Raw genomic sequence first — 140041 nt, forward strand, 5'->3', positions numbered from 1 at the left:
CATAAGCTAAACTGAAAATTGTGGTAGTATCCTTAAATTTAGGGTTTAGGCTAGACCAATTATGAAGAAATCATATATTCATACAAGCAAGTCACTTAGTACTACGGTCTAATGGTATTCTTCTTCACTTGTAAGTGAGAGATCTTAGGTTCGATTTTTACTAAAAGCTAGTTTGAACCACATTATTATTATCTCATTGTGAAGCTAAACTCATCCTCCGGTCCAATAAATGATGAATCAGTAAAAAGTCTTGTGACAGCACCCTCATTGCTTTGCTCCTCATTTCTTCTATCCTAACCATCATGTTGCTTTAAAAGAACTTTGTAAGGTCTGCGGGAATCAGGAAGGTGATCAGGTTCGAATTGCTCCAACATCGCCCTTGGGTTGGGAGAACCGGGCAAAGTTCTTCATTACCTTTTTACAAGTTTTTTATTTTTAATCTTATTTCTATTTAAAAAAATATTTTTTTGAATGACAAGAAAGTCTCTAAAAATCCATAAGAATCTTTAATCAAAATCTTTAAGAATCCTTGAAAATTCATTTGAAAGTTGTAAGGATTCTAGAATCCTATCGAATTCATCACTTTGAAAAGTCTTTTGAAGTCCTTCTAAATCTCTCATTTGAGTACACCCCTACAAGTATTTGTTGGAATTAAATAAGTATTTGATAAATGCATTTCTCTCAAATGTAGTTAAAAGCATTTTTAATTGCAAAGCACTTTCGAGATCCATAAAAAATCCTAAGCAGACTCTTAGTACGATTTTCTAGTTCACCACATAGACTTTCAATTTTGTTATGAGTTTTTTTTAAAACGTGTCAATTCGTCCATAACCATCAACCTTATCATATTTTTGTTAATATTTTTTACTTGAATGAACAAAAATCACCTTTCAAATTGACCACGTAGACTTTCAATTTGGTTATGTGCTCTTTTTATAACATGTCAATTCGTCCATAACCATCAACCTTATCATATTTTTGTTAATATTTTGGACTTGAATAGACAAAAATAACCTTTCAAATTGACGAAGCAGATGTGTGACAAGAGAGGGCGAATTGGTGCGTTCACAGAATCACAAGGGTCAAATCAAAAGTGCAGGGGACGAATCATAGTAAGATGCTAAATTAAGGGGCCAATTGTTAAAAATCCCCAACAAAATTAAAATCGAGTTGTCCTGTAAGTTCTGCAACTCCTGTCCGCAATGTACCTTTCCCATTATTCTGAGCAAAATGAACGGTTCCCATTGGAAGCAGAGAAAGCAGAGAAAACCTACTCAGAACCACTCAACCATCAACCAAACCAAATTAAAAGCAGTCAAACCGCAAGTTTTAAGAAAGTCAACAACTTGCAAACTTAAAATTTAGTGGATAATCAAAACAAACAATCACCAAATCAAATTTAAAAATCACCAAGAGGAGGAAAAAAAGACCAAGTCCCTCTTCCTCTCTCTCTCTCTCTCTCTCTCTCTCTCTTTCTCTCTCTTATTATATTGTGTTAGATGAAAGATTAGGTTGTTTAGTTTTGGTCCCCACTGGCCTCTCACAGCTGCTTCCAGTCCCCAAAAGTCCAGTCTTTGGCAAAGACCCATGATTTTTCTTTGGGTTTTGTGTATAATTTGACCACCAAAATCTTGGGGTTTCTTCATTTTCTCTACTTTTTGATCATCTCTCTTCCAAATTTCCAATATTTTCTTCAAAGCTAGAAACTTTGAGTGGAAAGGATTGAGAGATGTTGGATTACTATGAGCAGCTTGCTTCCAGGCCTTTTTACCATGATTCTCTCAAGGTTGTTGAGTCAGATATTCAGCATGCCAACATGCTGTGAGTACAACATTACAAGTTCACAACCCACTTTTTTTTTTAAGAATTTTTTTTTTGGGTTGAATTTCCATATGAGTTTTGGTTTTGATTTTGATTTACTGTTTCTCTGTGTGTGTATGTGAGAGAGAGAGAGAGAGAGAGAGAGAGAGAGCTGTGTTTTCGTTTCAGCAAAAGTTTTGGTACTAATATCCATTTGGGTACGCATAGAATATCTAATGCCTATTGTTTCTGGTGCCATTGTTGTTTCATCTGAAATCGGATACATTGTCGTATTGAAACCCAGCTTGCAAACTTTAACCTAAATGTAAACAATAATCCATGCTTCTGAGAAAGTTTTCAATTTCTGTAATCTGTGCCTAATCTTTGGATATGCTGCTGGCTTTTTACTATTATTTTTCATCAGATTCTAGTTGCTGGTTAGAGTTGAAATAATGTTGGGGGTTGCCGAATGTGGACAAGGGTTTGCAGAATAAGTTTTAAGGGCACACCATCAGCTTTTGTCCTTGATTACTTTTTTTTTTTTAATTTGGATTGCTGACTCTTAGGATGTTTTTCACCGAGTTCATAGACCCATTTTTTATTTATTTTTATTTATTTTTTGGTGGTTGATCAAGTTAAGTGACTTTTGATGTTACTTGAATAAAAATGCAGGGCAGCTTCTATCCCCCGAAGCAAGGGTGGTACGGTTCTTCAAATGAAATTGGTTTACAATGACTTGGCACACATTATCCTGTTTTTGCTTCAATGGATTGATTGCTCCTCTTCGTGTTTACTTTCAAGTTACTTAAATCTTTTCCACGTAATTGTTTATAAGGTTGGTTTCTTCCCTGCCTGCGCATGTGTTTCTAAATTAAATTTACAGTTTAATCTTTTCCACAAATGGAATTCGAGTTCTTGAATGTTTCTGTGGTTGTTGGTTTCGTATTTCTTCAGGTACACTCGGATGGGAGATCAAATATCTCTTCATGTGGAAGGAAAGCGACCATCAGCGAATTCTACAGTACGTAAACTTCTACTCTTTTTTGTAGTTAGTTTAACATCTGTTTAAGAATGTGATTTGGACCTTATATAGAGAATGGATATTTGCACGTGTTTTACTGAAAACCTCAAAGTGAGTCCATCTGGTGCATAACTTAACTTTAGGATTTCGAAAATTAATGACTAATTCTTTAAATGAATCTCATTTGTCCTGCTGTAATTCCAATTTTAAGGACGCGTTTAATTCTGGTCTGCTTTTGAATTTCAAAACACGTTAAACTTCGTGTATGTTTGTGGTATTTAGCAGTGTTGTTTCTGCAATTCATCATTATTCATGTCTTCCCCAACCTAAAACTGCAGATGTTATATTACCGTCCCTTCAGCGTCTCCATGGTGATTCATTGGAGATGGATCTCACCCAAGAGGAATCTCTAGAGATGGCTGCTAGAAAAAGATACAATGATAAGATAAAGCTTTTGGATGTGGACTTGGAGAGAGAAGATGAATGTGGGATCTGCTTGGTACCTTGCACCAAAATGGTTTTGCCGAACTGCTGCCATGCCATGTGCATTAATTGCTACCGTGAATGGTACGAATATACGCAGTTCTTCCCTAATTTCCAAAAACATTTGTTCTTCCTTTTCTCACTTTAGTTTCACCCGGTGTTATGCTGTTTCGATAGCACTTTAGTCTCATCCGGTGTTATGCTGTTTCCATATGACGATGATGGGGTCGTCATTTATAAACCATTGTCACATCTTTGCATCTTTGTATATTACAGGAACACAAGATCAGAATCTTGCCCATTTTGCCGGGGAAGTATAAAAAGAGTAAACTCAGGGGACCTGTGGGTTCTGACCTGCGGTAGCGATGTGGTTGACACTCAAACCGTGTTGAAGGAAGATATGTTGCGGTTCTACCTTTTTATCAATAGATTACCCAAAGATCTCCCGGACGCTCTGTTCTTAATGTACTACGAGTACTTAATTTGATCAAACGTGCTATAAAAATGGTGTATAGAGGCAATTGCCAACCATCACATGTACAGAGGCGAGGTTTTCACGTCGAAATTTCTTTTCCACTTCCGGCTGTGCAAATAATGTACGTGCTTTGTGTAAGAGACAGAAATATATATATCAGAAGAGTCACCTCTTTTCTCATTTTGATTTTCTGATGGAAGGCAATCTGATTCGACGAAATCTGGTCTGAATTTGTGAACTGATTTGAAAAAAGGCCACCTTTTGCACGAGTTTATAAACAGTAAATAGTACAAGAAGTAAAATTTTCAGAATTATTCAGACTTAGATGTAATCTCAAACATAATTTCATCATAGAAATGTCTACTCTGTTGAGATCACGGCAACACAGAAACGTATTAAAAGATGGATCACATCATCCGAAGGCAGGCAGTTCATCCATTACGCAGTTTCCTGTCCAACAAGTAACTGAAAGGAGGGTGAGTGGCATTGCCTTTTAGGAACGTGTCAGAAAGCACCTTGTACATAGCTTCAGTGAGATGAACTCCATCCCAATTTATGTACTGAGACGGGCTTTTACAGACGGTGGCAGAAGGCGTGCCGCATGTGGCAGACACGTCAAAGTTGTAGGGGTCACCGCTCCCGCAGCAGGCCTTGAATCTCTCCTTGAAACCGTACTGGCTCGGACTCTTCATTACTGTGAAGTATGCATTCCAGTAGTCAGCATAGGCTATGACAGCATGGGGAAACTGTGTCCGGAGTTCGTGCAACTTTGCTTGGAGCACAAGGTTGTGGCTGTAGGTTTGGTTGTTGACGCTCTTGACACATCCGATGCGGTCTCTGTCGTCTTCCTGCGCCAACGACATTGCCAACGGCAAGCACCCTGAAAGTGGCAGACCTTGGACGACAACGTATTTCGCACCCTTCTTTAACAATGCCTGCAAACCAATGTTTTTTTTATTTATTATTATTTATTTATTTATATTAGAATTAAGCTCTCTAGCTTTAGAATTCAGAGTTATGTTCTAAATAAAAGGGACCAAATTCGATGCAAATGAAAAAATAAGGTAAAAAAAAAAAAAGTTTTTAGCGCTTGTAGTTTTCATCTTTTCATAAAATTTCACTTTCGTTCATGTATATTCAACTACATCGAATTCTTGTAATTTGCAAACAGTCCAAATTTGTTGTCGTTGGAATTGAACATAGAGGACGAAAGTGGAACTTTGTAAAAAGTATGGGGGTTGAAAATGTGATTTAGCCAAAAGAAAACGAGACTCAAAATAGGACTTTAATACTCATAAGCCATAACCAGCACACCTAGAAGATTTAATGATATGTAAATTATGCTTTTTGACTTTAGGATATGTTAGAAAAATAATAAAGAAAATTAATAAAAAGGACTTGAAAACTTTGAGTTTTAATGATAAGGACAAAATAAAGAGTAAAGTGAATAGTACTAGGATTGATTTTTTAATGTAAAAATATGTTTTTTTGTTAAAGTAAACAGTACTGTGAGCTTTTCGTTAAAACTTCCAAAATAATATACCTGAAACCACATCATATAGCATATGAAAACATAATTAATAAAAGCCTCGGTCCAATTTAGTCAAACTCTACCATTTTAGTCAAACTTTAGCTAGGTGTAGCTTGGCAAACGGATTGTGTTTGTCATGTTCGTGTTATGTTCATTATCCTAGTGAGTCATGTTGTGTTAAACTCGTTATCTTAACAGATAACCTGATAATAACTCGAATCGTTAATAAGTCGTGTCAAGCTAATGGTCATGCAAAAAATTGTCATGCATAATGTATAGATCTGGCAAGCGATATCTTATCGGGTTCTTAATGGAGAACCTGATAAAAACCCGACTCTCTAACGGATTCTTAATGGGTTGACTCGAAACTTGTTATTTTCGTGTCATTTTATGCCAGGTTTATGGGTCGCGTAAAGAATTGTCAAACCTAGCTATGTGATAAAAAAAAAAAAAAAAAAAAGGAAAATTAATTTTCATGCACTACTTATTACGTTTCTTCTTCTGCACGCTCATATTCATTTCATTCCTTAATTCTGAACTCTTCAATCCAAAAGCCAAAAATAAAAATGGACGTTTAATGGGAGAAGATGGTTCGTGAAAATCACTTTCTAAAATTAAATTAAAAACATATAATTTTCAGACCATTTTATTTTGCCCATAAAAATCAACAAAATTAAAAATAGAGAAATTCTTATATTGCATTGATTAAAACCATATTTCTTTTTACTTTTTGATCAAGGTCCTTAGCTTTTAATGAATATCATTATTTCAGTTATAAATTATTTACATCTTGACACACCCCAACCGAGATCAGGGCATGCTGGCCGTCACGTGGAACCCGGGCCCGATCCACCACCGTAGCACGATATTGTCCGCTTTGGGCCCCGACCACGCCCTCACGGTTTTGTTTCTGGGAACTCACACGAGAACTCCCCGATGGGTCACGAACTCACACGAGAACTCCCAGGATGGGTGACCCATCGGGAAGTTCTCGTGTGAGTTCCCATAAACAAAACCGTGAGGGCGTGGTCGGGGCCCAAAGCGGACAATATCGTGCTACGGTGGTGGATCGGGCCCGGGTTGTGGTGGGGGCCCGGGCCGGGATGTGACACATCTCAACATAATTGAATTTTATTTTTCATATGTATTCATTTAGTGTTAGAAATGTTACATTTGGTGTATTTATATTTATCGTTAAACTTTGTATTATATATTTCTATTTTTAGTTTGTACCATTTTTAATTTGCAGCCTTTTTATTTAATTTGTACCAATTTTCTTTTAGTTTGTACCCATATATTAATTTCATTTTGTGCCCATATTTTTAAAATTTTTATTTATACTCATAATTGATTTATAATGTACCCATTTATCTTTATAAATGTACCACTTTGTTATATGTAACATATACCAATTATTTTTTTGTAAATGTACCATTTTTTATGTAAAAAGTATTTATTTTTTAATGTAAAATTTATTTATTTTTTATTTATAATGTATATATATTCTATAATAAAATGTATCCATTTTTTAATTTTTTTGAACACTATGGGTACATTCATTTGATATTTATTATTTCAAAGTTATATTGTTACATGTTTTTATCTATTTATTCAATCAAATTTTTTTTAGTTTTTTTTTTTGTTCATATAATATGAGATTTTAAATCCCATAATATGTCAAATAATTAATATCAAACATGTGAAAATACATATCAATAGCAATAATAAAGTGTAAAAAGTAAATGAACTTTGATAAAAAATTGAATACCATTAAGATTTTAATAAGAAAATATTAGTAACTCGGGATCCGATTTAAAATCATCCACTAAAAATGGTACCTGGAGAAAACTAGTAACTCTACTGACCCCAAGCTTCTGAATTGTATCACCAGTCACATCAGATCCAAGTGTATAAGCATAATCATTGACCCCAATTTCTCCAACCCAAAAAAGTGCATCATCAAATTTGCAACTTGGTCCTCCAACTTTGCAACCTTTACTTTCCAATAACTTGTTGAACCAAAGCAGCTGAGTCTGGATAGACTGAGGAGTAATGTCAAGGCTGAGGTTGTTCTTCACAAAGAACTCGTGCTCTATGGCGGTGGAGCCGGCGACGGCGAAGTTAACTCCGTGAGTTGAGTCTGCTGTGGCATTGCTCGAAACGGCGCGGTAGGGTTGCAAGTAGGGCAAGGAGAGTGACTCGGCGACGAAATCAATGACTAGGCGTCCGTCGGAGTAGCGGTTTGTGGGGCGATGAAAGTAGGTGATGCCGTAGGGAGCGTTTGAGACGTGGCCGAAGCCGCTAGGGCCTGAGATGGACCTTGTGTTGCCTGTGTCTGTGAATGAGTCACCAAAGGCGTAGATTTTCTTGAAGGGCAAGGTAGGGTTTTGTTTTGTTGCGTCCGTGGAGGCGGAGGCGGAGATAGAGGAGGAGAGGAGGGAGGAGATAAAGATGGTGAGGGTAACGAGGGTAATTTGCCCAGATGTGGGGAATGAAGAAGAAGAGGAAGCCATGTCTAAAGCTCTGTCACTACCAGTTAGCAACCTTTTTACATTGCATGTATAGTTTGCCCTTATATACTTTTTATCTTGTTCAAAAAGGGTAGATATGTCTTTTTACGTCGAGCAGTCTTTTTTTTTTTTTTTTTTTTTTTTTTCCCCCTTTCCTTCTTAAAGTACAGTATTGGAAACAAATTAAAGACAAGCTTGAGGAAATTATTGTTATATGCTACTAGTAGCAACATGATATAATTGATTGATTCATTGATTTGGAAGTAAAAGCAAGATTGTAAAACAATTAGAATTGTAAAACGACATGAAGTTAGGCAAATGTTGGAACTTAGAATCTCTTGCAATCTTTTTCTCCAACATTTATGCACTTCATTGTCGGAATGAAAATGGGAGAAAGAAAATTAAGGGATCCACGAATATTGGCAAAACAAGCGTTAATCTAGGAAAACTATTGATTTACGTAATTGGAAGTATAAGATTGTTCTGCTATAACGAAATGCAAATAAGATTGTTTTGCTATGTCAGTTCCTTGTAGCTCGTTGGTTTTGTGATGCAATTAAAAATCAACATAAGTTATTAGTTCAATTGACACTCGAATAGATCATCGTATTATAATGACAAGAAAATGTCAAATAGTCAAAGTAAAAACTAGAAAGTTACTCTTTTAAGGTCCCATTTGGTGTAATAGATGATATTGGATTTTCGAGATGTGATTGGATTGGTATGGACACATAAGATAGGACTTGTAACCTGTATATAAGGATATATTAGATAACTCATTCAATTGTGGATTCATAACTCTTCTTGTCTAGTCATATCCATCGTATATTTTAAAATAATAAATTATAAACTAGATTCAAATCTATTTTAATTGATCACAATCTATCCCAACCGACCCACTGAACATATCCTAAAGGCTGTGGTGACTCAAGTGGGAGTTATAAATTTGGATCTAAAAAGATCTTTGAAGTACTTGAATGAAAAATAGATGGGTCTTAAATGATCATCTGTCACTCGCCACTCCCTCCCAAGTTCCCAACTGATTTCCTGCTGATTCTTTAGAAAATTGAAAAGAAAAAGGAATTAATTTAGATTTGAAAGTTTGCGGCTTGGGCGGCGCTTTGATGTGCGTCCTTAAATTTTGCACCCACCGCTGTGAGCGTACAGATATAAACCAAATCTTGCAGAATGCCATTTAATTTGGTCTCTTTTGCAGATGGCTGTGTTAAATGATGTGTATACGCGTCATTCACGACTATGGTCTAATAGTATATTTTTTTACTTGTAAGTTAGAGATTTTAGATTCAAATCTCGTGGATGGTAAATTCAACACCAAATTAAATTGTTCATTGTGTGGCTTAATCGAACTCTCCCTCTCTGAATGTAAATATATCTTGTACTAAAAAGAAAATGATGTGTACACGTATGCACGGATGCAACCAACGCCACAAGAATATGTCACTGTTGGACTCATGCGAGTCTTCTTTTGTTTATGTGAAAACTAAATACGTATGCTCGCAACTGCTTTTCGCCTATGTAAGGCAGCATATCTATAAATCATATAGTCTGTTTATGTCTGTTCGCCTGCTGTATTTTCTTACTCATCATATATCTAAAAGATAAATAATTATGTCAGTTCATTTGTATTTTCTCACTCATCGTATAACTAAAAGATAGACAATAAACCAATAAAATATGAGTGAAAAAGTAGGTCAGTGGGCATAGGATCACACATTTCTTATTAGAAGGTAGAAATCCAAAGCGCACTTGGAAGTTCTTCACTTGCTTATTTAGTAAGTACTTATAAAATTTTCAATCAAACACTATTAATAGAGCTTTTGATTGTTCATAAAGCGCTTTTGACAATTTCAAAAGCAATCCGAAACAATTAAGTATTTTTGTTAGCAGTCAATAAATGTAAACAACAGATGTGGTCCAACTATGAAATCCACACTCATGAAGGACTAATAGTCACTGACGCGGACAAACAGTACCTTCACACAAGATCAATCTCATGTCTACATCACTCACTAGAACCAATTGCGGATAATATAAGACTCAAAGGGACATTATTCAAGCATAAATCACAATCCAGAACCAATTGCATTGGGACATGGATAACTTCTTCTGAGATTAGAACCAAATGATGAGCCGAATCCAATTCAACTCCTATAAATTCTAGATGTATAATTAGCCTGGTTCACAAACCAAATCACAAAATGCACCTAAGACAAGATCAAAGAACCTGCAACGACAATTCTAGAATGTTAAGGATGCCAAACCAGATTCTGTCATCGGGCCTCAAGTCAAATTCTGTCGTCGAATCTCAACATGGCAGCTTTACGATTATACTGATTGCTGAATGATATTACCACTCTGTTGAACTCGTGACTCGAAAAAGAGCCTTATGGTGGAATAAATCACAGAAGGTTCTGCCATTGCTCCATTCCCATAATCTCCACAAGCCAGCCTCTTCGTCACAGGTGGGATGAGTGAAACTCCAAGTTCATCAATCGACATGATATGTTGCTCCGTGAAGGGATTCTTCCACATCAAAGTGTTCATGGCTGGTGCAACAAAGAAAGGCTTGCTGTAGTCCCATGCTCGTACAATGCACGTCAGTAGATTGTCACACAATCCCCCAGCAATCTACAAGAACAACATGGGACATTAGTTCCATCTCTCATTCTTCCAACGAAACACAAACAGAAGCAATAAAAAATAATAGTTTGAGTGACATGCTGATGTGACGCGGTTTCTAGTAAAACAAATTCTCACCCATCTCATCTCATACCAAAAACAACTTTATAAAGTCACAATATTTCCAGACTGCGAATATTACCTTGCCTAGTGTGTTTGCTGACAACGGGGCGATAACCAAGATATCAGCCCAACTGCGGAGCTCAATGTGAAGCACACTATCACCAACTTTGTTCCAGGTGGACCATTCATCCTCTTCAGTGTACAGGATTAAATCCTTGGGAAGTGATGCCCTATCAATGAAATGCAAAGATGCTCTTGTGGCAACTGCTTTTACTTCTGCCCATTCCGAAAAACCATGGCATAGGTTGCCAAACCTTATGGCAGCTACACTTCCGCTAGCAGCAAGTAGAATCCGAGGCCTCCTTGGGGCAGGATTGGCTTGTTGCTCAATTTCTGGACTCGCAGGTTCAGAGCTCGTCATACCCTATTCAAAAGATATCAACGAGTTCATAAACATCCTTGATTTCCGATTGATCAAAACAATTTAAAACAAGAAAAACTGGGAAGGTGCCTCAATTTCTTTGAAAAATAGAAGTGACGAATCTGTAATGAATTCAAACCCCTGATCTACATACCCAAAGTACTAAAAGAAAAGGCAGCCATGACGGAAAACACCAAAAGATTTACTGCACCATAAACTTCCTCAAGAAAAACATATTCATTTATGTTCTTTACATGATCTTTAATCCCCTTGAGTTCATTGAAGGCCAATTCAACAAAACACCAAAAGATTTTAAATTTCAATCTCCACAAGACAGCTTCTTAATTACTCCAATACAAGAAATAATTCAATGGGGTGACCAAGAACAGCTTTTTTCCCAGAAAAATATCAATCCAAATGAATACACAAAGCATACAAGAAGTGCCTTCATAGGTTACACCAACACAAAGCACTCAGTCTGAAAGAACAAAACTGGACTGTTTCACATCCACCCATTCAAGAAAGTGGCAATCTGAGATAAGCAATGCAAGAAACCTATAGAAATCGCTAGTTCGACAAATCCACAACATGGCAATCAACAAATACGAACATTTTCAAAAAAAAAAAAAAAAAAAAAGCTTGTGAGAAAATCGTAAGATGTCAACAGAAGAATTAAGGCTCCAAAACATAACGAACATACCCAAAAGTGTCCTCCGGACTGACGAAGGTGATCATTCATGATCTCAAATCGTGATCAAAGATGATCTTGAATGATCGCAACAAAAATAATAACAAATGGGATTTCTTGCTGCAGGGAAAGCCTCTGAAAAAACTTAAATATAACTTCCTTTTCTTTCTCAGAGACTTAAAACCAAACACCTTTGCTGCATTTATAAGAGAATGCTCTCTCCCTTTTCCCGCCCAAACCCAGTAACGAACTAACTAACAGCTGCAAACCCACACTCCTAACTAACTTTGCTGACTTTGCCAGTTCAATAAAACAGTAAAAATGAAAATTTTCCAAAAGTTTCATAACAATATGCGAGGGCGAGCCTTGGCGACGGAAAGATTGCTCGTTCGTGACCAAAATGTCACGGGTTTGAGTTGTAAAAAAACCTATTTGCAAAAGAAAGGTAAAGTTGCATACGATAGACGTTACTCCCTGAAGTTGCGTACGATAGACGTTCTTTTCTGACCTTGCAAGGCGGAGAGCCTTGTTGGCTTGAGTTCAGACTCTTTTTCTCAAAGTATATTAAAGGCAGAGCATTCTCCATTGTACCGAGGATCGATTCCCAACAATAATGATGAAAAATACAGCTACAAAAGGAAAAATATTTTCCCTAATTGTCTACTCAGACAAACAGATTAAACAATAAACAAAATTAGCATCAATTAAAGTGTAATTGGAATTTAATCGCGTGTGATTTAGTACTAAAACGAAATACTCCATCAATTGAGCGAGAAATTGTTACTGACTTGGACCGGTCAGTTCCCTCTGGGCGTGGTTTGAGGCGGTTTAGGGTTTTTCAATCGATGGGCCAAAGCGGAATGCGAGCAGAAGAAACGGAATCAGAATTTATTTCCCCAGTGATTCCGGCGTTGACTAAATTTAGGTGGGGCCCGCCCGGCATCAGTAATCAGAATCTCAGATCCCTGATTTGCCAGGAGTCCAAACCGCTAGACAGAGGGGAGGGTATTTGGACTCCGGAGGAACGGCTGCATCCGGACTCAGAATTTTCGGTCCAAAGTACCCTTGTACTTTTAATGGATCCTGAAAAGCCATTGAACCTTTAACCTCTTCTTCCTGCCTCCCTCTACCCAACCATCGCCCACCCTAACTCGGCGGAGACCACCGAACCCGCCTTCCACGAGAGGGAGATTTTTTTTTTTTTTTTTTTCTGTTGGTATGTGTGGTTGATATTGGGGAACAAAGGGCACTGGATTTTTTACAATTTTAAAAAATCTTTTACTTTATTAGCTATAGTTTGAAAATGCGTTTAAAATAAACATTTTTAGATAATATTTTTCTAGTTTCTAAAGTAAAAGTGTTTTCTGTAATAAGCGCTAGTTATGCGATTTTTATAAGAAGTATTTCAAGTTCTTTTTCTAGAATTCGCTTGCGTTTTTACTAAAAATTAGTTCCAAAACCTTTTACATTAAAAGTGGTTTCAATAATTTTAAAAAACACTTCTAAACGAATTAGTATGATGAAAAAATTTTAGCTACCCACATAAACAAAATTGAAAGAGAAAATGGGTGGCCTTCGGATCCTATGACCAACTAAAGATTCAATAAACTGAAACTTAATTTGCAAAGTAGCTACATACATGTCCTCATTTGGTTTGTGGATTGATCCCAGTGCTGCCTACCTAAGAAATTGGGCACGTCATCACCAGCCTCCAACACGGGGGGACGTGCCTCCTGGGGATGGTCAAGTTTATTGGTGGGTCGTGACATTCATCTCCGGCGTGCCCACTGGTAAATTATGGATGGGGCTATAATGTTAGTGGTTGGCAAGACAGATGGCTTCCTTCTCTCCCTCTCGGGCACCCTATTCCTCAAGGTAATGTGCAGGTGTCTAGGAACTTGTGTGTCGGGGACTTGGGATATTGATTTTCGTAAGACTGCTGTGGCCGCACATGAGGAATGGGGTCTATACCGTGAGATCGGGCTATTATTGAGTGCATTCTCATGCGGTGCCAGTAGTGACTAGGGTTACGTCCTCTTCGTATATGATTCCCTCTAAAGTTTGGCAAGTTATTTGGAAGGTGAGGACACCCCCGAAAATCCGCTGCTTTCTTGGAGGTTCTAGTAAACCTGTGGGTATCTCTCTGCCTCGGCAGGCTTCCCCTTTGGGTTTGGTTCGTTGGTCTCCGTCCTGCCCTATGTTTACCAAGCTAAACGTTAATGCGAGCTGGGATGTTATTATGACATATGGCTGTGTGGGAATTGTTGCCAGATGCGCTGAGGAAAGGTTTGTAGGGGCGAGGAAGCTGATGATTTATGCTCCGTGTATTGTTGTGGTTGAGGCTCTTGCCATTTTGTTTGGGTGTGAGTTTGCCTGTTCTTTGGGCTTGCACATAATTATTGTTGAATCCGACTCAAAAAAAGAATATATCTGCTTTGGTTAATGATTTATCCTCTGGCAGCTAGGAGGCTTATCCTACGTTGACTAGAATCTTAAGGCTTCAGGATACCTTTCGGATGTGCCGTTGGTCTTGGGTTCTGAGATCGGCCAATACGGCGGTAGACCGTTTGGCGTCAAGAAGTAACACGAAGATATGCGATTCTACTTGGGTTAACCATCCCCCATCTTCGTTGGTGCATATTTTGAATAAGGATGGCCTCCTGTGTCCTCCGTAATTGTTTTTGGGTAATGTAGGGGGTGACGCTTTGCGCTTGGTGCCGCATCTTTAGCCTTTGTTCCCCTCTTCATTGCTTTCTGTTTGTTTTCTTTGGTTGTTGCCTTCTGGTAGGTCTCCCTGTGTTTTTGGCTATGGCTCTGGTTATGAATATTTCCAGTTTCCAAAAAAAAAAAAAAAAAAAAAAAAGAGAGAAAAAGAAAAAGGAAATTAGGCACGTCATCTCCTTCACCTCTCATCCTAACCATTGACATTGAGTTTCAGTTGAAGTTCAGGTTTTTTAAATCCAATTTTAGTTGAACTCTAATTAACTACTAAGGAAGACTAAGGAAAGTTTAGTTGAATTCAAATTTTACTCCCCTTATTTAACGGAAGACTAAGTTTGAGATTGAATGCGAATTACAAATGGAGGCTCACCACGGAAGTTTAACTATCAATTTTTTTATTTGTTTTTTTTTATTTTTTTTATCATGAGAGTACGTTAAAGATATTGTATAATTATAGAAATTGCGCAAACAAATTTGACCCTTGTAAATTGAAGTCCAATGCTCGACAAAGGGATATAATTATTATTACAAGCGATATTATCACTTTGCAATAGAATTAAAGTGAGGGACAGAATTTAAATCCAAGGCACATGGGATGAAGAGAAAAATAATCAACCACTTGCAATTTTTTTTTTACGATGCATTAATTTTTAATACGAATGAGAATAAATACTTTTACACCATAGTAGTAGTGGCAAAAATATGCATTCTATAGGGGTAAATTTGTCCTCATAAAATTATGTGAGAATGAATTATCACCTCGGAAGTGTTCGTGTAATTGCTCAAATTGAGGAGATTTAGCAATGATCATAATAATTTTCATGAGACAATAGTAAAATTAACCCTATTCTAAACTAATAATTGAGTTATGGTTGATTTGGTATTGCTGTACTTTGAAAAAAAACTACTTCGGCTGTACTGTAAGAATAATCAGCTGTGAAATAAAGCAATAGAGTGTTTGGTAAACTTTTTTGTAAAAGCGCTTTTGAAAAAAACAAAAAAAATAGTATTATAGTGTTTGGTAAACTTTTATGTAAAATAGATGTGAAAAAAGTCGATTTTTCAAAGCTGAGTTTTGTAGCTTCTTGTTTTTGGCTTTTTTTCACCCAAAACTGTGAAAAAAAGCTGAAGCTGAATGTCTACCAAACACAAAAACAACTCCCAGCTTTTTTTTATACTAGCTTTTTTCAGAATCACCTCAGTACTAAACCAGACCTTATTCTTGTCACTCTTGTCCTTTCATTTGGGCTCGAACCTTAGGACTAAAAGTACGCTATCACCTCATATAGTAACAGAGCTGTGTAGAAAGAAAAATTAGCGTGTCACTAATGCATGTACCTCTTCATCTTAAAAAATTTAATAAGAGAATGATAAGATCTAATTCCCTCGAGAGCTTTTTTATATTTATTTTTTCTTTTATCAATTCTCTCAAGAGCTTGTTGAAATTGCTTTAAAATAAATGAAAGCGGTTTTAGAAAAAATGTTTTTGGGCTCCAAAAGTATTTAAAATTAGGGGTGGTTTGATATGGGATCCCAAACTGAAAATTTTTGGGATGAGGAATTGAACACTAATCCCGAACTGAAATTTCGATATTCTCAATTTTCGGAATATTTTCGGTATTTCTGTATTTCCAATTCAATTTTAACTGTATCTAAAAATTGATTAAGAAGATGATGGCACCATATTAGCTAAAGCCTGTTCAGTGACATACTCGAAGCATTTCTAACCTCATTATAGTCGTATCGGTCAAACAGAACTAAGGTTAACTCAAAGATTGCAACACTTGCAAAGGCAAAACAGTCCAAGACCACTTTCTTCCTTTGCTTCCTTTGTTTAAAACAAACTTGATAAATCCTTTACTCCCTTCGAACAACCCCAATATGTTCATAACATCATTACCAAAACTATCGAAGTATAAACACACAATTATTATTATTCTTTTTTTTTTTGAAACAAGGACAATAATTATCATACTTAACCAAAATAAATGTATATATATTTGGTTTGCTTTGGGATTCTCGAACCATTGAACATGTAATTCCGATTCTCATACCAAAAGGTTTGGAATTGGTTCGATATGGATCCCAAAAATTTTGGCCTTATCGGTTTGGAAATTTTTCGGTATGGGATAGGGATCCTTTTGGTTTGGTTTGGGATTTTCGGAAAAAATTTCCAGCCCTATTGAAAATGCATCTTGCAAGAAGCACCGATTACGTGCTTCTTGTATGAAATAATAAAGTGCCATTTCAAGTCCCATTTGCATTTTTACTTAGAATTTATTCAAAAAATAATTTTACAAAAAATACTTTCAACCATTATAAAAACATTTCCAAACAAGGCTTAATCCTCAATTTTCAACTTTTGGTACTACTTTTTCTTTATATTTACACATCTTCAAGCAACTTGTTTATTTCTCATCTTATTTATTTATTTTATTGAATTTATTTTCTTCTTGTTAAAATTTTGTATCTTATTTGGGCTCGACTATAAATCCCATCTAGTAAACACGCGGTCCACCTCTTCGACAACTCGCGGAAAAAAAGCTCGACTTTTCGTTACGCGCTTCGCAGACGCTTTCGTGCCTTAGCGGTTTAAATCTAAGAGGGCATTTAGGTAATTTAAAGTCCATCTTCCCCATCTCCCCTTTTCTCTCTTCGCACTTTCCCTCGCATCACCTTTCCTTCCTCGTTAAACCTTTCAAGCAACCAGATCCAAACCCCCCCTTCCCCGTTTCAAAAATCGTCAACCCATCCGACTCGACTCAGTCTCCCCGAGTCGGACCGCTCAACTCGGACCTAGTCAACATCTAGAGAGCGCGCAGCCGATTTGCATTGATATCTGCAAGCTCCAATTCCATTTGAGCCGGGCTCGCATGCCATGGCTAGGGTTTACGACAATTGGAAGCGGCTGGTGCGGGCCACGCTAAAGCGGGAGCAGCTCAGGAGCTCCGGCCAGGGCCATGAGAGGGTTCCTAGTGGAATCGCCGGCGCCGTCCCGCCGTCGCTCGGGAAGACCACCAATATCGATGCGATCTTACAAGCTGCCGACGCTATTCAAGCTGAGGACCCCAACGTCTCCAGAATTTGTAAGCCTCTTTCTCTTATTTTCTTGAACATTTTAAATTAATGCTGATTTTTTCAGTGCTCAATTCGATATTTGGTGCCGTTGTAATTGTTACTATTTCTGTATGTACGTATAATTTCGTTTATGATTTAGTTTTAAGCGAGCTAAGTTTAGCTAATCTTGGTATCGAACTTAGTATTTGCGTATAAGGATTGGAATTCAACAATATGCTGCTGGTTTTAGTAGCATTTGCTTTGATGTGAAGATGTTTCCAATGTGCTATCGAATCGAAGTGGTTTACAGACTATCTTTTGTTTCCGAGCTGGAATATATGGTCTGGTGGTGTTATGATCCTTGTATTTTGTTGGAGTATTTATGTAGTCACGAGAGTTGTATTGTTTGGATGTTAGTGTGTGAGCAGGCATATAGTATGGCGCAAAATCTGGATCCGAAAAGTGATGGCAGAGGCGTTCTTCAGTTTAAGACTGGATTGATGTCTGTAATCAAGGTATCACTTAAGCTATAATCGTGACTGGTAATTTTTTGAATGGCTGATACTAGTGTAAGTCTGCTGTATTTTCTTTTCATTTCTTACGGTTAAAATTCTAAGATATGAGTATTTGAAATTTTCTTTCAGCAAAAACTTGCAAAAAAAGATGGGGGTCAAATAGATCGGAATCGTGATATTGAGCACCTCTGGGATTTTTACCAGCGATACAAGCGACGACATAGAGTCGATGATATCCAGAAACAGGAACAAAGATGGCGTGAATCTGGAACTTTTAGTGCTGACTTTGGCGAGTATGGCCTCCGTTTTTTGCTTTAGTTGGATACGTTTTTTTTTTAACCGAAAAAATTGTTGGGTTTTCTGTCCAAATTTTTGCGTGTTTGTGTTCTACATTAATGAGCTGCAGCATTCTTACGGAGACTAGAATACGCATATTGAAACTCATGAATGTAAACCACTTTGGGCGTTATGTGCTGGAATGCATAACAGAACTAGGTTTCTGCTCCATGTGTCAAAGCTGTAATTTAATAAGTTCATAATTATTAATAAGGGGGAAAATGAGATTATTTTTTCTTTTCTTAACATATCAGTTCTTAAGGAAAATTCCTCCAAAATAGTTTATATTCTGTGAGTGGATATACTGCTGCGTTATGGCATGAAGTTTTGTTTGTTATTTTTCTTTTAAATCCAAAGAATTGGTTTTCTTTTCCACTTCTTCAAACATATTGAAAATGGATAGAGCTTTCCCTTCCTCCTTTATGGTATGATTTGTTTAAATATGTTGTTTGTTTATTCTTTTTTGTCTCGTATTGGAGCTCAGTTATTTAGAAATGAAAAAGACAATTGCTACCTTGAGAGCTTTAGTTGAGGTGATGGAGGCACTTAGCAAAGATGCCGATCCTAATGGAGTTGGAAGACTTATTACAGAGGAGGTATTTGTCATTTCATTTTCTTGTTCTTGCCTCTTAATTCCTTTGCATTTAGCAAATTTCACCTTATATTGACTTATTTGTGTTGGTTTGGGTGATCAACGATAATGATGAAAAAAAACAAGGCATTATTTACAAATTTCTGTTGCCAATTATTTTCGCCATTGTTGTTTTTGCTTCAATATATGTGATTTTTTTGATCTGCGGGTTTCCAGTTGCGAAAAGTTAAAAACACCGGTGCAACATTATCTGGGGAGCTTACAGCCTACAACATTGTCCCTCTAGAAGCACCATCATTGACCAATGCAATTGGAGTTTTCCCAGAAGTAAGTTTGACCTGAATTATCTATGTCTTGCCATCTGCCTTCATGCCCTTCAAGAGTTCCATTACATTCACCGTATTTTTTCTCTCATATCATTGAAGTTACCCCTGAAATGTTTGGTTGTCTCACCAGGTTAGAGGTGCAATATCTGCACTTAGGTATACTGAGGAATTCCCCAGACTTCCTGCTGATTTTGAGATATCTGGACAACGAGCTGCGGACATGTTTGATCTTCTGGAATGTGTGTTTGGTTTTCAGGTTTGGGTTTTCTTATATTTTCCCTAAGCTTAATTTTATTTGTGGTATGGTATCTTCCTAAAATATGCATATGTTTTCAATTACAATTGCTGTTCTTATGCATCCCCTATGTGATAACTATTCTAGTTAAATTTTTCAGAAAGACAATGTAAGGAACCAGAGAGAGAATGTTGTTCTAACAATTGCAAATGCACAATCTCGGCTTGGTATACCCGGTTTGGCTGATCCAGTGAGTGTTTCGGATGATCTAACTCATTATCCTTCTTGTTCTCATGTGGATGAACTTGTCATCAATTATTATACCTATTACATTCCTATTTGCTTATCTAAATTTTCATGTGAATTCATTTCTGCATTTAAGGCCTTACTAGCCGCCTCTATATGGCTTGTGAAGCAGATAGTTCCAAAAATTAAATTTGAAGCATCGTCAGTTTCTGAAGTATGTGATCCTATATCCTAGGTATTTTATATGCTTGTCTATATTTATAAAATTTAAGTTGTGATTTCAAGAAATTTTAAAATATAAGATTTGAAAGATATATTTACATGAGAAACTTATGTCACCTCATGTGGTTGATATTTGTTTTTGTTAAACGAAACAACCTGTTTGTAAGCGGGGCTAAGACTGTATACACCTGATCCTACCTAGACTAAGATCACCCAATGGCAGGAGCCTTGTATGCTACCCTGCTTTTTATTTGAGTCTATGGTTTCTTCTTTGCAACTTGGAGAGCTCAGGTTTGAAGTGGGAAAGAGCCTCACTATGATGGGGTAAGACTGTGTTCACCTGATCCTCTCTAGACTCTGCAATGGTAGGGTCTTGTGTGTTTTACTGTTTTGGACTTCCCTTTTTACTTGAGTTACTAATGCTCACATTCGTCTTATAAGATGTATGTCATTTTGAGATTCATTTTCCTTTAGAGGTGTAATAATTAAATTGCTTATAATTGCTTCTTGGCATGGTCATGTTTCGTTTTATGTTCTATGAGACCTATGGGCATGGAAATAGTCTTCTAGATGTGAAGTTTATTGATATATTTATGTCTTGGTGTGTACAGAAAATAGACGAGAAAGCAATAAATGAGGTATTTCTGAAAGTTCTGGATAATTATATAAAATGGTGCAGATACCTGCGGATACGCCTTGCATGGAATAGGTAGTCTCAACTCTAATGCTTTCTTTAATACTTAATTCTTATTTTAACAGCCCTTTAAAAATTTCTTATGTACACTGCTAAGTGCATATATATTCTTTCACAGTTTACAAGCAATTGATCGGGACAGGAAACTTTTTCTGGTTTCCTTGTACTTTCTGATATGGGGTGAAGCTGCAAATGTCCGCTTTCTTCCTGAATGTATTTGCTACATATTTCACCATGTAAGCCTCAAAGCATTGTGCAGTTTGCAGATCACTCTTCTCAGTTTATCTAGATAACCTTCACTTATTTGTTTATTTATTTTAAAAAATTGTTGGTTTTTTATTAATTTTTAATGTTTTAGTTGTGTTATGGAGATTGAGTTGTGCAAACTTTTAATCTTGGTTTCTATACTGTACGACTGTTTGATATCTGTGAACATAAATTTCTTCGCACTTCTCACATTCTTCGAATCTGTCTGCTACTTTAAAAAATAGAATTTTAATCTTTCTCTTTTGTGTATGAATTGTATTCAAGTTCAAGTGAAGTATATAGTGTTTGCACTTTTGAATTTTTTTGTTCATATTGTAAGTGCAAGATAACTGCATGGAAAATTTTAAATAAATATTTTGGATGCCATTTCTCCAGTATTGTAAATTGTTTGTGTTTGTTTGGTGATGCTAGGAGTCTTTGCATATAAAACATAGCATAAATTGTTTGATTGTTTATTTTATATATATTATTACAAATGACTGGTGACATCATCTTACTATTCTACAGATGGCTAAAGAGTTAGATGCCATATTAGATCATGGAGAAGCTAATCCCGCTGCCAGCTGCAGAACAGAGTCTGGATCTGTGTCCTTCCTTGATCAAATCATTTTGCCAATATATGAAACATTGGCTGCGGTCAGTGGACCTCTATTTCAGATTTGTTTGTTGTATTTTTTAAGTATCTCACTTTGTTTTGTTCTTGATTTTGGAATTGGATTTGTTGTTATCTCAATCATGGTATGTATGTTATTGGAAATTTATGTAAAGATTGTCGGATTTAAATACTCTAGAATTGCATTAATTAATTAATAATAATATGGTGAAGCAGGTTATACATCAAAACATTATAGCTCTAAAACCCTTTTCACTAATTATAAACTAAAACTACTTTTGCCAACTTTATCAGATGGCTTCTCAATAACTTTCAAAAGTTTGTGTATTATTTTTTATTTTCAATCAAGATCGCACTTCTTTCAATGGCATGCCAATAGCTTACTGAGTTTACTTTATTTGTTTGAATTAAGAGTGCAATGCTGCAGATAATTGTATTCTCCTTAGGAGAAAGTCTCATCAGATTCTTTTACTTAATAGCCTAAAGTTGACTAGTGTTGTAGATGATAAAAGTTCTGGCTTCTAAAAAAATCAACATAACCGATTTATCCAAAAAATTTAACGGAAAAGAGGTAGAAACAAGAATAGCAATTGTTACTTTAGGTTCTTGTAGAAGCCCTTTAGGTGACAATTCTCTTTGTGCGTTTCCATGGCCCTTTATTATCTAAAATTGCTGATAATGTTTTATGAATGTATGGAGTCTGTTTATGTGGTACATCTAGTTCTGAGATGTTGAAACTTCGCATGTGTGAATTAAATTGTTAGTTCTCTAGTATGTTGCATCTGATGGGGGATTGGGGTATTACATTTCTTTGCTGGTATGGAGATGGTAGTTTCATAGCTGGCTTTACTGATATGGTGGTTTCTTCCTGATGATGCTTCTTGAAAAGTTTCTAGGGTCATATTGTGCCTGATACATTCTCCATTTAGTCTTGCCAATAACTTCTGCTTTGTTTTATTTTTCGCATGCAGGAAGCTGCCAGAAACAATAATGGGAAAGCTGCACATTCAGCATGGAGGAATTATGATGACTTTAATGAATACTTTTGGTTTGTTTGTTTGCCGTTTCTATTTCAGATGAATGATATGATTCTTTCTTTTTGGCAATGTGACATTTCCTATTCAATCTGTAGGTCACCTGCTTGTTTTGGATTGAGCTGGCCTATGAGGAGGGATTCACCATTTTTGTTGAAACCTAAAAAGGGAAAAAGGGTTAGTTATATCTCTACCTTGTGGCCAAATTTATTCATGCTTTTGATGGGAAAAAGGGTTATATCTATAGTTTTCTGCTCCTTATTGGGGCTGCGGTGTTTGGGGTGGTCTGCTAGACCACCCTTTCGGTTTACCTTTTCTTTCTTCGAATAAAATTGTCTCCTTATAAAAAATAAGTTGATTCATGCTTTTGTATATTCGATCCTTCTGAAGGTATTAAACTTAAACTTGACACTACATATTTTCATTTGGCACCTTTCTGCTAAAAAATCTCAATGAGTAAGAGTTGTTTAAAACTCTGAAGGTGTCCATATTTACCCTCCTAATCTCATCATATACGGATGTTCCACATTCAGTTGTCTCAAACTTACAAGTTGTATATTATTTTTTTCAAATTTAACAACTAGAATTGTATATTATTTTTTTCAAATTTAACAACTAGAATTGTATAGCTGTATGTTCACTCTATTCTTATTTGCAACTGTTCTTTCTACCTTTCTTCTTCAATTATTTATTTTTAAGCATCACTGATTTGATTAAGCATGATGTAACTGGTTTGCGTAAGCATGATGAAATTATGGTACATGAATTTTTTCTGAAAGTCTTGGTCAGTTGGTCCAAAATTTTCAATTGATTGTTGACATGTCGAATCTCTTTGGTGATTAACATATGTATTTCAGATTGACTGGGTGGTAAATTCTGATCAATTACATATGTTGGTGAAGTAATAATTAAGGTGTTAACAATTTACTAGTATGTACAAAGATAATACTGGGGTGTAATTTTCTGTTTTAGTCTCACTTATTATTGCTTGTAAGTTGTATCATATAGGTGGAAAAACATCCTTTCGCTTAAACCATTTGTTTCCTCCTCCCTTTGATTATTGCTTTGGATTGGCAGACTGGAAAAAGCACTTTCGTTGAGCATCGGACCTTTTTTCACCTGTATCGAAGTTTCCATCGCCTGTGGATCTTTTTAGCTTTGATGTTCCAGGTTAAGTTTGCATTTCCACATGTGGTTTCTGAGATAGTTCGGCTTAAATGCCTACATTTTATTTATTTATATAATTTGTGTTTTCTACATTTTATTTATTTATATAATTTGCATTTCCACTTAATTGGATAAGGCCTTGTTGTTGTTGTTGTTGTATATAATTTGTATTTTCTATTGTGAAGGCTTTGGCAATTATAGCCTTTAATAAAGGACGCATCAATTTGGATACTATTAAGACAGTCCTTAGCATTGGGCCAACTTTTGCCATCATGAACTTCATAGAGAGTAAGTTTTATTTATTTATTTATTTTTGCGTATTCCAAATAATATGCAGATTGATCCTTGCAAATAAGTCTAAAAAACTTATTCCATTTTTGCTATTTTTTTTTTCCTGTTTTGTTCGTTGGCTGATGTCCTATATGTGTAGGTTTTTTGGATGTGGTGCTCATGTTTGGAGCTTACACCACAGCCAGAGGCATGGCTATCTCTAGACTTGTGATTAGATTTTTCTGGTTTGGCTTGAGCTCTGTTGCTGTGACATATATCTACCTGTGAGTCTTTTTTCCTTTAGACAGTTACCCAAACAACATTTTTACCTGATATCTGTTTAATACATTTACAATTTATAAATTTGCAGGAAAGTTCTGCAGGAAAGAAATGACAGAAACTCCGATTCATTTTACTTTCGGATATATATTCTTGTATTGGGTGTTTATGCAGCTTTGCGCATGGGCCTTGCGCTATTGCTTAAGTTTCCGGGATGTCATAAAATTTCTGAGATGTCTGATCAATCCTTCTTCCAATTTTTTAAGTGGATTTATCAGGCAGGTCCTATTTTTCTTGGTTTGAAATGATGACCAAATAATTTTAAATTGCTATGGCCAAAATGGTGATGACTTTATTTTTTGCTTTTATTTGCATTTTCAGGAGCGTTACTTTGTTGGACGTGGTCTTTATGAGAAGATGAGCGATTATTGCAGGTGTGAGGACAAATGGAACGTTGTATTTTTTACCATCTGTTCAGTTTTGAGCCTCGTTTCTTTTGTTGTCATGATTAACAATGTGATCCTGTTAATCAGAATCTGATGTAGTTGAGTTGAGCCGACGCTAATTATTTTGGGATACAGTCTCAAGTGACCCTTGAAACTTGGGAAAAAAAAGGGCTCATTCAATGAACACAAATTCTATTCAGAATCTGATGTAGTTGAGTTGAGCTGACACTAATTGTTTTGGAATAGTCTCAAGTGACTCTTGGAACTTGGAAAAAAAAAAAAAGGCTCATTCAATTAACACAAATTCTTTAGATAAAGGCTTAGTAGAGTATACTTTAATATTTTTTTGTTCTTGCCTTATCCTTTTTTTGTTCACATTACAAATAGACTAGTATGTGTTAAATGGAACTTGTTGATTATTTGTTATTCGATTGGACTTAGTATGATTGAGTTGTCCAGATTATTTTAGGTTTAGATATGCTTTTGCTTTTCAGATGATATATCAGATATTCTGGCATATTGATAGAATCTCTGTCGCTAGGCTACTCTTGTCATCACTCAAGGGAGACTAACCTCTTAACTTTTTATATGTAAGTTATGGTGTCATTCCCTGTCATGTTCTGAGAGTCTACTGATATATTTGTAGCAACCCTAAGCTATTTTGAGTTCGTTATTGTGTTCTTTTTCACTTTATCATTGTCTCTTGGTATTTGGAGTTCTCAAGTTTGTACAGATCTTTGTGATGAAGATTTCTGTCGGTACTCCGGCCAGTATAATTTGACAGCCTGGTTCAATTTAATTTTCTTGTTTGTCTATATCTGCCTGTCAAAACAAGTGTTGACCTCCATGCTGGTTGATTACCTTTTATTTCTTCAAGAGACCACATATGTAAAAGAGCCTTGTATGTTGTGTAAAAAAATTCTAATTTTTGCAGATATGTGCTCTTTTGGTTGGTGATTTTCATCTGCAAGTTCACCTTTACCTACTTTCTACAGGCAAGGCTACTCTTACTCATCCTTGAGTTTTACCGATCAATGATTATAATTTTTAGTTGATCAACAAGTCTAGTGTTTGGTTAAAGAATTATGTGAGAATTTAGTCAATACAAGCTGTAGGTTTGGTTGAATTGGAAATTGGTTTTTTTTTTTTATTTTTATTTTTTATTTTTTATAATTTTTTTTATAATTTTTATGGAGAGGGGGAATGGAATTGTAGTGGTGGGATAGAATTAAATTTTTAATCTCTCTTTGGGCATCTTGGTTCAAATATTTAAAGATATTCATTTCCAAGTGTAGTTCTCCTAGTTTGGGATGAGTTTGAGTTGAATGCAATATATGATTTTGCTTTATAGTGTAACATGAACTTTAGGACGTATTGTATTTGTCTTCTATTTTTTAATATATCGAGTCACTGTATCGTGTGAAGATAACAAGTTTACATGCCAATCATTTCATTTACTGAGTCTTCATTTATACTGCAGATTAAACCTCTTGTTGAACCCACAAAAATTATTGTCAATCTTCCATCTCTGCAATACGCATGGCATGATTTGATGTCAAAGAGTGAGTTTCTCAACATTATTTTACTCTGTGTTCTTGTTTATGCTCATTGCTTACTAATACTTAGTTGCTTGAATCAGCAGTCAATCCAAAGCATATTTTATGTTTTCTAGTAGAAAGGGACAAAAAACTCAGATATTGCTGTCTTTAGGCCCCATAAATTTAGTGAACTGCAATAATTGGTCTAACATTAAATGGGATAACATTATGTCGAGAAGCTACTTCTACATTCAGGATGACTACTTTATCAACATCCTCTGATTCACATTAAAATCATGTTGAACCGCCTTTCTCACTGTTCCTCTTTTTGCACATGGCCCACAAAGCACTGCATCTTCCCTACTGGTCTCCAACAATCGTCTCATGGAAGGTCCTTGTTATGTCTTGAAGCTCTTGGTATTTCAAGAGATTGCACTTTAAAACTTGACGTGTTAGTGCTCGGCATCTTTATATTTGTGTCATTCATGCAAATTTAAAAAAACGTAAGCAAACTGAATAAAGCTTTACTGGCTACATGGCTTTGGGAGAAAGGAATCAAATTCTTTCTGGCACAAGGTGATAAGGAGCAAGTACGAGATGGAGGCTAATGGGTGGGACGCAAACCCTTCGCTGCGTGGTTGAGTAGTTGTCCTTGGTTAGATATTTCATCTGGTCTTTCTTCTTTCCTAGAGCGTTGCAACTTTGAGGTGGGCATCGGGGGAGGGTGAGGTTTTGGGAGGATGGTTGGTTGGAGGGTGGACCATTGAAAGAGCAGTATACTAGATTATTTTGTTATCGAGAAAGCACGACCAGAGCATTTCAAGTTTTGTGGATTCTTCTCTTCAGCCATTGAATTGGAATTTCGATTTCAGAAGAAATTTGAATGAGCTGGAGTTAGCAGAGGTGGCTAGGTTATTAGAGGAGGAAGATGTTTGTTCAATTCAATCAAGAACGGATAATGAAGGTGGAAGCTAAACGGGTCAGGATCGTTCACTTGCAATTTCTATAGCTTCTCCTTGTGCAACAATGGAACTGTGCAACATTTTCCACCTTTCCAAAGGTCAAAGTTCTTGTGTGGTTAGTGGCTATTGGGAAGGTCAACACATGTGATCAAGTTCAAAAGCAAAGGCCTTTTATATGCATTTCTCCACTGTGGTGCCGTTTGTGTAAATCTGAGGAGAGTGTTAATCATGTTTTTCTCCATTGTTCTTACTCGATACAGCCGTGGTGGAAATTGTTCAAGGAAGTTAGAGCTAGTTGGGTGATTTCAAGGGGATGTTTCGAGCTTCTAAGCACCAAGTTTGAGCCTTTAGGAAAGGGGAAGAAAGCTAAAGCTTTGTGGGTCTGTTTGGTGTTGGCAGTTTTTTGGAACATTTGGTTGGAGCGTAATAGAAGAATTTTTGAAGATTATAAGGGAGTGGGGTAGAGATAGATACTGGGCAGCCCTCTGGGCATCAGTTTCAAATGAGTTCAGGGATTATACTCTTTCTCATATAGTGATGCATGTGTTAGCAGCCGTAAAATGGATATCAGTCAGTTTAGTTACTAGTGAAGTAGTCCTACTTGAAAGGTCTTAGCTAATTTTTCTAGTTGGCAGATTTCTTATCCAGTTGTTGTAATTTCTTCTAGTGGTTTAATAATATTCTACCGTTTCTTCTAGGGAAAAAAAAAAAAATATTTAAAAATGTACCGTTTGGGTGGATATCTTTGTACTAATTCTCTCTCTCTCTTCATTCTTTGCGAATTATCTGATTATATGTTTAAGGCTGTATTGTATCATGATACGTTTGTAGTGATATGGCGTCTCTTATATAAAACTGAATATCATGTTGATTCTCAATAGCAATTATGTCTTAAATCATTAAATTTGTGTAAATTTGTAAGCTTAAGTGTAACTTTTTTCATTTTATATGAACGTACTTTTTTCTTTTTTTGTAAAAAATTAATGATTCCATGGTTCTTGACGTTTCTTTAGTGGATTGATTTTTCTTAGAATAGAATGCTGCTACATGTTATTGATCTATACCTGTGTTTTTGCAGACAACCATAACGCATTGACTGTAGCTTGCCTATGGGCTCCTGTTGTGGGTGTGAGTATCTTCTTTCTTTAGCTTCAGAGTTCTTCTAAATGAGAGGATTAACTTTATTTCATGGAGATGTATTGTGTTAGACAATGTTGAGTTCGGTTAAGTATGACCTCGGGAATGTTTTAAAATAGCGTTAAGAATCTGTTGTGCTTCAAGTGAGGTCCTCACCTTCATGTTTTTCTCAGATCAAGGGCTTTCTCCCTTGTTACCTTTTGAATTGAAACAGCTTGTTGTGGCTTAGAATGTGCATGTTGCATCCACATAGGATGCTCTGTTCTAATGTATGTTCTACGGTCCAGATCTATCTAATGGATTTTTACATATGGTACACCCTCCTGTCAGCCATAATTGGTGGTGTGATCGGTGCAAGAGCTCGGTTGGGCGAGGTATTATCTACTCTGAATAGCTGCAATTTCTCTCTCTACCACATATGTGTAATTCCTGCTCTTTGTTTGTATTGTTCATTATTAAACATATTGTTACTTTGAGTTTATAGTTGTTATGGAAAACGGTTTGAAAATGTAGGATAACATACGTCATTCTATCATCTCATCTGGTCTCATGTTTTCTGTTTTCCTTACACTTGTTTCGTCATGGAATTCATCACAATTTCTTACAGGGTTAGTTGTTTGTTTGTGGCAGATACGTTCGATTGAAATGGTGCATAAACGCTTTGAGAGTTTTCCCGAAGCTTTTGACAAGAATCTTGTCTCACAAAATAAAAGGTGGTTATTTTTTAATTTTCGTATACTTCTGAATTTTTTGGTCTGAGGCGTACAGGTCTAGTGAAACGGCAACCTTAAAAACTAAACAGATTGCGTGGTATATTAATATGGCCTTGCTGATATTATGGTATAATAAGATGCTTGATTGCCTAGTATACTAATACGGTGGTGCTGTCCACACTCACACCTTTTTACTGCCCACCCACCCCCTGGTAGTTTCTGTCCTTTGATCCTCTTCAATTCTGCCCACCCACCCCCTGGTAGTTTCTGTCCTTTGATCCTCTTCAATTCATTTCGATCCGACGACCAAAACTTGACAGGTGTGCGTGGAAGGTAAAAAGGGGTGTGTGGATAGCACTACCCTACTAATATGTGACTTGATAGCCATTGATGAAACTGGATCTTGGTCAGTGTCATTTTCAAATGGTTTGTAATCAAAATTACGTTTTCCTTTGTCATTTTTTTGTTAATAACTCGCATCTCAATTCACCTTTTCAGGTTGCCGTTTAACACTCAGTCATCCCAGGTGATTTTCTTAAGTTGATTTCTTTCCCTTACTGAAGTTTTTGAGGAAGGCATCACATACCCTGCAGTTATTTTATTAGGTCATTCATATTTCATGTTAGCACAAAGCAATGCTGCAAGTTTTTGCTTTATGAAAGTAATCTAGGATGTCAAGAGTTATTTTGAGTTACATATTAGTTTTTAGGCTTCACTGTAAGTCTCTATTTGTGCAAGATAGTGGGACACAAGTTGAAAGCATCTATGCATGTTAATTGCTCACTCCATCGAATAGGATGTGCCAGCTGCATCTGGGACACTTCATTTTGTTCTTGGATTGTTGGATGGATCTAACATGACACTATCTAGCTTCCATCCTGTTAAAATCCATTTGCAGTGAAATTACTTGACTACTTCCGAAAATGTCTGTATCTTAAAATTCATTGTCCTCTTGTGATTTGCTTTATTTTTTGTGGTTATTTTGCAAGTTTGACTTTGCATTTTTCTCTGTTCTTGTTACTGCTACCACTTTTGTGTTTTCTTCCTGCTATGAAATTTTTGTCACTGAGGTTTGAGTTTGTTCATTCAGGATTCTCAAGATCCAAACAAGATGTATGCAGCCACCTTTTCCCCATTTTGGAATGAGATAATCAAAAGCTTGCGAGAGGAGGATTTTATTAGTAATAGGTAATATGATGAGGCTTGCTACTTGCCAATGAAAAGAAAAATCTCAATTGCTATGCTTCTACCACTCCAGTGTTTTTTTGTCCTATGGTTCGTATGCCTTGAACCTTCATTTTTTTTATCCTACAGGGAGATGGATTTGCTATGTATACCTAGCAACACAGGAAGTCTAAAATTAGTTCAATGGCCCTTGTTTCTTCTGAGTAGTAAGGTACGACCTTTTGATTTTATTTGGAAAATAGATTTAGCCAGTAGAAGTTAGTAGTATAAAACCTCTTTCTTTCTTTATTTATTTTTATATTTTACAGATTTTGCTGGCAATTGATTTGGCTTTGGACTGCAAAGATACACAGGCAGATCTTTGGAATAGAATCTGCAGGGATGAGTACATGGCATATGCAGTTCAGGAAGTCTACTACAGTATTGAAAAGATATTATATTCTCTGGTTGATGGTGAAGGGAAACTTTGGTATGAATTCTCTTATATTTACAATGTTATTCTTCTTTTTCAAATGTGTCAGATTGTTATATATCATGATTGTCATGTTGTTGTGTTGCTGTGCAACCTTCTTTATGGTAGGGTTGAAAGGATCTACCGGGAGATCAACAACAGTATTATGGAGGGTTCTCTTGTCATAACTTTAACCCTTAAGAAGCTTCCGCAAGTGTTACAGAAACTTACAGCTTTAACTGGGCTGCTGGTATATTCTTTGACCATTTGCATAAAGTTTCATGTTGTTTAAATTAATAGTTTAGAACTCTTATTCTAGTGCTTGTCATTGTAAATTTGTCGTCACTCGTTGTATACGGTTGGTTTATGTAAAGTCCTGGTTCCATTTGTTTTTCTCTTACACCTGGCTACTACAGAACATGTAGCTACAGTTTATATATGATTTAATTCTTTTTATGGTTTATACACAGCTTGTTGAATATTTTTAGGTTTATTATTAGATATCATGTCATTTTATCCTTGTAATATGGTTTTGTAATGTCTTATTGTTCACATGGATGGTTTATGTCAGATACGCAATGAAACTGATGTACTTGCAAAAGGTGCTGCTAAATCTGTATTTGATCTGTATGAGGTTGTTACTCATGATCTTTTGTCATCTGATTTGAGGTATGTGAATTGTTTCTCTTTAATTTTACACAGTATTTTTTTATTTTCTTGTGATGTTTATAATTATCTTTTCTTTTCTCTCCCTTCACACTCCAGGGAGCAGCTTGACACTTGGAGCCTTTTAGCAAAAGCAAGAAATGAAGGGCGCCTGTTTTCCAGGATAAAGTGGCCCAATGATCCAGAAACTGTAAGCATCATCGAATAGAAGACAAAAAGGGACAAATTCATGCCTTTTATATTATGTCTTCAAAATTTCAGGGGTTTTAATTATGTATAAATTTTTGGGTATGTTGCCGCAGAAAGAGCTGGTTAAGCGGTTACACCTTCTTGTCACCGTAAAGGATTCTGCAGCAAATATTCCAAAAAATCTTGAAGCAAGGAGAAGATTAGAGTTTTTTACAAATTCATTGTTTATGGACATGCCTTCAGCAAAGCCAGTTAGTGAAATGGTTCCTTTCTGGTAAACGATTTTCTTCATGTGAGCTGAAATTTCATTACCTGTCAGTTTTATTTATTTTATTTTGAAATTCTGTTGTTTGTTTGAGAACAGTGTCTTCACCCCGTACTACAGTGAGACGGTACTTTATAGTTCCTCCGAACTGCGAGTTGAAAATGAGGATGGAATATCAATTCTTTTTTATCTTCAGAAAATTTTTCCAGGTATGTTATCATGCATTTATGTTTATATTCACAAGAACATAATCGTTATCCACATTAATATTCTGGCTTTATGTCATGTGATTGAGTTAGGTACAAGTGCAGATAATATATTAGATATAGTAAGCTTATACATATGCGGCCCAGTTTTGTACGACCTGTATATGAGCTGATAGGAGCCAAATTCTAGAATTCTTGTGCTTGGATTAATTAAATCTAAACAGATTGCGAGCATGAACACTGCTTCTTCTACAAGGGCATTTTATCTTGGGTGGCCTAGTTATTATCCAGCTGAAGATGGACATGACTTTGACCTTTAGTCACTTGACAACCTCTAAATGAATTAAACCTTGAACAAATATGTGACTGCTTGTTTCAGCTTAACTTGCTTCTTTGAGATGGATCCCTGTTCTCCATGACTGTAGTTTATGCCTGCCTCATTGATTTATTAGTTGGTTTCTCTGTTTATTTTACATTAAATGGCTAGGAATTTGTCTTTCATTTTAGATGAATGGGACAACTTTTTGGAACGGATTGGTCGGGGTGAGTCTACTGGGGATGCTGAGCTGCAAGAAAATTCAAGTGATTCTTTGGAGCTTCGGTTTTGGGTATCTTATCGCGGGCAGACGTTAGCCAGGACAGGTTAGTTTCACTTGCTATCATAGCTGGCATTTGTTTCAAAAACTTAACGTCTCTGGTAGTTCATTTACATTTATAATCATATTTCAGTTAGGTCGGTTTACTATTTGACTTGTACCTAATGATTTAATGTTCTTGAATTGCAGTGCGTGGTATGATGTATTATAGAAGGGCTTTAATGCTACAGAGTTTTCTGGAAAGAAGATCACCTGGAGGTATTTGCTTGTGGGAATTTGAATTGCTTTCAAGTTTCTTTGGGCGAGCTTTTGAACTATGTGTGTAACTTAAACGTTTCTTCCTGCACTGTTAGTGGATGATTATCCTCAAAATGATGTCTTCACAAGTCAAGGCTACGAGTTGTCACGTGAATCACGAGCACAAGCAGATTTGAAATTTACTTACGTGGTGTCATGCCAAATTTATGGGCAACAAAAGCAGAGGAAGGCACCAGAGGCTGCTGATATATCCCTTTTGTTGCAGAGGTATGATCTTTTAATGTACATCACTCAACTTTTGAATTATGTTGACCCTTTCATATGCGATTGTAAACAATGAGATTCTTTATTTTCTTATTAGTAATTCTGCGTTTAAGACAAGGCCCTTTTATTCCTTAATGTGGACGGTAGACTAGTACCACCTGTAATGGTAAGTTAGGTCTGTGTCAAGTATATAAACCTTCCTATTGTGTTCATATCTTGTTCAAAATACCCTCACCTAGATGATCGAGTGTGATTGTAAAGCATTGCTTCTTGTTGAGATGAGCTTAAATTGCACAGTTAATGATACCTCCTAGCCATCCGTAGCCTAGGTTATATGCTTGCTGTTCTGTTCCAATCATATATCAGATTTCTGCATACAGTTTCTTCAACTCTTTTGAGGATGCCAAGTTATATATTTACAGTAAGATAACCTTAGTTTTCCTGATCCTAACTTTTTTTGAAACTGGATGGTGGTGTAGGTATTTTATTTTTACTTTTATGATACTATTTTCAATTCATATTTGGTTACTAGGAATGAGGCCCTTCGGGTTGCATATATACATGTGGAGGAGAGTGGTGCAATTGAAGGAAAGACCACAAAGGAATTTTATTCAAAGCTTGTAAAAGCCGATATAAATGGAAAGGATCAGGTACTCAGAAGTTTTGTTTCCTGTCTTTTTCTTCCATCAAGTTTAAGGTCTTCTGTAGTAGACTCTAGAATAAATTTTCTTTTGTATCATTTTGACCTTTTTGTTATCCTATATGACTAATGACATATTGAAGCATCCCATCTGAAAACTCAAATTATTTGGTTGAGAGTGTCGACAGTTATAAGTTGACTATATTAGGTGAATGGTACAGTCTGGGAATAATGCTTAATATCGTCACTGTAACTTCTATGCACTGTTAATTCATCTCTTAAGTGTACCTATTGATCTCATTATGAGCTTGTGTGTTTTTCTTGTCTAATATGAATTTACAGGAAATATACTCCATTAAACTACCTGGTGATCCAAAGCTGGGTGAAGGGAAGCCTGAAAATCAAAACCATGCCATAATCTTCACTCGTGGGGAAGCTGTTCAGACTATTGACATGAACCAGGTGACTAGTCTATCATCGGGTGTTTGTTTGTGCCTGAGTGCATTTCTGCTTGGTTTGTTATCTTCATTTTTTTTTCAAACTCTCATTGGCTCCCTATATGGCTGTTTAACTTAATGGATTGTTACTTTATTTGTAAATATTGAATTTATGCACCCTAAAAATGCCATCTCTTTCTCTCTCTCTCTCTCTCTCTCTCTCTCTCTCTCTCTCTCTCTCTCTCTCTTTAATTTTTTTTTTTTTTTTTTAATCACATGTATTTTGACACAAGGCTAATTTTACATGAGATTTGGAACTTTGCCACAATTGAGGATGATATAACAGCTGATTTATATTTGCTCTTATTCTGTTCTTTAGGACAACTACCTTGAAGAGGCAATGAAAATGAGAAATCTTCTTGAGGAATTTCGCAGAAATCATGGTCTTCGACATCCAACTATTCTTGGTGTGAGAGAGCATGTATTTACTGGAAGGTTTGGCCAGCTTTTTTTTTTTTTTTTTTTTTTTTTTTTTTCCAGATTTTATTTGTTTGTCAACCTTTTATTATGGCTAGCATAACTGATTACATGCGTGTTATAATTATCCATGCAGTGTTTCATCTTTAGCATGGTTCATGTCCAATCAAGAGACTAGCTTTGTGACTTTAGCCCAACGAATTTTAGCATATCCTCTCAAGTGAGTATTCTGTAACTTGACCCTGCTTGTGCCTAACATTTTGAATATATGGTTAGAAATGTTGTGTTTGTCTTCCCCTAATTACTATTTTCTGGCATGCGTTTGAGTTTTGTTTTCTCTAATTGTAGAGTTCGCATGCACTATGGACACCCAGATGTGTTTGACCGAATTTTCCACACTACCCGAGGTGGGATTAGTAAATCGTCACGTGTTATCAATATAAGTGAAGATATTTTTGGAGGTAAGCATATAAGATGCTGGTGATTTGTTTCTTATATCCCCCCGGCCCCCCGCGCCTCTCCACTTTTCCTAAATGGCTTTGAAATCAGAATATCTGTCTTTCTGTATCAAAACATGTTATTCAGGAAAAGAATATTTGATTAGACTAAATTAGCAAACATAGTAAAACGGAGGAGTTAAATTGGCCAAAATGAGTACAACACGGATCATTTTGACATTTAAGCATAAATTAAGACAGCAAGTGAGGAATTCCTTAATTTTTCATGGTTGTACATAAAAGACAATAATCTAAATTTGGGTGTTATTTTTCTAACATAGACGGTGGAAAAAAGTTTTCCCTTGTAAGTTTTTCCAAGTTTATTTCTTTTTTTACTATATTTATACTGTGAAGTGTAAAGACTGTCTGCATTTTAATGCAGCTTAGTTGATAACCTTAATAATTTGACGGTTCACTGAAGAAAGTAGTTCCAATGAATTTTTAATTTTAATTTTAATTTTTGTTGGAGTTCCAAATTTTGAGTTTTAATCTTTTTCTTTTGGATACTTCTATATATCTTTTGGGTTTATAACTTAGTATGCTTCCTCTTGTGTCTTATCAACTTATTTAAAACAAACTCTGCAGGGTTCAACTCCACACTGAGGCAGGGTAACATTACACATCACGAATACATTCAGGTTCCATACTTAAGCAAATGTTGTTGTCCATTTAAGTGAAGAATACCTTTCTGGTGTCTTGATAGTGTGCTTCTTTGTGTAGGTTGGAAAAGGAAGGGACGTTGGGTTAAACCAGATTGCATTGTTTGAAGGGAAAGTAGCAGGTGGAAATGGGGAGCAAGTCCTCAGTAGAGATGTGTACAGGATTGGGCAACTTTTTGATTTTTTCAGAATGTTCTCTTTCTTTTACACCACCGTTGGTTTCTACGTGTGTACAATGGTATTTTGCTTTGGACTCCTGCATAGTCCTATTTTGTTATTTTTGTTCTTCATATTTGTTTCATGATAAAAATTGGTTCGTAATGCAGATGACTGTCCTTGTAGTATACATATTCTTATACGGAAGGGCCTATCTGGTAAGTGGTAACTTAATCCATAATGGAGAAAATATAATTTTGCAAGTGGACGGGCAAATTTAGGTGAACCATCTCAGTTTTTATAAATGCAATGTAAAGGATACCTTTTTGTTTAATATTATAGGCGTTCTCCGGACTTGATCGTGCCATTGCGAGGCAAGCAAAATTGTCGGGTAACGTAGCATTGGATGCTGTTCTCAATACACAATTTTTGGTCCAGATTGGAATTTTTACCGCAGTTCCAATGATTATGGGTTTTATACTTGAGTTGGGATTGCTGAAGGTTAGTCTATTTAATTCTCATCAGTGTATGTCCATATATAATATCCCTATCTGATGACTGATGGTGATGCAGAATAATATCTAGGACATTTTAAGTTTTTTCCCTATATGATTTAGTTTGCTGTTTGTAACAAGATTAAGATTACTTTCTTATTTCTAGTAGATTTAGGATATAAAGGGATTCCATAAGAGAACGCGAATTAGGGTTCAAGATGCAAGAAATAGAAGTTTAGAATTAGAACACAGAAGAAATAGACAGACAAGGAGTGATCTAGAACAGGAGGAGATTTGGGTTTAGAAGGAGGCAAGAGATAAGCAAGGGGAGATAATTTCATTTATCAAACAAGTCTGCCAGTATTGAATTACGGACCACCTATTTATAATAACCTAATCCTACAACAAACAAGAAAGAATCTTAAATCTTTATATGGAAATATCTTGCGTTTAAAATTCTACGAGGCATTAGGATGAACAATTTTTTCAATGCTCTAGAGAATGTTAAAATAAGACTGGAAAAGAAACTTTGTTTTCTTTATATGCCAATGAAGCATTGTTTTCTTAATATGGAAATATGCGGTTAAAATTCTAGTGTTTCAGCTTTTGCAATTAAAAACCTTTTGTGTTACAGGCGGTTTTCAGTTTTATCACAATGCAGCTTCAGTTATGTTCTGTGTTCTTCACGTTCTCATTGGGAACTAAAACTCACTATTTTGGGCGCACCATTCTCCATGGAGGCGCAAAAGTATGAATTTGGTTTATCCTTTTCTTAAAAGTTCTGTTTTTGTCTATCCTTGTCTTTTTGCATGGAATTAATGGATTATATTTGTATTTTCATTTCACCAAAAGTACCGAGCAACTGGTAGAGGCTTTGTTGTCAAGCACATAAAGTTTGCTGAGAATTACAGGCTCTACTCAAGGAGTCATTTTGTCAAAGCGTGAGTGATATTTTCCAGTTATATTATTTCATTTCCGTTTTGTACAATTTTTGGATGAGGGGTTGTTCTTATATTCGTGCAGTTCTTTAAACTTTTTTTTTTCTTTTGTCAAGCTCTTATAAATCATGTCTTAATTTTTCAGGTTTGAAGTGGCTCTACTTCTCATAGTTTACGTTGCATATGGTTACGTAGATGGTGGTGCTGTTTCTTACATTTTGCTAACTCTCAGCAGTTGGTTCCTTGTCATCTCCTGGTTGTTTGCTCCCTATATCTTTAATCCGTCTGGTTTTGAGTGGCAAAAGTATGTTTATTTTTGGTTGACTTTCTATTTGTATGATACATATATGTGCAGCTGTTATTCTTTTGTAACATCTGAGATGTTCTCTTACTAATTAAACAGGACAGTGGAGGATTTTGATGATTGGACCGGTTGGCTTCTTTACAGAGGTGGGGTAGGAGTTAAGGGAGAGCATAGTTGGGAATCCTGGTGGGATGAGGAACAGGTTTGTAACTGTAATAATAGTAGAATTTCAACAAAAGTGGTGTTTCTGTCTTTCGAAATTTTTTAATTGGTTTATTAATATTAAAATATCTGTTGTTACCTGTTATCGTGTACATAAGTTTTCATGTTGCGGTTATCTGTATAGGTTGAATTAAAGTCCTATTATTTTGGACTCAGGCTTTTGTATGTTAATTCTTTAATCTAGCTTTGTTTAGGATTGTGGGTCGCTTGGCTGTAGATCTGTGTTGGTATTCTTGAGGTTATCTCTGTTGTAAACACATTGTCATGTTTTTTTTATCTACAAATCTCAAGGAAACCGCACCCGGCTGTGGAGCTAAATTTTGTGTGGCTTTTTGTTTCTATTTCTTTTTGCCTTTAGACTGGTGTCAAGGGGAGGGGCACTAGCATAGAGCTAGCCATATTTCGACATTAAGTATTTCTTCACTGATGAGTAGCAAGAATATCTGTTTTGCAGCATTGCCTCTGCCTTAAATCTTCTTTCGGTTTTCTAATCTAGGAATATTGTTTTTCAATTTTCTAACCTAGGAATATTTTTTTCAGCCATAATTAATGTTTATCATTGTTTGTTTGTTTTAATGATGCATGTGATTGTTATATATATATATATATATTTTTTTTTTTTTTTGGTGAAGAATGGTCATCTCATTTGTTTTTGTTGTGTTCAGGATTGTTTTTTTCATTTTTGCCCTTGTTTTATTTATTTCATGTGTTTAAGTTGATTTTATGCTTATGCAGATGCATATTCAAACGCTGAGAGGTCGTATATTGGAAACAATTTTGAGCTTGAGATTCTTCATGTTTCAATATGGCGTTGTCTACAAACTCCAGATCACTGCAAAGGACACATCACTTGCGGTACACTTCATACTCTCTCTTTTATATATTTTTCAACTTTCAAACGAATCATATATGAGTGCAAAGTCAACCAAAGTATTTCCTCGTACCGTGCATCTTGCCAACCGAATCTTGCCTCTAGGAAATCCTAGGGGAAATTTGCGTTCATTAGGTTGTGGACTTGCGCTTAGATCATTTTTTGTTAAATTGTGGGACGATTATTGCTGTGGGTTGTACTTTCCTTGTATATATGCCTTGCACTCCCACAATTTGAAAAGATAAATAAAAAGAGGAAAAGAAGTATAGGAGAATTCTGTCTGGTAGATTGTGTGTGCTCTGCAGATGGGTGTTATTATCATGGCACAGAAGCTACTTCTTGTGAATTTGAGTATGTTGTGATTTCATGTAGAATTCTGTTGTGATTTCGTAATAACGAGATTAGTATAGAATTTTGTTGCGGTTTCATTTTGATTTGTCCTTGAGAAAGATGATTACGACTCTGCTAGTTCGAACTGATACTACAGTGCATAGTTGAACGTGTGCATACAGCTTTAGCATATGATGTTTAGTTTGCCCTTTTGTGATTTTGTATTGGACATGTTCTTTTGATTGTTAGCGTTGTTCGCTCTTTATTTTGACAGTTCTCTCTTTTGGTTTTGATCCAGATTTACGGATTCTCTTGGGTTGTGTTGGTGACCATTGTCCTGATTTTCAAGGTTTGTGCCAAGAAAGTTATCATCGCCCCTTTTGAGTATGCTCGATAAATTTTAATTAAATTCTTACTCTACGTGACTGAATTTATTTTGCATTCCAGGTTTTCAGTTACAGTCCCAAAAAGTCGGCCAACTTCCAGCTAGTGATGAGATTTGCACAGGGTGTGGCGTCCTTAGGACTTGTTGCGGTTATTGCTCTTCTTGTAATATTTACTGAACTCTCAATAACTGACCTGTTCGCAAGCCTGCTCGCAATCATTCCTACCGGATGGGCAATATTATGCGTAAGTTATACTTTACATCATTGCACGTGTTAATCTATAAACACGATCATTTTGCAAAGTTATTTAAGCTGTTTCAATTGTGCGTAAAACAGCTAGCGGTCACTTGGAAGAGGATCGTGAGGAGTCTAGGTTTATGGGACTCGGTGAGGGAGTTTGCCAGGATGTATGATGCTGGTATGGGGATGTTCATTTTCGCTCCTATAGCGTTCTTGTCCTGGTTCCCCTTCATCTCCACCTTCCAGTCTCGACTTCTCTTTAACCAAGCATTTAGCCGTGGGTTGGAAATATCACTCATCCTCGCCGGAAACAAAGCCAACGTTGACGTCTAATCTGACTCTCTCCTGAAAAGTTTTGGCTGCCGCAAGTGTTTGACATCGCTTGTATGATATTGTACTTTTTGTGTGCGTGGGGCAAGGGTAGAACGGTTGTTTCTGTAGATAGATGGTTGTAAAAAATTGTAGCTGTGATTGAGAATTGTTATACTGAATTCGTTGACGGGTGAGGGCGACGGTTTAGGTTTATATCTCTGCTTATTGAATTGCTGCCCCATTTTGGTAAAATGACAAGATAGCCCTTGCGACGTTTTTGTGCCAATTCCCCATTGTTTCGTTAATTCCCAATATAATTAAGGGATTGCCATTCAGTATAATCCTTGGTCATAACTTTTTTAGAGGAATTTGTCAATTATTTTTTTTCTGAATTTTAATTTTAGCCGATTGTTGCTGGTTTCAAAAGGATAATTGGCTCAAATTAAAATTCAGCAGGAAATTGACCAATTATTGGCCATTTCTTACAAGTTCGGTAAGGTAGGGGTGAAATTGGCAAATAAATAACTCCACTTTATTTTACTTGGGGAGGGAAGACTCAAACTCGGGACCTCGAGGGAAAAGATTGTTACTTGGGGAGGTACGACTCGAATTTGGGACCTCGAGGGGAAAGAATATACGCTCCTCAATACTTTGTTTCATCCGTTGAGACTTACGTAGTAAGACCTTCAATTTTTATGGCGCTGAAATGAGCGGCAGGAACCATCAACTCGATTAGAACTACAAATTATAAAATCATGCAAATTTCCGGAAATCGGAGAATGCAACTATTCATCCAAACATCCAAAATACTATGATGAATAAGAAAAATAATGTCACACAAGTTTGAGATGTGATCCTTCCAGTCCTAAGACCGCATGACAAAACTACTTTGTATCAAATTCATCTGGAATTTGAAGCTCCAATGAATCCATGAGACTTGCAAGAAAACACATCATTCACCGCTATCGGTAGTGGGATTCAAACAGAAGCAAAGTTCAAATATATACGATCCATAGAACCAAACACGACCTAAAGGATACAGCACAAAGAACATACATTCAAGAAAAATCTATGGCCACAAACCAAAGCTACTAGCCTTATAACAGTTATAAGGCGGTGTATATATGAAGAATGAAAGCCACACGTATCACAGTTCAATATCACTAAATTGACAACGAACGATACAAATCAGTCAATGATCAGTACGAGAACTTCACAATTTCAAACCACGACACTCAGTACATTTAGTTCAGCAAACAGAAATTCCAAAACAAGTTCTCAATCATAATGTGGAAGAACAAATGCACCTAAAAAAACTCCGAAACGAATTCGAAGGGGCTATACTAGGATGCAAATTCAGCTCTTCTCATATAAATCACAACAAGCCAAGCAGACAATCACCCTGTTAAACCCATACGTAATCCTCAAATCTCCCTAGAAATACAACAAACTAAAACAAATCACCAATACGAGAAGAAAAGGCCAAACAAGCAATACTCCAGAAAATGTAATCCAAATGCGATTAACAGGACCGATATTACTTCCAGATTCAGAGAAAATATAGTGAAAGTAATCAACAACCCATTCATTTCGAAATAAACTTCAAATCTTTCGGTAATAAAATGAATTATACTGCAATACACAACCAAAATATAGTGAAAAAATATTGCCAAGAACTTCAAAATATAATATATCTTATCAAAAACAGCACAAATCCGTTCATGTCTCAAATCGAAGATCAGATTAAACGCCAAATCCATTAAAGCATAATCAAAATTAAAGTGCTTAACTTGACAGTCGCTAATTTCATTTCAATAACAAAAACACGAACCCAAATGAAATCGATCGAAATCAATCGACGTTCTGCATGATATCCTCTGCGGTGAACTTGGTGCCCTTGTCCTTGTCAGCGGCGGCTCGGCCCTTGGCCTTGCGGTCGAGCAGAGACTTGCGGTCCTTGTCGAGGCGGAGCTTGGTGATGACGACCTTGGAGGGGTTGATGCCAACATTGACGGTGGACCCGTTCACCTTCTCCCGGGTGATCCGCTCGATGTGGATGACCCACTTGCGGCGGTACACCTGCACGACCTTGCCCTCGCGGCCCTTATAGGTCCCACGCACGACCTGGACCTCGTCGTCCTTGCGCACCGGCATCGATCGGACGTTGTACTTGGAGCGGAGGTCGGTGGAGAGAGGCGCACTCATCAGCACGCGGCGCACGCTAGACGGCGCCGTGAAGTGAGCCTTGCGGTTCTTCCGGCGGGAGCTGGTGACGCGGGGATTATACTTCATTTTTGCTTGTTTTAGCTCGCTCCTGCTCTGCTCCTAGGGTTTTCGGCTAGGGTTTGAGATTCTGGCTGGTCTTTTAAGTTTGGGTTTATATAGGGAAGCGTTTGAATTGCAGGCTCGCTTTCGGATGCGGAAATTTTTTTATGTACCTTGCTTTGGGCCCAAACAGTGATAGAGATACGACTCTCGTCAAATAAGAATTTGAACTACATTATTACTATTTTATTATGAGACTTAATTCACTTTTATACCCTCTTAATGTAGATAATATCATTTATTAAAAAAAAATTGATTGATACGAACATCTCTTAATCTAACGGCTGAAAAATCCGAACACAAAAGGATTCCTTTGAGGACATGTATGTCGGATTTTGAAATATTATGGCTTGGATGATTAAGTGGATTGGAAAAGAAATGATATTTATCAATTTAATCATCTCGAGTTCACGTGAGATTTTTTAGTATGCCGATAACATAGTCTGGTATAACATATGTCATAATACAATTGTTTAGAAATTTAATTTTTCAAGTTTCTAACCAATTGTATTTTCACACTTGAAGTATTGGACTGTATTCCTAACACACTGAAAAATCTTTCAAGTTCACATAGTGATTTGGAAGCCATACGATGAAAGGTTATTAGCAATTTTTGAAATGATATTAAAGTCCATTAGGAAAAAGATTGGAAAATTTAGAAAAATAATCAAAATTTGGCCCCATATAGAATTATAGCCACATTTTTATGGTTATGCTAATTATAACCAAAAGTTAATGATATCGTCTTCTTTTAAAAAAAAAAAAATATATATATATATATATATAACCAAAAGTTTATAAAAAAATACTAATATACCCTTAAAAGTACCATACACAAATTCGCCACTTTCAATAATTAGTTATGCTTGCTAGTGGCGTAGCCAGGAATTTACCTTAATGGGGTCACGAACAAGAAGCTTCCGAAAAATAATATACTTTCGTTTCATTTATAATTGGTAACTACGTGTTCTCATATTTTAGAATGTCATATCATAACATCATTATCAATAGAATCAAATACATTTTTATTGAATATGGCTAAGTAATCAATAAACCATTCATTTTTCATTGTATACAACCATTGATTTTCCATATGATGTGAATTATTTACGATATTGATCACTGACAAACCTCTCTCTATTTTGGAAAGGTTGTTTTGGTATGTTTTAATTAAAAAATATTAATAAATGGTCTATCTATTTTGTTTGCCTTAGCTATTATAGGGGTTATATAAAAATTCAAAGGGGAGACATTTGAAGTTATTGGGGGTCAGTGGCAGCCGATGCCTCCCTTTTGGCTCCGCCACTGATGCTTGCAATGAGGAAGACTTATGAGTCCAAAGTGAATAGATCGACTAAGGATCGTTTAGAAGTTAGATGTGTGAATGATAGTTGTAAATGATAGCTTCATATCAACTTTCAATCTATCCACTTTGAACTCATAATTTTAAAGATATTATATTAACACTCCACATATTGTTGAATAAACCTCACATACTTAATACACCCCGCATTTTCTTTTTTCAACTAAAAATTATCTTAACACACCTCACATACTTCTCCACAATACCCCCTCTCACCCCACATTCTCAACATACACCTTACATTTCACATACAGCCCACATTCTACCAATACTGATTTAGCCATGAAGATCATTTTTTACCAGAGCTCATAATTTATTAATCTATCTAAATTTTAAATCCGAATAGTTCGTGCCTGCAACCAATATTTTAGCCATGATGTTCATTTTTTACTAGAGCTCATAATTTTTCCAGATTTATTTTTCTCGTAAGTTTTTCAAAGTTGGTCGAATTAAAATTTAATTATTGAATTCTCAGTCCCTTTATTAGTTCCATCTTCCTCCCATAAATTTAATCAGATCAGGCTCAAAATATGCAGGGAACAGTATTTATGTACCCCTCTTTAATTTCTTACATCTCTTTCTTTAATTTGGGGTGGCTGGTCCGTGGTTACATTTGAGATCCTGGATTCGACTTTTTTTTTCTCCGATATCATTTGTATATATTTATGATAAGAAAGTCATATAATACGTAGTTAACCATTAAATGGTTCAATATATATATATATATATATATATATGTGAGACACTCATTATCTATGATTATAGAAAACAAAAACGGTTTAACAGGATTAACAAAATGGCTAGCTCTTCATTTTGTTTCCTAAAATTGCCTAACAAATCGCACGTTTCTCTCTCTTTCGATCTCCCCCCCCTCTCTCTCTCTCTCTCTCTCTCTCTCTCGCTCTCGATCTCTCTCTCTCTCTCAAGTCTGTCTGCACCATTCCCCTTTCTATTATCTTTTCCTGTAAAACTTCCTCCTCCAAACCATCAGGTCGGGCAGATCCTGCCTTCCTCCATCATGGCTTCGGTAAACATTTTCTCCATTTCTCCGCTTTTTTTCATTATTTTCCCTCATTTTTCTGTACAAACATGTATAAATTTCGGGTTATAGATGGCGATATAATTTCCGTACGTTGACCAATTAAAATTCTGTTCTTTTCTTTTTTGTTATGTGAATTCGTGACGGTTTATTAGGACAGAAAATATCAAAGAAAGATTGAATTTTATTAGGTTGTGCAATGCTCTAGATTTTAGTTTTGTTAGGAATTCAAGGTTTTCAATTCTAATGACCTAGAGACAATTGTTTTCCCATCATTCCTAGCATGGAAACTTATCATGCATTTCTGGAAAGATACGTATGCATGGAGGATCTTCCTTCGAGCCCTTCTTTTCGTTTTTCCTTTTTGGTGCAAATTCATTGCCTCTCATAGGGATTCGACATAATAACAGAGTGCCGGCTGTCGACTACCTAACCCCCTCACCCTCCTCCTTTATTCGGGCTTGGGATCGGCAGTATAAGCTAAACTTACACAGACGGAGTTTGCAAATTCATTGCCCCTAATCAATCAAATTGTTACCCATCTTAATGTGAAATTCTTTTCTTGTTTTCATTACAATGGTTAGAGAGCACAATATAGTGTCATGCATGATTCTTTTGCTTAAGTTTATTAAAAAGTAAATTCTAAGTCCCGATGCAGTTGCTTAACGACACACATACATGTCGCTGTGTAAGAAACGCAGAAGATTGATGTGGAGGTAAGGTGAAGGTTAGATGAACAAGGACGTGAAAAATGGAGGCAGATGTGTGGAAATATAATTTGGTTTGATTTCATTAAGTCTTCGGTGTTACAGACCGAGTAGGATCAAGACGATTGATGACCTAGCCAGTTTAGTGTATCTGCAGATACTAATCGGAGCTTGTTTTTACAATATTTCAGCAGGATAAAGGTCGACCGTTGCCGAAATTCGGGGAATGGGATGTAAACAACCCAGCTTCAGCTGAAGGATTTACTGTTATATTCAACAAGGCCAGAGATGACAAGAAGACCAGTGCGGCTCAAGTGAAGATCGTCACCCCACGAAAAAATGACGGCAGCACACGAAGAAATGGTGCTGGATACAACACTGTCAATGAGCATTATCCTAAGTATCCTCCCCCAAAGGTAACAAACACTATAGAAGTTGCTCATGAAATTTGATGTTTGCGTTGTGTCCGTATATATGGGCTGTTTGGAGTGCCTTAAGAAGGCTAAAATCGCTTTTAGACAAGCAACAACGCTTCTAATAACCTTTGGCAGGAAATGTTAAACTTACTTCATGAAGCGCGTGTTGTTAATGAAAATTTTCACGAGCTTCTCTCAAAAAAGTTATGATAAGTATAAGTGTTTTCTAGATTAGCATTTTCAAACGGCGCTTCCATAAAAGAAGCACATGGCAGGTGCTTTCTGTAATTTTTTTCCTCCAAGTATATGGTTAGAAAGCGCTTTTAGTGATCTAAAAGTGTTTTTAGTTATTTTGAAAGCACTTCTAAATAGGTCACAAATCTTCTCATAGCTTTGTTACTAATCTTCTAACTGAATATTTGCAGAATAAATGGTTTTGCTGTGGTTAAACGAATCAACAACTGCTCACGAGGGCGAGGTGATGATGCAAAAATATTAGGGTGGGACTGGGAGGAGTTACTACAAACGAATTAAAGAAATTTTTTTCTTGTGCCTGGGAAATATATGTGGAACAGCAAATCTCTCATATATATAAAAAAAGTTCTTTTTGTTCCTTCTTTTTTTTCTTTTCACTTCTGCTTTTATTGATTTTGGCTTCTTTTGCACTTCTATGCCTGTATATATATGTTGTGCGGTCCTCAGTTAAATAATTGGGCACAAGAACGTCACTTTATTTAGGTTTGCAGCAGTTGATTCTTGCTTGTTACAGGACCTTGTATCAATCTGATCATCCCACTCCCCAAGTCCGAGAGCTCGCTTGGTGCCTAAGATTGGATATAACACAGTAAATTCAAGCATGTTGAAGGATAGAAGAAACAAAGAAGTTTTGTCCAAGTTAAAAGGTAGAAGATGAAGTGCAGAGTGAAGAAAACATATCATTTTCAACCCCCCACAAAATGGCAGGATACCAACATCTCTTATAACTTATCCCTTCTAATCCTGTCCCCAGATGAAGAATCATTCACAACTATCTCCATTTCTTACTTCACCATATCTTAAAATAGCAAATTATGAAATCTAATTCCACGCACCAAATGAGAAGGTTTGACAAATTCACTTCAGGAGGAGGCACGTACACAAGTATTTTTTTGTCAAACCTCGTAAATTCTTGATGCGCTCTCGTTTGTTTTGCTCACTGTCGTCGAGGATCATCAAAAATTTTTTGTCCCGTCGAATTATTCTTCGCAATGAGAGGATCAAATAATCTCTATGTAGACACTAACTTGGTTCAAAAAACAAAATGTTTTGAGTTCATCCAGCAATTCTTCCCCATTGTTGGGGTTTGTTTGGTTTGGAGATCAATAGTTAACACAATCACTTCTGTAGGTAGGATTATCCAACAAGCAAATCAAAGATTATTGGGAAGTGAGCATAACCACAAAGCAAAGTTGAGAGTATACTCCCCAAATTTAACCTGTATTTTCTAGTCAAATCACATCAAATACGAAATAATTTACATTTTCCGGCTTCAATTAAGTTCTTACATCCGAAAGACCGCTGGCAGCCGGGTGACAAGGTTTGACACATTTCCAAGTTAAAAATAACAAAACGATTCACTGCTCTAGCTGGCGTTTCATGCAAAACTTATAACTCAGGCTGTTGCGGAATTGTAGCATCAGTCCCAGCTCTACTTCCAGATGTTCAAAGGGCATGAGAAGGAAAAGAAAGAAGTCAAAACACGAAAACATCCGACTATTATCCCTAAAACAATGGTAATTCATACATCAAAATCATGAGAGGTAAATAAACCCAAGACTATAATACCGGAGTGATGAATTCTGTAGTTTCGGAATGAATCCCATGAGATTCATAAGCGGATTGTGGGTGAGATTCTTCTGCAGGTGTAGGATCAGGGTGATTAAACAAGCAGTTGTTTTCATGCTTGCAAGTGCCATTTCGCATATAGTGCCAACAATCTTTCTTCCCCTGTAGTACGTTAAAATAATTATTCAGCAAACATATGGACACTTGATAGTAAGCTCCAACAGACTAAGAAAATAGCAAAGACAAAATCTCAAATCTTAAGCACCATGAATAGATAGATATTCATTCCTCATATTTTTGCAGATCAAACCGAGAGTTTATACCGGACGAATTGGCAGGCCCAAAAAGTTAAGTTCCAGAGCTGGAGCTACAGAGGGTTCCCCTTTACGTCGTCCTGGGCAATGCTGCAACAAGCTCAAGTGTTATATTAACATCATGAAACTGTTTCTAGGCTGCCATGCACATTGCACAGATTTGAATAAGAGGGTACAAAGGGAAAGAAATGCCATTCACAACTTAAAAATTAATTGTAATCCTGTATAAAAAGGAATATGTGATTGTAATGTAACACCATACAATTGTCATGAAAACACATCAACTATAAGTTGATCATGTTCAAGACCCTCAACGTTCTATAGTTAGCTACGAGATAGAAGGTTTAAGATAACCATGTTGCCTATGAGTTGATCACGTTCAGTTGTGCATGCTAACCTACTAGCTTTCAGATAACCGTATGAGAAGCCCCATTGTCACTCAAAACAGAAAGAGTTAAGATATTACGCGAAACCAAATACGCAAAGTAAAACAAACTTAATGATCTAAAACATGAAAACCAAGCAGTTGCAGTGAAAACAAGAACTTCGGATAGATAGTAACCTTGCTTTCAGTCCGGTCTTGCTTCTCTGCCAACTCTTCCTTCTGCTTTGCCTTGTTCTTAGACACCTTCTTCTTATATATATGATAAAGTTCAAAACACCAAGAAACACAATGTGAGCACCAATAACACAAATATTTCCGGAATCATACAAGGCCAGATGCATTAATGTTTCAAACGCTAAATGCAGGCACAAAGTCTCCCTTTTTTTTTTGTTAATCAAAAGTCCCAATTTTTCACGTACAAATTTCATCGCAAAGATGCATGTGAAAGAAAAACATCATCTCTAACAAATATGATATGTGCCTCCATTTCGAGTCAATTCTGCTAACAAAGATCATCGCGGCACAATAACCTAACCGATGAACACATTCTATACACGATGAGAGCTGAGGCCGAGAAATCATGAAAAGTCTCAATCTTTCAATCATAAAAACACATATGCAAATACTAAAAACAAAAAAGTTATGATACTACTTGCAACCAAATATGCAAAGTAAAACAAACGTAATGATGTAAAACATGAAAACCAAGCAGTTGCAGTCAAAACCAGAATTTCGGACAGATAATAACCTTGCTTTGGGTCTGGTCTTGCTTCTCTTCCAACTCTACCCTCTGTTTTGCTTTGTGCTTACACACCTTACAAAGTTCAAAACACCAAGAAACACAAAGTGAGCACCAACACCACAAATATTTCCTGCAATTACAAGGCCAGATGCATTAATGTGTCAAACACTAAATGCAGGTCAAAGTTTTTTACTCTATAATACATGCATACATGCATTTCTAGGCTGAAACAATGGGAGCCAAGCCCGCGAAAACATGAAAATACTCAATATTTCAACCATAAACATACATATGTAAATGCTAAATGCGAAAGATGAGTGATATACCTGCTTGTTTTTCCTTCCCCGAGGGTGATTAAACTTGCAATTCGATCCAAACTTACAACTGCCAGTCTTCAGATACAACAAACAGTCTCCAGCTTTCGGCCTCAATGGGTACTGATTCCTTCTGCTACTCTCCGCAACAACCTCGTTCTCCACGTCACCACCATTCTGATTCCCTCCTCTAATGCCGCTGCTTTTGCCCTCTCTCTCCATCTCATTTTCCTTTTCAGACTCTCTCTCCTTCTCTTCTTCTTCTTTTTTCTCCCATTCCTTCAAACTCAACTCCCAAATCTCGTCAACGATGGCAGGATTGAAGTTCCAATTCTCAAAGGCGGGGTCGAATTGCTGAAATTTATCGAAGATGGCATAGGTCCTATCGAGCTCAGTGGGGTCAGGTCCCTGAATCCATTCAAGGATTTCAGGATTGAGATCGGATGGCAAAGGAGACTGACTAAACAGCGGATGATCACTTTGATCATCGATGCAGTTACACACCTTATAAAGTAGAAAACGGCAAGCATGAAAACCAAGCAGTTGCAATAGAAAGTTAAAAACCAGAACTTTGGATAGATAATAACCTTGCTTTCGGTCTGGTCTTGCTTCTCTGCCAAATCTTCCCTCTGCTTTGCCTTGTCCTTAGACACCTTCTTCTAATAAGTATGATAAAAGTTCAAAACACCAAGAAACACAAAGTGAGCACCAACAACACAAATATTTCCTGCAATCATACACGGCCAAATGCATTAAGGTCTCAAACGCTAAATGCAGGTCCAACGTTCCCATTTTTTTTGTTAATACGAAGTCCCGATTTTTCATGTACAAATTTCATCGCAAATATGCATGTGAAAGAATACATCATCTCTAACAAATATGATATCTGCAGCCATTTCGAGTCAATTCCGCTGACAAAGATCATCATCGCAGCATAATAAACTAACCGATTAACACATTCTTACACTATAACACATGCATACATGTCTTTCTAAGCTGAAACAATTAGAGCTGAGCCCGGGAAAACACGAAAATCCTCAATCTTTCAACCATAAACATGCACATGCAAATGCTAAATGCGAAAGACAAAGTGATATACCTGCTTGTTTTTCCTTCTCCGAGGGTGATTAAACTTGCAATTCGATCCAAACTTACAATTGCCAGTCTTCAGATACCACCAACAGTCTCCAGGTTCCGGCCTCAATGGGTACTGATTCCTTGTGCTACTCTCCTCAACACCCTCCTTCTCCACCTCACCACCATTCTGATTCTCTCCTCCAATGCCGCTGCTTTCATTCTCTCTCTCCTTCTCGTTTTCCATTTCAGTCTCTCTCCTCTTCTCTTCTTCTTTTTTATTCTTTTCCTTCAAACTCAACCCCAAAATCTCGGCGGGGTCGAATTGCTGAATTTTATCGAGGATGGCGTAGATCCTTTCGAGCTCGGCGGGGTCAAGTGTCCGAATCCAATCAAGGATTTCAGGATTGAGATCTGATGGCAGAGGAGACGGAATAGACGGTGGACGACCACTTCGATCATCACTTCGATCATCGATGCGGTTGTTGTTAATGGGATTTAGGGGAACGGCGACGCTTTCATAGAGTTCCGATAGCCGTCCGGATCGAAAGTGCCTATTAATTACGGGTCACATTGAAAGTGACACCTGAAGCAGGAAACTCGCTGCCGGAAACATTGGTAGTTTTTGTGCTGGTGGCGGCGGTGGCGACGGTGGCTGAAACGGGGTTGCTGGGTTTGCAGTAAACTTGCAACCAGCAGCTACGCTATCGTTTATGGATGAAATTGAGTTTAAGTTGGTTGATTAATTCAAAGCCGTCTGCTTTTTCTAGCGGAGGCATATTTGGATTGCATTTCAATTCCAAAGCTGCTTTAGCAAAAGTAGACACGGAAATAGATGGACTGGGTACAGTGCCTCTTACTTCGATGCAACGGAATCATAATGTTTCAAAATATCAGAAAAGGATGTATCTTTATGTAAAGATCCTACTCAGCCGTGTATCATGCATCAGAAATCATTTAACTTTTATTATTTTAAATTAAACACAAATAATATCTGACAAAAATTAATTGTATAATACATAATGAATAGGATATGGGGATCCGATCCTCACACAATGGATTTGAAGAGGATCATTTTCCCAAAATATCAACTGAATACACTGCTTACTCTCCCATTTTGATTATCCTAGATTTTTTGTTTTTATTTTGAGTCAAAAGTTGACTTATATGATATTGGTTGACTTATTTTACCTGGGTTCACCATCCCTTCTCTTCACTTGGGTCAAAGATTGACTTATATGACCTGAATTCACCATCACCGTCACCTTCATAGGTCCCCCTCCAGTGCCGTGACCTACAAGCATGTTAATTTGTAATATGGGTATGCATTCTTCATTGGTGTTTTACATGCAAGTTTGATCAATGTTACATGCAAGATACACAATGCATGCAACCCCGCAACAAGTTCGATACACAACAGAAGATGCCAGCAGAACTTATGGAGCGAGATCCACAACCAAGCCATTTGAAGATGCTCGGAGAATAGGCAATGACGACGAAATTGAAAACCTGTATCTTCCGGGAAAATGACATAGATAAGAAATAATTTACACGTTCCATTTCCCTTGAGTTCTCACAACCAAAAAGTTTGTCATTCGGGTGGAAAAAGAGATTACACATGTCCAGATGACCTCAGTGATGCGAATCCTGTGCTCTAGGCAAGCATTTCATGCATAGCTCATTGCACGGGCTGCGGCTGACTTGTACCATCAGTTCCTTCCAGTTCTTCGTACCCCATTTGCAGTTTCCGAGTCACAGAAAGGAATCTGACAAAGACGGATGGTCAAATCTGCACGTTGCCCCAGAACAGCTAACGCCAGAGCGACTGCTGTGGCCTGTGTGCAAACGTTCTGACCCTGGATTGGAAACAAATTTAGGATCAAAACTTATGTAATTGATGACATGCAATAACAAAGCACAATAAGTGATCAAACCGAGTCTTGCATATAGGAAACCAAAGTACTTTCCTTGGTACTTGTATCACAAAGTGAAAATACTTCTGAGATCATAATCCATAGTTACGAATTCTCTATAAAAAGAACATTTTGAAAAAGAGTGAACTTACTGGTCTTAAAGGGAGATCCTCGTAGATGCAAACCGGTTGCCCAGGTCGTTCTGGTAATTCTTCAACTTGCTTCAGCTGTGCATATTGTCCGTCGAAGTTGATTTCAGTCACTGCGTTGTTCATAACATATGGTGGAGGTACAGGATACTATTAGGGAACCCAATTAAAAGGTTTAGATGTACCGAAGTGAAAACGTAAGCATGTTACTACAACTGATGCCGACAACAGTTTGCTCAAAATATTGGAAATTTAAAGTCCTTAATGGAGGACCATATTACTAGTTTTATGAGCCAAAACATGAATAAAAAAGGGCATGAGAAGGAAAAGAAAGAGGTCAAAACACGAAAAATCCGGACTCTTATCCCTTAAAAGATGGTAATTCGTCATGAGAGGTAAATAATCCGAAGACTATAATACCGGCGTGATGACAAAAGTACCTGATAATCATTCCATTCTCTAGTTTCGGAATGAATCCCATGAGATTCATCAGCGGATTGTGGGCAATGCTGCAACAAGCTCCAGAGCTAGAGCTACAGAGGGTTCCCCTCTACGTCGTCCTGGGCAATGCTGCAACAAGCTCGATCGTTATATTAACATCTTGAAACTGTTAATAGGCCACCATGCACATTGCAGAGACTTGAATAGGAGGGTAAGAAGGGAAAGAAATGTCATTCACAATTCAAAATTCAATGTAACAGCGTACTACTGTCATGAAAACACATCGGCTATAAGTTGATCACGTTCAAGACCCTCATCATTCTATAGTCAGCTGCAGGATAAAAGGCTTAAGATAACCACATCGACTATAAGTTGATCACGTTCAGTTGTGCATGCTAACCTACTAGCTTTCAGATAACCATATGAGAAGTCCCATCGTCACTCAAAGCAGAGAGAGTTAAGATATTACGCGAAACCAACTATGCCAAGTAAAAGAAAACTTAAGGATGTAAAACATGAAAACCAAGCAATTGCAGTAAAAACCAGAACTTCGAATAGATAATAACCTTGCTTACCTTGTATCAATCTGATCATCCCACTCCCCAAGTCTGAGAGCTCGCTTGGTGCCTAAGATTGGATTTGATTTGATAACACAGTAAATTCAAGCATGTTGATTCCAAGTTAAAAGGTATAAGATGAAGTGTAGAGTGAAGAAAACATCATTTTCAACCCCCCCCCCCCCCCAACAAAATGGTAGGATACCAACATCTCTCATAACTTATCCCTTCTAAACCCGTCCCCATATGAAGAATCATTCACAACGACTGTGAAGGTTTGACAAATTCACTTCAAGAGGAGGCACATACACGAGTTTTTTTTTTTGTCAAACCTCGTAATTTCTTGGTGCACTCTCATTTGTTTTGCTCATTGTCATCGAGGATCATCAAATTTTTTTGTCCCGTCGAATTATTCATCGCGATGAGAGGATCAAATAATCTCTATGTAGACACTAACTTGGCTCAAAAAACAAAATGTTCGAGTTCATCCAGCAATTCTTCCCCATTGTTGGGGTTTGTTTGGTTGGTTTGGAGGTCAATAGTTAACACAATCACTTCTGTAGGTAGGATTATCCACAAGCAAATCAAAGATAATTGGGAAGAGACCATAACCACAAGGCAAAGTTGAGAGGATACTCCCCAAATTTAACCTGTATTTTCTAGTAAAATCACTTCAACTACGAAATGATTTACATTTTCCGGCTTCAATTAACTTCTTACATCCGAAAGACCGCTGGCAGCTGGGTGACAAGGTTTGATACATTTCCAAGTCAAAAATAAGAAAACGATTAACTCCTCTAGCCCGCGTTTCATGCAAAACTTATAACTCAGGCTGTTGCGGAATTGTAGCATCAGTCCCAGCCATACTTCCAGATGTTCAAAGGGCATGAAAAGGAAAAGAAAGAAGTCAAAACACGAAAACAAATGGTAATTCGTACATCAAAATCATGAGAGGTAAATAAACGGTAAACCCAAGACTATAATACCGGAGTGATGACATCATTCCATTCTGTAGTTTCGGAATGAATCCCATGAGATTCATAAGCGGATTGTGGGCGAGATTCCTTGGCAGGTGTAGGATCAGGGTGATTAAACAAGCAGCTGTTTCCATACTTGCAAGTGACAGTTCGCATATAGTGCCGACAATCTTTCTTCCCCTGTAATACGTTAAAATAATTATTCAGCAAACATATGGACACTTGATAGTAGCTCCAACAGACTAAGGTTTGATTTGGTATTGCTGTGCTTTGAAAAAAAGCTGCTTCTGCTGTGCTTTGAGAATAAGCTGCAGAGTGTTTGGTAAACTTTTTTGTAAAAATGCTTTTGAAAAAAAAAAAGCAGTATTATAGTGTTTGGTAAACTTGTTTGGTAAACTTTTATGTAAAAGTACTTTTGAAAAATAAAAGCAGTATTATAGTGTTTGGTAAACTTTTATGTAAAACAGACGTGAAAAAAAGCCGGTTTTTCAAAGCTGGGTTTTGCAACTTCTTGTTTTTGGCTTTTTTTCACCCAAAACTGTGAAAAAAAGTTGAAGCTGAATGTTTACCAAACACAAAAACAGCTCCCAGCTTTTTTTGATACCAGCTTTTTTCAGAATCACCTCAGTACCAAACCAGACCTAAAAAAATAGCAAAGACAAAATCTTAGATATTCATTCCTCATATTTTTGCAGATCAAAAGAGTTTATACCGGACGAATTGGCAGGCCCACAAAGTTAAGTTCCAGAGCCGGAGCTACGGAGGGTTCCCCTTTACGTCGTCCTGGGCAATACTGCAACAAGCTCAAGTGTTATATTAACATCATGAAACTGTTACTAGGCCGCCGTGCACATTGCACAGATTTGAATAGGAGGGTACAAAGGGAAAGAAATGTCATTCACAATTTAAAAATTAATCGTAATCCCGTATAAAAAGGAATGTGTGATTGTAATGTAACACCATACAATTGTCATGACAACACATCGACTATAAGTTGATCGCATTCAAGACCCTCATCGTTCTATAGTTAGCTACAAGATAAAAGGTTTAAGATACGTCGCCTATGAGTTGATCATGTTCAGTTGTGCACGCTAACCTACTAGCTTTCAGATAAACCATATGAGAAGCCCCATCGTCACTCAAAACAGAAAGAGTTAAGATATTAAATGAAACCAAATATGCAAAGTAAAACAAAACTTAAGGATGTAAAGCATGAAAACCAAGCAATTGAAGTAAAAACCAGAACTTCGGATAAACAAAAATCTTGCTTCCGGTCTGGTCTTGCTTCTCTGTCAACTCTTCACTCTGCTTTGCCTTGTACGTAGACACCTTCTAAACAATATGATAAAGTTGAAAACACCAAGAAACACAAAGTGAGCACCAACAGCACAAATATTTCATCCAGTCATACAAGGCCAGATGCATTAATGTTTCAAACACTAAATGCAGGTCCAAAGTCGCGATTTTTCAGTTAATCCGAAGTACCAATTTTCACGTACAAATGTCACCACAAAGATGCGTGCGAAAGAAAAACATCATCTCTAACAAATATGACAAGTGCTTCATTTCGAGTCAATTCCACTGACAAAGATCATCATCATCATGGCATAATAAACTAACCGATTAACACATTCTTTACACTATAACACATGCAGACATGCATTTTTCAGCTAAAGCATGAAAAGAAGAGAGCTAAACACGAAAAGTCTCAATCTTTCAACCATAAACATACATATGCAAATGCTAAATACAAAAAGTTAAGATACTAATTGAAACCAAATATGCAAAGTAAAACAAACTTGATGATGTAAGCATGAAAACCAAGCAATTGCAGTAAAAAGTTCAAAACCAGAACTTCAGATAGATACTAACCTTGTTTTTGGTCTGGCCTTGCTTCTCTGCCAACTCTCTCCTCTGTTTTGCCTTGTCCTTAGACACCTTCTAATAAATATTTTAAAGTTCAAAGCACCAAGAAACACAAAGTGAGCACCAACAACACAAATATTTCATCCAGTCATACAAGGCCAGATGCATTAATGTTTCAAACACTAAATGCAGGTCCAAAGTTGCCATTTTTCATGTACAAATTTCACCATAAAGATACATGTGAAAGAAAACGTCATCTCTAACAAATATGATAAGTGCCTCCATTTCGATTTTTCGAGTCAATTGCACTGACAAAGATCATCATCACGGCATAATAAACAAACCAATCAACACATTCTTTACACTATAACACATGCATACATGCATTTCTCAGCTAAAGCCTGAAAAATTGAGAGCTGAGGCCGGGAAAACACAAAAAGTCTCAATCTTTCAACCATAAACATAGATATGCAAATGCTAAATACAAAAAGTTAAGATACCACTTGAAACAAAATATGCGAAGTAAAACGATCTGAATGATGTAAAACACGAAAACCAAACAGTTGCAGTTAAAAGTTCAAAACCAGAACTTCGGATAGATAATGACCTTGCTTTTGGTCTGGTCTTGCTTCTCTGCCAACTCTTCCCTCTGCTTTGCCTTGTCCTTAGACACCTTCGTCTAATAAATATGATAAAGTTCAAAATACCAAGCAACACAAAATGAGCACCAAAAACACAAATATTTCATGCAATCATAGAAGGCCATAAGCATTAATGTCTCAAACGCTAAATGCAGGCCCAAGGTTCCTATCTTTTTTGTTAATCCAAAGTCCAAAGTTTTCATGTACAAATTTCACCAAGCATGTGAAAGGAAAAAAAATCATCTCTAACAAATATGATATGTGCCTCCATTTCGAGCCAATTCCGCTGACAAAAATCATCATTGCGGCATAACAAACTAACGATTAACAAATTCTTTAATTACACTATAGCACATGCATACATGCATTTCTCAGTTGAAACAATGAGAGCTGAAGTCGGGAAAATAAGAAAAGTCTCAATCTTTCAACAATAAACATACATACGAAAATGCTAAATACAACAAGTTAAGATACTACTTGAAATCATATATGCAAAGTCAAACAAACTTAATGATGTAAAACATTTAAAGTAGTTGCATTGAAAACCAGAACTACGGATAGATAATAACCTTGCTTTCGGTCTGGTCTTGCTTCACTGCCAACTCTTCCCTCTGCTTTGCCTTGTCCTTAGACACCTTCTTCTAATAAATTTGACAAAGTTCAAAACACCAAGAAACACAAAGTGAGCATCAACAACACAACTATAGTATTAAAAGCGCGAGGCGTGGGTGAGGCGTCCGAGGGATAGCCCAGCCTAGGCATGAGGCGAAGCCTCACGAGACCTAAATTTTTTAATATATACACTGAGCATACACATATATTATATTAAAAAAGAAGAAGATTATTAATCAATAATCACCCTGAGCACACACATATATTATAAATACATATACACACATATATATACATATATTATATATATAAGATAGAGGATGAAAAGCACAATGAGCACACATATAACAATGCACGTAGACGGCATACACATCCTTTATATAAAAAATAAAAATCAGAGAACAAGGCAGAGAGATGATAGTGCAAGGAAGAGGTATGAGGCAGTTAAAACCCTACCCAAAATTTGGGTTTGGGAGTATTAAAAAATAAAAATAAAAAATAAAAAATAAAAAATCCCCTGAGGTGCGCCTAGCGGCTCCGGCGACACCTTCCAGCGCCTTCCGCCCACTCCCTCAAAACAGAGGCGTCAACCCTCAAGCCCAGCCTCACAGGGCGCCTAGATGCGCCCTGAGGTGAGCCTTTTAAAACATTATTTCCTGCAATCATATAAGGCCGGATGCATTAATGTCTCAAACACTAAATGCAGGCTCAAAGTCTCAATTTTTTTGTTAATAAAAAATCCCCATTTTTTCACGTACAAACTTCACCACGAAGATGCATGTTAAAGAGAAATATCATCTCCAAAAAATATGATATGCGCCTCCATTTTAAGTCAATGCCGCTGGAAAAATCATCATCGCGGCATAATAAACGAACCGATTAACACATTCTTTACGCTATAACAGATGCATACATGCATTTCTTAGCTGAACCAATCAGAGCTGAGGCCGGGTAAACACGAATAGTCTCAATCTTTCAACCATAAACATACATATGCAAATGCTAAATACAAAATGTTAAGATAGTACATGAAACCAAATATGCAAAGTAAAACAATCTTAATGATGTAAAGCAGGAAAACCAAGTAGTTGCAGCAAAAAGTTAAAAACCAGAACTTCGGATTGATATTAACCTTGCTTTCGGTCTGGACTTGCTTCTCTACCAACTCTTCCCGCTGCTTTGCCTTGTCCTTAGACACCTTCTTCTAATAAATATGATAAAGTTGAAAACACCAAGAAACACAAAGTGAGCACAAAAAAAAAAAAAAAAAACAAATATTTCCTGCAATCATACAAGGCCATATGCATTAACGTCTCAAACGCTAAATGTACGTCCAAAGTCCCCATTTTTTTTGTTAATTCAAAGTCCCGATTTTTAACGTACAAATTTCAGAACAAATATGCACGTGAAAGAAAACATCAGCTCCAACAAATATGATATTTGCCTACATTTCAAGTCAATTCTACTAACAAAGATCATCATCGCAGCGAAATAAACTGACTATAACACATGCATACATGCATTTCTCAGCTGAAACAATGAAAAGCTGAGGCCTGGAAAACACGGAAAGTCTCGATCTTTCAACCATAAACATGCATATGCAAATGCTAATTACAAAAAGTTAAGATACTACTTGAAACCAAATATGCAAAGTAAAACATGAAAACCAAGCAATTGTTGTAAAATCATAACTTCGAATAGATAATAACCTTGTTTTCGGTCTGGTCTTGCTTTTCTGCCAACCCTTCCCTCGGCTTTGCCTTGTCCTTAGACACCTCCAACACAAGGTGATCACCAACAAATATTTCCTGCTATCATACAAGGCCAGATGCATTAATGTTTCAAACACTAAATGCAGGCCCAAAGTCCTAATTTTTTTTTTGTTAATCCAAAATCCTGATGTTTCACGTACAAATTTCACCACAAAGATGCATGTGAAAGAAAAACTTCATCTCTAACAATTATGATAAATGCCTCTATTTTGAGTCAACGGCAGCATAATAAACTAACCGATTAACACATACTTTACACTATAACATATGCATGCATGCATTTCTCAGCTGAAACAATGAGAGCTGAGGCCGGGAAAGCACGGAAAGTCTCAATCTTCCAACCATAAACATAGATATGCAAATGCTAAATACAAAAAGTTAAGATACTACTTGAAACCAAATATGCAAAGTAAAAACAAACATAATGACGTAAAACATGAAAACCAAGCAATTTGTTGTAAAATCATAACCTCGGATAGATAATAACCTTGCTTTCGGTCTGGTCTTGCTTTTCTGCCAACTTTTCCCTCGGCTTTGCCTTGTCCTTAGACACCTTCAACAAAAAGTGATCACCAACAAATATTTCCTGCTATCATACAAGGCCAGATGCATTAATGTTACAAACACTAAATGCAGGCCCAAAGTCCCAATTTTTTTTGTTAATCCAAAGTCCTGATGTTTCGCGGACAAATTTCACCATGAAGAATCATGTGAAAGAAAAACTTCATCTCTAACAATTCTGATAAATGCCTCCATTTCAAGTCAACGGCAGCATAATAAACTAACCAATTAACACATACTTTACACTATAACATATGCATGCATGCATTTCTCAGCTGAAACAATGAGAGCTGGGGCCTAGAAAACATGAAATGTCTCTCTTTCAACCATAAACAGACATGCAAATGCTATATACAAAATGTTAAGATACTACTTGAAACCAAATATGCAAAGCAAAACAAACTTATTGACGTAAAATATGAAAACCAAGCACTTGCTGTGAAATCATAACTTCGGAATTCGGATAAATAATAACCTTGCTTTCAGTCTGGTCTTGCTTCTCTGCCAACTCTTCCCCCTGCATTGCCTTGTCCTTGGACACCTTCATCTAATAAATATGATATAGTTCAAAACACCAAGAAACACAAAGTGAGCACCAACAACACAAATACTTAATGCAATCATACAAGGCCAGATGCATTAATGTCTCAAACACTAAATGCAGGCCCAAAGTCCCGATTTTTCAAGTACAAATTTCACTGCAAAGAAGCATGTGAAAGAAAATCTTCATCTTTAACAAATATGATGTGTCTCCATTTCGAGTCAATCGCGCTGACAAACATCATCGTCACGGCATAATAAACTAACCGATTAACACATTCTTAATGCTATAACACATGCAGACATGCATTTCTCAGCTCAAACAATGACAGGTGAGGCCGGAAAACACGAAAAGCCTCAATCTTTCTACCCTAAACATACATATGCAATTGCTAAATGCGAAAGACGAGTGATATACCAGCTTGTTATTCCTTCTCCAAGAGTGATTCCTTGTGCTACTCTCCTCAACAACCTCCTTCACCACCTCACCACCGCTCTCATTCCCTCCTCCTCCGCTGCCGCTTTCGCTCTTTTCGCTCTGTCTCTCCTTCTCAGATTCCTCTTGAGTCTCTCTCTCCTTGCCTTCTTCTTTTTCCTCCTTTTCCTTCAAACTCAATTCCTGAATCTTCCGAATCTCATCAAGGAAGGCAGGGTCGAGATTCCTCATCCATTCGATCACGGCGGGGTTGAGTGTCCGAATCAATTCAAGGCTTTTAGGATCGAGATAGGACGGCGCAGGAGACGGAATAGACGGTGGATGATCACTTTGATCATCGATGCGGTTGTTGTCCATGGGATTTAGGGAAACGGCGACGCCTTCAGGGAGTTCCGATTGCCGTCCGGTTCGAAAGTACCTATAAAGTTCGACCAGCCGTTGGCAACATTGATAGTTTTTGTGCTGGCAGGGACGGCGGGGTCGGCGGCTGAAACTGGGATGCTGGGTTTGCTGTGAACTTGCAACTAGCAGCTACATTATCATTACGGATTAAATTGAGTTTTAGTTGGTTGCTTAATTGTAGAAACTGGGTTTTGACTGGTTAAATCAAAGTCGTCGGCTTTATCTAGCAGAGGCATGTTTGGATTGCTTTTCGATTCCAACGCTACTTTGGAAAAGCGGACATTCTTGTACTTAGACCCACTAGCTACAGTGCCTCTACCTAAACACCTCTTACTTCGATACGAAGGAATCATAAACCGATAAAGCTTTGCGCTACTTTACAACTTTCAAAATGTTTCAAAATCTCAACTGAATCTTAAACTTATGAAGCTTTGAGATATTTTATAACTCTTAAAATGTTTCAAAATCTCAAAGAAAGATTACATAATTTTATTTTTATAAGAAAAAGCCTAATTACTCTAATCAAATACTAATAAACTTACTAACTATATTACTGACTTATACTTGTACAATCATTTTAACTAATCATCTAACTAATGGTGTGGAGCTCTTAATAAGAACTAATAGCAAAAATGTTCTAATCATACAGTCTAAGCCACTCGAAATAAAAGAGGTATACCTGGTTGGTTTTCATTCTAACAGGGTGATTAAACTTGCAATTGGATCCAAACTTGCAATCATCGAGTTTGTTCTTAACAAAATCATTAGATGTAACCACTTGATCAAACTTTAAGTATCATTGTTTGGAAGCTTACTTGAGACCATAGATTGATTTCTTTAATTTACAGACCATATTCTCCTTCCCCCTTTCAATAAATCCAGGGGGTTGTACTATGTAAATGTCTTCTTGAAGATCACCATTGAGGAATGCTGTTTTTACATCCATCTGATGTAACTCAAGATCAAAGTGGGCAGTGATTGCCATAATAATTCGCATTGAATCTTTGGAAGACACTAGTGAAAATGTATCATTATAGTCAATACCTTCTCTCTGAGCAAACCCTTTAGCAACCAACCGAGCTTTATACCTCTCAATTTGTCCATGTGCATCCCTCTTAGTCTTGTACACCCATTTACACCTTATAGACTAGTCCTTGGCTCCACTAACACCCAAACCTGATTCTTGTACAATGAGTCCAGCTCCTCCTTCATTGCATTGTTCCGCAAACTTGACTGTGAACTCTTTATGGCCTATGAATAAGTTATTAGATCATCAATGTCTCCAATATTATAGTCAGTTTCTTGAAGATAATAAAAAAAAATCACTTGTAATTGCAAGTTTTCTTGTTCTTGTTAGGGGTGGAAAATTTTTCCATAAACTGATTTACTGACCGAACCATACCGGTCGGCTCATAATGGTATGGTATAGTTTTGGTATTTTTTCATAATCGGTTGGCATTTTACGGAACCGATAATTAATGGCATGACTTTGGTAATTAATTTTGTATGCCAGCGGTATGCCATACCTACCAATATATATATATATATATATATATATATTTTTTTTTTTTCTATTTAGATATTTTAGGTATTTTTTACATGCTTGACTGTTGACTCCTTAGTTTTAGGATTTAAAAAATATATGTATATGCATATGATTCATGCCATAATAAATATAGAAAATATTGTTAACAAAATTGATAGCATGATGATTACTGATACTATATATACACGTACATATATATATATATATATATATATGATTTTGAATGTATATGCGTTGCTTATGTTTAGGATGATGGAGTTTAGCCCATCAACTGTTGGTGCACAACATGGATTAACCCAAAATGAACCACACAATGCAACCGAACAACCACGCCAATTTGAAAATCAAAATAAGCCATTGGAACAGGAAGATAGCGAGGAAGAAGTGGAAACCATCGGTTGTGCCATTTACCAACCGAACCAGCCAATAATTTAGGCTAAATCGATTTTTGGCAACTACAAGAAGACAGTTGGCTAGCAGTAAACTGATTTTCGGTAATTATGTATATGTGGCTGGTATGGGGCACAAGGAATTTGGCACGGTTTGCCAAACGAACCCAGCCCTAGTTCTTGTGGATCTTCTGATTTCAGGTTGAACTTGAATATTGTCAATTTGTTGTGCAACTTGTTGAAGCATTATCAACCAATTCAATAGCTTGCTGACTCGATTCATGCCTGATTTCAGTTACTTCTTATTGCTCCATCACTTCAACTATTTCATTAGAATGATCAGACTCAATGTGTTGATCATTGGCTTGAGAGTACACCAAAATTGGGCAATGTTCACTTGAAGATGCTTCAATTGATGGTTGTTCAAGTTCCTCAAATATAAAGTTCTCAACGGTAAAATCTAAGACATCTTGATCTTCAAAAAACCTTGCATTATGGGTTTCCTTGATTCTGGTGTGAGCCAATGCACAATAGAACTTAAACCCCTTTGATTTTTCTAAGTAACCTATGAAATAACAAGACTTAGTCCTTAGATCTAGTTTCCTTTCCTCCGAATTATAGAACCTAGCCTCTACCTTACATCCCTAAATATGGAAGTGACCAAAACTTGGCATTCTACCATACTAGACTTCAAAAGGAGTGGTTGATACTAATTTGCTAGGGACTCGATTTAGTATATAGTTAGCAGTCTTCAGAGTCTCACCCCATAAGAAACTAGGCAACTTAGACCTTAACTTCATGCTTCTCACCATGCCAATCAATGTCCCGTTTCTTCTTTTTGATACTCCATTTTGTTGTGGTGTGCCAGGAATTGTGTATTGAGCCACAATTCCTTGTGATTCAGGGTAAAGTGCAAAAGGACCCTTCTGTTGTCCAAACTCTGTGTACCTACCAAAATATTATCCACCCCTATCCAATCTAACAATAGGATTTGTTTAACTGCTTTTCTACCTCAGTCTTAAAGATTGTGAAACATTTAAGAACATATGACTTTTCACTCATTAAAAATGTATAAACGAAAAATCATCAATGAAATTAACAAAGTAACCGTTTCCACAAATTGTTTTAGTTGGGAAAGGACCACAAACACCAGTGTGAATAATCTTAAGTAAATTTTTACTTCTTTTGGCTTCAGAATTTCGAAAATTAGTTAGCTTTCCTTTAAAACAATCCACACATTCAGTTGTAGTTTCGAAATCAAGTGAATGAATCAAGTTTGCTTTTGATAGTTTAGTGATTCTTTTGATATATGACCTAATCTCTTGTGCCAAAGAATGTAAGAAGTGCCAATGTTTAACATTCTCTTAATGCTTGTATTTAGTGCATGATGTTCATTAAAGACCACACTACACTCCAACTGCCATAAGATTTCAACTAAGCTAGCTGTCCCTAAAGTGGAATTAAGATGGTTCTTTTGAAAAAGTTGTAAACATTCATCATCACCTAGGAAGGAAAAACCATTTTTCACAAGTTTAGAGGCTGAGATCAAATTTCTTCTCATCTTTGGAACATAAAGCACATCATTCAATTGCAAAATAAACCTAGAATTTAGTTTTAACCAATTGTTCCAACAACTTTAACTGTAACATTTGTCCCTTCCCCCACAAAACATTAAAATAGTTAAAACTAGCATCCTTTTGTTTTTCAAAACCATGCAGTGAATTATTTATGTGAATTGTGCCGTCAGTATCAAACCACCATAAGTTAAAAGGAATCTCAATTAAGTTCGACTCTACACATACATTAACTATTTATTTCCCATTAGCTTTCAAATAGTCCTTAAATAATTCACAATCTTTTCTTAAATGACCTCGAGTTTTGCAAGAAAAAAAAACATTAAGCTTAACTTTAGGTTTAAGATTGTTAAACCCTTTGGAAGATTCAAATATTTTAGCAGAAATACCAATCTTATCAGAATTCCTAGAGTTCTTGAAGTTCTTACCTGAATTATTTCCAGCATGGTATGATTTCTTCCCTTTTCCTCCTTGCACAAAGTTCCTGCCTTTTTGCCTTTTTATTGCCTTTGGCAAGTCTCTTCTTGAACACACTGTGCAATTAACTCATCTACATCCTAACTCTTGTCTTGTGTATTATAAGACACCTCTAGTTGAGAGTACTTGAATGGGAGAGCTTGAAGAATCATGAAAACCAACTGCTTTTCTCCAATGCTAACATCCATTGAATTCAACTTCTTTGCAGCGTCAATCATTTTCATACTATGGTCCATGATTGAACCAGAATTATCAATTTTGTAAGTTGTTAGCAGTGACATATATTGGTTGATCTTTGCTTTCTATGCCTCTTTGAATTTTTTCTCAATAGCCTTCAAGTAATTAGTTGCTAAATCATGCTTCTTAATGCCTCCACGAACTGTATCAGTCATACCACTCTCCAGGATAGAAAGTGCCACTTTGTCAGCTCTTGTCCACCTTCCATGATCAGTCTTCTCAGCTCTAGTACTCTGATATGTGATCATTGGTCTTGGAGTATCAATGACAATGTCATACTCATTGATTGTCAATAATAATCCAATTTCTCTCCTCCATTTTCTGTAGTTACTCCCTCCAATGATAATTGGGATATTTGCCAAGTTCAAAGTCTTCAAGGATATTGCAGACACTGCAGATGAAATCACAATCATGAACCAACTAGGTTCGTGATTTCCTTTTGCAGTTCGCATATCAAAACTTATATCAATGATTCATACATACAGACTTATCAACACATAGTTGACAATCATACATAGAATGACTGATTCATCGAGAACTTAGAAGATCACAATAAGATATGCTACAATAGTCAGTTCTCAAGTGTCTCATGCATGCTGCAGATGAGAATTTTGCAGGATATGAAGATAATAGTAATCTTAATTGCGAGTAGTTAGTCCTTTACAAAGAAACTTCAATCAATAATATCACATAATGTTAAATTTCCTTGAACTAATTTGGATCTTTTTTTTTTTTTTTTTTTTTTTTTATTTATTTTTTTTAACTTACGAACCACTCAATTTCAAGACTGAATTCATAGCATGTAGTCTAGGCTCTGATACCACATGTTAACATAAACATATTCCCATAAACATATAATATGAATCACAGAAGTTCAAACACAAAACCACGTTCATAAACCTTTGAACATATAACAAACACATTACCTGTAGATGAATTCGAAGAGCCTGCCATGACTTGTTTCTGCAGCAAACCAGAAGTGCACCTTCTTCTCTCTTCAGTAATGAGTTTGCTCGTTACTAATAATAGGTCTTATTTCAAAAGAATAGAGCACGGTAACTGTGAGAGCAAAGGTCACTTTATATATATATATATATATATATATATATATATATATATATATATATATGTATGTATATATATATGTATGTATGTATATCATAATCCTAGCCAAGTCCTACAAATGATTCCCCTATTAAAATCCATATAGACAACCAATTCAACACACAGTGTTTCAGCATGACATGGATTACAAATGCACTCCCAATAAGGACTTCATATTTAATCTTGAATCAAATAACTTAATTCACATATTCATACTCATACTCATGCTCATATTCCCCTATGTCTGTCTATATATATATATATATATATATATATATATATATATATATATATATATGTATGTATGTATGTATGTATGTATATATATATATATTGTGCGGTTCTCAGTTAAATAATTGGGCACAAGTATGTCACTTTATTTAGGTTTGCAGCAGTTGCTTCTGGCTTGTTACAGGACCTTACCTTGTATCAATCTGATCATCCCACTCCCCAAGTCCGAGAGCTCACTTGGTGCCTAAGATTGGATTTGATTTGGTAACACAGTAAATTCCAGCATGTTGAAGGACGGAAGAAACAAAGAAGTTTTGTCCAAGTTAAAAGGTAGAAGATGAAGTGCAGAGTGAAGAAAACATATCATTTTCGACCCCCCACAAAATGGTAGGATACCAACATCTCTTATAACTTATCCCTTCTAATCCCGTCCCCAGATGAAGAATCATTCACAACGACCTTCATTTCTTACTTCACCATATCTTAAAATAGCAAATTATCAAATCTAATTCTCCACATCAAATGAGAAGGTTTGACAAATTCACTTCAGGAGGAGGCACATGCACAAGTTTTTTTTTTCAAACCTCATAAATTCTTCGTGCACTCTCGTTTGTTTTGCTCATTGTCGTCGAGGATCATCAAATTTTTTTGTCCCGTCGAATTATTCGTCGCGATGAGAGGATCAAATAATCTCTATGTAGACACTAACTTGGTTCAAAAAACAAAATGTTTGAATTCGTCCAGCAATTCTACCCCTTTGTTGGGGTTTGTTTGGTTTGGAGGTCAATAGTTAACACAATCACTTCTGTAGGTAGGATTATCCAACAAGCAAATCAAAGATTATTGGGAAGAGACCATAACCACAAAGCAAAGTTGAGAGGATACTCCCCAAATTTAACCTGTATATTCTAGTAAAATCACTTCAAATACGAAATGATTTACATTTTCCGGCTTCAATTAAGTTCTTACATCCGAAAGACCGCTGGCAGCTGGGTGACAAGGTTTGAACATTTCCAAGTTAAAAATAACAAAACGATTAACTCCTCTAGCTGGCGTTTCATGCAAAACTTATAACTCATGCTGTTGCGGAATTGTAGCATCAGTCCCAGCCATACTTCCAGATGTTCAAAGGGCATGAGAAGGAAAAGAAAGAAGTCAAAACACGAAAAATCCGACTATTATCCCTAAAAAAATGGTAATTCGAACATCAAAATCATGAGAGGTAAATAAACATAAGACTATAATACCGGAGTGATGACATCATTCCATTCTGCAGTTTCGGAATGAATCCCATGAGATTCATAAGTGGATTGTGGGCGAGATTCTTCTAAAGGTGTAGGATCAGGGTGATTAAACAAGCAGCTGTTTTCATACCTGCAAGTGCCAGTTTGCATATAGTGCAAACAATCTGCCATCCCCTGTAATACGTTAAAATAATTATTCAGCGAATACATGGACACTTGATAGTAGCTCCAACAGACTAAGAAAATAGCAAAGACAAAATCTTAGATATTCATTCCTCATATTTTTGCAGATAAAACCGAGAGTTTATACCGGACGAATTGGCAGGCCCAAAAAGTTAAGTTCCAGAGCTGGAGCTACAGAGGGTTCCCCTTTACATTGTCCTGGGCAATACTGCAACAAGCTCAAGTGTTATATAAACATCATGAAACTGTTACTAGGCCGCCATGCACATTGCACAGATTTGAATAGTAGGGTACAAAGGGAAAGAAATGTCATTCACAATTTAAAAATTAATTGTAATCCTGTATAAAAAGGAATATGTGATTGTAATGTAACACCATAAAATTGTCATGAAAACACATTGACTATAAGTTGATCACGTTCAAGACCCTCATCGTTCTATAGTCAGCTACAAGATAAAAGGTTTAAGATACGTCGCCTATGAGTTGATCATGTTCAGTTGTGCATGCTAACCTACTAGCTTTCAGATAAACCATATGAGAAGCCCCATCGTCACTCAAAACAGAAAGAGTTAAGATACTACGTGAGACCAAATATGCAAAGTAAAAGAAAACTTAAGGATGTAAGGCATGAAAACCAAGCAATTGAAGTTCAAAACCAGAACTTCGGACAGATAATAATCTTGCTTCCGGTCTGGTCTTGCTTCTCTGTCAACTCTTCACTCTGCTTTGCCTTGTCCGTAGACACCATCTAAACAAATATAATATAGTTGAAAACACCAAGAAACACAAAGTGAGCACCAACAACACAAATCTTTCATCCAGTCATACAAGGCCCGATGCATTAATGTTCCAAACACTAAATGCAGGTCCAAAGTCACCATTTTTCAGTTAATCCAAAGTACCAATATTCACGTACAAATTTCACCACAGAGATGCATGTGAAAGAAAAACATCAGCTCTAACAAATATGACTAGTGCTTCATTTCGAGTAAATTCCACTGACAAAGATCATCATCACGGCATAATAAATTAACCGATTAACACATTCTTTACACTATAACACATGCATACATGCATTTTTCTGCTAAAGCATCAAACAAAGAGAGATAAACACGAAAAGTCTCAATCTTTCAACCATAAACATGCATATGCAAATGCTAAGTACAAAAAGTTAAGACACTACTTGAAACCAAATATGCAAAGTAAAATAAACTTAATGATGTAAACATGAAAACCAAGCAATTGCAGTAAAAAGTTCAAAACCAGAACTTCGGATAGATAATAACCTTGTTTTTGGTCTGGCCTTGCTTCTCTGCCAACTCTCCCCTTTGCTTTGCCTTGTCCTTAGACACCTTCTAAACAATATGATAAAGTTGAAAACACCCAGAAACACAAAGTGAGCACCAACAACACAAATACTTCATCCAGTCATACAAGGCCAGATGCATTAATGTTTCAAAAACTAAATGCAGGTCCAAAGTTGCCATTTTTCAGTTAATCCGAAGTACCAATTTTCACGAACAAATTTCACCACAAAGATGCATGTGAAACAAAAACATCATCTCTAACAAATATGACAGTTGCTTCATTTCGAGTCAATTCCACTGACAAAGATCATCATCACGGCATAATAAACTAACCAATTAACACATTCTTTACACTATAACACATGCATACATGCATTTTTCAGCTAAAGCACGAAACAAAGAGAGCTAAACACGAAAAGTCTCAATCCTTCAACCATAAACATACTTATGCAAATGCTAAATACAAAAAGTTAAGATACTACTTGAAACCAAATATGCAAAGTAAAACAAACTTAATGATGTAAACATGAAAACCAAGCAATTGCAGTAAAAAGTTCAAAACCAGAACTTCGGATAGATAATAACCTTGTTTTTGGTCTGGCCTTGCTTCTCTGCCAACTCTCCCCTCTGCTTTGCCTCGTCCTTAGACACCTTCTTCTAATAAATATGATAAAGTTCAAAACAGCAAGAAACACAAAGTGAGCACCAACAATACAAATATTTCCTACAATCATACAAGGCCATATGCATTAATGTCTAAAACGTTAAATGCAGACCCAAAGTACTGATTTTTCAAGTACAAATTTCACCACAAAGATGCATGTGAAAGAAAATGTCATCTCTAACCAATATGATAAGTGCCTCCATTTCAATTTTTTGAGTCAATTGCACTGACAAAGATCATCAACACAGCGTAATAAACAAACCAATCAACACATTCTTTACACTATAACACATGCATACATGCATTTCTCAGCTAAAGACTGAAAAATTGAGAGTTGAGGCCGGGAAAACACTAAAAATCTCAATCTTTCAACCACAAACATAGATATGCAAATGCTAAATACAAAAAGTTAAGAAACCACTTGAAACAAAATAGGCGAAGTAAAACGATCTTAATGATGTAAAACATGAACACCAAACAGTTGCAGTTAAAAGTTCAAAACCAGAACTTCGGATAGATAATTACCTTGCTTTCAGTCTGGTCTTGCTTCTCTGCCAACTCTTCCCTTTGCTTTGCCTTGTCCTTAGACACCTTCATCTAATAAATATGATAAAGTTCAAAATGCCAAGAAACGCAAAATGAGCACTGAAAACACAAATATTTCATGCAATCATAGAAGGCCATAAGCATTAATGTCTCAAACACTAAATGCAGGCCCAAAGTCCCCATTTTTTTTTTTAATCCAAGGTCCGAAGTTTTCATGTACAAATTTCACCAAGCATGTGAAAGGAAAAAAAATCATCTCTTAACAAATATGATATGTGCCTCCATTTCGAGCCAATTCCGCTAACAAAAATCATCATCGCGGCATAACAAACTAACGATTAACACATTCTTTAATTACACTATAGCACATGCATACATGCATTTCTCAGCTGAGACAATGAGAATTGAAGCCCAGAAAACACGGAAAGTCTCAATCATTCAACCATAAACATACATACGGTTAAATACAAAAATTTAAGATACAACTTGAAACCAAATATGCAAAGTAAAACTAACTTAATGATGTTAAACATGAAAACCAAGTAGTTGCAGTAAAAAACCAGAACATCAGATAGATAAGAACCTTGCTTTCGGTCTGGTCTTGCCTCTCTGCCAACTCTTCCTTCTGCTTTGCCTTGTCCTTGGACAGCTTCTTCTAATAAATATGATAAAGTTCAAAACACAAAGAAACACAAAGTGAGCACCAACAACACAAATATTTCCTGCAATCATACAAGGCCAGATGCATTAATTTCGCAAACGCTAAATGCAGGCCCAAAGTCCCCATTTTTTTTGTTAATCCAAAGTCCCGAATTTTCAAGTACAAATTTCACGACAAAGATGCATGTAAAAGAAAAACTTCATCTCTAACAAAAAATAGTGCCTCCATTTTGAGTCAATTTCGCTGACAAAGATCATCATCACGGCATAATAGACTAACTGATCAACACATTCTTTACACTATAACACATGCATACATGCACTTTTCAGCTAAAGCATGAAACAAAGAGAGCTACACACGAAAAGTCTCAATCTTTCAACCATAAACATACATATGCAAATGCTAAATACAAAAAGTTAAGATACTACTTGAAACAAAATATGCGAAGTAAAACAAACTCAATGATGTAGAACATGAAAACCAAGCAGTTGCAGTAAAAAGTTCAAAACCAGAACTTTGGATAGATAATGACCTTGCTTTCGGTCTGGTCTTGCTTCTCTGCCAACTCTTCCGTCTGCTTTGCCTTGTCCTTAGACACCTTCGTCCAAAAAATATGATAAAGTTCAAAATACCAAGAAACACAAAATGCGCACCAAAAACACAAATAATTTATGCAATCATAGAAGGCCATAAGCATTAATGTCTCAAACGCTAAATGCAGGCCCAAAGTCCCGATTCTTTTTGTTAATCCAAAGTCCAAATTTTTCATGTACAAATTTCACCAAAAAAGTTGCATGTGAATAAAAAACATCATCTCTACAAATATGATATGTGCCTCCATTTTGAGTCAATTCCTGCTGACAAATATCATCAATCGGTGCATAATAAACCAACCAATTAACACATTCTTTACACTATAACACATGCATTCATGCATTCCTCAGCTAAAACAATGAGAGCTGAGGGCGGGAAAACACGAATAAGTCTCAATCTTTCAACCATAAACATACATATGCAAGTGCTAAATGCACAAAGTTAAGATACTACTTGAAACCATATAAGTAAAGTAAAACTAACTTAATGATGTTAAACATGAAAACCAAGCAGTTGCAGTAAAAAAGAACTTCGGATAGATAATAACCTTGATTTCGGTCTGGTCTTGCTTCTCTGCAAACTCTTCCCTCTGCTTTGCTTTCTCCTTAGACACCTTCTATTAAATAGATAAAGTTCAAAACACCAAGAAACACAAGGGGAGCATCAACAAAATAAATATTTCGCGCAATCATAAAGGCCAAATGTATTAAATCTCAAATACTAAATCGTGGCCCAAAGTCCAAATTTTTTTGTTATTCCAAAGTCCCAAATTTTCACATACAATTTTCACCAAAAAGATGCATATGAAATTATGAATGAAAACATCATCTCTAACAAATATGACATGTGCCTCCATTTCAAGTCAATTCTGCTGACAAAGATCATGATCGCAGCTTAATAAACTAACCGGTTATAACATTCTTTACACCATAACACATGCATACATGCATTTCTCAGTTGAAACAATGAGAGCTGAAGTTGGGAAAACAAGAAAAGTCTCAATCTTTCAACAATAAACATACATATGAAAATGCTAAATACAAAAAGTTAAGATACTACTTGAAATCATATATGCAAAGTAAAACAAACTTAATGATGCAAAACATTAAAAGCAGTTGCATTGAAAACCAGAACTATGGATAGATAATAACCTTGCTTTCGGTCTGGTCTTGCTTCACTGACAACTCTTCCCTCTGCTTTGCCTTGTCCTTTGACACCTTCTTCTAATAAATTAGATAAAGTTCAAAACACCAAGAAACACAAAGTGAGCATCAACAACACAAATATTTCCTGCAATCATAATAGGCCGGATGCATTAATGTCTCAAACACTAAATGCGGGCTCAAAGTCTCAATTTTTTTTGTTTATCAAAAATCCCAATCTTTTCACGTACAAACTTCACCATGAAGATGCATGGGAAAGAGAAATATCATCTCCAAAAAATATGATATGCGCCTCCATTTTGAGTCAATGCCGCTGGAAAAATCATCATCGTGGCATAATAAACGAACCGATTAACACATTCTTTTCGCTATAACAGATGCGTACATGCATTTCTTAGCTGAACCAATCAGAGCTGAGGCTGGGTAAACACGAATAGTCTCAATCTTTCAACCATAAACATACATATGCAAATGCTAAATACAAAATGTTAAGATAGTACATGAAACCAAATACGCAAAGTAAAACAATCTTAATGATGTAAAGCAGGAAAACCAAGTAGTTGCAGCAAAAAGTTAAAAACCAGAACTTCGGATTGATATTAACCTTGCTTTCGGTCTGGACTTGCTTCTCCACCAACTCTTCCCGCTGCTTTGCCTTGTCCTTAGACACCTCCTGATAAATATGATAAAACACCAAGAAACACAAAGTGAGCACAAAAAAAAATACAAATATTTCCTGCAATCATACAAGGCCATATGCATTAAAGTCTCAAACGCTAAATGCATACCCAAAGTCCCCATTTTTTTTTGTTAATTCAAAGTCCCCATTTTTAACGTACAAATTTCAGAACAAATATGCACATGAAAGAAAACATCACCTCTAACAAATATGATATGTGCCTACATTTCAAGTCAATTCTGCTAACAAAGATCATCATCGCAGCATATTAAACGAACTGACTATAACATATGCATGCATTCATTTCTCAACTGAAACAATGAAAGCTAAGGCCGGGAAAACACGGAAAGTCTCAATCTTCCAACCATAAATATGCATATGCAAATGCTAAATAGAAAAAGTTAAGATACTACTTGAAACCAAATATGCAGAGTAAAAACAAACATAATGACAGAAAACATGAAAACCAAGCAATTTGCTGTCAAATCATAACCTCAAATAGATAATAACCTTGCTTTCAGTCTGGTCTTGCTTTTCTGCCAACTCTTCCCTCGGCTTTGCCTTGTCCTTAGACACCTTCAACACAAAGTCACCAACAAACATTTCCTGCTATCATACAAGGCCAGATGCATTAACGTTTCAAACACTAAATGCAGGCCCAAAGTCCCAATTTTTTTTGTTAATCCAAAGTCCTGATGTTTCGCGGACAAATTTCACCATAAAGATGCATGTGAAAGAAAAACTTCATCTCTAACAATTCTGATAAATGCCTCCATTTCGAGTCAACGGCAGCACAATAAACTAACCAATTAACATATACTTTACACTATAACATATGCATGCATGCATTTCTCAGCTGAAACAATGAGAGCTGGGGCCTAGAAAACATGAAATGTCTGTATTCAACCATAAACACACATGCAAATGCTATATACAAAAAGTGAAGATACTATTTGAGACCAAATATGCAAAGCAAAACAAACTTAATGATGTAAAACATGAAAACCAAGCACTTGCTGTGAAAACCAGAACTTCGGAATTCGGATAGATAATAACCTTGCTTTCGGTCTGGTCTTGCTTCTCTGCCAACTCTTCCCCCTGCATTGCCTTGTCCTCGGACACCTTCATCTAATAAATATGATATAGTTCAAAACACCAAGAAACACAAAGTGAGCACCAACAACACAAATACTTAATGCAATCATACAAGGCCAGATGCATTACTGTCTCAAACACTAAATGCAGGCCCAAGGTCCCCATTTTTCACGTACAAATTTCACTACAAAGATGCATGTGAAAGAAAATCTTCATCTTTAACAAATATGATGTGTCTCCATTTCGAGTCAATCCCGCTGACAAACATCATCGTCACGGCATAATAAACTAACCGATTAACACATTCTTTATACTATAACACATGCATACATGCATTTCTCAGCTCAAACAATGAGAGGTGAGGCCGGAAAACACGAAAAGCCTCAATCTTTCAACCCTAAACATACATATGCAATTGCTAAATGCGAAAGACGAGTGATATACCAGCCTTTTTTTCCTTCTCCGAGAGCGCTTACTTGTGCTACTCTGCTCAACAACCTCCTTCACCACCTCACCACCGTTCTCATTCCCTCCTCCCCCGCTGCCGCTTTCGCTCTTTTCGCTCTCTCTCTCCTTCTCAGTTTCCTCTTGAGTCTCTCTCTCCTTGCCTTCTTCTTTTTCCTCCTTTTCCTTCAACCTCAATTCCCGACTCTTCCGAATCTCATCGAGGAAGGCAGGGTCGGGATTCCTAATCCATTCGATCACGGCGGGATCGAGTGTCCGAATCAAATCAACTATTTCAGGATCGAGATCGGACGGCGCAGGAGACGGAATAGACTGTGGATGACCACCTTGATCATCGACGGGGTTGTTGTTAATGGGATTTATGGGAACGGCGACGCCTTCAAGGAGTTCCGATTGCAGTCCGGATCGATAGTACCTATAAATTTCGACCAACTCTGTAAATGACACCGGTTGCTGAACACCCGTTGGCAACATTGGTAGTTTTTGTGCTGGCGGGGACGGCGGCTGAAACTGTGTTGCTGGGTTTGCTCTGAACCTGCAACTAGCAGCTACATTATCATTACGGATTAAATTGAGTTTTAGTTGGTTGATTAATTGTAGAAACTGGGTTTTGACTGGTTAAATCACAGTCGTCGGCTTTTTCTAGCAGAGGCATGTTTGGATTGCTTTTCGATTCCAAACCTACTGTGGAAAAGCGGATACTCATGTACTTGGATGCGTTGGCTACAGTGTCTATACGGTCCTAAACAACTCATACTTCGATACGACGGAATTATGAACGGACAAAGCTTTGAGCTACTTCACAACTTTCAAAATGTATCAAAATCCCAACTGAATCATAAACCAATAAACTTTGAGCTATTTTATAACTCTCAAAATATTTCAAAATTTCAACTGAATACACCGCTTACTCTATCATTTTGATTATCCTAGGTTTTTATTTTGGGGCAAAATTTGACTAATATGACCTCAATGGACGTATTCATTAACTTATATGGCCTGAGTTCACCATTAACTTCACAGGTCCCCTCTGGTGGTGCTGTGACCTACAAACATGTTATTTTGTACTATGGGATCGTCTTTTTCGCTGGTGTTTTATATGCAAGTTTAATCAATGTTACATGAAACAGACAACGCAAATGCCGCAACAAGTTCGATACACAACAGAGGATGCCAGCAGAAATTCATGGAGTGACATCAACAACCAAGCCATTTGAAGATGCTCGGGGAATGGGCAACGACGACGAAATTGAAAGGATATTCCCCGACTAAACTTGTATTTTCCGGTGAAGTGACATGGATAAGAAATCATTTACACGTTTCATTCACAACTAAAAAGTTCGTGTCATCCGCGTGAAAAGGTTTGATACATTTCTAAGATTAAATTTACCGAAAGAGAGATTACACATGTCCTCGGTGATGCGAATCCTGTGCTCTAGGAAAGCATTCATGCATAACTTATTGCACGGGCTGCGGCTGACTTGAACCATCAGTTCCACGTCTGCTCCCAGCTATTCCCACCCCATTAGTAGTCGCCCAGTCACCGAAAGGAAGTTGATGATCAGGACCAGATGTAGTTGAAGATGATATACGTGTCGGGTGGTCAAATTTACAAGCTGGCCCAAATTTGCAAATGCCAAAGCGACTGTAATGTGTGCAAATGTTCTGATCCTGGATTTTGAAACAAATTTTGTGTGATCAATGACATGCAATCATGTAACATGTAATCAAACAGAGGCCCTCATCATCGAGGGAAGGCGAGACAACAATTAGTCAATAATCTTTATGATTCAGGAACAAAGTGAAAAAAAACCCTTTCTAAGGTCATATTCCGAAATCAGGAACTCATTACCAAACACGGTCAAAAGAAGAGCTTACTGGTCTCAACGGTAGGCCTTTGTCACTGAGTTCAGTGAATAGGGGGGCTACGGCGGTCTGAGTTTTTGGATGGTGATATTTGCAATTAGATTTAAACTTGCAATCTCCCGTTCTTAAGAAATAACTGCAATCAGGTTGGCCAGGTCTTTCTGGGAACTCTTCAACTTGATTCTGGTGTGGATAGTGTTTGTAGACGTTGGTTTCAGTCACTGAGTTGTTCATCATATATAGTGGACGTGCAGGCATGCTCCTTTCTGGTACATATGCTGGAGCCTAAAGGTGCAAACAGAAAAACAATTAGCATGACAATTAATATTAGGGATATCAGAAACTAATACGGATGCCAATTAACAAGCTTCGTACGCAGCAATATCAACTAAACAAATTACTACAACTATTGCAGACAGCAATTTGTCAAACTATTTGGAACTTTAAGTCCTGATCATAGGATAAAATTCATAGCATCTGTGCATGAGCAAATTATTAGTTGGGTTTTTATGACAAATGGTCCCTGAAATTGATCCATCCTATCAAGATGGTCCCTGAAATTGAAAATCAATCAATGTAGTCCCTGAAATTGGGATGTCTCAAATCAATGTGGTCTTTCCGCCTAAATTCCTTTAAAAATTATGTTATGTGTTGATGTGACACATAACTGGGTCCCACAAATCTAATTAAATATTAGCATGTGAATATAAAAATATTTAAATAATAGAAAACAAGTTTTAGTTTTATATAATTAAAAAATTTTAAATGAAAAAGAAAAAAGAAGAAAAAGATGAACAATTCTTCTTCTTCCCGTCCCACTCGAGCAATCACTACAGTCCCACCCCACCCCACCCCACTCTGTCCTGTCGCACATGTAACCGCAGTGGACAATATCCTTGCAGGTGCCAGTGTGGTCGAGCTGGAACCGGGTCCGGGTCTAGTCGGGCTAGGTCGAGTCCACGTCCTGGAGTGATTGGAGAATGGATTTCAGGAAGGCGACAAGGAGGTGCGAATCGTCGTCACTTTCTGAGTCGGAGTCTGAAACGAACTAAAGTATAAGAAGCCATTCTTATATTGCGATAAGATTCTGCTTGTTCATCAAATGATTGGCCAATCCAACAGGCAAAGCTCTTCGCAGATCTTCGAGTCAAAAAAAAACATAAACAGAAAGATAGAACGAAGAAGGAAAAACAGTCTTGGAAAACTTGGGATTCCATAAACTACCCAATCCCATACCAGCGAACGCCTCAAAACCAAGCCAATTTGAAGCCACACAATTCAACACGATTAGAAATTATAGAAAATTAAATAAATAAATAATATTTTTCCATTTCAATCGAATCCAGCACGAACAACAAGCCAGAAAGCTACAAGCTTGAAGCTTGAATCCCAATTTATTCATTTACTTCATCATCTTCTTCTTTTTTTCTTTTTCATTTTTAAATTTTTAATTATATAACACTAAAAACTTGTTTTCTATTAGTTAAATATTTTTATATTATTTAATTAGATTGGTGGGACCCAATTATGTGCCACATCAGCACATAACAGAATTTTTAACGGAATTGTGACGGAAGGACCACATTGATTTGAGACGCCCAAATAAAGGGACTACATTGATCGATTTTCAATTTCAGGAACCATTTGAGATAAAAACCCTTATTAGATTTATGAGCCAAAAATGAATAAAAAGCATGGCCAAAAAGTATAAGCAAGTTAAACATACAAAAAGATCTTGATCTCTTATCCCTCATAAACTGTTAACTAGTATACCAAAGTGATCACAGTTATTCAAACATGAGACTGTAAAAAAGGAGTGCTAAGTAAAAGTACCGGATAACCATTCCATTCTGAATTTTGAGAAGAAATCCCTTGAGGTGGTGGAATCATCATTGGTGTGTAAATTGGAGCCTCATTCAATGGCCGTGGTGCAGACCACGGTGCCACTGTTGATTGTGATGCAATTTGTAACAATGCAGGACCATCTTTGCCAAATCCAGATGGGGGCTCAGATCCTCCTATAGCTGTAGGATCAGGGTGGTTAAACCTGCAGTTTGATGCATACTTGCAGGAGCCATTTCGCATGTAGTAGGGACACTCTCTCTCACCCTGTAATAAGTAAACATAAATATTCACAGAAACTGACCAAGACATGATAATAGCTTTATAAAACCAAAAATAAAAAATAAAAAGCTAAGACAAAACCTTGAAAATGGTGATTACATATTAATTTCTCAAAACTTAGAAATTTAGGTATAAAGTGTATACCGGTCGAATTGGCAGGCCCAAAAAATTAAGCTCAAGAACTGGAGCTACAGAAGGTTTCAATTTGCTGTGGCTGTATCTGCAATCTGTCCCATACTTGCATCCCCCTGACCTCAAGTAATACTGCAACAAGCTCAAGTGTTGTAACATCATGAAACTGTTACCAGTCCACCACCATACACATTGCAGATATTTGAATATAAGGCACAAAGGGAAGAACTGTTACTGACATCTGAAAGCATATTTGTAATTACTTTATAAACGAAATAAGAGAACGTCGTGAAAAAAGCATACAATTTGATGAAAACCCATCCGGTGGAGATTTGCTGACTAGTTACCAACTTGCTATAGTTTGATCAAAACAGATCACTTGCCTCCCCATACGATATAGGCAAATAAAGTTCAAGATTTCAGGATTCTGTACTAGTTACAAGATAGAAGATTTTAGCTTTTTTATTCGGTTATGCATACCAACCTAATATTTTAGACAAACGGACTCAGAAAAAAACCCATCATCATAACAATGACCACTAGGATAACAAATACACGAACTAAAACATAATATACTGATTTGTGACATTTTGATCAAATAATTTCAGTAAAAACCATAACTTCAATTATAAAAATTTCAGAGAATCACAACAATAATAACCTTGCATTCCGTCTGGCTTGGATTCTCTGCCAACTCATCCTTATCCTTGACCCTTTCCCTAGGCACCTTCAATATGAACAAATCAAAACACCAGTAAACCGAAAGTGAGAACCAATAGCAGAAATGTTCTAATCATACAGTCTAAGCCACTCAGAGTTCGCCATCACCATTCTTTAACGCAAAATCTCATTGAAAATGTATGTAAACAAAAAGAACACCATTTTCAGCTACAGCCGTACAAATGCAAACACATAAATGGCTTTGCTGCAGAATTTCAGCTGAAACTAACAGAGGCTGGGCAAATATAAACAAAAAAATCCAATCTTTCAACTGAATAATCGAAAGAAAAGAGGTATACCTGGTTGGTTTTCCTACTAACAGGGTGATTAAACTTGCAATTGGATCCAAATTTGCAAGACCCGGTCTTTAGATAATACGAACAGTCTTCAGCTTCCGGCCTCACCGGGTACTGATATCTTCTGTTACTTTCCTGAGTTTCCTCCGCCTTCTTCTCCTCCACCTCACCTCCATCCTCCTCCCACCCCTGATTTCCTCCCCATCCTTCTCCTCCGCCTCCTCCGTCGCTATGACAACTCTGCTCACTCTGCCTCTCATTTTCCTCTCCGTTTAAAATCTCAACCTCTCTCTCACCGGAACTCTTCTCTTCTTCTTCCACTCCCTCCCCGCCCTCCTCCTCCTTCAAATCCAGCTTCTGCAACTCACCAGCTCCGTCCTCCTCCTCCTTCAAATCCACCTTCTGCAACTCACCAACTCCGTCCTCCTCCACCTTCTCTGTCGAATCCAGCTTCTGCAACTCATCAGGTTCTCCATCCCCCTCCTCCACCGGCTCTTTCAAATCCAGTTTCTGAAGCTCATCGAGGACCGCATGATCTAGATCAGATGGTGTGGGATCGGGATCCGGGGAGGAAGGCAGAGACCCCTGGTCGGAATGAGTGTGGTTGGTGCAGGGGTTTTCGGGATTTGGGGGAACAACAGAGGTTGCTTCAGAGAGTTCCATTCTCCCTCCACATTTCAAAACCCTAAATTTTTCAGATATGAAAATGAACTGACTATCTTTGACCGAGAGGAACGTAAAAATGGAGTTGGTCCGTTGGTGCGTGAAAAACGCTTTTGGAGGATTTTTTTTTTTCTTTCTTTTTTTAATAAGTTTTTAATGTGCATACAGAATAATTGACGTCATCTAGTGTATAATTTTACGTATTATAATAATAATGAATAATATGATTGATTATTTTTATTTGAGAGAAATTTACACGATATTGGCATATATTGGTATTGTGGCTTCTTGTGCCAATATACAAAGATGTGCGTAAGTTTTTTTTACTTAGTATTGTATTATCAGCACAGTTGTCAAAATGTCAATATACTCATGTCATATAAATTAGCACAATATGACTTGGTGGTGTATAACTGATATCTTATTTGTGTTATGTGATTTGATCCATAATTTTAAGTATTCAACTAACTAAGTACATGATTAAAAAACGAAAAACAGACAATTTTCACTTGTAGAAAAGGCCTTGTTATGCAAATAAAGAAAATAATACACATATTATAATATAAATAAAATAGAAAATTCTACAGCATGTATTTCTCTTATGTTAATACTATACTAGCATATGAGCACACACAAAGTATGTGAGAATTTATTTTTTATTTTTTTTATTTTTTAGAGATATGTCAGGATTACATGTAAGTGATGCTTTGAAAAAAAAATAGCAAAATTTGGTTTTGTGAAATTACATTTCTGCCCCATATTTCTTATTCATATTCTGTTTTAATTAGAGAGTTAAACTGGTAATTTCATAGAATTTTGATTAACAATGAATGTTTTATTAATTAGTAAAGATGTAACTGTATTCTGAATACACCGACAAAATTTTTAATATAAAGGGTTTTTTGTTGGTGGGTGGGAACACCCAAATGCAATGAATGGTACGTTATTGTTTAAGGTGTGTGAGAGTGTACAATACATTAAGTAATACGTTTTTTTTTCTTTTTTTTTAATTTTAATTTTTGGCTTTTTGTTCATATGCTGGCCGACCTGACATGTTGTTTATCAGGGGATTAGACTGTTATCCACGGTAAACGTCTCGTTATCAATAGATGATTCAATATCACACGTCGCATAAGATAAGATTCTTCAATTGACATGAAATGAAATGATCTGTTTTGGTTTGTCCTACACAGACAATTTATGAAAAGATTTTTTCCACCCGCCAACTGCAATCGTGTGCGGGTGATCAATTGATGTTCGTATATGCATTGTAAAGAACGTACTTACATTTAGATCAACGATCAGTCAATCGTGTAAATGAGTACGGCTGAACAAAATTGTTGACCGTAGATGCACCGTTGAGTCCACTTAGATCTACAATCAGTAATCGATCATACACCCACCTACGACTGAAAGAAGGGAAACAAAGCAGCTGAACTACTAGTACAGAGTAGCATGCATGTTATATCCACGAACCGTGGATCGGTCTAACAAGGAATCATGAAATGTACCATGATTTATATCTAGTAGTCTAACAACGTAACATGGAATTGCACCAGAAGTCTAACAACGTAACATGTCATGTTCGATTATTCGGAAATACATGGGCAGTAACTGCAAAGAAGCAAGTCTAACAAGATCCAAATGAATGACATTAGCATTTGAAAATTCAACTAAAACAGGATTAGCATGTGACCCTCTTCAGAGAAGATGTGCTTAATCTCCAAGCGTCTTTGTTGAAGCAAATGGATGGGCCAAATGAAGGCCCAAGGGAAATCAGAATCAATGGTTACTCTGAATTGCAATTACACTGGAAACCCTAGCCCTATCCTTCTCTCCTACCAACCCTAATTTGTCAATAGAAACAACAGATTCACTAGTCAAGTTACATCATTACATCTGTTTTCCATCATCAAGTCACTTCTTACTCTTCTTCGCCGAATGCCCGGTCTTGCGCTTATGACGGCTGAAATCTGACACAAATCGGAAGGTCTGTGCACACCCTGGTTCAGCGCATACATAGGGACGAGCACCTGTGTGAACTCTAATGTGCTCAGTGCGAGACCATGCCCACTTGAATGTCATTTTGCAACCCTTCCAAGGACACCGAAGGGGACGATCATCTGTGTGAACTCGGCGATGTTGCACCAGATACTTGTGCGAGAAGAATTTCTTTCCGCACCCCTTGACTGGACATATGTTTCTTTTGTGGAGGGAAAGCTCATGCCTCGAGGCAAAACTCATGGTACACCCCTCAAGATCACACACGAATTCTCCATCCTCTTCCCTCTTTGTTTCATTTCGGCCAGCCTGAGTCTTCCCTGCTGAAGCATTCTTTGCCTTTTTCCTAGCGGTTTGTTGCTGCTCTTTTGATTTGGTTCCAGGGACTTTTGAGGGCTTAGGAGCTCTTTTTCTAAGGCGCGTGCTAGGCCCACCTTCTGTCTCATCTTCAGCATATAAATCAAAGCTGTTCTGCTCAGACTGATTATTCTGCTCAGATTGATTATTTCGGAGCCTAGGTGTCTGCTTCTTCGTTTGCAGAGGGGTTTGTTGATTTCTCAGAGTGCGAGTGCCTTGTTTCAAAAGAGGAGCAGTTCCTTGTTTCACTTGGCGAGAGGTTTCTTGTCTCATTTTCCCACGGGTCTCTGGTTTGGTTTGCTTGTTTCGAAGATTTCTCTTATGCTGCTGAGAATTATCTTCCGGTGTTTCATCCAGAGAGGTATCTTCTCTCTCCATGAATCTGGCTCTGGCCTGCTTGCTTCTAGAAATGCTCCTTCGTTGCTGATGAGAACTAAACCCGCGAACATCCTCCGAAATCAAATTTTCTCTCCCAGTGCATTTAGTTGTCTTGCTTCTAAGGACCCTCCGCGGCTGATGAGAACTACCCTCAAACGAATCATCTGAAACCACATCTGTTTCCACTGGTTTGAATTGCTTACTTTTAGCAGTCCTCCTATGCTGCTGATGAGAATCAATTCCCACAGAATCATCTGAAACATCACTTCTCCCAATATACTCAACTTGCTCGCTGTGAAGAATCCTCCCATTTTGCTGATGAGAATCATCCTCTTGCATTGAATCATCTGAAAATGCATCATGTGTCTCAATACACTTGGCTTTCTTGGTTCGACCTCTCTCAATATATTTGGCTTGCTTGCTCTTAGGAAGCCTCCTTTGCTGCTGATGAGAGTTGTCATCTAATGAATAATCTGAAACTGCATCCTCTTTCTCAAAACATTTGGCTTTCTTGGCTGTCCGAGTATCTGCAGTCATTTTCCTCTTCCTAGCATACTTCTTAACTGTCTTCTCAGTTCTGCGTGTGATTTCTGATTTTACCTCATCATCCTCTTCTGGCATTGCCCAAGCACGGAAGGACCGCTCTTCTTCATCTTCTGCTACTTCTACTTCTTCCTCAGGATCCCTTTTTACTAGAAAAGAATGAACTTGATTCGACATCCATACTTTACCACACCATTTCCCTGCCACTACCTTTTTTGGCTTGCCACCTCTCCTCCCATAGACATCAATTCTTGTTGGTGAACTAGCAGGAGAGCTCCGGCCAAATGCTTTGTATATAACAGAATTGTATGGCATCTGCTTACTATAAAGATGAGAGCGGCTAAGGCTGGCACTGTAGAAGAGATTGATCCCCAACTTTACAGCCCAGTCCCCGTTCCCAGCAATGGCATCCTCGCTATCCAGAGCTAACTGAATCCTCGTCTCATCTTCCTTGGTGGCATTCATGAATGCCATATCATTCCAGAGATAACTTATTCCCAGCTCTTCTGCCATTGATTTGGCTTCCTCCTCTATCCTTGGGTAGTCTGCAAATGTTTTTATTGATAATCAGAGAGATGATTGGAGGACAAATGCTTCCCCATAGCCATAGCCATAAAAATGGTTGGCTACTTAAAAGTTTGAAATGTTCCAGACAAGTAAATAAAACAAGCCAGCCGAAGAACTTCTTGGTGTAAACAAGACTGTAAATAGCATGTATCTAAGTTTCCTTTCCATAGCAGTTCTATTTTTTTGTAAAACAAATTCCACCAAGCAAAGGAAATAGTATGGATTCATAGTGGCCGACATACGAATATGAAGTCAGTACCATCTTGACACATCAGTGATACAGTACTTAACAAAACCTTTTCGTTAGTGACTGATAAACTGATAACGGTATAAATTAGAAAAGTAACTCTACCCATCTCGTATATATTCGTGTTTAACGGAATTTGCTAAACAGGTCAAAGTGCACAGAATCGAGGTGAACAGTAAATAAAAGAAATAAGCGAAGAAAACTATTATTATACAAACTTTCTAGGGCAACAGCGCACCTGGATGACAAAGGAGCAAAATATGGACACCTCCAATTGAACGAAGCTGCTGCTGAACCTCTACAGCATGCTCAAGGCAGAAGACATGCATTCTAGAAGAGTCTTCATCGCATCCTGGATGACATGACGTGTTTGTTTTCTGTATTGGTACGATAGCCTTACCAAAACCTGTTGCTGTGGAAGCATAATTATTAGTTCCGAAATCAGCAGAGCTGTCAATGTCTTGATGGCTGGTATCCTTGAAATTTGCTATTTTACGTCCATCTGTAGCATGGTGATCAAAATTTTGGAGACAAAGTTCTTTCTCACAATCAGATCCTGCTGACGAGGGACTGTGAACCCCACTTGTACCACCATAAGGAAGACTAGCACTTTGGTCCCTATATCTACTTTCCAAAGAACAGTTTGTCACCTTCGGTTCATCAGAACAGACAGGAGCATCTATTTCAACCTGATCTTCCTCCAAGTCAGATGAATTTCCATAATTCAAAGCTAATAGACCAAGAGCTGAAGTCTCTCTCGGCATTTCAGTATTTGAAACCACTTCATTTCTTTTATCAACCACCTGGATTTGATAATTACCAGAGTGAACAGGCACATCATATAAACCATTAGGGGCATTGTTTTCCTCCAATCCTGTTTTTGACAAATAAACAAATTAACATTCAACACATAGAATTCTATTAAAAGGCAAAGTAGAACCATTATATATACAGAAAGACATCTCCAGAGGAGACAGAATAATATGCAGGTCAAGTGTATACAGGAACTCGAACAACACTGATTGTACTCAGATATAGATACAACATAACAAATATGGCTGCCTTAGTGTAATTCAACTTAAGAGTATAATAGTTGGTGCATCTTTCGAAGAGTTATGGGGGAAAGGATAAATAAGGGGTGCCTAGTTGTGTACAGTAACAAATGTAAGTTGGGCATTTCATCCCAGAGATTGCATAAACTATTGGAAAAGCCAGGCTTTACTCTTAACTGCGAATCAACACTAATTTTCAACTAACAGAAATTTATTGAAAACTACAACTTACGGATAAGCTTGCCTTAGTTCACATGGAACAGTAGGTACAATAAAAATGATTACTTAAGCGAATTGTGCCCTACTTTCAGGTCATATTTTAGACGATCAATAAAAGAAGAATATCCAAATGGAACCAACCTGTGCAAGGAGCATTATTTGAAGTAACTGGATCCCCAGTTACACCCGAGAACGCCTTACTACCCAATCCAGATCCAACAACCCAATCATTGAAAAAGCTACAATCTGCTGACATAAGATATCTGGCTGCTTCTTCTGTTGGTTGAATAATAGCAACACAAGCAAAGCTCAAAATTCCACATGTAACACAAGAAAACAGTCTCTGATCTGACAACCCCTCCCCTTCGACATGACTTTCTCTTTCACAGCTCAAGTTCGACCTCTTTAAATGCAGGCCGCATACATTGTTACATCCACTTAAAGAGTGAAGACTATTACTTTCACTTAGAGATGCAAGTTTTCCTCTCACGGAATAGAAACCTTTAACCTGCTGCCCTTCTATCATGAGACCATCAGAAACTGAACCTGAGGATTTCATTTCTTCCTTCAGATTGTATGAGCCCGGCGAAAAGCCAGGGTTTACTCTTGACTGTGAACCAACACGTAATTTTGAACAAACAGAAAGGTCTGAAGAACTTTGGGGTAGAAGGACAATTGGTGACCCCTTTCCAAGAACATGAAGCAGGTCATTATTCTGAATGACATCCTGTACAAATAACTCTTTAACTACTATGTCTCCTTCACCCTTTCTCTTATCTTTCAGTCGAGAACTCCGTGGTTCAGAACTTATGCGTGCAGGCATTCTGCAAGGAGAGCATTAGATAATTGAGGGATCTATACACTTAACCACCCGGTTTATCTTTTGAATCTACAACACATCTAAGTTCATTTAATAAATTATAATAACTTTGTGGCATGTTTTTCAACCAATTTATATTCTTAAACGTGCTTTTTCCTGAAATATAGAAATCCCTATTTTCAAACTCAATAAATTGGTCAACTAATGTGTGTGTGTGTGTGTGTGTGTGTCTGACTATATAATTATGTAATTAGGTAGAAGGGATGTCATAAAGGTCATGGACAAACCTTGAACACAATGCTAAAGCAAGATCATAAAGTAACTGAAAATGAGACACCATTGGTGGATAATTGATTGAAGCTCGTCGAATAGCAGCATCTTTTGCAACCCTCAACCACTCAGGAGTTGCAATGTTAGCTGCCTCCGCAAAATTAAATCCTACGTAAAATTTCAAACAAATGATACAGTTATCTTCATTTATATAAAAACAAAGACAAGAACAATGATTACTTAATTCTAATAAATTAAAGACTACTGCTCTCTCACCATGACTGAATCCAGTGTGATACGCTCTTGGGAAAGTCACAACAAAGTCCCCAGCATTTTGCACAAGCCTGATTAAAACAAATTAAAGATGTAAGAGATACATGGAAGCATTGACACCACAACACCGAGGTACTCTAGGAATGCTACAGGCGACTTCTACGAAGAACAACTTGGCAATTTGCATACATAACTTTCCAGGGAAGAAAAAATTCCTATTCTTATATCAAACAGCAAAGGTAAATATGAGCTGGCATAAATCAAACAGGTTCACGTTGATGATTCTTTCAAAAATTAAATCAAAGCATAACTGATAGCATCACTGGCATTAAAGGCAACAAGAGGACATTCAGAAGTAGACAGAACAACGATGAAAGAGTTACCTGCAGCATGGAACTCCTGAACTGACAAATACTTCAGGCGCCATCACAGTCGTCTTCTCGCCAAGGGTTGAAAAGGTAACTGATGGAAGACATATTCTAATAAGGGTTAGTCGCTCAAAGCGTATCCAAAACCAATCCAAGTCTACAATGACAAGTCACGGCTTTACATTGCAATTCTTAGCGTACAAAGAAAATGAAGTAAGAACAAACACTGCAAATTTGTAAAAAGGAATGCAAAACGAGGGCAGCACTGACTCTCAAAACTATGCATCAAATTTCAAAAAAATACTCAAAATCAACCACTCTTAGTTTTCTAGCAATCCTTAATTAATATCCTGATACTGTACTTGCAAGTCGAAAGGTCAGTTCAGGCATAACAGACCACCAACCCTAACTAAGAATGCACTCTCGTCGGCGTAAAAGTCATCCATTTTAACAAGTAATACTTCCCACTCTTTGCTTCCTAACAAAGGCAACTTAAATGAACAACATCCCATAGATTCAGCACCATTTCATAACAACATCAAACAAACAGTGTAATGAAAGTTTCAGAAAAAAGTTCAAACAAAACAAAACACAATTAGAAACAGAGGATCAGCCAGTTTCACAGTCCACTGTTTCAGTCCTGTAAATATTCAACATTGCCCTGAACTCACCAAGAGGATTGATCTCTCCCGCATAGCCCTGTACCCTAACAACCTCCTCGAATGCAACCGCAGCGTCCCTCGGCACACCATACCACGTCTTCCCTGCTCCCATATGCAGATAATTCAAGCTGTGCAAATCATGGTCCTCCACATGCCAAGCAAACCAGCTGAACAACATAGCTATATACACCATCGGCGAAGTAACCCCCGGAATCTCCTCCTTCATAAACCTCAATAACGACCCTTTTGACCTCGACACCCCCCTCATATTCCAAGCAGTATCACCAAGAGTCACATTGTCCCCTGCATCTTTACTAGTACTACTACTTTTCCTCGCACTCACTGGCACAAAAGCTGAACCGGGCATGTCATTCGCATACTCCACCGAAAAGGGTTTATCCACAGTCGCCTTCCAGTAAAGGGTTTCAATTTCCAGCGGCGAAAGCCCTCCCTTCTTGCTACATTTTCTCAAGTAACTCTTCTCAAAGCTCTTAGCCTTCGCTTCAAATTCCTGGAAAGTGTAGTGCTCGCCACTCTGCCACACGGGTCGGTGCACGGGCCGTGGCCTCCGAGGGCAGAACCCGATCTGCTGCTGCCGGGTAGTGAATGTGGGCTGGGATTTCGGGCCCGAAGACCCCAAAACCCCCGCCCGAGCAGCCAGTGACCGGTTCAAGTTCCCAATTGTGGTCTTCTTTGAGGAAGGCGGCACCGGCGGCACGATTTTGCAGATTCCGTACTGGGAAGCCTCCTTCTCGATTTTAAAAATGTAGGCAATCGGATCTTGGAACTCCGCCCAAGTGGGGTGGTACTCGGGAGCTACGGGTAGGGTTTTGAGCCATGGAAACACTTCCGGGTTCGCCTCTGCAACCAACCCAGAAGAAGCGGCCATTGAAACAAGCAACCAAGCAATCCGTGTGAATTTCTGAGATTTGGGTTTGATTCAAAACCCCATTTCGGGTAGGGAATTGGGAAGCGGAAGGAAAAGGAGTTCAGATTCTTCGGTGCTTCATTTGGTTGTTTTTCTTGGTATTTTCCTCTGTTTTTCTATATTATTCGACAGAGGAGAAATGAGAAGAAAAAATAGTGAAAATTTGGGGCAGGGGAAGAGGCAACTGAGGACAGTGAGTAGTGTGTGAGGGAGACGTGTGAGTGGTGTTGTATTCTGGGTTGGTACCCACTTTCCCAAATGACATTGTTTCTCAATCTTTTTACATTTGTACCAATTTTTTAAAATTTTCTTTTTGGTTTTTAGTTTGAGAATTGGTCACTTGGAGTCAAAATAACAAATTTCTTTAGTTGTTGTAATTTCTAGGATGACCTTTGTGACTTTTTCGTTTGGATAATTTGAAAAGAAAATAGAATCGCTTTTTTGCATTTACATTTCATTCTTACCCTATAATGGGTGGTTGGATTGGATGTGACGACTCGTCCTTAATTTTCTATGTAATTTCTTCTCAAGCGTGTAAATTGACATTTATGCTCAGGTTGGCAAAGTGACGTGGACATGTTTAGGCAGCTTTAAATTATTTTTCTCGTTATTGTAATTAATTAGTATTCGTTGTTACAATCGCGTGAGCGCGAGTTAGACCCGAATCGGATTCACAATGAAAAAAGTTACGTTACGTTAAAGTACGTAAATGACGGGTAGAATTGTACACAAATGCGTGTTAATTCATTAGTGTTAGAAACACTGTTTTGGATAGATTTCATCTGATTACTTTTCTACAAACCCTATCCTTTTTCTTCTTTAAAACAGGACCCGTGCCTTACTCACTTTCACCAACCAATCAGCTTTTTTCCCCAAATCTCTCCCCCAATCAAATTTCCCTCCTCTCTATCCAATCAGAACTCGGCATCGGTCTCTCTTTCATCTCCTTTTTTTTCTCCCTCACCGTAACTCTATCTTCTCTGTGATCACCAAGAACGCATATCAAAACTCATAGATCGAACCTCCAACTAGCACCATCGTGTTCCTCTCGAACTCACGAACACAACCATACCAACCGATTCTTGAATAGTTAAGTTTTGAATGGTCAACGTAAAGCAACTCGGAAGATTCGACTTGGACGAGTTTACTCCGACATGATCCCGGTTGAGTCACGACGTTTTGAAGGTTGTAGGAGCTTCCATTCAACTCCTTGAGGCCTTTAGTCAAGGTTTGAAGAAGCTTTAACATCGGAACAAGTGAGTTTGAGGAGTTGAGTTTTAGGCCAAGACTTTCGAACCATTTTCAAGCCATTTCCCGTCCATTTTTTTGACTCCCAAAAGTTATAACCTTGTTCATCTCCTCAAGATCTTCATTTCCATATAAAGTTGGTCAAAAATGGTTAAGAATTGAGTAAGTTATGCAAGTTTGAATTTTCCCCAGAAACCGGCCACTTTTTTCAGATTCTGGTGAAACTAGACGACGGCCAGCGGTGACCCATCGGAGAAGACGACAAATATTCCATCAAACTTTACGGAATATTCTAACGGCGTCAAGTTCCGTTAACTGTTTAACGGAATATTTTGTCAACTCTAACGAAATATTCCTGTCTTATGTCATATTCTGCCAGGTGCGTGTGGCCGTGGGTTGGGCAACGCGTGACAGCGTGTCCGGCCTCCGGCCGACAAGTGGTTGATACGTGTGGGTCCGTGACTTCAAGTTGAACATTTTCATATATTCAAACCTTTCATTTGAGCAAATTATGGGGAGTTTTTCCTAGTTTTTTCGTTTATGTGTTAGTTAAGTAATTATTATTAGTTGTTTCGCATATAGGGGAAACTTACCTTGAGGACGTACGTGGACAAACGAGACTAGGGGACTACAATCCATCGACATACCAGTGAGTGGGCATTTTTATTATATATATATATATATATAAACTTTATAGTTTCCACAAATACTTTTAAATTGATTTATCCATATTATCCCACGATTTACTTAATTTTAAAATGTTGTTATGTGGTTGAGATTTATCTCGTCATGGCATATTCATAGGCATTTTACCTGCTCATAACTATTGTACTATTGTGAAATGCTAAAGAAATTCTACAAGACGTGGAAATAAGTTTAGGTAAGTTTATTGTGTTGATTGCAATCATTGAATCATTATGGCATGCATATATTCATGTAGTACTCATCATTGTTGCACCCCGGTGTTAGTGCTCCCATCTCGGGTTAGGGCCAGTCATTCACGTGTATGTTCACCTCCCGCACTGCACGCTCACCTTGGATCCAAGTAGGTGTTAGCCCTGTCGTATAAGTCGCATTAGGCGACTCCGACTCGTAGGTGACCGCACATAGCTCTAGTCTTCACGTGATCGTAGCACTATAGCGTATATTATTACACCTAGCCATGTCGTACGGGTCACATTAGACAACTCTGACTTGTGTGCTAGCATAAACTGATGAGCAATAGGTGCAATCGTACAAGCCATATTAGGTGACTCAGACTTGTGTGCTAGTATAGATTATTGAACACATAATTATATTTATATTGCGGATGAGACATTGAGCTGTGGCATACTTCTGGTTTTAATGTTAGCATGCATTTGATTTAATATTTATACGTAATATGATTTTATGGAAACTATACATGTTTTACAACGAATGGTTAGTATGTTTAGAAAATAAATGGATTTTACAAATCTTGATTTTTGTGCCCACTCAACCTTCTGTTTTTCGCTCATCCAGGTCCTAGATAGCTGAATCACTCTGTGGTGTGCAAGGATTTGACAGCGATTCTAACATATCTCCATTTTAACATAGGAACTTATTCCCAGTTGTGTAATAAGTGCTTCTTTAGTTTGACTGCTTTACCCTTATGTTATCTATGCTTTGAACATTTGTAGTTTATGGGTTCTACCCTCTACTACAAACTCACTTTAGTAGTTTAAATAAGTTCTATTTTCGGTTTTAATTTATCCACATTTTTCTTACATCACTTACACTTTTGGTTACATCACATTTGGGTGACAGCCAACATGCCTCAACTCCGGTCGGAGTGTGTCATTGGAACCGTGTGATGGTTCGAGAACGGTTTCATATATTCTTCGCATTCATCTTCATCCTTTTGTTACCTACAAAACTGAGAAAGTGGTAAATATCCATCCAACCCATGGTTAATGGGAGAAATTTTTCAGTGTGCCATGTACATAGCCCATACACTAAGTGTAATAATACAAAAAATGGAAATGTGAATAAAAAAATTTACCGCCAATAGTATTATAACACTTTGTATACTTGGGCATATTCTCATTACAGTGAAAAATTTCTCGTCTATTGGAGTACAAATTTTGGAAGGTTGATAGATTGTCAATTATTGGGTAAGCAATTACATGAACTTTTTCACTTGCATTATTATAGTCAGTCTCTTCGTTCGTTCATTTGAATTTATATTTTGTATATAGGCACGGAGTCAAAAATTTAAGTAACAGAAGGAACCTTAAAGAGCTTATGAGCACTTAAAAGCTTAACATAAGTTGTCACTCAGTACTACAGTCTGGTGGTATTCCTCTTCACTTAGAAGTGAAAGATCTTAGGTTTGAATCTCGTTGACGATGAATTCGATATCAAATTAGGTTGCACATTATGTGACTTAGTTGAACTCCCCCTCCCTCTAGTGTAAAAATATTGATATACTAAAAAAAGACCTTAATTAATAATTTACAAACAAAATGTTAGAGCAAGGCTCTGCCTACGGACTTATGCTCTCAACGCCACTGTTTCTAATGTTTGTAGTTTGGTGGTCTGACCTATTTGACTTTTACGTTTCTCTAAAAAATCATTCTAAAAGATCGCCAAAATCAAACAATAACATGTTATCCTAGTTCGGGCTACAAACGCTTTAGATTAGGTTACAAGTCGTAATTAAAACCCATCTTTTTGTTGCAAATATAGGCGCATTCACATTAATAACTTGCCTAAAATGATACATCTTCTTGTTCATGATTTTATTTGTTATATAAAAAATAAAAAATAAAAAAAAAGTTGCATTAATTGTTATTCTCAAATTGTCCATGTATTTATATGAAAAATAAATAAATTGTTATTCGTAAAACTAGCCTAATTTTTTTTTCCTTATGTTAGGTATGATTGTTTTTTTTATTAAAATATATATTAGAAAATAATGAACGTAACAACATACAGTCTCATCAAGCCGCTTTTTCGTAAATTTGGTTTTAAAATTATAAAGGGAGTAGGGTAGTTTTGGTATCATAAAAGCTTCATTATTTTTGTTTTCTTCCTTTATATATTTAGATATAAACTTTCAAAAATATTCGAACATTTCTATATTCCACAGCACCCTAAAACGAAATGGGAATGAAACTTTTTCAAAATTTATTCCGTTTTTTTTTTTTTTTTTTTTTTTTTTTTTGTCAAAGAAAAATTTATTCCGTTAATTACAAGTCAATTTGTTTGCATCGCAGCTTGCACTGGAGGGTTCAAATCCAGGTTCCGTTTGGCTGTGGGCCACGTTTCCATATCTCATTGGATTGCATTGCTATGATGGTAGGCCGCATAATACTGTAACGTATGCAAATATATTATTTTGAGTCTTTGACAAAAAATGCACTTATATCACGTCATAAAAAGGAGAATGAAATAGGTTTTTATATTAAAGAAATTATATAACACAATATTCGACTTTTAAGTGGACATGTTTGAGTACTTAGAATGTGAATGAGCATGAATTGGATTATGAAGAATTCAGGGTGAACATAAATTAGAAAGAATTATTCTTGTTAAGGTGACTACTAACTATCATGAATCAAAATTCAAAAAAAGAAGATGAACTCAATAAATTGTTTACTAACGCAGATGACAACTATAGTGGCGGAAAATAATTATGCATATATACCATGATGCAAGTTTGATTCCAACCGATCTCACACTCCCTAAAAATTGATAATTCAACTTATTAACGCTATTGTTTATAAAAAAAAAATGTATTTACTAACGATTCGTAATCAGAATAAAAACTAGTATGATTACTTAAATACTTCTTGTACAAAATAAAAATTATGCTCTTGAATCTCATTCCTAATTTTGTGGAATTCATGTAGATTTTGATTCTCGTACTTATGGTAAACAATGAGATAATCTGCAAGGGTGAGGATTGTCTGCCATCTCACTTTCGATGCCCTTCCGTGCCCTCCTGTTTATGTGGTCACGGTTAAACCAACGTCAACATTTTATATTATTATTCATTTTTATCTTATTATCTCTAAAAAAAACAATATAAAATGTTAACGTGGCTTAACCGTGACCACACAAAACAAAAGGGCATCGAAAGTGGAAGAGCAAACAATGAATCATTCCTTGCATTTATTTTTCGACTTAATGAGCATGGCATCAATAAAGAAATAATTGAGTTTCGGACACTTGGATCTAGTAAGTCATGCGACACTACCCGAAAATCAACAAAACACCTTTGTTTTGATCCTACCCACTCGAATCTGATGTTTGATGTCGTATGACGGCGTCCACAAAATATCTTCTCATACCAATTAGGTGAATCATTTACATAAGGGTCTCCCATTGTGTCTTTGATGATGCATGCACTTACTCAAATAGAAAATCTTCTATAAACGAATATAGAAAATCTTCTATAAATGAAAGGATAGTCTCCCACACTATTTAATGCAAAATCTTAATTTATGTATGTCGAACCTATGTCTATACGATCACAATCACATCATGTAATGAGGCTTTTGATTTGGCAAAATGCTCTGTTGTTATCAATTCACCACGTAACAAACATGTATTTAGATGAGAACATACGAAAAAACATAAGTGCAGCAAGAAGCATTCGTATCTTTGTATATAAAGCCAAGGGCCCAATGAACAGTGTTTTTTGGTGTCACAAGTTTCACCGAAAAGAATTGGACAAAAACATCCCTCAAACAAAAAACCTCAAAAGCAACCCAAAATAATGCATCAAATGTAGCAGGGGTATTTTCGTTATTTTAACAGTATTTTTTTAATAATTTTTTTTGGCAGTTTTTTTTTTTTTAATAATTAGTACCTCACAATATGTTAGTAATAATGTGATTCAATCAGTTGTTCATTAAATATTATTTTCTCTATTTTTAAATATGTTCAAAACATCCTAAGAGGCGTGTAATGTCAGTTATAAAAAAAAGGTCTTTCGCATGCGGATAATAATGTGATTAAATTAGTCATCAAATGATTTTTTTTTGTGAACAAACGATATTATCTACACTAAGGAGGAGGGGTGAGCTTAGCCTCACAATGGACTAGCAATAATATGATTCAATCAGTTGTTTATAAAATATTATTTTCTCTATTCTTAATATAAATTCAATAGAGACTAATTTTATTATGTAGATTTAGCACTTTAATTGGTTTATGAGGGGTTTCTTCTAGCATAATTTAAGATTATTCATTTACTTCAAATATTTAAATTTTCTTTTGTCAATTTACGTATATAAATACATTTAAAACGTGTAAGTTGAGAGTGCATGAAAACTAGTCATCAATAAAATAACCATTGACATTTTTGACTTGGCTGAAATGGAAAACAAGACCGGCTTCTTCTAGTAGTACATCTTTTTCAATTGAACACTTGAAAAGTGAAAACCTATGTCAATTTTTCTAGAGGCCAATAGTCAATCTCTCAGTTGTATTGATATTCATTATTGTTGAGCTTAAGAATGGCTGCTGGTGGGGGAGGTCAGATTTTTCTTTTCACTTCTGATCCCCACTATAGGACTTGTTTGGTGTGTGGATCTATTTGGATCTTTGATCTATGTTTTGTAAATTCCTTTTGTTTCTATTCGTGAACCTTTCTTCGTGAATATTTTAAAATTTTCATGTGGTATCAGTTGCTTTTGGATCTATTTTGTTGGAATTGGTATCTTCGCTGATAGTGTTAAGCACAAAATTCATATTGGTATGGAGATTAGTTGGTTCATTGTCAGTTCCTCTTTGGAGTCGGTCCTGCTCATTGTCAAAGAGTATCATCATGCTCGTTATATCAAGATTTTGTGCGTAGAAGTTCTCAAATGCTAATTCACGATGTGCTTGACCTTTTCATCAAGAATAAGTTAAACTAAATATGGTAGATACCAAAAATATATATGATAATATTTGAATTTTTTTTGTCTATTCATTAATCTCTGAAGTGAAGTATTTATAGGAGTTACAATTGGTATTACATATGCACTTCTCGATGTAGGACAACATACTACTATTTACACATTAACTAATATACAACTCGCAACACTCCCCCTCAAGTTGGAGCAAAGATGTCACACATGCCCAACTTATCAAGTGAGTTGGAAAACACACTATTAGACACAACCTTAGTAAGCACATCAGCGAGTTGATCTTCAGATCCCATAAGTAGAAACATAATAATTCCAGTATCCAATTTTTCCTTGATGAAATGTTGATCGATCTCCACATGTTTTGTTCGATCATATGGTACACTGGGTTATGAGCAATCTCAATAGCAGCTTTGTTATCACAATGGAGTTTCATAGCACCATTGGGTTTAAATCCAACATCTCTCAATAATTTTTCCAAGCACGACAACTCACATTCACCATGAGACATACCACAAAACTCAGCTTCAGCACATGACCTAGCCACCCTTTTTGGTTTCTTGCTTCTCCAAGTAACTAGATTACCACCCACAAACGTAAAGTATCCAGATGTAGATCGCCGATCAATGATAGAACTTGCCCAATCGGCATTTGTATACCCTTCGACATTCAAATGATCATTCTGGAGAAAACCAAGCCTCTGCCAGGGGCCATCTTCAAGTACCTCAAAATACAGATTACTGCATCTATATGAGCTTCACTAGGTGAGTGCATAAACTGACTTCCCACACTAACTGCATAAGCAATGTCAAGGTGACTGTGAGACAAATAAATTAATTTCCCCATAAGCCTTTGATACCGCTCCTTATAAGTAGAAACTTGATCCGAAAATAAGCCCAGACAATGATTCTGCTCAATCAAAGTATCAACAGATTTACAATCTAACATACCTGTTTCAGCTAACAAATATATCAAATGATCACTTTCCTTTCCATGGCTCTTCATTTAATTCAGACATCAAAAGTGTCAAACCCACCAACAACTATAGTCGACATCACATACAGGTAGAGCCAAGCAGTTGTTGAGTGTCTTCTTTCCATTTAGTTCACCTTGTTGTTTAATGTCCTCCACCATTGCCTTCCATTGAAGCTCAACCACTTGCCCGAAATTTCCAGTGATTTAAATAGCCTATGATGTAATGTGGAAGCAAACCGTCGGCCTCAATGTTGGACTTGTCAGCTTTCACCCCCGCTAAATACTTCTCAACTACTACAATATATACTATCACCGGCGGAGGAAAAACCGACGAGAAATCAAATTTCTGTCGGAAATTTGGCACAAATCCGACATTAAACAATGTAATGTCGCATTGGAATAGCGACACTATTGCTAGCGTCGCGAAAGGGCTTCAGTGTCGCTTTTTGGGCTTAATCCGCCACTACACAGCGTCGGTTTAAAGCGACACTAACATAGCGTCGGTTTAAAGCGACGCATACTCAATAAAATTAAATAAATAAAATATCCCTGCTGTCGCTTTTAATCGACATTATAATAAAATTAAATAAATAAAATATCCCTTAAACCGACGTTAGATAACAATTAAATAAATAAAATATAAAATCTAGTGACAGTCTTAACCGACACTATATTTGTTTATAATAATAAAAAACATACGGCCAACTGCATGCAATTTCAATTAATTCCAACTTAAATAAATTATATAATCAAAATAATAAATTTTAAGATCTAAATAAACATTAATAAAAATAAATAACAAGAACAATAGTGTCAAACTGTACATCTAACATTCCACATAAAATACAAAAATTCTTCCGTCGTAACAAACACCAAATCCGACATTACAAACATAACATAAAAAAACAAAAAAATAGAACGATTATAGTGTCATATTTAACCGACAAGAAAATGAACCAAATAAACTACCCAACCAAATTTGCACCAGAACGTCGTCCAGACCCTTCTGCTTGAGAACCTTTTCCTTGAGATCCTCCATCTGATCCAAAAATCCTCGACAAGTCCACATCAAATCCAACACCTGCAAGCATTCCAGAAAACCCTCCAGCTGGAACTTCAGGAAAAAATCCACTAGGAGCAGCCATCTCAGGTCGATATATTGGCACTTGATAAGGTGGCTGCTGCATGTATGGCATGGGCGGCTGCTGCATGTATGGCATGGGCTGCGCAGGCATCGGATACACAGGATATGAAGGTTGCTAATTATGGCCAGCATATGGATATGCAGGGGGAGGCTGACTTTGGCCCAACTGTTGAGGAGGTTAACTCTGACCTGATTGTTGGGTTCCCGGGCTATACGGTGGTTGTGGCTGAAATCTTTGAAAAAACCATGCAAACAACTGATTTTGCTTGTTCTCTAGATCCGAAATCCGTTTATTATTATTTTCGTCCCTCATTTTCAACTCATTATTTTGAGTCATCAGCAACGCCATTGCACTCTTAGATGATCTCCTGGAGGAAATTGATGTAGAAGATGAAGAAGATGCATAAGACACCATATCAGGAGTCACACCATGACCGTATCCTCTGACTCTATTATGCCTCTCAGGACCCATAGTATCAACTTAAACTTGGGTCCTAAGATCTTCATTATCCTCCTGGCCCGACTCAATCAATGTTTGCAGATTGCTCTCCATTGTTGACTTGCATTACAATTTTTAAAAACAAAAATTCAATCGTAAAACAGAAAAATAAGCTATAGATAATAAATACTAATAAAAACAAATACTAACACGAAAAAATCAATTACCCCTGTACGCTCCGATGTTTCATCAATCCATGTTTTATCTTTTCGTGTATGACATTCACGAAAAAAGGTTACAGGATCTGCTTCTTTCCCATGCTTCTTCCGCTTTATCAAAAATAAAATTTCATACAAACAACTTAAGCAAACCTCATACTAAAAATAAATATAATTATTTAAAATTAATCATCTCTTCAAAATGTACAATCCATACATATTCTTCCCGCACTCTTGCAAAGGATTTTGTACCAATAGTATGGTTCATTGATTTCAATCCCCGATTAATCTTTTTTTTTTTCAGCAACCTCCTGAAAAAAAACGAACGAAAAAAAAAAAAAGATTATATTAGGCAACTTTAAAGTTATAACGAAATAAATCGTGTAAGGTTTACCTTTGTTTTGTCTCTATTCCAATATGCCAACAAATCATCCCACTGGGCAGGAATCACATCAGGAGGAGGCTCGCTGCGCACCTCTTCTGCTCTTTTAGTATAATATATTTTTTTTAACTTATTTCTAAACTCTTTGTGCGCATGCTCCGCAATCTTAAGCGTCATATGACGGATCAAAGGCATTTTTACCATATCTGCATCTTCAAAAAAAATATTTCCCTACATACATAAAAACAAAAAACAAAAAAAATCACGCTAGTCAATTATTATTACAATCATTGACCTATTCTTCTATTTTCAACTAAAAATAAAAACATATATACCTTTATTCTATTCCAGAAAGCTTCCTTATCTTCTTCCGTAACCTTATGCCAATCTTTCTCCAACGGCAAATTTCTATAGTCCCTAACCTCCGCTGCTACATGTTTTGAAAAAGCACTAGCATTATCGCTAATGCATTTTCCGGACGAATCAAACGAACAAAGTTGTTTCGTCCATTTAGGAATTGAGGGTCCACGCCTCCGTTGAGATGTACCTTGTTAATACAAACACACAATTAAAAATAAGGAAACAAATGTATATTTTCAGATTAGCAATAATAATAGTTCAAACACAAAAAAAAAAAAAAAAAAAAAAAACTGAGACTAATAACAATTCAAAAAAGAACCAGCATCCCCCTCGTCCTCTTCCAAATGAAGTTCCTCAGAACGTTGATCTTCACGGGAATTATCCATTGCAAAACTTAATGGAAGGAGAAGGAATATGGCTGAAATGGGGGAAAGAGGAAGCCAGAAATGGGGGATAGAGACGAGAGACAGAAGTGGACTCACGGAAGTGAAGGGAGACAAAGAAGATTAATATGGATAACAACTTCGCGTCGAAAGAAGAGTAAATATGAACACATTACGTCGCTTAAAACCAACACAGTCACTGACTAAACCTCCCCACACGTAACCTCACATACTTTTGACAGAAAGCCTGCACTTTTGACAGAAAGCCTGCCTGCACTTTTGACAGAAACCCTGCTATTGCGTCGCTTTTAACCAACGTTATCTAGCATAACGTCGAAATAAGGGCCTAGTGCGTCGTTTAAAACCGACGTTAGTTTGCATGGCGTCGAAGTAAGCACAGGTTTGTGTCGCTTAAAACCGCCACTATATCTGATTCGACCTATATCATAGCCTGACATAGTTTTGACTGAAAGTCTGACATAGTTTTCATAGGTCACTTTGCGTCGAAATAAGGTGACATTGCGTCGGTTTTAACCGACGTTAGCCTGACAGGTTTTCTTAACGTCGAAATAAGAGCAAGTTTGTGTCGAAATAGGAAAACATTTGCGTCGAAATAGGAATTGTGTCCGACAGAAAATTAGTCTCGAAAGTATAATTTTGCATCGCTTAAAACCAGTCCAAGCATGAGTTGACATGCCACTGACAAAATCTTCCAACCCATTCCCCTGCAAAAAAACCGGGAAACCTCCCGCCCAACATAAAAATAAAATTTTAACTTACAAACAAAAAAAGGAACAAGGATAAAAACAAAAACAAAAAAAAATAAAAAAGTTTAACCCAAAATTAAAAAATAATTAGTTATGTTATCTCATATAATATTTTAATAAATAAATTTATTAAGTTGAATCAATTTTTTTTGCACGGTAATTGTTATTTTAATTTGTTGTTATTTTGATAATTTTTTGTTGTTATTTACTAGAATGGATTAGATGAACATAATTTGAGTTGTTATGAGAAAATGGAATGAATAATATTTATAAGCATTTATGTTAAATTAACAATATTAAATATAACGTAAACTTATAATATTTAGGAATATAAGAATATATTATGTTAAATTAATTTTTTTTGCACTCTAATTGTTATTTTAATTTGTTGTTATTTTGATAACTTTGATAACATTTGGTTGTTATTTACTAGAATGGATTAAGCACCATTGAACCCAAATCAAAGTTGGAAGTGTGGTGATATGTAGAGTTGCTCCACATCGGAAAGTTAATTACCCTAGAAAGCTTAAAAGAGTTGAGTCACTCTCTTGTTACTTATCGCTTCAACTTTATTCATAATATTAGAGCATAATAGTGACTTGGCGTACAAGTAAACTAAGTTCATAGGGAATACGAAAAATCTAACCCAAGAAGACTTGGAATCCTATCAGATTCTCCTATGTACACTAACACATGTGCTTCATGTTATCTTGTTAAATTGTCAAGGTCTTAAGCTTGAATATTCGGCACAAATGAAATAGTGTGTTTGATAATCTAAAGAATTGTCCCTAGTATTAGAAAGTTAAAAAAAAAAAAAAAAAAAAACCTTGCAAAGACGTATATAACGTTGATCAATTGCTTTTGGAGCTTGCCAAAGAAACCTCCTATTTAAATTACGGTTGCCATTGTAATTAATATAGTTGATAATAACTACTATATATATATATAGTGGTTGTTGAAGCCTTGATCGAAATTGGAAGGTAGCACATGCAATGAGGAAATGTACTTGATCATGACTAATTAAAGAGGGCAAATGAAACATACTCGGAGTGGGTGATGCATGGAACATTATAAAATCAGTTTAATCGTTGTCTGCATATCTCGAGACATATTATTACATGCATGTTATAAAGGCGTGCGTATATTGATCACGTGCAATGTAACATTCAGGAAACGCAGCCTATTCATTTGTACTAAATATGTTATTGTTAATTATTTTATAAGATATATGTAAGATAAGATGTCTACCTAAAGCACATGTTTACCTTATAGAACTCCACTGATCATAAAATACTTGTTGTATCAATTTTTAATCAAGTCAATTAATTAACTCAAAGATTGTCAGGGTCATGAACTTGTAACATTTTGACCACATACGTATATATAATTGTGTGCGACCGAATTAATTATAAGATGAGGACCTCAGGACATGAACGCAAAGGTGGAAGACAGAAATGTTGTTATCTTATATATAAAAACGCACTATTTTTGTCCAAAAATGGAGATAGTAAGCCAGTTTGCATTGTCATGGCTGACAATGATATCATAGTAGAGATTCTGCGACCAAGTTAAATGTATTTAGAGAATTTCTCAATATTTACATAAGTAACTACAGAAAATTTAGTTATAGTGGGACTACATAACCGTCGAAATTTTTTGTCCCGTTATTTCATAAGAAAAACTTACTGTTGTGAAGAGGAACAAATGAAGAGGAACAAATGAAGTTTGAAGCTGAAAGAGAGAGAACACGGGAGACTTTGTAAAAATTGGAAGAATGAGTAAGAAAAGTGCAAGAGAAGAAAAAGAAAACACGGGGGAGAGGATATAAAGACCATCAATGTGTCGCTTACAACCGACACTGGTTTTCAAAATATATGTCGCTCAAAACCGACGCAGGATTTAAAATATTAAAAACAAGAATTAGTGTCGCCTAGAAGCGACACCCATAGTTTATGTCGCTTAAAAGCGACACTATTTTATTTAAAGCGACGCCAGTACTTAAAAATATTAAAATATATGTCGGTTATAAGCGACACTAAATTTTTACGTCGGTTTAAAAGCGACATAGAAATTTTATGACGCTTATAAGCGACAGTAAATACGACATCATCTTCAGTGAGTGTCGCAAATCTCTTTTTCGCCACTATATAATATTAAACCGACGCAACAACTGACACTATTAGGTCCTTTTGTAGTAGACCGGCCAGCCTTGAGATTTGCTTGCCTTGTCTAAGGGCAGCAAAACCTCCTTTCTCAGCCGATCTACGATAGTGTGTGTAGTTGGCCTCCTTAAGTACACCTCGGTATTCCGGGCATGATTCTCGCGGGAAAACTTTCTTCGCTATGCTCTCGAGAAGCAGAGTCGGGTCACTAGAGTTGATGGCCATGGAAAGGCAACTGACTGCAGCATCGGTTATCTCAGTCCAGTAGTACTCATCGTGATCAAGATCATTGATATTAGATTGCTTCAAGGCTTGAAGCTTTCGGCGAAAAGGTCAGAAATAAACTCGTGTAAGAAACGATAATCCGGGTCTTTCTGTACCTCTGGACGACCTTTTGCTTCAAGTCTTGGCCTTCTACATCTTGGTCTTCTATGTCATCCTGTTTACCCATTATAATCAAGCTACTTCCTCGATAATCTACCGGCGTTCCTCTTTCAAAACTAGATGAGCACTCAGAAGATTGAAAATTTGATAAAAACTCACGAACAACCGGGCAATAGACCCCATGTTGCACCTCGCTAGGGTTTTGGGGTGGTTTGGATGGAGCTAAAACATCACGGTGCAGAATCTTTCGTCACTGTAATATTTGCCATGGGACCAGTCCTGTATTATTCGACAAATGATCTTGAGCGTGGTTAAGGGACTGCGTGACCAGGCCAGCGGCAGCAGTTCCTCTATACGCATACCACATGCCTCCGCAGTGTCCTTGTGGAGAAATAGGTCAAGGAAGGGGTTACCATTACTAAAACTTCCATCGACGGAGGAGGGCTCGGAGGTCTTGGCCGCGAGTACTTGCATCGAATCTAATTGATTCCTAGTAATCAACCCCATAACTGGGATTAGATTTAGAGGTTTCATCATATTAATCCTTGTCATGAGACTCATGACTGTGGCCTTCTTGAAATCGGGATCGACGAAAGGGTGTCTGGATAGTTTGAGCTCTGGGGGACGAACAAAAGTTGCATAAGGAGCCATAACTGATCTTACTGAGAGCATATTTGCCATGTCCACTGATCTCATCCTCTGATAATATTTATTTAGTTATTTTATATAGAAGGTGATCACTTGATCTCCGAGGACTCCTTAATTGATTTAATACCCTTATAAGTACGCATGGATAAATACCTTAGTTGGCATTTTGTATTCCCAAAATTCCGGAATCATTCAACAATCTAAATAAAAGGAAAGAGATTTAGAATATCGAACCCTAAATGTGTAGCAATCAAGTTTTTTGTTCTTTAAGTGACTCTATGAAATTCAAAGTGTATTCAATGAGGATTTTAAGATAGTTTATTAAAATTATTCAATTAGGAATTGATTTTAAAGAATTTTAAAAAGTTGAAGAATTTGATACAATTGATCAGATTTTGTAATGTATTTTAAGCATTTTCAAATCTCACCTCTCATATGAGATTTCAAGGGAATTAGATCAAAATTTCCCATGAAATCTCTACAAATTAATTAAACTACATCGAAATTCATGGAATTATAAATTCATTAAAATTCCTCAAAATCCCAATTGATTACACCAAAACTTGGTTTAGTGAAGAGTATTTTCTTCCCATTCCTTAACTCTGGTGAATTCCTTAAAGTGACGACTTGTTTATCTTCTCCCTTTAAGATTAAGCTCCTCACCACAGCTATACTTCGCCAGCAAAAGGAAGCCGTTAATTTTAGTATTTGTTATGCAGGCTAAAATAGGAACAACAACATCCAAAGCAGTTTTCGACCAAAAAAACATCAAAAGCACTAAAATTGCATAATTTTCCCGAAGGATCTTCCAAATAAACACCACCACAATCTGCTATAAGAATCCTTTTTTAACCAGAGAATTTGGACCCCTTTTAGCATCTCTGCAGATATAGCTCAATCAGTCACATCAATGTACTGAAGAACTTATATGAAGGTTCAAATTCTTGTTCAGTCTGCATACTAAAATTGAAGTGTTCAACTCCATTTACAGAATCCGATGCACGGAAAGTTAATACAACGATACCTACGGTCAAAACCATTTATTAATGATCACGTTAAACCGCTGAACTTGCACTAGTTGAAGACAGAGACATGAGAGTGACTGCTGATCATCTGTGTGTTCCATGGAGGTCTTATAGAACCTACAAGGTTACTATGTCTACCAGACGTTCATAAAAAATTTAATCTGCCAAAGCATAAACACGTACTGTTGTGCTCGGATAGCACCAAAAATTTTGGAACCAACTCAAGCTAGCCCACATGAAATTTATCAAATGAAAATGCAAGAACAAAATATAAAAGACACAAAGATTTTAACAAGGTTCCTCCACAGTCAGTGTAACTGGAGTACGTTCTCGGAGCAGTAGGAGCTCACCCAATAATCCATTATCAACCAAATGGGAGTTTACAAAGTGTTGGCAATCTCACAGCCCAAATAACCCAATACACCCAAAAGCTCTCACACACCAAAGAAACAAATAGAGGAAGAAATATAATGAATAATTTCTTCTCTATACATATAGCTCAAAGCTATTACAACAACAACAACTACTTTGGTAGATGATTACTAACCGAATGAAGCAGCAGCTTCTCTTCTCTACTTGCAGCTTCTTTCTTTTTCTCAGCAGAGTATTGAGCTCTCTCCTTTCTTCTCTATTTTCTTCAAAACCGAAATGAGCTATCTCCCCCTCACTCTATACATAGCTGCAAGGGCAAAACTTTTCTATTAAATGGAACCAACACCCACGGGTGTTGAAGGGAACAAAAACAAAAATGCTTTTCCTTTTTTTTCTCCCCAAAACAAGGAAAGGTGTTGTCCACCTTCTTTCTTTATAATTTTTTATAGTCAAAAGTTGTTTGGATTTTTGTCTAGCCGAAAGCATTTTTGGCCACTATCCAACACGTACAATCAATTCGCAAATGATAGAACACACATTTTTTTCATTGAGCTAAACAAAGAACATGGAATTTTAATTTACTGATGTTAAAGCTGATTGTAATTCACCATAATTTTTTGTTAACGAAAAAAAATACTGAACAAAGAACATGGAATTTTAATTTACTGATGTTAAAGCTGATTGTAATTCACCATAATTTTTTGTTAACGAAAAAAATACTGTAAAAGTTTAGGCCTCTCTCGTACCATCACCCTACAAAATGTAGTAGATCAGTCAACTACAGCCAGTTCTGGTACTCTTCATCAGATATGGCGGCTTCTATAACCTGGTCCGGGCCAATTTCCCCATCATTTTCCAAGAAAATTTTGAGCAAATTTATGGAAAAATCGCACACTATCGTCACCCCTGGATGTGTATAAGGGAGTAGGCCTTCCGTCATTATGAAAGTATTTATCTGCCAAGTTCCAGTACACTAATTGTGGCACCACATCTCCATATCCTTTCTCTGTAAACTTCCCTTGTATTGCCTTATAATCTGTCTTCGAGCAGCAGTCACCATAGGGATAATCCTCCCTTTTAAAGACTTGGTGACTGAACACAAACACCTTCTTGATCATCTGATCCGGCTCCAAATTCTCATTCACAGCCACCTCGAGCATCAAATCAAACACCTTCTTGATATTAGTCAAGCTGTTGCTGTCCATCCTTTTAACAAAATCGCACTTGCACTCACTGTTGCTGTCCATCCTTTTAACAAACTCGCACTTGTACCTAAAATCATCCCCTTGTATCCGATGCAGCTCAGGCGACTTACTGAAACTGATCACTTTTCCTTTCCATGGCTCTTCACTCAATTCAGCCACCAAAATTCCCAATGCAGATGACACATCCTCCTTGAGCCCCCTTATGCGTGTCTTGCCAGGTTCACATACAGCCAAGCAGTTTTTGAATTTGCCTTGCTTTAAGTAGATGTCCTCCACCATCGCCTTCCAATGAAGCTCAGCCGCTTGCCTAAAATTCGAATGATTCCCATACCGTAGGACCTCATGTGGAAGTAAAGCTTGGCTGCAATCTTGGACTTGTCGGCTTTCACCTCCTCCAAATACTTTTCAACATTAAAGGGCATCCTTCCAAATCCCATATGGGTGCGAGTAGAGCGGTTGTACTTGTCTTAGGGCTCCAAAACTCCTTCTGAAGCCGGTCGGTGACTCTTCCCGTGTAATGGTCCTCCTTAACACCTTGGTATTCTGGATAGTTTCCTTCGGGAAAACCTTCCTTGCAGTGTTTTCACGCAGAAAAGTGGTGCGGATTGGGACCGCGCTATTGGGGTGATCGGAACGACAACTGTCTGCAGCATCGCTTACCTTCTCACAGTTACCATCATCTTCGTCATCATCAGTATCATCAAAATAACCACCATGATATTCACGCTTAAGATTTTGCTTCTTCAATTTTTCAAGATCAGACTTCAAGCACTCTGCATACACATCGGTGACCTGGTCATATAACAACTTATAATCCGGGTCACGCTTGTACCTCTCAATAGCTTTCCTGGCCATGGCGAGGCTCTTCTCTCTCCCCCTTCTCCCGTCTCGGTCTTCTAGAAGGCTGTACGGAATCTCCGGAAGTCCATGCAACTTCCCTGTCGACTTGGCAAACGTTGCGTAGCTCAATAGGGTCTTGGGGTGGTTGTGGTGGAGCCAATACACCGCCGTGTAGAACGCTTCCCAGAAGAATCTGCCGTGTAGTAGGTTAGCAATGAGCTTGAGGGTGGTCAAGGGATCATGGGACCAAGCCAGCGGCAGTAGTTGCTTCAGATATGCACACGAGGCGTCCACCTCGGCCTCTGCCTCCGGGTTTTTTCTTTGTTCGGTATTGGTACTTGTATGGTTTGACAACCTTGTAAAAGAGATCATGGCAGGGGTTACCAGCGGAAGGTGCGACGGGTGAATCCTTGTTCGGAATCTGATCACTGGTAGTACTCAAACCCCTCATTTGGATCGAATTTGGGGGTCTCATGTTGATTCTTGTATTCGCTGTGGCTCTAGAAATGGCTCTCTCGTTCTTGAAATTCGGAAACGCTAACGGTGGTTGGAGCGGTGGAGGAGGAGCAAGAGCTGTATAATTTGGAGCCGCCATGGATCTTGTTCTTGTGAGATGTGGAATGTGGTAGACTGACAGGATTTTCTCCATTTGATAACAACGAGTGGGCATGTATTTGGTTTTTAAATAGAAACTAATTAATGACTTGGTCGCCAAGCAATTGCCTGCTCCGTTTATTCCTCATTATCTTTTATTTTTTGAGTGTGTAAAAAGGTAATTATCTCCATAATGTTGAAAATAAAGTAGGGAGTAACAGAGATCAAAAGAGATAAAGAGAATCTGAGAGAGAGATTGAAGGAGAAATTATATAGAAAATGTGTTGGGATTTATATAGAAAATATGTCTCAACTAATTACATATTACAGATTGACTCAAAAATGAACAATCACATACTAAATAATATTTACAGCACTTCCTTTTGGATGTTGACCAATCAATGATAGTTATCTCGATAAAACCTTGTTTGGAAAACCCAGTGGGACAAAACCAAAGTAAAGGAGAAAAATCGAGCAAAATTTAAGACACATTGATAAGTTGTTGAACACGAATAATGTTGTCTCGCTAAAACCTTGCTAGAAAAACCTAATGCAATAAAAATCTGGTCGAAGGAAAAACTACACAACACGCTTATATGTCCATTAAAGCATATTGTTGAAGACTCTCCGTGATGATTAACTTTGCTAGATAAGTGACTGTCCCTTATGATAGTAAGTCTTGAATCGACTGATCGTCACTGTCAAGTTCGAAGTAATGTGACTTCAGCCTTCAAGAAATTGAACTTAAGTAGAACTTGACTATGAAAAGTGGGGAAGTTTATTGAGAGTTGATAATAGCTTGTTTGTATTTCTACAAAGGTTGAAATACCAAAAGAAAAATATACTTCAAAATATACACTCTAAAAAAAAAAATTACTAAAGCTCATGGTGAATATAAGCCATGTATACATATAGCTAGAATGATGTGAACTCCCTCATCTTAATGTAAAAATATCAATGTACTAAAATTGAACTAACAAAATAACTCATTAAGACAATTTATACCAAATTTATTTAGAATACAATGTACTGGTATTGAGTATATATTTTGAGCTTTAAGATCTTTATTTGAAATATTTAATAAAGGACTTCATGGTTTTTTCATACTTTAAGAAATTGCTTAAACTAATTCGGTTTAGTCTAAAGTAAAGATTATTGTTTAAAGTTGTGTTATTAAATGTTATACGCTTAAACATTAAGTCCAAAAAATATATAATTAAGAGAATGTAATTTAAAGAAGTTAGATTCATGATAAACATGCTTCGAGATTTATTTCGCACAACTTCATCAAAGATTAAGAACAAGGGATTGAAGAGAAGGTTTGTTAATTTTTCCGGAGAAGATGAAGATTGCATTGGGTTATCCAAATAAATAATATTTTATTGATTGTGTGTATAATTTTTTTTATATACATGGGAAGTATTTTGGGCGGAAACATTTGCTCACACCATAACAATTGAATTAAAATATAAAATTTTTAACCGAGAAAATTTATGTTTTAACCTAAAAATAGTTTTTCTGCTTCAATTTTTATGGGTTAAATTTTTAGCCCAAGATTATTAAAAAATGAATTTAGGATAATTTTTGGTAAAATAAAAAATTATGTAGACTATCCTAATTTAATTTTATAAACTTTTTAACCGAAAATATTTAGATTCCGATAAATATTGAAAAACCACTAAACGACACCATGATACTCTGAAAAAATATGAAACACATGAATTTGTTTTTTTTAATAATTTTAGCGGTTGGATTTAAATTTGGATTGTTAAATCTTTTTTTTACCATTGAATTTGGTCATATTAGATCTTAGCCGTTAGATTTAATGAATTTATAAATATAAAACTAAGAGAATACATATATATGGTCGGACAGCCCACTAACTCACGAGAGAATTTTGGCCAAAATTTGTCCCAAAAATGAGCTTTGGATTAAGACTCATATTTGACCTAAGAGTTGAAGCAAGTTGGGATAGGTTTAGAACTTAAAATTTTAAGTTTTACTTCAACCTAGGTTGGGTCAGGTCTTAAAATGGTTGAAAAAAAAATTATTCGTTGAATATTTTCATATAAGACTTTCCAAAGTGGCAGATAGACCAATAGGTGCAAAAATTTGACGCCATTCGTCCCTAATAACGCGTAGAGATCTTCTCCGGTTCATTTATATGCGTATCCTGGGGATAAACTAATTATACTCGTCCGAGAAACATTTTACGGCCACAAATTTTCTCTATTTTTCATGCAAAACAAAGACTCACTCCTTCACTCTTTCACATCTTCTGTTATTCTCCCATTCTCGCCGGCGGTGGTTTCCAACGTGAGGATTGCCTCCACCAACCAAGTACGCAGTGGCAAGGATTCGACGACCAAGTTGGGCTCATCATCAACCTCTTCCTCACCAAAAAAACACTACGATGTAGCAGACTTTCTCCTACAATTTCACATCTTCACCACTCACCAGTCACCCACCGCCATGATTGCCGTTATCCTACCCTCACCCTTCCTCTCCCAACGCCTGCACCCTTAGCTTCATGGCCGCACGACTAAATTTAATAGCCAGGATTAATGGGTATCTCAGCTCCCGAGGCAAAGATCTGGAGATGATCTTAGTCTCCTAATAGCAATATAGCAATAGCGACACTACTTTGATGCGAATATATATTTCTACTGCTCCTTAGGGACCTTTTTCAAGATATTTGCCTTTTAAAAATACTTTAAACAACAAGTCGCACCTTCTCCTTTGAGATTTTGAGAGAATTGCATCAAAAGTTTTCATGAAACCTCTACAAATTAATTAAATTAGATCAAAATCTATGGAATTATAAATCTATTAAAATTCCTCAAAATCCAAACTAATTACACCATAACTTGGTTTAGTAAATAGTATTTTCTTCCTATCACCTAAACTCTAATTTATTTGGTGGATTCCTTTGGAATGACGAGTTGTTCTTCTCCCTTTAAGAATTAAGCTCCTCTATACTTCGCCAGCAAAAGGAAGCCGTTAATTTTTTTTCCGAAAAAAAAAAGGAAGCTGTTAATTTTAGTATTTGTTATGCAGGCTAAAATAGGAACAACAACAACATCCAAAGCAGTATTCGACCAAAAAAAATCAAAAGCAGTCAAATTGCATAATTTGATTCACTACTTTTTAAGAGTTGGCTCCCTAATTCTCTATGTGCACGTCTTGGTGTCTTTGGGTTTATGTAGAACCCATTGCACTGTTTGATGAGAAGATGTGACCTATCAGAAATATACAATATTTCAAACCAAAAGCGTTAGTTCTTCACTACTTGGCATCATGTTTGCATGTGGAACAATGCAACTATTCATACAAATCATAATGTGTAATTTCCAACACAAGTCCCTCTTTCTGCCCGACATTCATATAAAATGTAATCTGCCAAAACATAAACACGTATAAGCAATTCGCAAATGATACAACTCGAAAAAATTTCATTCAGCTAAACAAAGAACATGGAATTATAATTTACTGAGGTTAAAGCTGATATGATTCACCATAATTTATTGTCAAAGAAAAAAATACGTAAAATTTAAGCCTCTCTCATACTATCCCACTAAAAATTACAGTAGATCAGTCAATTACAGCCAGCTGCTGGTACTCTTCATCGGATATGGCGGCTTCCATGACCTTGTCCGGGCCAATTTCCCCATCATTTTCCAAGAAAGTTTTGAGCAATTTTTTGGAAAAATCGCACACTGTCGTCACCCCTGGTTGTGTATAAGGGATCAATGGCCTTCCGTCATCATGAAAGAATTTACCTGCCAAGTTCCAGTACACTAATTGTGGCACCACATCTCCATATCCTTTCTCTGTAAACTTCCTTTGTATTGCCTTATAATCCGACTTCGAGCAGCAGTCACCATAGGGATAATCCTCTTTTTTAAAGACTTGGTGACTGAACACAAACACCTTCTTGATCATCTGCTCTGGCTCCAAATTCTCATTCACAGCCACCTCGAGAATCAAATCAAACACCTTCTTGATATCAGTCGAGCTGTTGCTGTCCATCCTTTTAACAAACTCGCACCTGTACCTAAATTCATCCCCTTGTATCCGATGCAGCTCAGGCGACTTACTGAAACTGATCACTTTTCCTTTCCATGGCTCTTCACTCAATTCAGAAACCAAAATTCCCAACGCAGATGACACATCCTCCTGGAGCCCCCTTATCCATGTCTTGCCAGGGTCACATACAGCCAAGCAGTTTTTGAATTTCCCTTGCTTTAAGTAGATGTCCTCCACCATCGCCTTCCACTGAAGCTCAGCTGCTTGCCTTAAATTCGAATGATTCACATAGCGTAGGACCTCATGTGGAAGTAAAGCATTGGCCACAATCTTGGACTTGTCGGCTTTCACCTCCTCCAAATACTTTTCAACATTAAGGGGCATCCTTCCAAATCCCATATGGGTGCTAATAGAGCTGTAGTACTTCTCCAAGGGATTCAAAAACTCCTTCCTAAGCCGGTCGGTGACTCTTCTTGTGTAATCGGCCTCCTTAGCACCTTGGTATACTGGATATGATTCCTGCGGGAAAACCTTCCTTGCAATGTTTTCACACAGAAAAGTGGCGCGGATTGGGACCCAGGTATAGTGGCGGTTGAAAACGCAACTGTATGCAGCATCACTTATCTTCTCACAGTTCTCATCATCATCATCATCATCATCACTATCATCAAAATAATCACCATGATATTCACGCTTAAGATTTTGCTGCTTCAATTTTTCAAGATCAGACTTCAAGGATTCTGCAAAAACATCCGTGACCTCGTCGTATAACAACTTATAATCCGGGTCACGCTTGTACCTCTCAATAGCTTTCTTGGCCATGGCGAGGGTCTTCTTCTCACTCCCCCTTCTCCCGTCTTGGTCTTCTAGAAGACGGTACAGAATCTCCGGAAGTTCAAACAATTCCCCTATCGACTTGGCAAATGTTGCGTAGCACAATAGGGTCTTGGGGTGGTTGTGGTGGAGCCAGTATGCCGCCGTGTAAAACCCTTCCCAATAAAGTCTGCCGTGAATTAGGTGAGCAATGATCTTGAGGGTGGTCAAGGGATCATGGGACCAGGCCAGCGGCAGCAGTTGCTTCAGATATGCACATGAAGCGTCCACCTCGGCCTCTCTCTCTAAGTTTTTCTTGTTCTTGGATTTGTACTCGTATGGTTCGATGACGTTGTAAAAGAGATCATGGCAGGGGTTACCGGCTGAAGGTGCGACGGGTGAATCCTTGTTCGGAATCTGATCACTGGTAGTACTCAAGTTCCTCATTTGGATCGAATTTGGGGGTCTCATGTTGATTCTTGTCATCGCTGTGGCTCTCTCGTTCCCGAAATTCGCAACCGTTAATGGTGGTTGGAGCTGCGAAGGAGGAGCAAGAGTTGTATAACTCGTAGCTGCCATTGCCAAGGCCATGGATCTTGCTCTTGTGAGATGCAGGATGTGGTTGACTGACAGGATTTTCTCCATTTTCCTGATAACAACGAATGGGCATCCTTTTCGTTTTTAATATAGAACTAAATACTTGGACGTCAAGCAATTGCCTGCTCCGTTTAAATTCCTCATTATCTTTTATTTTTTGAATACTATAAAAAAAGATAATTATTTCCGTAATGTTGAAAATAAAGTAGAGAGTAAGAGAAACCAAGATGGAACAGAGAGAAACGAAAGAAAATTTTGAGGAGAAATTAGTGTATATTTCCTTATCAACGGAGAAAGTAGGATTTTCTCCCTTTTTAATCCTCTTTCATCCTCTCACATTATCTTTTTCGTTCATCTCTTTCTATAAAAAGTCAACAAAAAATGTTTCATGATTTAATCGTAACCGTTTAAAATAAGAGGGGAGAGAGTTTAGGAGAGACTCCATCACTAGAGAAGAGATTAGTAACAATGGCGACACAACTTCACCAAAAAACTCCATGGTTTAGCAGATTTTATCCTACAATTTCATCAAAAAACTCCATGTTGTAGCAGAGTTTCTCCTACAATTTCACATCTTCACCACTCACCCGTCATCCACCGCCGTGACTGCTGTCACCCCACCCCCATCCCTTCCTCCTTCCTCTCCGTCGGCTGCACCCTTTCCCCTCTAGCACCTGGTCGCACGATTAATAACAATAGCTACACAACGTTGATGCGAATATACTTCCGCTGCTCCTTGGGGGGCTTTTTTTCAAGATATTTGCTCTTAGATGCAAAATTTTATTGCCCTTAGTACTAGCGTTTCTTGTAGTACTTTTTATATTCTACACATTTTTTGTTGATTTATGTCCTTCAATTCTCTTTAAATCATTTGATCCGACAACTAATAGGTAAAAAAGTGAGTGTATGAGAATATCACCGTCATAGTCGTTAAAGAAAAATGCTAGTAAACCTTTGAACTAACATTTACACTTCAACCTTTTGACTCCTTCACATGACACTTACCATTTTTTTGAAATTATATTTTCTGTTTTTTCATCATCAATATCAGGGCACACAGGAACCTACTCCCCATCGACGGCTCGTGCAATTTAGCTAAAAGGAAAGCCAATGATTCATAAATACCAACACTATGAACAACCCTCTTATCTTTCGCCGTACTACTCGCTATGCGAGCAGGTATCTGGACCTATAAAGTTGAAAGTCATATATGTATCAAAATATAGGTGCAATGCGCAGTGAAGAGGCCGTCTTCCCCATTGCTATGTAGAGGAGTAAAATATGTAGGTGGGTGTTTACTTTTTTGGTAATGCCATCATGACATGACAATACTTTTTCGAAAAAATTAGGGGGTTGTATTGAATAGGAATGTTGAAGGATTTTAATTCATTTAATGAATATAGGGTATTCAATTTTAAGTGATTATTTGAACTTTAATGTGTATTCAATCAAGATTTTAAGATAGTTTATTAAAATCCTTAGAAATCTAGGTGTATTAAATAATAATTTTAAAGAAGTTTATAACATTCCAAGTGTATTCAATTAGAATTAGAATTTAAAGAATTTGGAAAAGTTGAGGAATTAGAGGGAATTGAAGAGATTTTGTAGTGTATTTTAAGCATATACAAATCTCATCTCTCCCCATGAGATTTCGAGAAAATTGAATTAAAATTTTACGTAAAATCTCTACAAATCAGTTAAACTTCATAAAAATTTATGGATTTATAAATCCATTAAAATATTTCAAATTCTTAATTAAATACATCCTCTTAATACGGGCTTGCTTAAAAACAGTGGCGAAGTCAGAAATGATTTTTATTAGCATGAAAAATTTAGAAGTCTGCTATCTACTGTGACATCCCACATCGCCCAGGGGACTGATCCTTATATGTATATCCCATCCCTACCTAGCACGAGGCCTTTTGGGAGCTCACTGGCTTCGGGTTCCGTAGGAACTCCCAGGATGGGTGACCCTCTGGGAAGTTGCTCGTGAGTTCCCAAAAACAAAACCGTGAGGGAATGGTAAGCCCAAAGCGGACAATATCGTGCTACGGTAGTGGAAGCGGGGCCGGGAAGTGATCTGCCTCAGGTCGGGATGTGACATTTGGTATCAGAGCCTATCCCTGGCCGGAAATGTGCCGACGAGGACGTCGGGCCCCTAAGGGGGGTGGATTGTGACATCCCACATCGCTCAGGGGACTGATCCTTATATGTATATCTCATCCCTACCTAGCACGAGGCATTTTGGGAACTCCGAAGTTAAGCGAGTAGCGCACGAGAGCATTCCCAGGATGGGTGACCCATCGGGAAGTTCTCGTGTGAGTTCCCAGAAACAAAACCGTGAGGGCGTGGTAGGGGTCCAAAGCGGACAATATCGTGCTACGGTGGCGGATCCGGCCCGGGTTGTGGTGGGGGCCCGGGCCGGGATGTGACATTTGGTATCAGAGCCTATCCCTGGCCGGAAATGTGCCGACGAGGACGTCGGGCCCCTAAGGGGGATGGATTGTGACATCCCACATCGCCCAGGGGACTGATCCTTATATTTATATCTCATCCCTACCTAGCACGAGGCCTTTTGGGAGCTCACTGGCTTCGGGTTCCGTAGGAACTTCGAAATTAAGCGAGTAGCGCACGAGAGCATTCCCAGGATGGGTGACCCATCGGGAAGTTCTCGTGTGAGTTCCCAGAAACAAAACCGTGAGGGCGTGGTAGGGGCCCAAAGCGGATAATATCGTGCTACGGTGGCTGATCGGGCCTGGGTTGTGGTGGGGGCCCGGGCCGGGATGTGACATCTACACACAAAGCGTCCACCTCGGCCTCTCTCTCTAAGTTTTTCTTGTTTTCGGATTTGCACTCGTATGGTTCGACGACGTTGTAAGAGAGATCATGGCAGGGGTTACCAGCTAAAGGTGCGACGGGTGAATCCTTGTTCGGAATCTGATCACTGGTGGTACTCAAGCCCCTCATTCGGATCGAATTTGGGGGTCTCATGTTGATTCTTGTCATCATTGTGGCTCTCTCGGTCTTGAAATTCGCAACCGTTAACGGTGGTTGGAGATGCGGAGGAGGAGCAAGAGTTGTATAACCGTAGCTGCCATTGTCAATGCCATGGATCTTGCTCTTGTGAGATGCAGGATGTGGTTGACTGACAGGATTTTCTCCATTTTCATTGCCAGGCTTTTTTTCAAGATATTTGCTCTTAGATGCAAATTTTTATTGCCCTTACTACTAGCGTTTCTTGTGGTACTTTTTACATTCATGACATGTCAATACAAAACGGGTTAATACGGGCTCGTTAGAAAGTAGCGGCGGAGCTAGAAATCACTCTCATGAGGGGTTTTTATTGGCATGAAAAATTTGGAAGTCTGCTATTCACACATTTATTTTTACTTCTCACACACTCATAAAATCTCAAACCCAAGGCCTCTGGATGTTTCGAACTACACTTACTAATGCACTACAAGCTATTTATTGAAAACATTAGCAAACAATATATATTATCAAATTTCAGGATTGGTCTAGGCCTTTTTTTGCCTTCATATGGCTCCGCCATTGTTTGAAAGTGTTTTAAAATGATTGAAATTGTTTTTTTTTTTTTTTTTTTTTTGTGAAATTGATTTTGGGTTTCAAAATATTTTAAGTGATTTCTGAAAGAAGCATCAGAAATGTATTTTTTATAGGAAGCACTTAAAGTGCTTTTTTAATATTTACTTGAATTTTTATTAAGGATTGGTTTGAAAACATTTTCACCAAAAACGTTTACAATCATTCTATAATAACTTTCAAACAAGCTTTGTATCTGTTTTTTTTTTTTTTTTTTTTTTTTTTTTTTTTTCTACAAGTACAATAGTACTCTCTATCGGTCATAACTTAGGATCCTTCAACAAGATCTAGTGATTCTCATTTTTTTGTTACTCAAAACAACAAATATCAGAAACTTTTTGGTTGGTTGGAAAATGTAGCGAGAATTTTTTGACAAACAACTAGAGAACGAAAACGAAGTTAGCAAGTTAGTCTTAAGTTGAAACGCCTTCGACTTCGAGGTGGTAACCATGCTTGTGTTAAAACTATGCCAATATGTTTAACTCGAGTAGTAAAGTTGTGACACGACGCAACGTGATCATGTAATCTTGTGTTTAAAATTGATGGGTTAGCATATGATTTGGTGAACTTTATCTAATCAAAAAGTGGATGAGATGAATTATGTGGTATGAAAATGCTTTTAATCCTATATCTAAGTGAAACAAATAAATTTGATATTTTAGATTGGTGATTCTTTGAAATTCAAATTTCAATCATAATTTTAAGATAAATTATTAAATTTTTTTTAAAAAATTTAGGAGTATTCAATTAGAATTTTAAGTTATTTTCTAAAGGTTTCTTTTTTTTTTTTTAATCCAAAATGGTCATTAAGATTTGCATAACTTCTCACTTTGTTATTTGAGATTTAAAATCAATAGAGGTGGTCCCTGAATTTGTCCACTATCAATCATTTTATGAAAAATTCTATTAAATAAGGACCACAAAGATAAAAATACACTCAAACTAATAAAAAAATTGGCCAAAATGATTGACAAAAATTTAGGGTATTTGTGTCATTTTATCTTTTATTTAATGAAGAATTTTGACTGAATGGTTAAAATGTTTTGGACAAACTAAAGGACAGTTCTATCGATTTCTAATCTCATAGACAAAAGTAAAGAGTTATGCCAATTTTAAAGACTATTTTAACTAAAACGTCTTCTCTGAAATGAACGTGTATTTAATTAAAATTTTAAGATAGTTTATTAAAATCCTTATAAATTCGGGTATATTCAATTAGAATTTTAAAGAAATTTATACATTCATATATATTCAACTAGAAATTTACTTTGAAGAATTTTAAAAAGTTGACAAATTTCACGTTTTCCTATAAGATTTCGTTTTGAATCCTGTAAAATTTACTATTTTTGTTCCTCAAATTCAACAGGGGCTATGTTACATAAAGTCTCAAATACTTTTATATTTGTAGTATTAAAAAATCACCTCAATTTACTGTATACTCACAGACTCTCAAATAATTCAAACTTTGCTGACTTTTCCTCCATTTTCCCGGGAAGCAAACAGACCAAAATGGAAAAACACGCGCCACTCATGCGCGTGGGAAAAATCCAAAAGGATACCCAACGGAATCTACCTCTAGATACAGCTTTTTCCCGGGACCAAACTAACTAAAACCGCCTAGTACGAAATTACCAAAACACCCCTTTCAATGTCTCAGTTTCCGAGACTGACAAGCAGACCTACGTTACTCTCTATCTCTCTCTCTTCTTTCTCTCTCCTCTCTGTCTACACATAAACTCTGCAACAAGCAACAGAAAATTTCTGACCAAATTTATCTCTGTCCTCTCCTCGCTGTCCACGTCGGCACCTCCCAAACAAGCAAAATGGCACTCCCTAACCTAACCGCCCCTCCCATTCACCGCATTTACAACTCTGCCACTGACCGCCCCTCTACCGCCTTCCCCTACCTATTGCTGCTCCTCCACGGAGCTCAACCACCGAGACCCCCTCTGTTTTTAGGGTTTAGGGTTTTATTCTATTCCGACTTTTGCGCTTGCCCATTTGAAAAATTTCCCAAATTTCGAAGTGGGTGAAGATTAATTTCTAATTCGGAGGTTTGGGTTCGCTCAAACTTTGTCCTTTTTTGTTTGCCTTCGAATATTTTTATTGTATTTTTTGTTCAGATTTTGAATTTTAAGATTCTCTCTTTGACTTTTTTCTCTCTCTACATCTCTCTCTCTCTCTCTCTAGACTGTGTAGTGGTGAGCTGGAATGGATGATGGTGTTGTGGACTAATGGGAATGGGATTGCAGGTTTTGGTGGGACGGACAATGGAGTAGTCAGCAGTGAGTTTTTGATGCTTTTTCTTGGGAATGGCTTTCTGGGGTTTTGGTTTTGGTATCCAGAGGTAGGACGAAAGTGGCTTTTCTGAATTTCATGGTGTTATTCTGTAGCAAAAGGGTGCTGCATTGTTCTGTATTTCGGTAAAAATGCTCAAGTTTTGAACTTTATTTTCTAATATGGCAATGCTGATATAATATATATATATATATATGTGTGTGTGTGTGTGTGTGTGTGTGTATGTTCTGTTTCCAGTTTTGTGGTTTATGGTTCTCTGCGAAATCAAGGCTACCGCGATTCTTGACCGGTTTTGTTTATTCGAGTTTTTTTCTGGTGTCCTTTTTAATGTGTGTATTGTTGGCTTGCCTCTCTCAGGTTGGGAATGCAGCTTCTTTTGGGTGCTGAAGTTTGAGTTTGGCGGGTGAATTTTGGAATTTCTTTTGAGTTATTGTGTTTGATTGTTGGTTTTTGATTGGGAAAAAGATGGATGGGAGGCGACATTCTGTTGATATTCCTATCTCGAAAACTCTCGGGCAACTGAGGAGGGTGAGGTCTCTAAGGGATCCTGATACTAATTCTATGTGCAAGTACTCTGCCTTGGTTGAGAATGTGAACTGGGAAACGAATTCGAATAATGACATTTCTGTGCGGTTCATGAATAGTTTCCAAGGTGGCTCTGACAAACATCGTTCTTTTAGATCAAAGAATCCGGGTCTGTATGGACAAGGAGGGGATTGCATAGATGATTTTGAATTAGATTGTGCTTTGGGAAAATCTAGGTTGATCTTGCATGAGAATTCAGAGTGGATTGGAAATACAGGAAGTCGTCTGGTTAGGAGCAAACAAGCTGAAGAATTTGATTTTTCAGGATCAGATAAGGAAGATGTGTATGGAAATAAATCACTCAGTGATAGACACTGCGGCAGTCAAATGGATAAAGGATTGGCCTTGACACGCGTCAACCCTTTGGAGGATGGGGATTATGAAGCAGCTGGTAGATCATTGCATTTAGAAAGAACAGATCAGATTGCATCAAAGAGACAATCACAACGCAAAAATAATGTAAATTCGTCCAGGGAAGTTGGTAATTTTCGTAAAGTTTGCAGTCCATGCCGCTCAGCAAGTGATGCTCTTTCAAGCCATAGTGCATCTTTATTAGTAAATGAAGAGGCTGATGCCATTGATCACAACCGTCCTAGTTGTGAGGTCAACTGCTGCTGGTCAAGAACCCCTCGATTCAGAGGAGCTAACCTCCCTTTCAACATAGATGAGTTTCCTTTGTTATACAAGAATGCAGATGAGAGTGTGCTTTATGAACAGAAGAGCTTGAAACACATTGGCAATGAAAGGAGTCCATATCCTAGGAGTCTGAGTCAGAAATTCAGGCCAAAATCTTTTAATGAATTGGTGGGACAAAACGTAGTAGCGAGGTCTCTTTTGGGAGCTATCTCTAGAGGAAGAATAGCCTCATTCTATCTATTCCATGGCCCTCGTGGTACAGGAAAGACATCTGCCGCAAGGATTTTTGCTGCTGCGCTAAATTGCCTTTCGCATGAGGAGCATAGGCCATGTGGTCTCTGCTGTGAATGTGTTTTGTACTTTTCTGGAAGGAGTGGGGACATCAAGGAAGTTGATTCTGTGAGAATCAATCGAAGAGACAGGGTTAGATCTCTTATTAAGAATGCAGCTCTTCCTCCACTTTCATCACGGTTTAAGGTTTTGATTATTGATGAGTGCCACCTGATGCATGGGGAAACATGGGCAACGGTTTTGAATAGCATAGATAACCTTTCTCAACATGTTGTCTTCGTGATGATCACTCCCGACGTCAATGAGCTTCCCCGAAGTGCAGTTTCACGGTCTCAAAGATTTCACTTTCCAAAGGTTAAGGACGCTGATATTGCAAGCAGATTAGGGAGAATCTGTGTTGAAGAGGGTCTTGAATTTGATCAGGGTGCTGTAGACTTTATTGCTGCCAAATCAAACGGTTCACTTAGGGATGCAGAGATGGTGCTTGATCAGCTAAGTTTGCTTGGCAAAAAAGTCACAATGGGCCTGGCATACGAGCTTGTGAGTGCTTGGCAGTCTATTTTTATTCATTTATTTACTTTATATATATCGCATTCTATTTATCCAGTATTTACAGGAAAATTTCCCTGTTATTGTAATGCAGATTGGAGCCATCTCGGATGATGAATTACTGGGTTTGCTAGATATGGCATTGTCATCCGACACTTCTAATACAGTAATAAAGGCCAGGGAGTTGATGAGATCTCGGGTTGATCCTATGCAACTGATATCACAGATGGCAAATCTTGTTATGGACATTCTTGCTGGTAAATGTCAGGACAATGCTTCTGAAGTCCGAAAAAAGTTCTGTAGCAGGCACACCTGTAAGTTGTTTAAGATTGCGCTTGTAATATTGTCACTTACTCTCCGAAAGCTCCCTACAAAATTTATACAGGAAATGGAAGTTCTTTGAGCATGCTTTCTAAGACCCTAAGTTTTGTTTGATTTTGGTCATGACTCATGAGTAATGGTCAAGGAAATTAATTATTAATGGTTTTCAGGCAGTCCAACAATTGTTTTGCTACATTATTAATGTTTGTTGATTAATCGTCATGCCTTCTGCTGTCAATTACTCTCTGTCATCTCATGATTATATGCTTATACTAAGGTGCTGTTCTCTCAATTTTCTTCTTCACAGCTGAAGCGGACTTGCAGAAACTGACCTTTGCATTGAGAGTATTCTCCGAAACTGAGAAGCAATTAAGGGTGTCCAAAAATCAAACGACATGGCTTACTGCAGCTCTGCTGCAGCTAAGCTCTGTGGTGTCTTCCTCCTCGGATGGAAATGGTACAAAATTGTGTTTCAGAAGTACGCAAGGCATTAGCTTGACTGACAAATATCTTCCTTTTAATTCCGTTCGTGATAGGCTTTTCTTTTTCCATAAACTCTAGTTAGTATGGCTGAACTTTCATATATTTTGCTATTATTCTGATGGTACATCATCCACAGCGGACAGCTTCAAGAATCTTGCCACTTGTTCATGCAAGTTAAATACACCAGACAAGTTGCGCATGCAGAAGGATAGTGATGGAAAGTTGGAAGCCGTATGGAAGAGAGCTACAGATTTATGCCTATCCAATTCACTCAAGAATTTTCTGAAGAAACAAGGAAAATTGTCTTCCTTGCTTCTTGGTCAAGGTACATTCGTCTAGTAATATCTAGTAAATAATCCTTGATCTTCAAATTCTGGTACAAACCACATGAAACATATATAAAAACCAGAGGAAGATGGAAATCAAGATCATCTCAAATCATCAACTTTATCTTCGTAGTTTGGCTTGTTATATGACATTTGTGTATGTGCAAATTGTTCTCACCTCTAATGCTTAATTGTAGGTTTAGCAATAGCTGAATTGGAATTCTGCCATCCTGATTATATATCAAAGGCTGAGAAGTCGTGGAAGATCATTGCAAATTCACTTCAATCTATATGTGGTTGCAATGTGGAGATCAGGATCAATCTTGTACCTTGTGCTTCTGATTCCAAGTATGCGAAAGTGAAGAAGTCATCTTTTAGGTTGTTCAGCTGTTCCCGCAGAATGCAGCAGAAGTCACAATCATCTACCGAACGTGGAACTGATTCAGACTATTCTAGGTACACATCTGAAAGGCCCATGTTTAGTCACCGACCTACTTTACCTTGCTCCTCTGAGTGTTCTTATCAAATGCCAAATAACTGCAGTGACAGAATGGTGGTGGTAAGTACTTTGAGAAATAGCGAAGGAAATATACTCAGCACAAGGACCGCCCCATCCCACAGATCATTTGAAGATGATATGTCAAAGATACCTGGGTTAGTGGTTGATTCTTCTAACGAAGAGGGAAGCAACCATGAATGCCATGTTTTATCTTTTGAAGAACCTGAACATCAACCAAATTGTTTTCCTAGAACTCTGATGAGGCTTCAAAAGAAGTTCAGTTCGTCAAATGCTTCTCAGACGACCTGTTGCACCAAACAACATAACAAGACTGCATCATCTAGCCCAAGCAAGACATCTTTTGGTACGTGTCTCGTGGGAAATGATTCATATGTTTTCTGCAGCGGTGCTTGTAACAACACTGACAGCTGTATAAACGAGAATGTGTAAGTGTTGCTGTAGTCTTCTTTCCATATGTTGGTGCCCTTAAACTTTGGGTTTGAGATTCTTCTTGTTTTAACTGCAGACTGAAGAAGAATTCAGCCATGCTCTGTTGGAGAACCCCAACGCTTCACTCGGGAAAGGTATAGTAAAAAACTACAGGACTGTACTAATCGTATGTTGAAAATTTTAAATTGATTTTTCGTTGAAGTTTTAGGACCAAAAACAAGGGACAAGATGTTCTTTCACTGCATACTTGATGAGATAAGGTCTGCCTAATTCAAGCGTGTTAAATCTGCAGGCCTTGCAGTTGAGACATAAGCGACAACATTTGAACCGAGGGTGTTGGGTTCTTCCCTGCGCAACTGCTAAGTAGTTCTACAAAGTAGGAGCACCAGAGAAAATAACCATAATTTATCATGACGGTTGCAGAGGAGCTCAAAAGAACTTCATGTATCGCATATTTCTTTTTGTAGGTTTATATTTTGCAGTCTGCGGAGGTTGTCATTGATGTAAGAGATATTTTCAGGACCCGGATTCAGGGTTTTATATAGAGTATATAGCAAGAACTGTTTCTTCTCCGATCTAGTAAGTGTTTCTACTTTGGTTTCGTACATGCCTTGCTTACGAAAACAGTACTATTCAACCGGTGTGTACCCTACTAACTCTCAGTCTAGTGATATTTTTACTTCTAATGCAAGGGAACATTCATTACAATGCCTTTGCTCTGTATACATCATTAAATCAAGGTTTCGGTCCCCTTTTCTATTCAAATGAGAAAATACAAGCATCGCCGGATTGGTAAGGTGGATTTATTTGAATCTCTGGAAAAAAAAAAGTTTTGGGGTTTCATGTGCTCAAAAATTGAAGTTTTACAGGCTGTAACGGTTGTTTGTTGGTTCCTGACTGTTGATGCATGTAGGTCTCACAATGCATCAACAGTTAAGATTCGCTTACGTGATTGTGCTTGAGCAATTGGATGTACAAAATGTCAAAAAGTAAAATGAAATGAAGATGGTTCCACACACATTTTGTTTATTACTCGATTCTCCCTTGATTTAATTATTAAAAATCGCTTTTAGTTCTATGTCAATTTTCAAACAATCCCTTGGATCCAATCGCTAAGCCCAATGGGCCACAGTACAACGATTAAACAATTATTGAACCCAAATGGCCCATAAACCCACTCCGATTTTCGGTTATCAAAGTTTCGGCTTCTCCGAAACGGCGGGAGGCAGTGAAATCGGGAAGACGAGAGCAGCTCTGGTTTGGGCAAAGCTCACAGTCAGAGTGAATGGAGAACGTAAACGAGAGTACAAGCGTTCGAGTTCTATGCCCTAAGCTCGTCCTTCACAAGAACGAACCTGGCCTCCAATGGCTGATCGGATTCCCATTTTTCCCGCCACACACCGTCGTCTCCACCGTCAGATGCATCCACACCGATTCCTCCTCTCCCGACTACCGCAGAGAATCAGGTACCGAAATTCTGTTTGTTTCGCGAGGAAATCGAAGAAATTGAATGAATTTAGTGTTTTCGGGCATTTGCAGTTCGAATTTTGATTAGTTTTCGTAATCTGAGCAGAAGAGCTTCGGACATTACTGTTGAAAGGATTTGAGGTGATCGGAGCATTGGTCGTTGCAAATTCCGGCGATGGAATGAGCGCCGCCGGCGAGGCAATTGCTGCGGCACGAAGGCTGCGGAAGCTACTCTGCGGAGAAATTGGAAAAAAATTGGATAGTCGACAAGTAATTGGTGGTGTTGCCGATTGTAGTGGCGGTGACATTCAGTTTTTCGTGTCGAAATCCGAGAGCTTGACCAGCTTTGAAGCTGTGAATGTGTTGTATGATGATCATCCTGAAAAGTATGTTTGGGAGAGGGGCTGTCTGCTCTGGTGTGAGCTTCCGTTTAAGCTGCCAATCTATTATCCAGTTAGCAAGCCAAAGGGTAAGTTTTTCTGGTGGTGTTTTTTCGTAGATTTGTGTAGTTTCATTTGGAAAATTGATTGAGCATTGGTGGTGGTTCAGGCTTGGTTGTTTGTTATGTTTGGTACTGTGATTTGGTTTGCTTGTGGACGAATGAGCTACTGACGGGAGCTTTTACTCGCTAAAATGAGTGCATAACATGATTTCTGAAGCGTTATTTTATGTGAGTGTAGAAATTAGATTGCAGTGACATTTTCGGGGTGGTGGAACGCCAGTGTGTGGTAGAAGGGTAGATTCATAGAATAACTATACTATAGTTGACCGCTTTAAAAACAAAAGAAAACTTTGAGTTTTAACGATAAGGACAAAATAAAAGGTAAAGTAAATAATACCATGACTGACTTTTTAGTGTAAAAATGTGGTTTTTCGTTAAAGTGAACAGTACCGGTAGCTTTTCGTTAAAGTTCCCAAGGCTTTGTTGAGTGTCTGTTGACGAGAATATGAGCTGGATTTGTTCATAGTCAACTTTTTTTTCCCAAATGCCTTCTCATTCATTTCTGATTTCATACTTGCAATTGGATAAAATTTAGCCGCGGTTTAACTCTGCCTTTTGGATGAAGAGATCCATGTGCTTTATTGCAAATTGATTTGAATGGTGTTCATTTCTTGTGTACTATTGTATTAGATTCAGAAAAGATGTTTCAGCATGCAACTGAAGCAGTTATTGCAAAATTCAAAGATCCAAAGGCTGCGTACTTGGTAGAAGCATTAAGCAAAACATCTGCTGAAGTACCCCAACCCGTCATCCTCCGCGGTGTAGATTTGGATTTTGACACAGATCTCTCAAATGTCAAACTTGGAGGAGAAAGCGCTCAAGATTCTGAGGCTGGTCTTTTGTCATGTTCCCACTTCTGTTTAGAAAGTAAAAAAGGTGCACCGGTATATTCTGTTGAGGTAGGACAAAGTGAAAGAGATTCATTGCTTATTTGAGATCTTGTAATTTTTCCCTTGGTAGTTTGTTTAAATCTTCTTTTAGCAATAACAGTAAATACTGGAATTCAGTTTTTGATTAGCTTTCCTGCTTAGCATGCAGATAGAATCCAAGTAAGCATTCTGCTGAATAGTTCAGATAAGTCAGAAAAATCTATGGCACCCGTTGCTGAATATTTTCCAGGTATTGCTTGCACTCTTAATCATATGAGGTACAGATATACATTTTCAAATATGAAGCTTTCTAGTGGAGATTATATTTTTACTCAGTTTAATGGAATTTAAATTGTGTGGTTTCAGCTTTGGAAGAAGCCAAAGTTTTGGTGGTTGATTTTAAGCTAGAAGTGCTCTGCTATTCAGCCAAGGGTCTCCCACTGAAGCATGCAGTTTCAAAGTTATTGATTCCGGGGTTGATTGATCAGTTTAATTTAGTGGGAAATACAGTCCTACCCAACCTCTTAGCACAACATCCTCAGGTAAGGCAAACCATTTCTTGTATAATATCATATGGATCTCTCGTTCTTACCATCCATCTAAATACTAATTCCAACCAGAAAATTCAGAAACACAAGATTAATTCTAGTACAAGTGAGTAATTTCCGTTCCACTCTCTCTTTCCATGTGCATGCTTCCTGCTATTGTATTTCATAAAGACATCATCTGGCAGAGGCCAATTGTTGATTGTGAGCCCTTAAAATTCACACTTCGGGTTTACCAAGTTCTTTTACCAAGAAACTAGTTTCTTTTCTTCTTTATGTATTAAAAGGTCCAGTCTTATTGGCATTATCCTCATTCCACTGTGCAATTTTCTTACTTTATTTGAAATTTACACTGTGCTTGTGCTCCCATATCATATAATTATGGACTAGCACATATGTGCACATGCTCGAAAACCTTAAGCTTTGTCTGGACATTCCGTAGTATCTGATGCCCGCTCACAGAAATGTTGAATAAAAAGCTAGTACAGTGATTAATGATTATCAGAACAGCCAGATCAAACTTCAAGTAACTATTTTGTTTGTTGCATTTGCAGCTACATCCGTATCACTTTAGCCCTCCTGGTGTTCTGCATCCGATCACTGTTGTCTATGAACTCAACTATGGGGAAACAGAAATGAAGCAAGGTACGCAGTGGCAAAGATGAAATTTGCTTCCTTCAAACAATCTATTTTTGAAAGAGTACTAGTCTTAAAACAAAAAGGTTAAGATGCTACTAAGTGGCTCGGGCTCGTCACAGAAAACTTAGAGATTGCTCTTTTTTATCATCAAAATAAACACTTGCATCTCTTTTATGATTAAAAAGTTGCTTTTGCTTCAGTGTTTGTGAATGTGGAAAAGGTAGGATTATTTCTCAGATGGATGGATTTTTAGAGAGGAAGCTTATACAATTTTGTAATTTGCTCTTAGAATTAGTTTTCTTAATCTTGCCATAGCCTTCTGCAGTTGAAGTTAGAAAATCTTTGCACTTAAGACTGGGTTTACCTTTTGATCGTCCTCTTCTAAGAATTGCCAACGCTCTCGATTTCTCTACATCGAGGGATGCTGTAAGGAGTGATGCAAAGTGGAAAGGTAAACCATTTTCCATTGAATAGGCAACGTCATCCCGTCTCCATAAAGAAACGTTTTCTTTTTCTTTGGTTTTTTTTGTTGGTAATAACTATTTTGATACAATTCTATGGTTATTTCAGGTTCTAGTTTGCTCAAAGATGTACACGTTGGGATTCCAAGCAGTGGCGGTTGGTGGCTGCTCTTGTTTCTTTGTTTATTCCCTTTCCCTGCCTTCTATTAATTGAATTTTGTTTATGCAGTTTCTGGGGGCAGTGTGTCTTTGGTGCAAGGCTCTTATGAATACTACCATTATCTACAAGATGCCTTTAATGATTCGGTAATGAGCGTTCTCTATACCTATTATTCGTAACTCAACGGATAAAAGTTACTCTAGGGATAACAGGCTGATCTTCCCCAAGACAGAAACACCCAAACACTAGTTCTAACGGATGTGTGTAATATAAAGTTTGAAATTTATTAATTCTATGATTTATGATTAAATTTTTTTTTGAAGATACTAAAGAATAAAAATCCGAAAGCTCTTCTTTGTGGTTCTACGGTTAGGTTGAATTTTCATTATGATTGAATTAAAGGAAAACTAATGAAAAGAAGTTGAAAACGTTGAGTTTTAACGATAAGGACAAAATAAAGGGTAAAGTGAATATTGTTTCGTTAAAGTGATAAGTATCGCGGGCTTTTCGTTAAAACTCCCTTGAATTAAAGCTGTCTAATAATTGATTTCCAGGAGTGCCCGTCTTGGCCTTCTATGAGTTTGAAATTCAGTTATGTCAAGTGTTGTTTCTTTTCCTTGCTAGGGTTGGGGTTGTGCTTATCGCTCTCTACAAACGATTATTTCATGGTTCAGACTCCAACACTATACATCCGTAGAAGTTCCTTCTCATAGGTAAAAGATGTGCCAAGCGTAGAATTTGCTTTGCCTCAGTTAATCGTTTCGCTTTCTTTTCCGACACCTCATATCAGCATCATATAAATTCATATTAGGGAAATACAGCAGGCACTTGTAGAGATTGGTGATAAAGATCCTTCTTTCGTTGGGTCCCGCGAATGGATTGGCGCCATCGAGTTGAGCTTTGTCCTGGACAAGCTTTTGGGTGTAAGTACCATCAATGTGGTTTACTGAGAATTTCTCAAGTAAAACGCGCCGGAGTTTAACAAGATTTGTTTCTTGTATCGAACAGGTTAGTTGCAAAGTCATGAATGTCCGATCTGGAGCTGAGCTTCCCGAAAAATGTCGAGAGCTGGCCTTACACTTTGAGACTCAAGGAACACCTATTATGATTGGTTAGTTCTTCCCTGTCCCCGTAAATTTGACGCTCCTCTGGATTAAAGATGGTAGATATTTTGCAGAAACAATTGATGAAACACAGAATGATAACCTCTTATGACTCGATATATAAATGCAGGTGGTGGAGTTCTGGCATATACGCTATTGGGAGTTGACTGCAACGAAGCAAGCGGAGATTGCGCGTTCCTAATACTCGATCCTCACTACACAGGCAGTGACGAACACAAGAAAATTGTAAATGGCGGATGGTGCGGGTGGAAAAAAGCTGTCGATAGCAAGGGAAAGAGTTTCTTTTTGCATGATAAGTTCTATAACCTTCTGCTTCCACAGAGGCCTAATATGGTTTGATCTATACAAAAATCATCATCAAATCTATACACCCTGTTATGAAATGTAGCATCACATTAACCAGCAACAGGCATTTGATCTATACAAAACGATCATGTTTAAGTACTAATTGTGAAATCATGCTAATCATGTCTAAAATCTTCTTTGTTTTGCAAGAAAAATACAAAAGAAGTCAACAGCGATTTGAAATCTAAATTCTAACCTATCAACAAGTGCAGATAATACAACGTTCCGAAGCGGCAAATCTCTTTCATCCTCTTCAATTCACACCGGTGGTGGTGGCGGCCGCAGCAGAAGCAGCCTGATCGTGGTGAGGAACTTCATCATACGCGCCAGTCTCCTCATTGTATGAGTACCAAACCCCAGATGCAGCAGAGCAAAAGAGTCCTGTGGATGGATCGTAATAGTAACCCAAACTGCTGCTGTAATAGTACCCCGAATTCTCATCAAACACATAATCATTCTGCCCTTCAGAGGAACCGGCTCCTGCTCCGTTAGAATCCGAGGGTCTAGCAGCAGCATTAGCATCTTCTTCATCATCATCTTCACCAAACATATCATATCCATCTCCAGCAGATTCACCACCATTGTTATTATTCCCAACTGGCGCGGCCGGGATGCCTTCCAGTCTTGCCCTAGCTAAAGTCTCGTACCCTTGAGCCTCCCTTTCGAAAATCTCCTTCTTCTCGTGATTCACATCGTACTCCCCGTGCTTGTCCATCAGCGTCACAGCATCCTCAGTCAGCTGCTCGAAAACCCTCTTCGTCTCCGGCGACATCTTCACCTTCTTGTTCCCCTTCAACCTCCTCAGAGCCTGCAACACTGTTTCGCCTTCCTCGAGCACGTCGGCAATGCGCCTCTTAATCTTCCCAATATCTTCATCTTCCGGTGGCAAATCCGCCGCATCATCTTCGGCTTTCGGTATCGGAACATGTAATTTCGTAACCCCAGCTTCAACACTATCAAGCCAAGCATCCTTCACTCGGTTCCCCTCGGCATACTCCACGAAATTCCCCTCGGCATCGAAATAACCCTCCTTCCTCTCCTTCTCCAAGTTGAAAGGGTCCATCTGAATCCCGTCATCCACGAAGTTGTCGTAATCCAATTCCTCGCCGTACGCGACTTCAGCGGCGGAGACGTCGTCGCCGATCCCGTCGTCCCCGAAGCGCCGCCGCTTCTCGCGCTCTTTGGCGGCGAAACGGGGATCCGGAAACTCATCCCCGATCTCGTCGTCATCCTCGTCGGCTCTGCGTATCCTCACGGGTTCGTCTTCCCGTTTCGCCTTCTTCCCCTTGGGAAACTTAACCTTCCTTTCTGCCGTGGGTCTGTCGGAATCGGAATCGGAGTCGGAGAGCTCGGGGATGGGGCGCTTGCGATTGGATCGCGACGGAAGATCTGGTTCCATTGAAGAGATTGGAAGCAAATCGAATCAAGACGGAGGTTTTTGGGATGATGTAATTACTGACCGATATTTTTCGCGCTGAGAAAAGTTGTGTGTTCTGGAAAGTTGAGACGGTGGTATAGGGGTTTTGTGGAGATGTTTAAGTGTGTCCGGATACGTAACCGGATCCCCTTCGAAGCAATATATGCTGAGCCTGCTGAGCACTTCATTCGGCTATTAAAATTTGATTAAATGATTTTAAAAGTTATAATAATTGTAATCATCAGATTAAATTTCAACATTTTGGATGGTCTGCTCAACACGCTTAGCATATATTGCTTTGGAGGGGATCCGGTTCTTCTGGATACGGTCACACACGCAATATATTATTAATAAAAAAAAATATGAATTGTTATTGACATTTCAAATTTTTATATTTAGAAGAAAAAAAATATATATTTACGATGAGGGTAAAATGAGATTTTTGGAGTTCCAATAACACTTTTCAAAAACAATAGAGGCATATGACACATAATTACTGCTCGTGTTCTGTGACACAAAAAAATCTCTCGTTTTTGTGAGGAGATTTTCGTTTTACATGGTTTTTGGGCAACAAGATACAAGGTGATCCATTTCCTATACACTATAGAGGGAGTACAATTGGATACTCTTATTTTTAATTTTGTAACCAATTAGCTATTCTAGTGGTACACTTTGGAAAATGTTGAGTGGTGAATTTCTCCATTAAATTAATTAAAAATAAAATTTTAATTTTTCTCTTCTAATTTATTTGATTTTTTAATATAAAATAATTTTTAAGAGCATTTCTAATCATATAGGCAAATACGGTTGGTAAGAAAATTGAGTGAAGGATGACTCTCGATGTTTTCGTTGACAGAAAGTTGACGGAAATGGTCGGTGACGGAAAGAGAAACATGTGAAGGGATGGGAGGTTCCAGTTACGGTTCTCAAACAAATTTCACCGTTTAATTCAATTTGTTAAAACTTGGTTAGATTTTTTATACAAACGAAATAATTATTAGCACTTCAAACAAGTTCTTAGTATGCTTTTGGGTGCAACAAAATTTTAAAATAAACCAAAAAAAATGCTAAAATTAATCACCGAGGTAAAAGTGAAAATTTTGGGTAAAAATAGGGTTGATGAGTGTCCTGATTACACTATTGGGTGTAAATAAAGCCCACACGTCACACAAAATTGAGATTTTGACTTCTAAAGGCCAAATTACACGTCATCCCATACTCCTTCTGAGATTGCCCCAAGCCCCCAAAACGCACCGTCTAATCCCTCATTTCCTAGGAGACGGTGGTATTGCTAGTACCAAAAGCTAGCTGCAGCTTATCCAAAAGGCGCCAAACCATGGCTCTCATCCGCCACCAACTCTCTCCTCCTCCGTCACTTCCCTCCTCCCACAGCCACCCTCCACCAAACCACCACTTCCCAAAACCCTGCCTCTTCGTATTCTCCAAAAACCTCAGACTCTTCTCTCTCTACTCAGCTCCGCCCACTCCCTCCTCTCTCTCCTCCGCTCCCATTTTCCTCCCCTTTCTTCAAAACCAAGAGGAAGAAGACGAAGACGAAACTGAAGAAGAAAAAGAAGAGCCACCAGCACTCGAAGAAGATGAAGAAGAGGAGGAGGACCCAGATGATCCAATTCTCAGATTCTTCAAGTCCCGCACTTCAACCCAAGACCCTGAGCGCGAAGGCAAGTTCTCTCTCCAAAAGAACCGCCGCTCCGCTTGGCGTTTGGCTGACGATACCCACCTCGCAGACGAATCGGAACCCGAAACCGGCGTCAAAAAACTGCTCGGAGAACAGAAACAACAAGTTGGTCCAATCAAATTTGGTTCAAATGCATCGCCTGAGGGAATTGTCGAAGAGATTCTGCAAAAGGCAAGGACTTTGCCGCAGAATTTGACGTTGGGAGAGGCTATGGAGGGTTTCGAAGGAAGGGTTGGGGAGAAAGAGTGTGTGAAAGTATTGGAGGTGATGGGTGAGGAGGGGTTATTGGTGGGTTGCTTGTATTTCTTTGAGTGGATGGGTTTGCAGGAGCCGTCTCTCGTTACGCCTCGGGCGTGTTCGGTTTTGTTTCCGATGCTGGGGAGAGCTGGAATGGGGGATAAGTTGATGATTTTGTTTAGGAATTTACCGGCCAAGAAGGAGTTCTGGGATGTTCATGTGTATAATGCTGCAATTTCGGGCTTAATGTGCTCCAAGAGGTATGAAATGCTTTGGTAATTGTGTTTTATTTTGCCCTTTGGAAGTTTAGATTTCGCTTTTCGGTCAATTTGTAGTGATATCATATTAGTAATTGTAGTCTGGCTATGAAAAGAACCGACTATTGATATATCATCGATAATGCACTGATATCACTGAGATCAGCACGATGTAGCAACATATTGTAGAAGCATTTTGAACAATATCGATGCAAATAGAACTTTTGTTGGTAGTTGTCTGAGTAGGATGTTATGTGATGAGTTACTGGAAGTTTGAATTGTTGGGATTTTATGCATGTTTCGGTAGACCCGATGCAAAGCCTTCGTGCTACTTGCATTATGCTCTTAATCCAATTTGTTTGATTATTCGTTGAAAGAACAAAAAATTTGGGAAAGTTGTTGTTGATGCTTGCAAGAGATAAAGTAACTTGCTAGAATTCATTTGATATTTACTGACTTTTTTCAGGTACGATGATGCTTGGAAGGTGTATGAGACTATGGAAGCAAATAATACCCTTCCGGATCATGTGACATGTTCAATCATGATTACTGTCATGAGAAAAGTTGGACGTAGTGCAAGAGATTCATGGCAGTTCTTCGAGAGAATGAACAGGAAAGGTGTCAAATGGAGTCAAGAAGTTTTGGGTGCTCTTATAAAATCATTCTGCGATGAGGGGTTGAAGAGTGAAGCCCTTATCATTCAAGTAGAAATGGAGAAGAAAGGAGTCTCATCAAATGCCATTGTGTATAACACTTTAATGGATGCCTTTTGTAATACAAACCAAGTTGAAGAAGCTGAAGGTCTCTTTGCCGAGATGAAATCAAGGGGGATTAAACCAACAGCTGCCACCTTTAATGTTCTAATGAGTGCATACAGCAGAAAAATGGAGCCGGAGATTGTTGAGAAGCTGCTGGTCGAAATGCAGGATATGGGACTAAAGCCAAATGTCAAATCCTATACTTGTCTTATCAGTGCATATGGGAGGCAAAAGAAGATGAGTGATATGGCTGCGGATGCTTTTTTGAGGATGAAGAAGGTTGGTATTCGTCCAACATCACATTCTTATACAGCTCTTATTCACGCGTTTTCAGTCAGCGGCTGGCATGAGAAGGCTTACATTGCATTTGAAAACATGCAAAAAGAAGGACTAAAGCCCTCCATAGAAACCTATACTGCTTTACTGGATGCATTTAGGCGTGCTGGTGATGTGCAGATGTTGATGAAAATTTGGAAACTTATGATCAAAGAGAAGATTGTGGGGACTAAGGTGACATACAACACTCTTCTCGATGGATTTGCCAAACAAGGGCACTATGTGGAAGCAAGAGATGTGATTTCCGAATTTGGTAATGTAGGCTTGCAGCCAACAGTGATGACATATAATATGCTGATGAATGCGTATGCACGGGGAGGGCAACACTCAAAGTTGCCACAGCTGTTGAAAGAGATGGCAGCTCTCAAGTTAAAACCTGATTCTGTAACTTACTCGACCATGATTTATGCCTATGTTCGTGTTCGTGATTTCAGACGAGCATTTTTCTACCACAAGCAAATGGTAAAAAATGGACAAGTGCCAGATGCCAGGTCTTATGAAAAGCTTAGGTCAATTTTGGATGTGAAAGCTGCACGGAAGAACAAAAAGGACAAGAGTGCTATTCTCGGTATAATTAATAGCAAAATGGGTTTGTTGAAAGTTAAAAAGAAGGGAAAGAAAGATGAGTTCTGGAAGAACAAGAACAAGCGTTATGTCAGAACCGATAACTCAGAGTGATGTCAATCTTCAGCTTATCACTTTCTGCATTTCTTTCAAAAGTTTCAGAAAGGTTATGAGATAGTAGTTGTTTCGTGTCTGGACTGCCTAAGTTGGAAATTTGAAAAAAGCACCTCCACACAGAAGTTGTTAGGGTGAAATTCTCTACAAGATCTGCGTGATCCTTCACAAAACAAGAAGATTGGCTGCAGCTGATGCAGGCTAGTCTCCGTTGATACAACTAGGTAAGCATATCTGTTCATATGTCGATGTAAGGGAAAAAAGTTCTTTTGCTTACCCAGTCCCCTGTACTAGTCTACAATCTATTTGTACTGAAAAAATGTTGTTATTTGAGCATACATCTCATTCAGCTCGCATGGATTTCCTGTTCTTGTATTATCCTGTAGTTATGAGCCTGTTTGCTTTTGCTTGTTTTAGAACTTCGGCTGCAAGGCTCAGGAGTGAGCTGACTGAAAACCGTTGAGGAATAGTCGGCTTACGGATTTGTTGTTCTTCCTGGTGCACAAGTTCCGGATGGTTTCCCTTCCCAGGTCCACTTCTTTGCTCGGGTTGGCTGTTGAAGCCGGAGACCTATTCAGTCTTCAAGAGGATAACATCCAAACTCTATACAGACAGTCAGCATTTGTTCCAAAATCCAGTTGCAATATCTTTTTGTATGCCTTGATGCTGAAGAATCCTCACCTAATATGGATCAGCATTGGGTGGGGCCCGGTCAGAGTTCAAACCGAACGAACTGGGCTGACCGGCCCTAAGAGGGTGATAATTGCACGTGCTATTGGATAATTGGCAATTATTGTCTTAGTGAACCGTAATCATTCGAGGGTAGCTTTACTCTGCAAATGAATAGCACGGGCAATTGACTTCAAAAAATTATTTTTTTCATTAATAATAAAACATCATGTTTAATTTCAAATTTTCTTAATTTTCATTTTTTTTTTCCATTTTTCTGTGTTTTTTAAATAATTTTTTAATGTTTTTGAAATGAATGATACAGACCCTTGGATTACCATTTTTTGCAATCCAAAATCCCAGGTTGTACCACGTGGGATGAACCTTTTTTTAGATTTTTTATTTTTATTTTTCTGAATTTAAGAAAGCAGATCAATATGGATCGTTGGATCTAAGAAATCCAATGACCCATGTTGGAACAAAAACTGAGTGCGCCTGAGTGCAGGTGACACTTTTTTATCAGCTCACTCTCCCCACTTGTGAGTGAAGACCACGCACCTGACATAAAAAAAAAAATTATAACGTGGCTGACAATAGGCTGACTTTACCTGATGTCAGATTGCTTCAAGCAAGGTTTCATGCCAATCTTGATCGACTGCTTGATATGTGGGAGATGGGCCCACTTAATAGATGAGGTAGTTGGATTAGGTTGGAGTAGATTTTGGAAGAGTTGTAGGATTCAATCACTCAATAGGTGAGGCAATTTGTAGGGGTGGAGTTGCTCTAAATTAATAGCCCATGACCCTCTTTGGCCATGGATTGTGAGCCAAGTGATGACCCTTTATTGGACCATGACAAGCTACACCAAAAGAACTCATGAGTCAGCCAATCAAACTACATAATTAGATGCAGCATCACTTAGCAAACACGGTAGATGCATAATTGGTAGTAAACGCACAATGTAGAACCAATTTCCAAACAAAGAGTAGAACCAGAATTAATTTACAAAGTGCAGCATCAGTACAAAGTGCAACATCAGTTCAAAGTGCAGCATTGAAGCTAGATGGTTAATGTTTTTGCTCACAAAATTTAGACGCATATTCATTTTCTTTTTCAGATGTTTAAGAATCAATTTACAAACAGAATGTAGAACCATAATTAATTTACAAAGTGCAGCAGCATCGAAGCTAGATGGTTAATGTTTTTGCTCACAAAATTTAGACGCATATTCATTTTCTTTTTCAGACGTTTAAGAATCAATTTACAAACAGAATGTAGAACCATAATTAATTTACAAAGTGCAGCATTAGTACAACGTAGATGCATAATTGTGCATAACCAATTTACAAACATAAAGTAGAACCATAATTAATTTACAAAGTGCAGCATCAGTTTAAAGTGCAACATCGAAAATAGATGGTTAATGTTTTTACTCACAAAATTTAGACACATATTCATTTTCTTATTCAGATGTTTGACAATCATTATACATATAAACTAAAAAAGCCTGAAACATCTAAAACACTGAAATTGGTTTTTCACGAACTGGAACGTTGAATTTTTTGGTAAAATCAAGTGCAAAAAACACTTGATAATGCAAGCATTTTTTTACAATTTTCTTTTGCAAAATCAAGTGCAAAAACACTTGATAATGCATTCATTTGTTACAGAGTTTGAATTATAATCATTCAAAAAGATGATTTTGAGTAGTAGGAAAACCTTTGAAACACTAATCTTTCTGGAAATCCGGCTAAACTTTGTGAATCACTGAAAATCCATCTTGAAAGTTTCAGAAACTATGGAGATTTTAGGGTTTTTTGTATGGGAAAATATCTTTTGCGTGATAGGGAATTTGAAATGATAGGTTTGGGGAAGTGGAACGTAGGTATTGAATGGAAAAGGGGAAGAAAATAGTTGGTTTTATTGATTTTTGTCGTGTTGTGGTTAACGTGACCGTTTATTAACGGTTATAGTCGAGTGGCATGGGCCGTAATTTTAGTCGGTCTGTTTCTTTTTGGGTTGGGCTTGGTTTTCTGTTATTGGGTTTTTTGTCCCTTTTTGTAATGTTTTAAAAGGTGTGGAGTTGTGTGAAATATGATATATATTTGTGTCTCTATAAGTAAGGCTCCCAATTTTTTTTTTCCAATTTTCTGTGTTTTTTTAATAATTTTTTAATGTTATTCAAATGAATGATACAGACCCTCGGATTATAATTTTTTGCAATCTAGCATCACAGGTTGTGCCACGTGGGATGAACCTTTTTTCAGATTTTTATTTTTATTTTTATTTTTTCTGAATTTAAAAAAGCAGATCAATATGGATCGTCGGATCTAAGAAATCCAATGACCCACGTTGGAACAGAAATTGAGTGCACCTGAGTGCAAGTCCCACTGACACTTTTTGGTTAGCTCACTCTCCCCACTTGCACGTGAAGACCACGCACTTGACATAAAAAAAATTATAACATGGCTGACCATAGACTAACTTTACCGGATGTCAAATCGCTTCAAGCAAGGCTTCATGCCAATCTCACTTGACTACTTGATCCATAAGAGATGGGCCCACTCAATAGATGAGGCAATTGGCTTGGCTTGGAGCAGATTTTGGAAGGGTTGTACAATTCAATCACTCAACATGTGGGCCAATTTGTAGGGGTGGAGTTGTTCTAAATTAACAGCCCATGACCCATTTTGGCCATGGATTGCGAGCCAAGTGATGACCCTCTATTAGACCATGACAAGCTGCACCAAAAGAACTCATGAGTCAACCAATCAAACTACAGAAGGCAGAAACGTCATCCAACAAACTAGTGACAACTTTCACTAGATACAAGGAATTGTTTTAAATGATCAGGCTTGCCTTTGACAAAGTGGCAACTACCAACACAGTGCAAAGTGCTCAGCTGAAGCTACATGTGCGAAGTGCGCGCTAGCAAAGTGGCAGCTACCAACATAGTGCAAAGTGCTCTGTTGAAGTAACTTGTGTGAAGTGCCGACAAAATTTGCTTACTAAAACTTGTTAGATTGCCTAATTTGTGTAAAGTTTCTCAAGTTTCCACTCTTTTTCTCGTCCTCCACATTTATGTTCATTCATGTTTTAGATTGAACAAATCAAATAAAGAATCAAAAGACGAAAATAGTGTGCAAAATCATCCCCGAAAATAACTATTCTATTAATGTCGAGTTAAAGACCTTACCATGCCAAAAGTTGACAGTAATTGACTCCTAAATGGTTAAAGACTTTGTTCGAGTAAATGGTT

General features: G+C 37.4%; 15 protein-coding genes across 77 annotated transcripts; 6 read left to right on the plus strand and 9 right to left on the minus strand.

The window, feature by feature from the left end:
* The first annotated feature begins 1431 nt into the window (after window positions 1-1431).
* LOC103926735 (E3 ubiquitin-protein ligase AIRP2-like) lies at window positions 1432-3959 on the plus strand. Of its 2 annotated transcripts, none has more exons than XM_009335553.3 (5): window positions 1432-1821; window positions 2473-2635; window positions 2755-2821; window positions 3160-3388; window positions 3581-3959. In XM_009335553.3, exons 1-5 carry the CDS (start codon window positions 1730-1732, stop codon window positions 3789-3791), a joined length of 762 nt encoding a protein of 253 aa, XP_009333828.1. In that variant the 5' UTR covers window positions 1432-1729; the 3' UTR covers window positions 3792-3959. The 2 variants fall into 2 exon arrangements, with proteins under 2 accessions (XP_009333828.1, XP_048445902.1); XM_048589945.1 differs by lacking the exon at window positions 1432-1821 and adding an exon at window positions 1881-2018.
* Window positions 3960-3988: 29 nt separating this feature from the next.
* On the minus strand, window positions 3989-7870 carry LOC103926734 (GDSL esterase/lipase At3g48460). The gene is made up of 2 exons (XM_009335552.3): window positions 7149-7870; window positions 3989-4714 (listed from the first exon to the last, which is right to left on the minus strand). Exons 1-2 carry the CDS (start codon window positions 7821-7823, stop codon window positions 4211-4213), a joined length of 1179 nt encoding a protein of 392 aa, XP_009333827.1. The 5' UTR covers window positions 7824-7870; the 3' UTR covers window positions 3989-4210.
* A 1925-nt stretch (window positions 7871-9795) lies between these two features.
* LOC103926732 (phosphopantothenoylcysteine decarboxylase) lies at window positions 9796-12947 on the minus strand. 6 transcript variants are annotated; one of them, XR_007260326.1, is made up of 4 exons: window positions 12201-12947; window positions 10663-11007; window positions 10088-10469; window positions 9796-10042 (listed from the first exon to the last, which is right to left on the minus strand). XR_007260326.1 is itself a non-coding variant. In XM_048589943.1 (4 exons), the coding sequence occupies exons 2-4, from the start codon at window positions 12276-12278 to the stop codon at window positions 10167-10169; spliced, it is 726 nt and encodes a 241-aa protein (XP_048445900.1). In that variant the 5' UTR covers window positions 12279-12352; window positions 12481-12947; the 3' UTR covers window positions 9796-10166. The 6 variants fall into 6 exon arrangements, 5 of the variants coding, with proteins under 5 accessions (XP_048445900.1, XP_048445899.1, XP_048445901.1 ...); XM_048589943.1 differs by having other exon boundaries at window positions 9796-10469; window positions 12201-12352; window positions 12481-12947; XM_048589942.1 differs by having other exon boundaries at window positions 9796-10469.
* Window positions 12948-17036: 4089 nt separating this feature from the next.
* LOC103926736 (callose synthase 10-like) lies at window positions 17037-40377 on the plus strand. 2 transcript variants are annotated; one of them, XM_048589072.1, is made up of 51 exons: window positions 17037-17499; window positions 17888-17985; window positions 18115-18278; window positions 18806-18917; window positions 19130-19240; window positions 19370-19495; window positions 19635-19724; window positions 20554-20651; window positions 20755-20872; window positions 21411-21539; window positions 22488-22564; window positions 22649-22727; window positions 23628-23720; window positions 23903-24005; window positions 24148-24271; window positions 24358-24544; window positions 24648-24694; window positions 25641-25707; window positions 26193-26274; window positions 28291-28340; window positions 28637-28723; window positions 28980-29062; window positions 29561-29588; window positions 30153-30250; window positions 30377-30458; window positions 30556-30716; window positions 30828-30948; window positions 31270-31367; window positions 31464-31554; window positions 31667-31827; window positions 31918-32027; window positions 32532-32666; window positions 32810-32878; window positions 32974-33145; window positions 33675-33792; window positions 34125-34244; window positions 34599-34714; window positions 34833-34916; window positions 35045-35157; window positions 35779-35831; window positions 35914-36090; window positions 36179-36226; window positions 36351-36509; window positions 37137-37250; window positions 37355-37443; window positions 37586-37744; window positions 37844-37946; window positions 38702-38821; window positions 39466-39516; window positions 39615-39797; window positions 39890-40377. In XM_048589072.1, the coding sequence occupies exons 1-51, from the start codon at window positions 17292-17294 to the stop codon at window positions 40124-40126; spliced, it is 5703 nt and encodes a 1900-aa protein (XP_048445029.1). In that variant the 5' UTR covers window positions 17037-17291; the 3' UTR covers window positions 40127-40377. The 2 variants fall into 2 exon arrangements, with proteins under 2 accessions (XP_048445029.1, XP_009333831.1); XM_009335556.3 differs by having other exon boundaries at window positions 17038-17499; window positions 24648-24700; window positions 25647-25707.
* A 1394-nt stretch (window positions 40378-41771) lies between these two features.
* On the minus strand, window positions 41772-42447 carry LOC103926737 (60S ribosomal protein L26-1). The gene has a single exon (XM_009335557.3). It carries the CDS (start codon window positions 42395-42397, stop codon window positions 41957-41959), a length of 441 nt encoding a protein of 146 aa, XP_009333832.1. The 5' UTR covers window positions 42398-42447; the 3' UTR covers window positions 41772-41956.
* Window positions 42448-44558: 2111 nt separating this feature from the next.
* LOC103926742 lies at window positions 44559-46568 on the plus strand. Its single transcript, XM_009335612.2, has 3 exons — window positions 44559-44820; window positions 45731-45955; window positions 46381-46568. Exons 1-3 carry the CDS (start codon window positions 44590-44592, stop codon window positions 46402-46404), a joined length of 480 nt encoding a protein of 159 aa, XP_009333887.2. The 5' UTR covers window positions 44559-44589; the 3' UTR covers window positions 46405-46568.
* Window positions 46569-47387: 819 nt separating this feature from the next.
* On the minus strand, window positions 47388-76457 carry LOC103926738 (myb-like protein X). 50 transcript variants are annotated; one of them, XM_048589650.1, is made up of 21 exons: window positions 75614-76448; window positions 75131-75202; window positions 74585-74683; window positions 74000-74068; window positions 73384-73455; window positions 72780-72848; window positions 72171-72236; window positions 71561-71632; window positions 70957-71028; window positions 70353-70421; window positions 69747-69812; window positions 58897-58965; window positions 57722-57793; window positions 57119-57190; window positions 50122-50193; window positions 49547-50038; window positions 49227-49292; window positions 48656-48736; window positions 48103-48183; window positions 47780-47941; window positions 47388-47642 (listed from the first exon to the last, which is right to left on the minus strand). In XM_048589650.1, exons 1-21 carry the CDS (start codon window positions 76106-76108, stop codon window positions 47631-47633), a joined length of 2400 nt encoding a protein of 799 aa, XP_048445607.1. In that variant the 5' UTR covers window positions 76109-76448; the 3' UTR covers window positions 47388-47630. The 50 variants fall into 50 exon arrangements, with proteins under 50 accessions (XP_048445607.1, XP_048445606.1, XP_048445610.1 ...); XM_048589649.1 differs by having other exon boundaries at window positions 69747-69815; XM_048589653.1 differs by having other exon boundaries at window positions 69747-69815; window positions 70419-70421; window positions 75614-76447.
* On the minus strand, window positions 50122-51185 carry LOC125479774 (zinc finger CCCH domain-containing protein 43-like). The gene is made up of 2 exons (XM_048589701.1): window positions 50634-51185; window positions 50122-50261 (listed from the first exon to the last, which is right to left on the minus strand). The coding sequence occupies exons 1-2, from the start codon at window positions 50853-50855 to the stop codon at window positions 50214-50216; spliced, it is 270 nt and encodes an 89-aa protein (XP_048445658.1). The 5' UTR covers window positions 50856-51185; the 3' UTR covers window positions 50122-50213.
* A 476-nt stretch (window positions 76458-76933) lies between the features above and the next one.
* On the minus strand, window positions 76934-81518 carry LOC103926746 (zinc finger CCCH domain-containing protein 67). The gene is made up of 6 exons (XM_009335614.3): window positions 80776-81518; window positions 80418-80483; window positions 79769-79888; window positions 79334-79609; window positions 77513-77785; window positions 76934-77305 (listed from the first exon to the last, which is right to left on the minus strand). Exons 1-6 carry the CDS (start codon window positions 81433-81435, stop codon window positions 77093-77095), a joined length of 1608 nt encoding a protein of 535 aa, XP_009333889.2. The 5' UTR covers window positions 81436-81518; the 3' UTR covers window positions 76934-77092.
* A 1546-nt stretch (window positions 81519-83064) lies between these two features.
* LOC103926744 (lysine-specific demethylase REF6-like) lies at window positions 83065-90316 on the minus strand. The gene is made up of 7 exons (XM_009335613.3): window positions 89202-90316; window positions 88546-88624; window positions 88166-88233; window positions 87907-88057; window positions 86941-87623; window positions 85767-86402; window positions 83065-85259 (listed from the first exon to the last, which is right to left on the minus strand). Exons 1-7 carry the CDS (start codon window positions 90079-90081, stop codon window positions 83353-83355), a joined length of 4404 nt encoding a protein of 1467 aa, XP_009333888.2. The 5' UTR covers window positions 90082-90316; the 3' UTR covers window positions 83065-83352.
* A 22417-nt stretch (window positions 90317-112733) lies between these two features.
* On the minus strand, window positions 112734-114626 carry LOC125479700. Its single transcript, XM_048589422.1, has one exon. It carries the CDS (start codon window positions 114624-114626, stop codon window positions 112734-112736), a length of 1893 nt encoding a protein of 630 aa, XP_048445379.1.
* Window positions 114627-119893: 5267 nt separating this feature from the next.
* On the plus strand, window positions 119894-125327 carry LOC103926752 (protein STICHEL-like 2). Of its 7 annotated transcripts, XM_048589185.1 has the most exons (10): window positions 119895-120235; window positions 120372-120528; window positions 120837-122531; window positions 122635-122854; window positions 123169-123339; window positions 123481-123669; window positions 123868-124126; window positions 124214-124615; window positions 124696-124753; window positions 124912-125327. In XM_048589185.1, the coding sequence occupies exons 3-10, from the start codon at window positions 120945-120947 to the stop codon at window positions 124984-124986; spliced, it is 2961 nt and encodes a 986-aa protein (XP_048445142.1). In that variant the 5' UTR covers window positions 119895-120235; window positions 120372-120528; window positions 120837-120944; the 3' UTR covers window positions 124987-125327. The 7 variants fall into 7 exon arrangements, with proteins under 7 accessions (XP_048445137.1, XP_048445136.1, XP_048445140.1 ...); XM_048589180.1 differs by having other exon boundaries at window positions 119894-120235; window positions 120372-120604; window positions 123868-124615; XM_048589179.1 differs by having other exon boundaries at window positions 119894-120235; window positions 123868-124615.
* Window positions 125328-125813: 486 nt separating this feature from the next.
* On the plus strand, window positions 125814-130834 carry LOC103926750 (probable Ufm1-specific protease). Its single transcript, XM_009335618.3, has 13 exons — window positions 125814-126085; window positions 126193-126555; window positions 127219-127487; window positions 127620-127707; window positions 127824-127999; window positions 128557-128647; window positions 128967-129092; window positions 129212-129259; window positions 129332-129408; window positions 129887-129975; window positions 130074-130185; window positions 130271-130373; window positions 130496-130834. The coding sequence occupies exons 1-13, from the start codon at window positions 125905-125907 to the stop codon at window positions 130723-130725; spliced, it is 1953 nt and encodes a 650-aa protein (XP_009333893.2). The 5' UTR covers window positions 125814-125904; the 3' UTR covers window positions 130726-130834.
* LOC103926748 (CD2 antigen cytoplasmic tail-binding protein 2-like) lies at window positions 130762-132293 on the minus strand. The gene has a single exon (XM_009335617.3). The coding sequence runs from the start codon at window positions 132128-132130 to the stop codon at window positions 130985-130987; it is 1146 nt and encodes a 381-aa protein (XP_009333892.2). The 5' UTR covers window positions 132131-132293; the 3' UTR covers window positions 130762-130984.
* A 1105-nt stretch (window positions 132294-133398) lies between these two features.
* Window positions 133399-137026, plus strand: LOC103926747 (pentatricopeptide repeat-containing protein At5g50280, chloroplastic). The gene is made up of 3 exons (XM_048589833.1): window positions 133399-134344; window positions 134808-136337; window positions 136531-137026. The coding sequence occupies exons 1-2, from the start codon at window positions 133485-133487 to the stop codon at window positions 136111-136113; spliced, it is 2166 nt and encodes a 721-aa protein (XP_048445790.1). The 5' UTR covers window positions 133399-133484; the 3' UTR covers window positions 136114-136337; window positions 136531-137026.
* Window positions 137027-140041: the final 3015 nt, after the last annotated feature.

The sequence above is a fragment of a genome, unplaced genomic scaffold, assembly GCF_019419815.1.
Source record: "Pyrus x bretschneideri cultivar Hongxiangsu unplaced genomic scaffold, Pyrus_bretschneideri_v1 Contig3, whole genome shotgun sequence".
NCBI lineage: Eukaryota > Viridiplantae > Streptophyta > Magnoliopsida > Rosales > Rosaceae > Pyrus > Pyrus x bretschneideri.

Bases quoted from the DNA above. Each gene is read 5' to 3' on its own strand.
- LOC125479774 (XM_048589701.1), bottom strand. From the start codon at position 50,855: ATGGAAAACGAGAAGGAGAGAGAGAATGAAAGCAGCGGCATTGGAGGA. The intron at 50,262-50,633 runs GTATATCACTTT...GTATGATTGCAG, and splicing joins GGAGAAGGAAAAACAAGCAG to GAAATATTTGTGTTGTTGGT.
- LOC103926744 (XM_009335613.3), bottom strand. From the start codon at position 90,081: ATGGCCGCTTCTTCTGGGTTGGTTGCAGAGGCGAACCCGGAAGTGTTT. The intron at 87,624-87,906 runs GTTTGTCCATGA...CTCTCCTTGCAG, and splicing joins GCTTTAGCATTGTGTTCAAG to AATGCCTGCACGCATAAGTT. The intron at 85,260-85,766 runs GTGCGCTGTTGC...AAACATTTGCAG, and splicing joins TTTGCTCCTTTGTCATCCAG to ACTACCCAAGGATAGAGGAG.
- LOC103926738 (XM_048589647.1), bottom strand. From the start codon at position 76,108: ATGTTGCCAACGGGTGTTCAGCAACCGGTGTCATTTACAGAGTTGGTC. The intron at 75,203-75,613 runs GTATATCACTCG...CATATTTATTAG, and splicing joins GGAGAAGGAAAAAAAGGCTG to ATGAAGGTGTCCGAGGACAA. The intron at 73,456-73,999 runs GTTAATATCAAT...CTAATTTATTAG, and splicing joins AAGTCCAGACCGAAAGCAAG to AAGAAGGTGTCAAAGGACAA.
- LOC125479700 (XM_048589422.1), bottom strand. From the start codon at position 114,626: ATGGAGAAAATCCTGTCAGTCAACCACATCCTGCATCTCACAAGAGCA.
- LOC103926737 (XM_009335557.3), bottom strand. From the start codon at position 42,397: ATGAAGTATAATCCCCGCGTCACCAGCTCCCGCCGGAAGAACCGCAAG.
- LOC103926735 (XM_009335553.3), top strand. From the start codon at position 1,730: ATGTTGGATTACTATGAGCAGCTTGCTTCCAGGCCTTTTTACCATGAT. The intron at 2,822-3,159 runs GTACGTAAACTT...CTAAAACTGCAG, and splicing joins GACCATCAGCGAATTCTACA to ATGTTATATTACCGTCCCTT. The intron at 3,389-3,580 runs GTACGAATATAC...TGTATATTACAG, and splicing joins ATTAATTGCTACCGTGAATG to GAACACAAGATCAGAATCTT.
- LOC103926742 (XM_009335612.2), top strand. From the start codon at position 44,590: ATGGCTAGCTCTTCATTTTGTTTCCTAAAATTGCCTAACAAATCGCAC. The intron at 44,821-45,730 runs GTAAACATTTTC...ACAATATTTCAG, and splicing joins CTTCCTCCATCATGGCTTCG to CAGGATAAAGGTCGACCGTT. The intron at 45,956-46,380 runs GTAACAAACACT...GAATATTTGCAG, and splicing joins CTAAGTATCCTCCCCCAAAG to AATAAATGGTTTTGCTGTGG.
- LOC103926734 (XM_009335552.3), bottom strand. From the start codon at position 7,823: ATGGCTTCCTCTTCTTCTTCATTCCCCACATCTGGGCAAATTACCCTC. The intron at 4,715-7,148 runs GTACCATTTTTA...ATTGGTTTGCAG, and splicing joins GAGTTACTAGTTTTCTCCAG to GCATTGTTAAAGAAGGGTGC.
- LOC103926746 (XM_009335614.3), bottom strand. From the start codon at position 81,435: ATGGAACTCTCTGAAGCAACCTCTGTTGTTCCCCCAAATCCCGAAAAC. The intron at 80,484-80,775 runs GTATACCTCTTT...TTCATATTGAAG, and splicing joins TTAGTAGGAAAACCAACCAG to GTGCCTAGGGAAAGGGTCAA. The intron at 79,610-79,768 runs GTATACACTTTA...TACTTATTACAG, and splicing joins TGGGCCTGCCAATTCGACCG to GGTGAGAGAGAGTGTCCCTA.
- LOC103926748 (XM_009335617.3), bottom strand. From the start codon at position 132,130: ATGGAACCAGATCTTCCGTCGCGATCCAATCGCAAGCGCCCCATCCCC.
- LOC103926752 (XM_048589180.1), top strand. From the start codon at position 120,945: ATGGATGGGAGGCGACATTCTGTTGATATTCCTATCTCGAAAACTCTC. The intron at 122,855-123,168 runs GTAAGTTGTTTA...TCTTCTTCACAG, and splicing joins GTTCTGTAGCAGGCACACCT to CTGAAGCGGACTTGCAGAAA. The intron at 123,670-123,867 runs GTACATTCGTCT...GCTTAATTGTAG, and splicing joins TTCCTTGCTTCTTGGTCAAG to GTTTAGCAATAGCTGAATTG.
- LOC103926736 (XM_048589072.1), top strand. From the start codon at position 17,292: ATGGCTAGGGTTTACGACAATTGGAAGCGGCTGGTGCGGGCCACGCTA. The intron at 24,695-25,640 runs TTGCAGGTGTGA...AAATTCTAATTT, and splicing joins TATGAGAAGATGAGCGATTA to TTGCAGATATGTGCTCTTTT. The intron at 30,251-30,376 runs GTAATATGATGA...TTTATCCTACAG, and splicing joins GAGGATTTTATTAGTAATAG to GGAGATGGATTTGCTATGTA.
- LOC103926732 (XM_048589943.1), bottom strand. From the start codon at position 12,278: ATGGAGAATGCTCTGCCTTTAATATACTTTGAGAAAAAGAGTCTGAAC. The intron at 11,008-12,200 runs GTCAGAAAAGAA...TCTTTTGAATAG, and splicing joins AAGGCTCTCCGCCTTGCAAG to GGTATGACGAGCTCTGAACC. The intron at 10,470-10,662 runs GTAATATTCGCA...TTGTTCTTGTAG, and splicing joins CAGCAAACACACTAGGCAAG to ATTGCTGGGGGATTGTGTGA.
- LOC103926747 (XM_048589833.1), top strand. From the start codon at position 133,485: ATGGCTCTCATCCGCCACCAACTCTCTCCTCCTCCGTCACTTCCCTCC. The intron at 134,345-134,807 runs GTATGAAATGCT...GACTTTTTTCAG, and splicing joins GGCTTAATGTGCTCCAAGAG to GTACGATGATGCTTGGAAGG.
- LOC103926750 (XM_009335618.3), top strand. From the start codon at position 125,905: ATGGAGAACGTAAACGAGAGTACAAGCGTTCGAGTTCTATGCCCTAAG. The intron at 126,086-126,192 runs GTACCGAAATTC...TAATCTGAGCAG, and splicing joins CGACTACCGCAGAGAATCAG to AAGAGCTTCGGACATTACTG. The intron at 129,093-129,211 runs GTAAACCATTTT...TGGTTATTTCAG, and splicing joins GAGTGATGCAAAGTGGAAAG to GTTCTAGTTTGCTCAAAGAT.